Source organism: Mobula birostris, chromosome 18 (genome assembly GCF_030028105.1).
Source record: "Mobula birostris isolate sMobBir1 chromosome 18, sMobBir1.hap1, whole genome shotgun sequence".
Taxonomy (NCBI): Eukaryota; Metazoa; Chordata; class Chondrichthyes; order Myliobatiformes; family Myliobatidae; genus Mobula; species Mobula birostris.
In genome coordinates, this window is record NC_092387.1 from 15,015,571 (window position 1) to 15,159,749 (window position 144,179).

Sequence of the window (144,179 nt, forward strand, 5' to 3'; positions counted from 1 at the left end):
TAGAATAGAAATCCAGTTATCTTCTACCCAGGGTAGAAATACTTAATATCTGTGGGCATGCATTTAAGGTAAGAGGGGGTAGGTTCAAATGACGTGTGTGGGGCAAGTTTTTTATACCGTGAAAGGTGGATGCCAAGAATGCGCTGCCTGGGGAGGTGGTGGAAGCAGATACAGTAAGAAGCTTCTCGATGTGCAGAATGGAAGCACACAGGTATTGTGCAGGTAGAAGGGTAGGCAATTTAGCTGGGTATCTGATTAATGATTTAATTAGTTCAGCACAATGTTGTGGGCCAAAGGTCCTGTTTCTGTGCTGTGATGGTCGATGTTCTAGATACTGATGACCAGGTTATTGGTGAAAGAGTGCCACTTTATAGTTTGGTTGATGACGGCTTCTATGGCTTTGCTGATGGTTGAAAATAGAGTGCTCACTGACTGACTGCCCCTTACACCACTGCTATTCAGGGCAGCAATGAAGGTCCTCCATCTCTGTCTGTCCAGACCATCGCACACAGATACAAGATTCTTCATTGCTGTTTCCGTGACAATTTTCTTTTGACCTGTCCAGGTTGTTAGCCATGACCTGAACCCCCCAATCCTGGAGGACCGGAGGACCACTCTTGGTCTGGCCTCTACCCATTGTTTGGCATGGGTGACCCTACCCACAGCCAAAGCACAAGTCCCTCACTCTAGCCACCGTAGCTCTCCGGGCCACTGAGGCACCTAAGTGCCCAAACCCCACGGCGAGGTTTTGGTCAATTTGGATGTGAGGATAGAATGATGAGGTGATAATTGACTGGACTGGATTTAATATCATCATCTGCTCAAAGCGAATCAATAAGCTCCAAGACCTTGGCCTCAATACCTCCTTGTGCAACTGGATTCTGGATTTCCTCACTGGACTCTTTATCTTGTTATTTTTTTTAGGCATCCGTTAGTCTCATGAGACCATGGATTTACGCCTTGGAAGGTTTCCAGGGCGCAGGCCTGGGCAAGGTTGTATGGAAGACCAGCAGTTGCCCATGCTGCAAGTCTCCTCTCTCCACACCACCGATGTTGTCCAAGGGAAGGACACTAGGGCCGATACCGCTTGGCACCGGTGTCGTCGCAGAGCAATGTGTGGTTAAGTGCCTTGCTCAAGGACACAACATGCTGCCTCAGCTGAGGCTCGAACTAGCGACCTTCAGATCACTAGACTGACGCCTTAACCACTTGGCCACGTGCCAACACATCTAGTTATTTCATGTTCTCGTAATTTATTGCTATTTATTTATGTTTGCATTTGCACAGTTTCTTGCCTTCTGGTTGATCTTTCATCGATCCGGTTGTAATTACTATTCTATAGATTTGCTGAGTATGCTCGCAGAAAAACGAATCTCAGGGTTGCACGATGTGACATATATGTACTCTGATAATAAACCTTAAACTTCATGTTCTTTACCTGGGTAAATTCCTCTATAGCTGGGCAGGTGCCAGTGGTTCACCTGGACTGGAACAGCTTCAGCAGGGACACAGCAAGTCTGGAGTACAGGTGTTGAGTACAGCAACTGGACACTGTCTGGTTCTGCGATATTTGCTGTATCCAGAGCCCTCTGCCATATCTTCTGTGACGCTGGGGTCTCAGGAGGGAGCCGAAGGGAATCATCTACTTGACACTTCGGGCAGAGCCAGTAATGCACTGCCAAAAATGATTACCCTTAGTCTGTTATTTGCTCATCCTCTAATAGACGGCCGTCAAGTGCTAGTGGTGAGGAATGGCATAAGGGCTGTGATTAAATCTGCAAACACATCTGCTCAGCTAGCTTGACTGGGCCCACTTCTCCCCATCTGTGTGACGTGATTGGTGAATCAGTGCAACAGACACAGTGTAACAGTGCCCAGAATAGCTGGGGATTCATCGTGGCTGCTGTTAATCAAATACTAGCAGGCTTGGCTGATAAAACTATCGTAGACTTTGAAAATGTTTCTGCATTACCAGTCATTCTCTATATTATACAAAGGTTTGAATTGTTGGACAAATATGATAATTGTCCCATTTTTCAGTTGTTACGCAGGGCCCTGCACGTGGAGCATATATTCAAACACAAACATTTCTTGCTAACAGGCTGGACCATGATGATCATCCTCAGGGCTATTTTTTTACTTTTAGTGACCCAGAGACCATCTTCAAATTACTGAAAGCCCATAAGGTACTGGAGACTCCAGTTTAAATACCTGTAGAAATTTTCTGTTTTATTAAAATGGCACAGGACCTTTTAAATTTACTCTGCAGGTTCTCAATCCCCAGTGAAAAAGATGGAACAGCATTATGGTGCCCTCTGGTGACAGTGGGAAAAACTCCTTTACTTCCTTCATCCAAGATTTCTACTGGTTCTAATTTGGGACTGGATGAGTGTCTTGAGTGCTAAGTGTGCAGATTATTTTTCATAAAGCCTAGGAGCAGAATTAGGCTATTCAGCCCATCGAGTCTGCTCCACCATTTAATCATGCCTGTTTTTGTTCGGCCCCATTCTCCAGCCTTCATTTTTTAATCCTTAACTCCCTATCAAAATACGTCCCTAAACACGTCCAATAACTTGACCCAAACAGTCCTCTGTGGCAGCAAATTTCACAGATTCGCCATCCTCTGGCTGAATGACTTCCTGTTTATCTTAGTTCCAAAGGGATGTTCCTTTATTCTGAGTCTGTGCCCTCAAATCTAAGACTCTCCTACAAATAAATTTTATAAAGCTTAGCTTTATTTGTCACATGTACATTGAAACATCGAAGCGCACAGTGAAACGTGTACCGTGTGTCTTGAATGTGCTGGGGGCAGCTTGCAAATATCACCAAGTTGCCGTCGCCAACATAGCATCTTATCATCCCTAAATGTTTGTCTTTGGAATATGGGAGGAAACGACATTATCCTCACATCTATTCTATTCAGGCCTTGCAGCATCTGGTAGGTTTCAATGAGACTGCATTAAATCAAATAAATTTGTTAGCCATTATTGACTGGGAATAATCTGGATTTCAGATGCACCAAATAACATTTATGTTTCCTCTTGTTACAAAAATATGGAGCCGTACACTGGGAGGGGGGCTCCAGCGGGGTTGCTGCAGATAAAGCCAAAGTTTAGGACCAAGTCCCTGATCCTGTGATTAAAAATGCTTTTCAGTTCCTTCCCTGTTACTGACCCATGACCCACGGGTTATATTAGTGCTGAAAGGAACCAAAACCATTGCAAGTAAAAAGTGACCATGAAGGCAAATGGAATGTTAACCTCTATTAGGAGAGGATTGAGTCTCTCCTCATAACTCAAACCATCCAATTCCAGCACCATCCTCATCAATCTTTTCTGCACCTTTTCCTGCTTAATGACATCCTTCCTGTGACTAGGCAACTGTAACTGTGTACACTTTTACTTTGTTATATATAATGTCCTATTGGATTATGTAAGACCCTGGGGTATGCTGCACACTTCTGGTCTCCTTCCCTTCAGTATATATTATATTTGTTATTGTGGGATCATAGTGAAGTCTCACTGTCCACATTCCAGGGATGGCAGGTTTGCCAGATGAGGAAAGTTTGAATAGATTCTTGGAAGTTTAGAAGAATGAGAGGAGATGTCATTGAAACTCCAACATACTCACAGTGCTGATCAGACTGGATCCAGAAAGGACATTTCCCAATCTGTGCAGTCACCATGCCAGAAATAAGGAGTGGGCTTTTGGAACTGAGGAGCAATTTTTTGTGCAATGGTGGTGAATCTTTGGAAAACAGTGGAGGTTCAAAACTGAGTTGATTCAAAACAGGGATTGATAGACCTCTGGGTATTGGGGGAATCAAGAGGAAAGAGAAGCAAGAAATTGGTGCTGAGGTGGAAGATCCTCACTATACTGTGCAACCCATAAAGGACTCCAGTACCTCCTCACATCTTCTTATCTGCAAAGCAATCAAGATGGGCTCTGATAGTAAGTGGTACATTAAAATTCCATGCCCATTGCTTTTTCCACAAGGACTAAAGTGTTTCAAGGAGAGGCCCCACCATTATATCTCAGAACAGCACAAGTGGGACCTTGTCAAGGGCATTCTGAAGATTAAGTAGGTGGAAGTGATGGCTGCTTTGGAAAGAGCAAGGGAGTTAAAATTAGGCCAGTGTAGGGTGGATTGGTAACTGGAGGATGCAGAATTATGATAGATGGAAGCAGAATGAGCCACAAAGGAGAAATGGGCACCAGAGGCAGAGCGGGGAGCATCCTTTAAAGAAAAATAATTGAAGCAGCAAGAAACAGTGCTCTAGATTGGGGGTGAAGCAGAATGATTCATTTTAATCAAGCAAAGAACCAGTAGAAATACAATGGGGCAACTGGACAAGATTTATGAAATGATTTGGACCACAGTTAAGTGATTGTCAGTGACAACAAGATTGGCAATGGAAATAGTTTGAGTGTATATGTGAATATCCTAAACTCATCATCTTGTAATTCCTAGATTGTACTTCATAACTTCGTTCCCATAGTATTTAAATCCAACTCTACAAACATCACAATGTGCATTTACATAAATTCTGGGGAAAACTGAAATTCTCCTTGGTCCAAGCAGACAGCTTTCAACCAAAGATAAAATTTGTAGGTGGGAAGGAGTTTCTCCAAAGCGATGAGATCTATCTGATGTTTGGTCCATCAAAGGGCAAGGAACTGGATGTCCCAGCATCTTCTCTGCTAAAAATGTATAGCATGAATATCAAATTGGAAAGCAATGAAAGTGCAAGATTGGGAATCCTTGGTTTAATAAGTAACTGTGATGTGTTAGAGCCATTTACAAGGCTCTCAGGCATATAAATATCTGTTCTTTGATAATTTTGCACTAAAATATACTTAGTTTTTTGTTCTAATTGTGTTCATTTTTGTAAAGCTTATGTATAATTTACGCTTAATCTATGTTGTCCTCATGAATGCTGCTTAGATGATGCTGTGTGCCAGTAAGTTTTTCATTCAAAGCTTCTAAGGTTCATTTATTATCAAACTATACAACTCAGAAATTCCTCTTCTCCAGGTAGCCGTGAAACCTGAAAGAAAAGAAAGGAAGAATGATCATCAACCCCCCCCCCCCGCCCAAATCCCACCTTCCTGCACAAAAGAAACCAAACCAAAATGGAACGGGCACATCAACCCTCAAATCCCTCCTTTTGCACAAAAGAATGAAAAGACGGAACAGGCACATTAACCCCCAGTTACCTCTCCCTGCATAAAAAAAGGAGAAAAACACAAAATACTAAAGAACTGTAAGACTGAAAGGAAGTCTATAGTCCAAGTCCACATCCAAAATGCAGAAAACCTGGCCAACACTCTCGGCACAGTGGTAGGCTCTCCCTTTTCTGGTACAGAGTGAGCAAAAGATATGCTCAACCTTTTGCACTTGCTTCAATCTCCCTCATTTCTTCAACTGGTGCAGAATAGAAGCTTTAATCGGCAAAATGGAGTCAAACATTGGCTTGCACCCATCCTGCAGCCTGCCCTCTATGAGGTTCATGCACACTGCCTCGGTCTTCTGCAATCCTCCCGGAGACTGCATAGTGCTGGAACACCCAAACACTCTCCAAACTTATGCATTCGCCTTGATGTTTCAACCTCACTCGTCACTTTAATCGGCGAACAATGGAAGCTGCCTCTGCCTCCCGGAATCATCTCAAAGACTGCAGATCTCCAAACAACAAATCACAGGCTCCAACAGTTCCAGAATCACATTCAAGACAAAAAAAAACATAAAAGACATAAAATAAGTGAAATACAGTATATGGTTTCTTGATCTACCCAGATGATGTCGACTGAAGGAGCATTGTACCATCTTGGTACATTGAGCCATCTTGACCAGAATAGTGTGGGATTTATTGCAGGGGTACATACACGTACTTGTGCATGTGACAATAAACTCAACTTTGACTTTGTTGAAGATCAAAGTTCAAAATAAATTTAGTATCAAAGTATATATAAGTCACCATATACAATCCTGATATTTGTTTTCTTGCAGGTATTCCCAATATTACAATAGAATCAATGAAAGATCACACCCAACAGGACTGACAAACAACCAAAGTGGAAAAAACAACAAACTGTGCAAATACAAAATAAAAAAAGAAATAATAGAAATAAACAAATAAGAAATACATATCAAAATATGAGATGAAGAGTTGATATGAGATGAAAGTGAGTCCATAGGTTGTGGGAACATTTCAAAGATAGAGCAAGAGAAATTGATTAAAATTATCTCCTCTGGTTCAAAAGCCTGATGGTTGAGGGGTAATAACTATTCCTGAACTTGGTGGTGTGGGTCCTGAGGCTCCTGTACCACCTTCCTGATGGCAGCAGCGAGAGGAGAGCATGACCTGTATGGTGGTGGTCCTTGTTGATGGACGTTACTTTCCTGCCACAGCACTCCGTGTAGATGTGTTCAAATGTGGGGAGGGCTTTACTCGTGATGGACTGGGCCATATCCACTACTTTTTGTAGGTTTTTCTGTGCAAGGGCATTGGTGTTTGCATATCAGGCTGTGATGCAACCAGTCAATATACTCTCCACCACATTTCTATAGAAGCTTGTCAAAGTTTTAGATGACATGTTGATTCTTCACAAACTTCTCAGGAAACAGAGGCACTGCTGTCCTTTCTTCATAATGGCACTTATGTTCTGGACCCAGGAGAGGTCCTCTGAAATTATATCTCCAAAGATTTTCAAGTTGCTGACCCTCTCCACTCTTGATTCCCCAGTGAAAATTGTCTCATGGACCTCTGTTTCCACCTCCGGAAGTCAATAATCATCTCCTTAGTCTTGTTGACATTGAGTGAGAGGTTGTTGTTGTGGCACCACTCAGAACAGATTTTCAATCTACCCCCTCTGTGCTGAGTTGTCACCACCTTCGATTTGGCTAATGACAGTGGTGTTGTCAGCACACTTAAATATGGCAGTGGAGTTGTGTTTAGCCTCACAGTGGTAAGTATAGAGTGAGTAGAGCAGGGGGCTAAGCACACAGCCCTCTGGTGGACCTGTGCTGATGGAGATTGTGGAGGAGATGTTGTTGCCGAACTGAAGTGAATTGGGTCTGCAAGTGAGGAGATCCAGGATCCAATTGCACTAGGAGGTATTGAAGCAAAGGTCTCGAAGCTTATTGATTAATTTTGAGGGGATGATTGCATTGAATGTTGAGCTGCATTCAATGAAGGGCATCCTGAAGTTTGCATCTTCGCCATGCAGATGTTCAGGGTTGAGTGAAGAGCCAATGAAATGGCATCTGCTGTTTGCTGTTGACCCATTGCAGATGCAGAGAATGGCGAGATATGGACCACATGGAGGCAGAAGGGATTAGATTGTCATTAGCTTAATGAGTTCAGCACAACATCATGAGTTTAATGGCATGCCCTGTGCTGTACTGCCCTGTGTTCAATGTGGCTTATTCCATTTCAGAAGCATTAGAACTGAAGCTGTTTGTTTCCCAGACACTGCTGCTTGGGAGACAGGTATCAGCAAAATCACTAGCCAAGGGAATGGCAAGGGTGAGTGTGGGTGGGGTTTGGTTAGGGCAGATTAGGATGCACCAGTCACCAGGGAGACCTCCTTGATCACATAGTGGGCTGATGCACCAGTGGATGTGGTTGGACACAAGCTTCTCGTACTCTCAGTTGCTTCACGCCACAGAAACCGGCATGAGCACCGGCCTGATGGGCCACAAGGCTCGGGACAGACTTTAACTATTCCACATCTAATCTTCGTGATAATAGCAAAATGTAATAATTTCGGGAAGACATGCATGTATTTGTAGATTAATTGTATGGATTTCTCAATGTGCTGGTTATAATTATACTACCATCAAGTGGCTATTGACAACCCATTAGCTAGTTGACAGCAGAATTTAATGACAAAATAGCCCATTTTAAAATGGGAACTGAATTATATTCTGTTTTCTGATCTAATTATCCCCTGCTATCTGAGCTTTCCAGTACCAGTACCTTTTCAGTACCTTTATGAAATTTATGCACCCTTTGTTTCAATATCCATTATTAATCAATTAATGAAGTGCAAATGGGGTACGTCTACACTACGCCGGATAATTTTGAAAACGAAGCTTTTTCTCTTCGTTTTGACCTTCTGTCCACAGTGAAACGGCGTTTTCAGCCCCCGAAAACGGAGATTTTCAGAAACGGTCTCCAGAGTGAATAAATCTGAAAACGCCTGATATCCATTGTAGTGTGTACGGGGTAACCGGAGAGGTTTAAAAACGCTGTCATGACAACACCACAACAACAATGCTTTTTCTGCTTCTGCTTGGTACTGCACAAGCACTGCCAGACGGCTGTTATAACGCACAGTCGGTGTGAACGGCGTGAGAGTTAAATTGTAATGTGAGCTTTTTCGACTATTTAAGAACGCTGACATGACGTGCTGGAACAGATAGCCCCAGCACGGCATTTCGTTGTTTTCTTGAACGCAACCACCTAACAATTTCAGAACAGATGGCAACGAGACTGAAGCCAGAAGGGTTAGAAATGTACTCACCAAATACTTTGACCCATAGTTTACTGAATAAATAAGTATACTCACGTTGCCCTGTTTTCTGTCCTTGCTTGTATGAAGGTGGTTTACCTATTTATGCAAGTACTTCTCTGACAATAGATGTGTAACAGCCTAATGTAACATTGTATGGAAATACAAGATAACGCTGATGCAGACGTTTTATACATTTAACAAGGTGCTTTATTAATGCAACAGAGTTAGTCAGTTTTTCAATGTTCATCGTCAGCCGGGTCATACTGTCCGTGAACTCCCTGTCGGTTGCCTCCATAAGCTCCAGTATTTGTTTTTTTTTAAGTTTTAAGTCCTCCTGCGTGAGAGCCAAGAGCAATTCCTTTAAAGTTTTTCTACTCTGTAACTGGACAACCGCGCACTAAGTATACCGTTTCCTCTTCGCTTGTTTTCTGTGTGTCCTGTGCATGCCCAGTAGGCGGATATTTGGGCGAATCTCCTCCTAATGTGGACGGAGATATTTTGAAAAACGCTTAGTGTGGACGCCTGTCGTTCTTACTCGAAACCGGCGTTTTCAAAATTATCCGGCGTAGTGTGGACGTTTTAATGTGTAGAATACGGTAACTTTGTTGAAAGAAAGATCAGCAGTGTCATGCTCGAGAAGTACATTTACTTTCCATTTTCACCTCATTAAACAGTCACATGAACTAAAAGGTGAGACCAAACCCGAGTAGCTATTACAAAACAAGAACTCCAGGTTTGAAATTTCTCTGGTATTATTCATTCACTTAGTTCACATGTGAACACAGAATTACAGATTTACACTGATACACTGGCAGGGCAACATGTAAAGGAATTTAACAAACCGAATGCTTGCATGAGGTAGCATTAAACTTTTTAAATTCACTAAATAATAGATTAATAAATATTAATGCTGTAGCCTTTAGTTAAAGAGCTTAATTTTTTCAAACTCATCCCAACTTTTGAAGGTGAAAAACTGAAGCTGATCTAGCATTTCACCATTAGCAGAACAAAACATTCATAATGCTTTGATATCCTGCTTTTGTATACATTAAGCACCACTTTTGAAATTAAGCATATGAAATATCTGAATGTATGCAAATCTACACAGGTATAGCGATCCTGTTGAGCTCCATTGCTGAAGTTTAGTACTTCAATACAATGAAAGTGTATATAAAATAGTCAAAGTTTTGCACATTGTAGGAAAAACACAATGGATTTTTGTGCAGTTCATTCCAATGAAATACTGGTATACATTGTCTACCAGTGTCTAGTTGCCATTAATTCTTGCAGTAGACTGATCTTCTTCAATGTTTCATAACCAATGATGAGGATGAGAGCTGTTGGAGCTGCAGATAGGATGCGAGCAGACAGCCCCTTGGTAAAACTCCATGAACCTTCTTCTCTCAGAACCTGACTGAAAGTTTCAATTATCGAGGATTTGCCCTCCAACTGAAAGAGAAAACATTAAATGAGTCTCAGTAAATTATAAAGATTGAGAAATTCCAGTACATTTCCAATTGATTGGGTGCCTCATCAATACCTTCTTTCCCACTCAACATCAAATATATACTATTCTATTCTTCAAATTTGGATAAGACCATCTTTGCAATGACATAGAGAAAACTAAGTTTTGTCTTCTTCCTCAAAGACAGAGGAAAAATGTTGTTAAGCCAACATATAAAAACAGGAATCAAAAGGTTGAGAATTGTGGGAATAATGTTCTGACTTGTGTTTATTTCAATGCAATGAGTATTCTAGGTAAGGCAGATGAGCTTAGATAATCAATCAGCATGTGGAATTATGACATTGTAGCCATTTATGAGACTTGGTTGCAGGACGACCAAAACAAGCAGCTCAACTTGAGCCATGGGCAAGGTGCTGGAGGATTGGAGGTTAGCTAATGTGGTTCCATTGTTTAAGAGAGGCTCTAAGGCTAATCCAGGAAATTATAGGCTGGTGAGGCTGATGTCAGTAGTGTGTAAGTTATTGGAAAGTATTCTAAGGGACTGGATATATACAGTATGTATTTCGATAGGGACCAATTAGAGGTAGTCAACATGGCTTTGCGTGTGGTAGGGCATGTCTAACCAATCTCATAGAGTTTTTTAGATGATGAGAACACTCAGTCTTCTTTTTATTGTCATTTAGAAATGCATACATACATTAAGAAATGATACAATGTTTCTCCGGAGTGATATCACAGAAAACAGGACAAACCAAAGACTAACACTGACAAAACCACATAATTATAACGTACATTTACAGCAGTGCAAAGCAATACCATAATTTGATGAAGAACAAACCATGGGCACAGTAAAAATAGTCTCAAAGTCCCAAGTCGATCAACTCCCGAGTCCCCGATAGCAGGCGGAAAAAGGGAGAAACTCCATGCCATAAACCTCCAGGCACCCTCAACTTGCCGATGCCTTGGAAGCAGCCGACCACAGCCGACACTGAGTCCATCCATCCGAAAACTTTGAGCTTCCGACCAGCATCTCTGATTCAGCTTCCCGAGCGCCATCCTCTGCCGAGCGCCTTTGACTTTGCCCCAGCTGCTGAAACACGCAAAGCCGAGGATTTCAGGGCCTTCAGCTCTGGAGATTCCGGTTACCACACAGTAGCAGCGGCAGCGAAGCGGGCATTTCAGAAGTTTTTCCAGATGTTCCTCCGTGCTCTCACATCTGTCTCCATCAAATCAGAATTGTGCACGGTCCCCTACTTGACAGATAACAGATATTCATCACCGGAGAGGCCACGCACGCTACCATCGCGCCGCCATCTTCTCCTCCCTCGTTCAGCAGATTTAATTTTAGGCAGACAAGTATGAGTTATTTGAGGTTACCAGAAAAGTTGATGAAGTATTGTTGTCTTCATGGATGCTAGCAAGGTCTCTGACAAGGTCCTGCATGGGAGGCTGGTCAAAAAGTTTAATTTGCTTTGTCATTCAGGATGAGGTCGTAAATTGGATTCAACATTGTCTTCACGGGAGAAGTCAGAAAGTGGTAGTAGATGGATGTCTCTCTGATTGGAGGCTTGTAGTGGGCCACAGGGATCAGTGCTGGGTCATTGTTACTAATCTCTATATCGATGATCTAGATGATAATGTGATAAACTGGAACAGCAAATTTATGGATAACACCAAGATTAGGGGCATAGTAGACAGCAAGGAAGGCAATCAAAGCTTGCAGTGGAGTTTGAACTAGCTAGCAAAATAGGCTGAAAAAAAGCAGATTTAATTTTAGGCAGACAAGTATGAGGTATTGCACTTTGAGAGGACAAACCAGGGTATGACTTACACAATGAATGGTAGAGCACTGAGAGGTATGGTGGAATAGAGGGGTCTAGGAATATAGATCCATAATGGTTAGGACTTTATTCCCTGGAGTGTAGGAGAATGAAGGGAGATTTGATGAAGATGTACAAAATTATGAGGGTTGTAGATAAGGTAAATGTCATAGGTTAAGGGTGAAAGCTGAAATGTTTAAAGGTGAGTCTGTAAAATGTGGTTTCCAGTGTATTTGGAGGCACATGATAACAGTCCATGTACAGCATGGTTACCTCGAGGGAAAATCTTGCCTGACATATCTGTTGGAATTCTTTGAAGAAATAGCAAGCAGGATAGACAAAGGAGAATCGGTTGATGCTGTGTATTTGGATTTTCAGAAGGCCTTTGACAAGGTGCCACACATGAGGTTGGTTAACAAGCCCATGGTATGAAAGAGAAGATTTTAGCATGGATAAAACAGTGGCTGACTAGCAAGCGGCAAAGAGTGGGAATCAAGGGAGCCTTTTCTGTTTGGCTGCCAGTGACTAGTAGTGTTTCACAGGGGGTCTGTGTTAGGACTGATTCTTTTTACGTTAAATGTTAATGATTTGCATGGTGGCATTAATGGCTTTGTTGCAAGGTGTGCAGTCAATACAAAGATAGGTAGAGGGGCAGGTAGTTTTGAAGAAGTAGAGAAGCTACAGAAGAACCTAGACAGGTGAGGAGAATAGGCAAAGAAATGGCAGATGGAATACAACGTCAGGAAGTGTATGGCCATGCACTTTGGTAGAAAAAATGAAAGGATTTACTATTTTCTAAGCAGAGAGAAAATACAAAAAAAAACTGAGATGCAATGGGACTTGGGAGTCCTTGTGCAGGATTCCATAAAGGTTAACTTGCAGGTTGAGCCTGCAGTGCTGAAATACAATGTTAGCATTCATTTCAAGAGGACTAGAATATAAAAGTAAGGATATAATATTGAGGCTTAAAAGGCACTGGTGAGGCCTTGCTTGGGGAGGAGTTTTGAGCCCTTATCTTAGGAAGGATGTGTTAAAATTGGAGAAGGTTCACGAAAAAGATTCCAGGTTTGAACGGCTTGTCATATGAAGAGCATTTAATGGCTCAGGGCCTGTATTCACTGGAACTCAGAAGAATGAGGTGTGACCTCTTAGAAACCAATCGATGGTGAAAGGTCTTGATAGTCGATGTAGAGAAAATGTTTCCTATGGTGTGAGAGTCTAAGACCAGAGGACACAGCCTCAGAATAGAGGGGCATCCTTTTAGAATGGAGATGTGGAGGAATTTCATTAGCCAGAGAGTGGTGAATCTGTGGAATTTGTTGCCACAAGCAGCTGTAGAGGCCAAGTCTGTATGTATATTTAAGGCAGAGGTTGATAGATTTTGTTTGGTCAGGTCATGAAGGGATACAGGGAGAAGGTAGCACATTGGGTCTTATGATCTTATGGAATATGAGGGGAATTTCTTCATTCAGAATGTGGAACAGCTGCCAGTGGAAGGGGTGGATGAGGGATTGATTTCAACTTTTAGGAGAAGTTTGAATAAGTACATGGATGGGAGGGGTGTGGAGGTCTATGTTCCAGCTGCAGGTCATTAGGACTAGGCAGAATAATAGTTTGACATGGACTAGATGGGCCCGAAAACTTTTTCCTGTGCTATAGTGCTCTATGACTCTATAACAGATACTAAGTAATTGCTGTTGGAATATTGTGCCTTAAAGATTTTTTTTAGCACTCTCCATGTTTTCATGTTTTCCTTGTTTAGATTTAATATCCCAATTTTACATTACTTCATTTACAAACTTGATATCAAATTTTATCATATGTTCATTCCTTCCCACAGACACTGTAACAAGGTTATCAAAATGACATCCAAAATAGCTTTGTCCCTGGTTGGTTTCTCAAATGTTGATCTAATAAAGGATCTATTTTATAATTTACAAATTCGTCTTCCATTATATCTAGGAAAATTTGAATCGTCTAGTCTATATTTAAGTTAAATTCTCCTAATGTTACTGCCTTTTCTCTGTCAGAAACACTCCTCTAATTTCTTGGTTTATGTGATGCTCTATTATTACAACAATGTTTTTGATCTATGAATAGCTCCCTTCACTGTTTCCTGCCATTTTCTATCTCTTAGCTTAATCTAAATTAATTCTAGTTTTGCATCAAGCCTATATCAGATACAAAAGCCTGAAAGCACGTACCACCAAACACAAGAACAGCTTCTATTCCCCTGTTATCAGACTCTTGAATGCACTATAGGTGAATTTTTGATCTCTCAGTATACCTCCTCATGGCACTTGCACTTTATTGTTTACCTGTACTGCAGTTTCTTTGTAGCAGCAACACTATATTTCACATTCTGTATTCTGCTTTCTATCTACTATGTTGATGTAGTTACTGTATGTATGGCATCATCTTCCTAGATGGCGTGCAGACTGAAGGTTTTCACTGTATCACTACAAGTGATAAAAAACAAAAACGGTACTAATACCAGATCTTCTTTCTTATTAAGAGTATCTCGCCAACTCCTTTTCCTATTCATCTATTCTTTCCAGATGTGGACCACCCTGGAATAGTTAGTGCATTGCACAAAAAATTGGAGGGGCTCAGCAGGTCAGGTCTATGGAGGGAAGTGGACAGTTGATGCTTTGGGTCGAGACCCTTCATCTCAGATTCAGAATGTCACTTCAGAAGTTCCTGAGAGCAGTGCCCTATGAATTCTTATCACAGAAAACTTCAGCCTCTCTATCAACGGCCCTCTTTTGAACAGTCTGACCCCAGCATGTTATCTGACTGCTCACAATTTGCAAAACAAAACTAAGCAGCACCTGCCAGATTCATTGTATCAAATTTCAGATATAGGCTGATAAGTGGGAAGGAGCATTCATGTCGCACAGGTACCAGAAAGTAGATGCCTCCAATAGAAAGCGAATTGAGTTACTTACCCTCGATGCACAGTACAACAGCATTACCGTCAGCAAGTCCAACATCATCAACTTCTCGGGGGTCACCACTGACTGAAACCGCAAGTGGTTCAACTACAGATATACATGGTTGCAAGAGCAAGAGGCTGGAAGTCCCAAGGGAGCCAAAGACCTTTCCCCCATCTACAAGACACAGTTCAATAGTGTGATGGAATACTCTTTATATGTTTGAATGTGTGTAGCTCCAGCTATACTCAAAAAGCTTAACACCATCTAGACAAAACAACCCACTCGAATGGCAAGCCATCCTAAATACTTAATCCCTACATCACTAAGTCATAGCGTGCATCAGCCATAAAAATGCTGCAGTTATTACCCTAGGCAGCTTCAACAGCACCTTTAAAACCTGTGACCACCACCACCATGGCAAAGGGCAGTAAACACATGGCACCACCATCAATAGGTCCCTTCTAAGCTCCCACACTCATTCCTACTTGGAAATAGATCACCTTTTATCATCACAGGTCTAAATTCTGGAATGAATAATAGTACCTTATTGATAATAATAATAGAATAATAGTACCCACATCCTGCAAAACGAATACAAATAACCTTTTCCCAAATTTGTCTCACAAGAACATACTCAAGATATCTGTTTGATAGCAGAGTACCATAGCAATAAACAAGGTGCATTGAAAATGTTAACTGAACATGCTGCCGCTACAGTAGGGAGACTATTTGAAGGAATTTTTAAAACTGATGAACAGCTAAACTGCCTGGCGTTCTCTCACTCATGTCATGCTGGACTGGTGACTCAGAAATATATAGAAGTATTATCCTCTGAACCTTAAGATAACAGAGTACCTGTTTTCACTTTGCTAGCGTTGTTTTATCTAACATTTTTTGTAGGCTTGGTTTAGTCATATTATGGGTCAAAGGATGAACGAGCAATCAGTCCCAGCAAGCTAATAACTATGAAGGGCATTTCAATTAAAGATGATTCAGAACATGAAACAAAATCATTGATGAGCTATAAAATCTACACAATACCGTATAATAACTTGCCAAACTCCACTGAACTCTTGGCCACCTAGAATGACAGAGAGACCAGACACATAGGAATGCTCTCATCTCCAAGTTCTCTTTGAAGTCTCACCTCCTTGACTTGGACTTAAATTGCAGAGTAAAAGTCCTGATACCTTAAACCGGCAGCACCAGCAGTTTCTGGACGGTAATGGGTCAAAGAGATTACTTAGTACATCTGGAATGGACATTAACTGTGATGATATCTGCAAGTTAAGCATTAACTTCTTTTAGAAAGGGAACCCTTACCTGAACCCTAGCTCTGATCACATCCATTGGGTTGGTGAGTGCAGATGCTGTGACTGCTGCCATCCGTCCTGCCATTCCTTGAAGGACCAGATGAGGGCATTCACTAGGAGCCCATTTTGAAAGTTGCTCTGTATTATAGACAGAAATATAGGGTGTAAATTCACTCAACACACACAAAATGCAGGAGGAACTCAGCAAGTCAGGTGGCATGTATAGAAATGAATAAACAGTTGACATTTTGGGTGGAGAATCTTCTTCAGGACTGGAAAGGAAGGGGGAAGAAGCCAAAATAAAATGGTGGGGGAGAGGAAGGTGGTAGGTGAAGCCGGGTGGGTGGGAAAGGTGAAGGGCTGGAGAGGAAGGAATCTGATAGGCGAGCAGAGGGAACCATGGCAGAAAGGGAAAAAGGAGGGGCACCAGGAGGTGATTGGCAGGTGAGAAAAGGTAAAAGGCCACAGAGGGGAATAGAAGAAGAGGGAAGGGGGAGGGAAAAAATTACGGGAACGAGAAATTAACGTTCATGCTATCAAGTTGGAGGCTACCCAGACGGAATTTGAGGTGTTGCTTCTCCATCCAGAGTACCCTCATCGTGGCAAAAGAGGGGGCCATGGACTGACATGTCAGAACAGGAATGGGAATAGGAATTACAATGGTTAGCCCAGGAAATTCCACTTTTGGCAAATGGAGTGGAAGTGCTCAACAAAGCAGCCCCAACCCCAACAGATTCACAGGTGAAGTATTGCCTCACTTAGAAGGACTGTTTAGGGCCCTGCATGAGGGTGAGGGAGGAGGTGAACGGGCAGGAGTAGCACTTTGGTTGCTTTCAGGGATAGGTGCCAGGAGAGAGATTAGTTGGAAAGCATGAATGGAAAAGGGAATCATGGAGGAAGCAATCCCTCTAGAAAGCAGAGAGTGGGGGGTGGGGGTAGAGGTAGAGATGTGTTTGGTGGTAAATTCATTCAACAAGATTTTTCCTCACCTGTATACTTTTACCAATCTTGCAAACACGTGAGATTTGTCGACTGATAAATTGTTTCATCATCAGCTGTTTTACAAAGTAATGGTTACCTAGTCTGACTGTACATCATTATTATGTTACTTATGTACTTCATTATCTTTTTGATGGAGCAGTTATATCTAGAGATGGGGGTAGGATTATTTCTTCACAAGGTTATGGATTTTTGTACACTATTATAATCCACAGTTAGTGTACATATTTGGATATGGGTGTATGTGGAATTCTGTAGCACAGAAGTAAGAATGATAGGCTTTTGAGCTGCACCACACTAATTCAAACTTTGGGCTCAACTCCATTTCTAATTCTTAATTTCCCTACAGTACAAAAAATCTCAGCTATGAATATACTTTATTCAACATCCTTAATAGTTGAGACAGAAAATTCCAAAGATTCATATGCTGCAAAAACAGAAAACCTTCCTCATCGCTTTGTTAAATGAACAACCGCTTACCCTATTGATCTGGTTAGTATTGTATTAAAATCAACCCTAACCCAATCTGCCATTTATAATCCAAACCTTATCCAAGCCCAAGGAGATATGATCTTTTGAATTCTCAACCAACCTGTGTCCCTGGAATGGATGGATATTTCATCAATGTAGGCTGGACAGGCTAGATTTGTGTCTGCTGGAGTTTAGAAGAATGAATTGTCTTTAGTATTTGTAGGCTGGGGATACCTTCCTTCAGCACAGTGATATTCAGCTCAGTCAGAATTGGTATACCAAACCATTCTTGCTGGTGGATATTGAAATCCCCTTACAGAGAAAATTCTGTCCCCTTGATACTCACAGTGCTTCTTCCAGGGGATATTCAACATGAAGGAACACCATTGCATCAGCTGAAGGAGAATAGTAGGTGGCAATTAGGAGGAGGTTTCTTTGGCAAAGTTTGGTCTGGTATAATGAGACTTCATAGAGCTTGGAATGAAAGTTGATATTTCCAAGGGCCACGCCCTCCTTCCTCTCTTCCACTATGATGGAGAAGTCTGGCACATTGTCAGTAAGGTATGATTCTGTTTTTGATTGTTGTTTAACTGGTCTGTGGGAGAGCTCTCCCAGTTTAAACACCAGTACCAAGACTTTAAAGTTTGATTAGTCTGGATGTGACTTTGGTGGTCCATCTGATTTCTCTATTTGTACTGGGAGATGGCGAAGTATCTGAAAGAAAATATTTTTTCAGGGCTTTGAAAAGCAAACATAAAATGGGATGAGATGGATTGTTCTTCTAAAGCCAATACAGATTGGTAGTCCAAATAGTCTTAATCCAAACTGTAACCATTCTGTGAATCTATTTGGCTGTAGTGACTATAGCACAACTGGGTGGATTGCTAGACCACTGAGTCAACCATGAGGTGGGCCTGTTGACATTTATGGGCCAGAAGAGTGATCCAACAACCCTGCAGTTTCTGTAGTTGTCACTACTAATTTAGATTGTTGCTTTTCCAAATTCCAGGTTATCCATCAATTTTAATTCACAGCTACAATAATGGGATTTGAACTTGGGTCTCTGAATTTTTAGTCCAGACCCCTGGAATATTAGTCCAGTGGCCTAGAAAGATTTACAGGTGTTTGGCAAAGTCCTACATAAAAGGCTGGTTAGCAAAATTGAAACCCTAAAAGTAAACAGGGTCAGTGGCAGCATAGAAAACAGACTATTCAATAATTGTAAGGAAAGAGTTGACATCACTTGTGAGAGGTTTTAAGAGAGTGAAGTTCCCCCCAAAAAAATCACTGTTTGGGCTATTTTTATTTTTGATATTTACTGATGTTTTCTTATGGTGTGTGGGATAAAAAAAATTTAAATGTCAGAAAATACGTGGCAAATAATGAAAAAATAGTAAAAATCCGAAAGGATAAAGATAGAATAAACTGACAAGTTTGATGAAATTTAGTACAAAGAATAAAATTATACATTTTGTCAGCAAGAACAATACTGAGAAAATGACACAGCTCTAAAGGGTATCTAAGGACAAAGGGCCATGGAGAGAAATAGACAGTTGACATTTTGGGTCTTGACCTGAAACATCGATTATTCATTTCCCTCTGTAGAAGCCATCTGACTCACTAAATTCCTCCAGCTTTTTGTTTATTGTTATAGATTTCCGATATTTGCAATTGCTTGTGTCTCCATGTCAATAAGATTAGTTGATTATATGAGATTAAGTGCTTTACAAATGAATTACAAAATATAAAAGAGAAAGGTTTTGTTGAATGTTAATACAATAGCGGTTAGGCCACAATAGGATTCTAGCTTCTATGCTTCAAAAAGGATGTGAAGATCTTCGAGAGAGTACAGATAAGATTCACATGAATGATTCCAAGGATGACGGATTTTCAGCTACAAGATTATAGGTGATAAAAATATGGGGCTGTTCTCCTTGGAGAAAACATTTAAAGGAAATTTAACAGAGGTGAATAGGTCAAGATTCATTTAGACAGAGTAAATGTCTCCATTAGAATTTGGTTAAGGATCAGAGAACATATATTTGAAGTTATAGGTATAAAATACCTGGAAGATGTGAGGGAAACCTTTCTGGCTACACAGAGTGGTAATGATGTGTAACTGCAAAATCAGGAACTTATATTTTTAATAGTATCGAAAACAGAATTAATCAAGGCTTTCAAATAGCCATGGATTTGAAGACTGAATAGGCTCCTCAGCTCCAAGAATGGTGATTGTATGCAGCAGTTAAACATCCACTTATTTCAAAGTTATTTGATTCCACTACCATTAATAAAAGGTTTATAATGTGAACTCATAATGACAAAGAGAATAACTGTAATGTTACGTGCCTGCAAAGAAGAGATAAGAAGGCCACCATACTGCACTGTTAGGAACATACATCAACAAGGCAGCCAAATATCCTCTGTAAAATCCTCTTGGGCCATCAATCCTAAAAATATGAATAATAACCTTCTTTGCTTGGCCAAAGCTTTGGCTGATACCTCCTGTCATTTGGGAGAGTTGTAATCGACTCCTGTAGCCTTTCTGGCCCATGATCATCAAGTGCTGAGAAATGACATCAAAGGGCACTATAAAGCTCTGCGCCACAAGTGATGCTGATCCTCCTGCTATAAACGACTTAACTGTATTATTGTTGTTATACTCCGATACATACATGCGTACTAGTTCGTAAGTTATAATATAACTTTGGCCTGTGATTAGGCCAGATGCATTCACAAGAAACCCCCAGTAAAGTCCTCGTATACCCTCAGATTTTAAAATTTTACTGAATGCATCAAAAGTGCCGTTGTAGTGACTCCAACCTCTTTGGACCTGAAGTCTTGTTCTAATCAGTATGACAGGATAAACTGCAAGGCGGATTGACAGAGTCATGAATATGCCAACAGAGAAGAACTTTCTCTTGTCCAGGTCCTCCCATTCTATTATCCGGATGTTTGGTTTCTCTTGCATTTTTATCACTCTTGTTTCTGATGTTCACAGAGATCTGTAAAAGGTCAGGAAAGATGCAGAGTTTCAGAACCACTGTTATAAAATGGAAAACAACTACTTAAAAAGTTGTAAGATCCGTATTTTCTTCACATTAAACTATTGCAGCTGTAGAACTTATGGCAGACTGAAGCTTCTTCCTCCAGTTCATGAATTCTCCAATTCATGCTTGTAATTTGAATGACTTCAGAAATTAAGAATAAAAAGAACGTTACACCACGCTCATGAATCTCAGTCATATTATATTTTCTAATTTCCACTCTATTTCTGGAGACTGCTGGAAAAAATATTATTGCAAATTTCTTGGACCCTATGTATGGGCATCACTTGGTAAGTGAGAACATCTCTCAGTATTTCAGGTAAACCGGAGACAAACGCAACATCTAGGTTGTATGCATCTACTACAGGTATCCCAGGCAGAAATTTCATGTGCTCATCGGTGAGAAAAGTGAGGGCTTGACATCAGAAGTTGGAAAAGGCTATTATAGCGGGTGTGATATCAAATCACCTTGAAATATTATAATTAAGCATATCATTAATCAAAGGGAAATCATGTTTGACTAACCTATTGGAGTTCTTGCCTTGCAGTTTTTAAACTAGCAGTTACCTATAAGGAGTTTGCATGTTCTCCCTGTTTCCTCCGGGTGCTCTGGTTTCCTCTCACAGTCCAAAGACATACCAGTTAATAGGTTGATTGGTGATTGTAATTGTCCCGTAATTAGGCTAGGGTTATATCAGGTGTTGCTGGTCAGTGCAGCTTGAAGGGTCTACCCTGCACCATATCTCAATATGTAAATAAATGAAAAGGAACCAGTGAATGTGGTATAGTGGGATTTCTAGGTTTTCGATAAGGGCCCACAGAGTAAGTTGGTGAAAAAGGTTATACGAATGGAATGTGGATAACATATGTGGTGAATTATTAGTTGGTTAACAAATCGAAAATAAAGAGTAGGAATACACTGGTCCTTCTCAAGTTGGTAGCGGTGACCAGCATAGACTTATGCTTGGGCGTCAGCTTCACAAGCTACATCAATGATTTGGCTAAGGGGTTGAATGTAACATTTCCAAGTTAGCTGATGACAAAAATTAAATGTGACTGTGATTAGTGATGAGGATACAAAGAGGTTACCAGGGGTTATACACAAGCTTAGTGAGTGGGCAACAACAGGCAGGTGAATAACAATGTGGAAGGACGTTAAGTTTAGTTGCCTTGGTTAAATTAGGAATGATGAGAGCAGGAAATTCTGGTGTTTAGTGATACCTGCATATCGTTATTCACAAGTTACAAAAAGCTAACTTAGAGTTAGAAATGTAAATACTATATTGGCCTTTATTGCAAAAGGATTTGCATACCAGGATAACTTGCTACAATTTTATGGGATCTTAGTTAGACCACAGCAGGACTTTTTTAGGTGCCTCCTGTTCCTAATAAAGTGGTCATCGAGTGTATGTTCTTGGTCTTCTGCTGCTACAGCCCATCCACTTCAAGGTTCAACATGTTGTTCATTCTGAGATGCTCTTCTGCACACCACTGTTGTAATATGTACTTATAATGTGTACAGAAAACAAAGAGTAGCGATTAACGGGTCCCTTTCGGAATGGCAGGCGGTGACCAGTAGAGTACCGCAGCGTTCAGTGCTGGGACCGCAGCTGTTTACAATATAGATTTATGATTTTGATGAGGGAATTAAGAGTAACATTAGCAAATTTGCCGATGATACAAAGCTGGGTGGCAGTGTGAAATGTGAGGAGGATGTTATGAGAATGCAGGGTGACTTGGACAGGCTGGGTGAGTGGGCAGATGCATGGCAGATGCAGTTTAATGAGGATAAATGTGAGGTTATCCACTTTGGTGGTAAGGACGGGAAGGCAGATTATTATCTAAATGGAGTCAAGTTAGGAAAAGGGGAAGCACAACGAGATCTAGGTGTTCTTGTACATCAGTTACTGAAAGCAAGCATGCAAGTACAGCAGGCAGTGAAGAAAGCTAATGGCATGCTGGCCTTCATAACAAGGGGAATTGAGTATGAGAGTAAAGAGGTCCTTCTGCAGCTGTACAGGGCCCTGGTGAGACCACACCTGGAGTACTGTGTGCAGTTTTGGTCTCCAAATTTGACGAAGGACATTCTTGCTATTGAGGGAGTGCAGCGTGGGTTCACAAGGTTAATTCCCGGGATGGCGGGACTGTCATATGTCAAAAGATTGGAGCGACTGGGCTTGTATACTCTGGAATTTAGAAGGCTGAGAGGGGATCTTATTGAAACATATAAGATTAAGGGATTGGACACGCTGGAGGCAGGAAGCATGTTCCTGCTGATGGGTGAGTCCAGAACCAGAGGCCACAGTTTAAGAATGAGGGGTAGGCCATTTAGAACGGAGTTGAGGAAAAACTTTTTCACCCAGAGAGTGGTGGATATATGGAATGCTCTGTCCCAGAAGGCTGTGGAGGCCAAGTCTCTGGATGCTTTCAAGAAAGAGATGGATAGAGCTCTTAAAGATAGCGGAATCAAAGGTTATGGGGATTAGGCAGGAACTGGGTACTGATTGTGGATGATCAGCCATGATCACAGTGAATGGTGGTGCTGGCTTGAAGGGCCGAATGGCCTACCCCTGCACCTATTGTTTATTGTCTATTTGAGCTACTATAGTATCCCTGTCAGCTTGAACAACTCTGGCCATCCTCCTCTGACTTCTCTCATTAACAATGCATTTTTGCCCACAGACCTGCTGCTCACTGGATTTATTTTGTTTGCCACAGCATTCTCTGTAAACTCGAGAGAATGTCGCATGTGAAAATCCCAGGAGACCAGCAGTTTCTGAGATACTCCAACTACCCCATATGGCACCAGCAACATTCCACAGTCAAAGTCACTTAGATCACATTTCTTTTTATTCCAGCATCCGCTTATTTTTGATATTCATGGATTCAATACCATTTACAATAATATCATTTAGTAACAATTACTAGTACTAAAAAAACACTCCGGAAACATTTGGTCCTTCTCTCAACATCAATATAAATTTAGTAACGACTACAGACATGAGGTTACAAAGTGACTACAGCCAGGAACTAATAACCCAGATAAAGAGGCAAAAAGAATATGAAATAATTCCGAGAGTAAATGATGACATTTGGACAAACCGTAAAATCAAAGCTCAGAATCGTTCCACATTCTCACTACCCTCTGTGAAAAAATTCTCCCTCATGTTCCTCTTAAATATTTCACCTTTCTTGATTGGCCTATGATCTCACCCAACCTCAGTGGGAAAAAGCTTGCTTGCATTTACTCTATTTATACCCTTTATCATCTTGTATACCTCTATCAAGTCTCCTCTTATTCTCCTATATTTCAGGGAATAAAGTTCTAATCTAATCAATCTATCCCTATAACTCAGGTACCTTGTTTGTATGTCTTTCAGTTTGAATGCACATTCACAGCATGGATAATCACAAACACGAGGAAATCTGCAGATGCTGGAATTTCAATCAACGCACATAAAAATTGCCGGTGAATGCAGCAGGCCAGGCAGCATCTCTAGGAAGAGGTACAGTCAACATTTTGGGCCGAGACCCTTCAACAGGACTAACTGAAAGAAAAGAGCTCTTTTTTCATCCAAGTCATATATATCACAGGCTGCAGAGATGCCAGTAAGGATCCCTGCGGTATACCACTTATCAAGCACCCCCAACCAGAATAAGTTCCATTAACCACTATCCTCTGTCTTCTCTGGGCAAGCCAATTCTGGATTTCATTATCTTAATCTGCCAGGTGAATGTTTTAAAATACCTTACTAAATCTATGTAGGCAGCATCCTCTGGTCTAGCAATCACTTCCTCAAAACACTCAATCAAATATGTAAGAGAGAACCTGCCCCACACAAATCCATGCTGACCATGCCTAATAGGCCACACTTCTCCAAATGCCGATAAATACTATCCCTATAAATTTTCTCCATTAGATTCCCACCTCCGGTGTGAGACTTGTCAGTCTGTAGTTCCCAGGGTTGCTCTATTTCCTTCTTTGAATAATGGAACAACCTTAGCTACTCACCAGTCTTCTTGGACTTCACCAGTGGCTAAAGACACAAAGATCTTGGCCAAGGCCTTAACAATCTCACCTCTTGCCCCTCTCAATAACTTGTGTGTATATCCCAACAGGCTCTAGGGATTTTATCCACCTTAAAGTTCGGTAAGATGTCCTAATCCACTTTATCTCTAATATCCTAACATATTATCATGCTTCATACCAATCTCACAATTCTCCTGGTCCTTCTCTACAGTGAAAACCAATGTAAAGTACTCATTTAGGACCTCACCTGTATCCTTAGTCTCCAAGTACATATTCCCTCCTTTATCCCTGAGTGGTTCTACCCTATCGCCTAGGTATCCTCTTGTTCAAAATATGTATAGAATGTCTGAGATCCTCCTTAATCTTACTTGCCAAAGACTTCTTCTTGCTCTTGGTTCTCCTGATTCCCTTCCTTTCTTCAGTTCTTTTCTGAATTGTTTACATTCCTCAAGGGCCCTGTTCAACTTTGGTTTCCTCAACCTTGCCATCCTTGTCCTTCCTCATTACTGGAACTTAGTTAAAGAAACATTAGAAGATACACATGGACTAGTTGCTCATCATTGTTATGGGCTTGCAGTATGCACCAGCAATCATGGGAATAGACTTGGTCAAGTCTATCAGATTAAGGAATTATTTTTAAAAGATCATAGCATTGAGCAGTAGGGAGTCACTCATACTAGAATGCCTCAGCTGTACCGAAGCAGAACCCAAAGGTGAATGATTCTGGGAATGAAAGGGTTAATGTATGACGCACACACACACAAGGAATTCTGCAGATGCTGAAAATTCAAGCAACACACATCAAAGTTGCTGTGAACACAGCAGGCCAGGCAGCATCTCTAGGAAGAGGTACAGTCAACGTTTCGGGCCGAGACCTTTCATCAGGACTAACTGAAAGAAGAACTAGTAAGAGATCTGAGCTCTTTCAGATAGTTCTGACGAAGGGTCTCGGCCTGAAACGTCGACTGTACCTCTTCCTAGAGATGCTGCCTGGCCTGCTGCATTCACCAGCAACTTCGATGTGTGTTGGTTAATGTATGAGGAGTGTTTGATGGTTCTGGGCCTGTACTCACTGGAGCTATGAAGAATGGGGAAGGGTGGATCTCATTGAAACCTATCAAATATTGAAAGGTCTAGGAAGAGTGGATTTAGAGAAGATGTTTCCTATAGTGGGGGGGGGAGGTTCCTCAGAGCAGAAGGCACAGCTTTAGAATACAGGATGCCCATTTAGAACAGAGATGAGGAGGAATTTCTTTAGTCGGAGGGTATAGAATCTATGGAATTCATTGTTACAGACGGCTGTGGAGGCCAAGTCATTGGGTATTTTTAAAGAGGAGTTTTATAGGTTCTTGATTAGTCAGGGTGTCAAAGGTTATGGGGAGAAGGGAGAAGAATAGGGCTGAGAGGATTAATAAATCTGGCATGTTGGAATGGCAGAGCAGACTTAATGGGTTAAATGGTTTAATTTGCTCCTATGTTTTATGGTGTGGTGCCAAGCAGTCTTTGATAGGTACAATCTGGTTAAGGATACAATCTGCAGATTGAACAAAAGTTATATAAATGGTAGTTTACTCTCTAATATGCAACTACTTATGCAACAAAACTATAACCCAGGACAAGAGAGTAGTGATGCACCAACACTGTTACAGGTGAAATTCCGTAATGCTCCTTCTAATGAAGAAAGTAAAGCTTGGGCTATAAGTTAAGCAGTTAAATATGAGGAGGTAAAACAGTGGTTTGGCTGAAGTATGTACAGTAGGTGCTGCTTCATAATGAATGTCAAAGAAAAATATACAAGGCAACTAAGCTGCATGTCGATGACTGGAATGTGTTATCTCCAGAGTGAATAATATCAAAGAAATAAAGTGCATACTGAGGGAATTTACATTGCTGACTTTCCACGTGTCAATTGGTTAAAGAATGAGCACATGTTTATTTTGTTGTAGCCCAATAGGTTAAGTAGGTGCTGCAACTCGAAGGCAATAAAATACTAGGATGGGAAATGCCAATTATTGAACACAACAGAGGCAACCATGAAACTGAGAAACAGACCTACAATTTAATAAGATAAGCTGGTCAGAGAATTACACCAGGGTGAGATATTGCAGAAGAATAAAATGCTCCAAGTCCAGGAGATGACAGTTCATTATGAGTAATTTATCACTTGGATGGTAACTTGCCAAATTTACAAACCTCAGTGGCAGGGTGTTCAAGGGAATAGTCGATTGAGTTCAACCATATGATAGCTGGTTCCTGGAAGTTTCAGGACAAAAGCTACATCACTGCAGTATGAAACAAAGCTTGAACAACAGTCTCAGTTGGTTTGGATATGCTTAAAAAAAAAGCTAGACAAGTTGAAATTCTTCAAGTTCTGGGGAAAAGCTTAATGTCTACAAGACTCTTGACATACACAGGATTGTTGAATGATATGAAGCAAGCTAAATTTGAGTTGCAGTTTCAAATCTCCAAAAGTCAATTAAAAGATAGAACAGCACCCATTGATTTAATATTGTCAGCCCAAAATAGTCAAGCAAAATACAGGAAGACAGACCAAAAACTGTTAAGTTAGATTTGAAATCCTCAGAACTGCTCCAAACACAAAAGGTCAGAGATAATCTTGTGACTTTGAAAGTGACGGTAAGGAACATTTGATGTTGCGGTGTTTGCCGAGTTTACCAATTAGCTTGCAGACATTTCGTCACCATTTGAGGCGACATCCTCAGCACACAGTTGTTGGTGTCTCCACTGGGACTGCTCGTGTTTATATAGCCCCCCCATTTGCATGGCTCGGTCCTGACTGACTACTCTTTCAGGTGACGTTTGAATTCTATTGGCTCGTGTTTCATTGGCTCTCATGGGTCCGTAAATGGCATCTATTTCAATATGTTTGTTTACGGAGTTATCAGATGAGAAATATTGCTTCTAAATATTCTCATGCCTGTTTTGTGTCACCTGCGCCAGAGCCTCTGCGGTGTCCCAGTTAAAGTGGTGTCCTTCTTGGTCTTCATGTACCAAGATCAGCGAAAGTGAATCATGTCTCCATACTGCTTGTTTGTGCTCCTGTAAACGAGTTGAGAGTCATCATCCTGCCTGGCCGACGTAGTTCTTGTTGCAGTCTCCACAGGTGATCCTGTACAACACATTGCTTTTGGTAGTTGTCTTTACTGGTAAAGAAAGTAAGGAAAGTGGCTGTTAACAGTAGGTTATCATGAGAGTCAGGGTGCAAAGTTGTGTGAAGGCAGAAAAACAAGGAGAAAACTTTAACAAAAAAATCAAAGTAGAGTCTACTGAGTTTTTGGTATCTACTAATGCACCAAATAGAATGGATAATTGTAACTACAAGAATTACTAGTTGGGGTTCTTAGCTTTTGTTTTATGTGAATAATTTACCGAATGCAGATGACACCAAGATCAAAAATATGCTTCAGAATTTATTACCTGTTATAAGGACAATTATGTTGAAGGCAGAACTGTAGGGCAGGATACAAGACCAGATATGTAAGGAATCTGGAAGCACAAGAGATTACAAGTGTTTAAATAAATTAAACTGCTGGAAAAACTCAGTGGGTTAAGCAGCACCTGTGGAGGTGAAAGCAAAAGGGATGTATTGATGTTTTAGGTTGAGACCACGTTTCAGGACTCACAGATGTGTGTGTGTGTGTGTGGGGGGAGAGGAGTTGTTGCTGTGGCGGCTGATTTGGAAGAGTGTGGAGAAGAAAGATACAAGTGCAGTAGAAGAGAGTTGAGAAGCAGGATCTCCAGGGTACTAATTTCTGGATTGTTGCCTTTGTCATGCACCAGTAAGGGTAGAAAAAGGATGGTTTGGCAGATAAGTGCATGGCTGAGAAGCTGGTGCAGGGGGCAGGGGGCAGGGCTTCAGGTTCTTAGATCATTGGAACTCTTCTGGAGGAGGTAATACCTGTTCAAAAGTGACAGGTTGCACACCTTTTCTGTTTCCTGTTGTAATCTGTGGTCCACATCCCAGCTACTGTTGGGAGGCCTTTATATAACTGCCATCAAGGTCCTTTTACCCTTGCAGTTTCTAACTCAACCCTCAAGGATTCAATATCTTTCGATCCTACATCACATCTTTCTTCTGATGGAGCCACAGGCACGGTGCCAGAGGACAGAAAAATTACAAATGTCACCCCACTCTTTAAGAAAGGAGGAGGGCAGCGGAAAGGAAATTATGGACCAGTTAGCTTGACCTCAGTGGTTGGGAAGATGTTAGAGTCAATTGTTAGAGTCAATTGTTAAGGATGAGGTGATGGAGTACTTGGTGACACAGGACAAGATAGGACAAAGTCAGCATGGTTTCCTTAAGGGAAAATCTTGCCTGACAAATCTGTTGGAATTATTTTAGGAGATTACACATAGGATAGATAAAGGGGATGCAGTGGAAGTTGTATATTTGGACTTTCAGAAGGCCTTTGACAAGGTGCCACATGAGGCTGTTTACCAAGTTAAGAGCCAATGGTATTACAGGAAAGTTACTGGCATGGTTAGAGCATTGGCTGATTGGTAGGAGGCATTGAGTGGGAATAGAAGGATCCTTTACTGGTTGGCTGCCAGTGACTACTGGTGTTCCACAGGGGCCAGTGTTGGGACCACTTCTTTTTATGCTGTATATCAATGATTTAGATGATGGAATAGGTGGCTTTGTTGCCAAGTTTGCAGATGATATGAAGATTGGTGGAGGGGCAGGTAATGTGAGGAAACAGCTAAATGCAGAAGATCTTAGACAGGTTTGGAGAATGGGCAAGAAAGTGCAAATGAAGTACATTGTTGGAAAATGCATGGTCATGCACTTTGGTAGAAGAAATACACGTGAAGAAAATCCAAAAATCTGAGATGCAAAGGGACTTGGGAGTCCTTGTGCAGAACACCTTAAAAGTTAACTTGCAGGTAGAGTTGTGGTGAGGAATGCATATACAATGTTAGCATTCACTTCAAGAGATCTTGAATACTAGAGCGGGGATGTAGTGCTGAGGCTTTAAAAGGCACTGGTGAGGACTCACCTTGAGTAGTTTGAACAGTTTTGGGCTCCTTATCTAAGAAAAGATGTGCTGACATTGGAGAGGGTTCAGAGGAGGTTCACAAGGATGATTCCGGGAATGAAAGGGCTATCATACAAGAAACGTTTGCTGGCTCTTTGTCTGTACTCGCTGGAATTTAGAAGGATGAAGGGTGGATCTCATTGAAACCTTTCGAATGTTGAAAGGCATAGATAGAATAGGATGTTTCCCATGGTGGGGGAGTCCAGGACAAGAGGCCACAGCCTCAGGATAGAGGGGTGTCCATTTAAAACAGAGATGTGGAGAAATTTCTTTAGTCAAAGGGTGGTGAATTTGTGGAATTTGTTGTCACGTGCAGGTGTGGAGGCCAGGTCATTGGGTGCATTTAAGGCAGAGATTGATAGGTTCTTGATTGGGCATGGCATCAAAGGTTACAGGCAGAAGTCGGGAACTGGGGTTGAGGAGGAGGAAAAAAAAGGATCAGCCACGATTGAATGGCGGAGTAGACTCAATGTGCCAAATAGCCTAATTCTGCTCCTGTGTCTGATGGTTTCAGTAATAACTAGAAGATAGTTTGAATCCGATGTCGAGGGGAGTAATGGGCAGTTGGAGTCAGTTTTTTTTGGGGGGGGGTGACATGAAGGAGAGGGATGGAAATGGTGAGCAAAAAGGAGAGGGAACCTAGGTAGACAGAAGGAATGGAAAAGAACCACAGGGAGTGTGGGTCACCCGAAGCTGGAAAATTCAGTGTTCAATCCATTGGGCTGTAAACTATCCTAGCAGATTATGAGATGGTACTCTGCCTGAGTCAGAAAACTGTATCTCAGAAAACACTAACTACATGAAAAAGATTCCAATCAGAAATCCAATATTAATATACTAAATAGTTAATATTATAAATAGAATATTTCCATTTTCTTTGAAGATATTAATTTTAAATTATTATTCTGATGAGACTAATTATCTGAGAAGAATAAAGTTTAAATATATTTTCAGCTTATTGTACATCAAAAAGATGAATAAAATTGACAATGTGGAAAAGGAGCATTAACTATAAATTAAACTAGCAAAGGGATTTTCTACTTCTAACATTGCACGTATACTAAAACTGACTGCCTTCTAGTTGCCCTTTTAAAATTATATTATAATGATTTTGTTAATTTGAAAATATAATCCTGCAGAATTAAAACTTATTAACATAACCCAACCAAGAATTCTATATTGGTGCTTTGCAGAGTATTCTCAAATATTATCAGCCTCCCGTACGATTTACTCCCTTTGCCGATTTAAATTTAAAACAGCAATTTCTCATTTAAATTATGTAATTATTTCAGTTACAAAAATGAGCTACTTATGAGCCAGCTGGAAGTTGAAAGACAGCTCATTGGTGTATGCCATTAGCCTTGACATCACAAGTTTGAGGAAGGCCGGTCACATGACCTCCCTGGTGACTGGCAAATAGGGTAGACTTGTCCATGGTGTCAGCCTGCTACTAGCTGCACATTTAACAATTGATCTATCCAGTATAGCACATTACAGGTCTTTCTGCCCACGATGTTCTGCCGGCCTCTTAACCTATCCTAGTATCAACCTAAACCTTCCCTCCCATGTAGCCATCCATTTTTATTTAATCCATGCAGCTAAAGATAATTTCATTAACAAATCAAAATAATTTGTGTAGAGGGAGTTCATCAGACTCCTCCAAGGGTTGTCAGTGGTGCATGTTATGGAAGACAGATGCAGACATCCCACTCTGTAAAAACTCATTTCAGGGAGGTAGCACCATCAATTTGCGGGACATGGGATGTCTGCAATAGAGTAGCTCCTTAGCAGCTAGCCAGCTAGTTTAAATAATGTTAGCTATGCTAATGAACGAATGATACCTGTTAAACTCACCTCAACATGTCTTTTACAGTCTTAACCCACCATGGGCAATAGAAGATTCACTGTTGCAAACAGTGCAGCGAGCAACACTGTCATTATTTTTGACCCCTATTAGGCAGGGGTACACTTTAGTGTAGTCTGGGGTGATGTATATTTTATATTTTCTTTTTTTGGAACACTCTGTCATGGCACTCTCTCTCTCTCTTGCTGTCGCACTCTCTCTCACTCTCAATCTCGCTCTCTCGCTCTCTTACTCTCACGTTCTCTCTCGTGCTCTCTCTCTCTTGCTTGGTCTCAAAAAAATCGATTTCCGGGATATTGTATATAATTTGCGGGCATCAGGGAACCGCTATCAATATGCGGGAGACTCCCGGAACTTCCGGGAGGGGTGGAATGTCTGCAGATGTTGGGTCAGACATGTGACAGAATCATCAGCTCCAGTACAAGGTAAATGTTCTGTCCTTTCTATAGCTAAGAAGTAGTTTGAACTTGCCTAGCAGGTCCTTCAGATCAGATGGATATCTCTTCTGATATAAACTGCTTCTTCATCTATTCTAGATAAAGCCAACACAATTTAAAATATAATCAAAGCAAGTTCACACTAGCATTATATTTTACCCTCCTATCCCTATCAAAGAATCTTGCAGTAATACTTAGAAGCTCCTAATTTTGCTGATTCAGGCAATAGTTTGGCCACGTTATGGATGAGCCAAGAAAGAATACTAAATTTAACGATTTTAAATAGTTACACATTTAATGAAAAATGAATGTATGGGTTTCTGCTGAGACAGTAGATCTTTGCTGATCAGCTTTCACAAAGAATAAAAGAAAACCATTCAGAATTTCCTCCCACTTTACCCAAACAGAGGAAGTATTGTATACTATTCATGTTTGGCCACCAACATTCTGTTGCTCTTTGACCTTATTGAATCTAACATAACCAAAAAAAAACATTTTAAGGCAGTTCAAGGGAAGACTCTTCTTCATTCTCATCCAAATAACTTATCTAATTCACTCTCCATTGAATAGTTTATTTTTGTTCTAGTATTCAGTATATTTTATTTATAACTCTCATCAGGTTATTTTGAAAACAATCAAATTGCAGGAGTCGCCAGAAACTAGCTACCAAAAGAATCGATTAGTTTAAGTTGTCTACAAACTGCTGGAACTATAACAAATTTAAAGTCACACTTTAAAGAAAACATTTGACTGATGTATGATAGAGCAAAAGAAAGATGATCATTTTTTCATCTGTAAATCATTGGCATTGAAGTTGATGGTAGCTGAAATATTCAGTAGACATTTCAGTCTTCTGTTCTATATGATTCTAACAGAATCTATTGAACTTTCAAAACTCATCTACTATTATAGATAAATACAAGAAAAAGTGCTCCTTGTGGGAGCACTGACCATAATCTTTTAATTTATCTTGGGGTACATTTGTGGTGGAAGACCCTGGAGAGAGGTGAATTCAAGTATAAGCCTAGAAACTACAGATTCGTCAGTTTAGGATTATAGTTACACAATGGAAGTGGATCCTTCAGCTGTGTGCCAACCATCAACCACTGATCATTCTACATCAAACCCCCATTTCCATCAATTGTCGACAGATTCTACTCACCTACACAGCAGAGGTGAATTACCCTATCAACCCTGATGGTTTTGGGATGTAGGAGGAAACCAGAGTACCTTGAAGAAACAGGGACCTTGTCACAGGTTAAACATGCAGACTCCATAGAGACAACACTGAGAACAGGACTGAACCTGGGTCTCTGGCACCACCATATCCATCATCATATCAGCTTCAAAGAACTGGCCCATGTGGAGTTTGAACCCATGTCCCTGTTATTAATACCACACTCTAACCCAGGGGTCCCCAACCTTTTTTGCACTGCAGACCGGTTTAATATTGATAATATTCTTGCCGTCCGGCCGACCCGGTGGGGGGTGGGGGTAGGGTTGCCAACGGACAAGAGTAGCAGTCAATACGTTGTGTTTACCCCAAGAAAGACTACCATGACCATGAAGCCTTGCGCAGGCACCTGTGTGCGCATGCGTGTACGTGCCGATTTTTTTTCTACAAATCGTTTTTGACGATTCTGTTCGGGGAGGGGGTGTTAATCACGACCGGAATAAAGGTGATAAGTGGCTAATACACTCAATTTTGTTTCTAAAAGGGTTTATCTAACGAATTTAATATTAAATACAGAGTGCATATTTTCATCGCATGAATATGGTGATGTCAATTATCAGGGGAGGACAGGGGAGCTTGAAGTAAGTGTTGAACGAACTTCCAGTAGAAGTGGAAGAGGCAGTTTCAATATTATCATTTAAAGAAAAATTGGACAACTATACGGACAGGAAAGGAATGTAGGGTTATGGGCTGATTGCAGGTCGGTGGGACTAGGTGAGAGTAAGCTTTTGGCATGGACTAGAAGGGCCGAGATGGCCTGTTTCCGTGCTGTAATTGTTATATGGTTATATAAGTCACTTATAAGTCAATAGCATCATAACGTTTTAAGTAACGTTTGGATATCAAACACACAGCACATATTTTCCCCGTATGAACATATAAAATCATTGCAACACACCAATATCGCTGAATCAGTGGGAGCCCTGGGCTGAATACTTGTTTCCCTGCAACAAGACAGTCCTATCGAGGGGTGATGGGAGACAGCGATACTCGAAGGGGGTTCCTTATGTCCAGTCTATTCCGCAATTTAGTTTTCATTGCATTCATTGCAGAGATATGTTGGAAATGGAAGTAACGTTTTCAGTGCTTTCGTGGCTATCTCAGGATATTTAGCCTTGACTTTGATCCAGAATGCTGGTAGAGACATTATGTCAAACATACTTTTCAGCTCACCAGCATTTGCAAGCTAGAGGAGTTGATCTCATTCCCCGTGCTGACATGGATGAAACGCAGGTAATGACCTCGCGTGCGTTCGAGCTCAACAGTGCGCGTGACAGGGAATGAGGAAAGGTGCAGCTGACTCCTATCGCCAAGTCATATTGTTTCCTCGCGGCCCGGTAGCGCATGCTTTGCGGCCCGGTACCGGTCCACGGCCCGGTGGTTGGGGACCGCTGCTCTAACCAACTGAGCTAACCAGGCATGTAGCTTCAAAAGCTTTTAAAAACATTAACCAAGTACAAACAAATAGTCTCTTGAAAGAAAGTGGTTTAAGTAAGGCAAGCTAGGACAGATTTGTTAATGGCAAATCTTGTTAAAAGACCATAGCATTTTTGATGAGATAATGGGCAGAGATAATGAAGGCAGTTTATTGTGGACTTCAGATTTATATAAATACTGCATAACAGGCTTATCAGTAAAGCTGAAAGACATGGCACAAAAGGTATATTGATAGTATGGATACGGTTGGTTAGGTAGTAGGTAACAGAGGGCTGTGATAAATTGTGTTTCTTAGACAGCAAGAATGGGAATGGTGGTATTTGTTTTGAGAGATCAGGGCTTATTTTATTTTTAAAATATTTTAGTGAGTTAGATCTGGGGTGCAAGGCACAAGTTCTACATATGTGAATAGCACACTACTTGGGAGAGTATTGTGAACAGCAAAGAGGATTCTGATGTATTGCACAATTATGTAGTATAAACAGGTTGTTGGAAAGGGCAGGTAAAATTTAACATGGAAACATTTGGTAGGTAGAAAGAATAAGGATGGGCAATATAGAGTACAGCATTCTGTTTTAGCAGGGGTGCAGGATCAAAAGGATCTAGAAGTATGAGTGTATATGTCATTGAAAGTGGCAGGACTGTTTAAAAATGTTTGATAAGGCATACCCAATTCTTGGCTATATCAAGAGATGTGCAGAATATAGAAACAGGCGAATCTTTGGAGAAGATGAGACTGTTTTCTTCAGAGAAAAGGCTGAGGAGAGAATTGATAGAAGTATATTAAATAATAAGGGTTCTGGATAGAGTGGATAATGAGAGGCTGTTGCTGTTGATCAAAAACTAGAGATCACGGGTTTAAAATAAAAGGAAAGAGAATTAATAGTGTAAGAAAACATGTTTTACACAGTATGTGGTTAGAATCTGAATTGCATTGATGACAGATGTGGCAGAAGCAGCTTCTATTGTGGCCTTCAAGAATAAATTTCATAAATATGCAGTGAGGAAAAGTTTGCAAAGTTACTGAGAAGGAAATAGCAGAGAGCTGGCATGTATATGATGGGCCAAACAGCCTCCTTTTGTGTTATCTCCATTCTATTATCCTAGAATAAAATTACAGTAAATAAGAGATGTAGCAAAGTAGGGGATAAGAATCAGAGCTTGATGTTTATATTGTGGATCACCAAAACATTAAAATATGCAGATGGAGAAGCTTTTTCAATTAACTACTGGCACTGGGTTTGTAATGTAGAGAATTTCACATGTTGTACAGTCTACATTAATAATAAAGACTAACATTACAAAATAACAGTGCCAAAATCTATTGATGAATTAAGTGGAAAGCGGCCAGTGAGTGAGTGGGCCAGTGAAGGAGTGGAGCTTTGAGGCTTTGACTTGAGAGATTCTGGCAGTTTTGGCAGTTGGTCTGCGCAATCAAGTCAATCAAGATTTGAATAGATCAGACTCAGCAGAAAGCAGCTGATTGGGCAATCGAGGTCAGGTGACCAAGCATTTTGAAAAGCTCAAACAGATAAATAGAGGGATAGCTCAAGCGAAGTGGCCTGTGGAAAGCAGCCAGTGAGTGAGTGGGCCAGTGAAGGAGTGGAACTTTGAGGCTTTGACTTGAGAGGCTTCGACGAGAAGAGGCAGGGTGCAAGCTTGCTCGCAGTTAGCTTTTCCAATGTCTCCTGAGACGGTGTGAGATTTGGCAGTCTTGGGGGAACTCCCCTCTCCCGCAGAGTCACATCTGCCAGAAGTGCATATGGCTGGGCGATCTGGAAGACCGTGTAAGGAATCTGGAGCAGCAGCTGGATGACCTTCGACTCATAAGGGAGAATGAGGCAGTCATAGATGAGAGCTACAGGGAGGTAGTCACACCTAGGCTGTGGGAAGCAGGTCGTTGGGTGACAGTCAGAGGGGGGAAAATGAAGGTGAGCAGACAGGTAGTGCAGAGCACCCCTGTAGCCATTCCCCTGAATAATAAGTTTACCGTCCTGGATACAGTTGGCGGGGATGACCGACCAGGTGTGAGCCACGGTGGCAAGGCCTCCAGCACTGAGTCTGACCCGGTGGTGCAGAAGGGAGGGACGGAGAAGAGGAGAGCTGTCGTCATTGGAGACTCTATAGTCAGGGGAGCAGACAGGAGATTTTGTGGACGTGAGAAGGACATCCACATGGTTTGTTGCCTCCCGGGTGCCAGGGTCTGGGATGTCTCTGACTGGGTGCTCGACATCCTGGTACGAGAGGGAAAGCAACCAGAAGTCGTGATACATGTAGGGACCAACGACATAGGCAGGAAGAGGGATAAGGTCCTGAAGTGTGAGTTTCAGGAACTAGGCAGAAGGCTGAAGAACAGGATCTCAAGGGTGGCGTTCTCAGGATTGCTGCCAGTGCTACATGACAGTGATGGTAAGAATTGGAGGAGATGGCAGTTGAATGCGTGGCTGAGGAGTTGGTGCAGGGGGCAGGGTTTTAGATTTTTGGATCATTGGGATCTCTTCTGGGGAAGGTGGGACCTGTACAGATTGGATGGGTTGCACCTGAACTCGAGGGGGAGCAATATCCTTGCAGGTAGGTTTGCTAGCATGGTTTGGGAGGGTTTAAACTAATTTGCAAGGGGGATGGGACCCAGAGCGATAGAGCAGTGAAAGAAGTGCATGGAGTAAAGCCAGATCTAACATATAGAGAGGTTTTGAGGAAAGAGAAGCAGAATAAACATTGTAAAGACAGTAAGGTAGAAGGGCTGAAGTGTGTGTACCTCAATGCAAGAAGCATCAGGAACAAAGGTGATGAACTGAGAGCTTGGATACATACATGGAATTATGATGTAGTGGCCATTACAGAGACTTGGCTGGTACCAGGGCAGGAATGGATTCTCCATATTCCTGGATTTCAGTGCTTTAAAAGGGATAGAGAGGGGGGAAAAAGGGGAGGAGGGGTGGCATTACTGGTCAGGGATACTATTACAGCTACTGAAAGGGTGGGTAATGTAGCAGGATCCTCTTTTGAGTCAGTATGAGTGGAAGTCAGGAATAGGAAGGCAGCAGTTACTCTACTGGGGGTATTCTATAGGCCCCCTGGTAGCAGCAGAGATACAGAGGAGCAGATTGGGAGGCAGATTTCGGAAAGGTGCAAAAATAACAGGGTTGTTATCATAGGTGACTTTAACTTCCCTAATATTGATTGGCACCTGATTAGTTCCAAGGGTTTAGATGGGACAGAGTTTGTTGAGTGTGTCCAGGACAGATTCCTGTCACAGTATGTGGACAGGCCGACTAAGGGGAATGCCATACTAGATCTAGTACTTGGTAATGAACCGGGTCAGGTCACAGATCTCTCAGTGGATGAGCATCTGGGGGACAGTGACCACCGCTCCCTGGCCTTTAGCATTATCATGGAAAAGGATAGAATCAGAGAGGACAGGAAAATTTTTAATTGGGGAAGGGCAAATTATGAGGCTATAAGGCTAGAACTTGCAGGTGTGAATTGGGGTGATGTTTTTGCAGGGAAATATACTATGGACATGTCGATGTTTAGAGATCTCTTGCAGGATGTTAGAGCTAAATTTGTCCCGGTGAGGAAGATAAAGAATGGTAGGGTGAAGGAACCATGGGTGACAAGTGAGGTGGAAAATCTAGTCAGGTGGAAGAAGGCAGCATACATGAGGCTTGGGAAGCAAGGATCAGGTGGGTCTATTGAGGAATATAGGGAAGCAAGAAAGGAGCTTAAGAAGGGGCTGAGAAGAGCAAGAAGGGGGCTTGAGAAGGCCTTGGTGAGTAGGGTAAAGGAAAACCCCAAAGCATTCTTCAATTATGTGAAGAAAAAAAGGATGACAGGAGTGAAGGTAGGACCAATTAGAGATAAAGGTGGGAAGATGTGCCTGGAGGCTGTGGAAGTGAGTGACGTCCTCAATGAATACTTCTCTTCGGTATTCACCAATGAGAGGGAACTTGATGATGGTGAGGACAATATGAGTGAGGTTGATGTTCTGGAGCATGTTGATATTAAGGGAGAGGAGGTGTTGGAGTTGTTAAAATACATTAGGACGGATAAGTCCCCGGGGCCTGACGAAATATTCCCCAGGCTGCTCCACGAGGTGAGGGAAGAGATTGCTGAGCCTCTGGCTAGGATCTTTATGTCCTCGTTGTCCACGGAAATGGTACCGGAGGATTGGAGGGAGGCGAATGTTGACCCCTGGTTCAAAAAAGGTAGTAGGGATAGTCCGGGTAATTATAGACCAGTGAGCCTTACGTCTGTGGGGGGAAAGCTGGTGGAAAAGATTCTTAGAGATAGGATCTATGGGCATTTAGAGAATCATGGTCTGATCAGGGACAGTCAGCATGGCTTTGTGAAGGGCAGATCATGTCTAACAAGCCTGATAGAGTTCTTTGAGGAGGTGACCAGGCATATAGATGAGGGTATTGCAGTGGATGTGATCTATATGGATTTTAGGAAGGCATTTGACAAGATTCCACATGGTAGGCTTATTCAAAAAGTCAGGAGGCATGGGATCCAGGGAAGTTTGGCCAGGTGGATTCAGAATTGGCTTGCCTGCAGAAGGCAGAGGGTCATGGTGGAGGGAGTACATTCAGATCGGAGGATTGTGACTAGTGGTGTCCCACAAACATCTGTTCTGGGACCTCTACTTTTCGTGATTTTTATTAACGACCTGGATGTGGGGGTAGAAGGGTGGGTTGGCAAGTTTGCAGACGACACAAAGGTTGGTGGTGTTGTAGATAGTGTAGAGGATTGTCAAAGATTGCAGAGAGACATTGATAGGATGCAGAAGTGGGCTGAGAAGTGGCAGATGGAGTTCAACCCGGAGAAGTGTGAGGTGGTACACTTTGGAAGGACAAACTCCAAGGCAGAGTACAAAGTAAATGGCAGGATACTAGGTAGTGTGGAGGAGCAGAGGGATCTGGGGGTACATGTCCATAGATCCCTGAAAGTTGCCTCACACGTGGATAGGGTAGTTAAGAAAGCTCATGGGGTGTTAGCTTTCATAAGTCGAGGGACAGAGTTTAAGAGTCGTGATGTAATGATGCAGCTCTATAAAACTCTGGTTAGGCCACACTTGGAGTACTGTGTCCAGTTCTGGTCACCTCACTATAGGAAGGATGTGGAAGCATTGGAAAGGGTACAGAGGAAATTTACCAGAATGCTGCCTGGTTTAGACAGTATGCATTATGATCAGAGATTAAGGGAGCTAGGGCTTTACTCTTTGGAGAGAAGGAAGATGAGAGGAGACATGATAGAGGTGTACAAGATAATAAGAGGGATAGATAGAGTAGATAGCCAGCACCTCTTCCCCAGGGCACCACTGCTCAATACAAGAGGACATGGCTTTAAGGTAAGGGGTGGGAAGTTCAAGGGGGATATTAGAGGAAGGTTTTTTACTCAGAGAGTGGTTGATGCATGGAATGCACTGCCTGAGTCAGTGGTGGAGGCAGATACACTAGTGAAGTTTAAGAGACTACTACACAGGTATATGGAGGAATTTAAGGTGGGGACTTATATGGGAGGCAGGGTTTGAGGGTCGGCACAACATTGTGGGTCGAAGGACCCGTACTGTGCTGTACTATTCTATGTTCTATAATTCAGCATCACCCTCATTCTAGTCTCCTGGGATATGATAACCTTTTCAAATACCTCTCAAATTCATCAGGCAAGATTTACCAATTAACAGCACCAGCAACCTGGGTTCTTTTCTGATGCTGTCTATGGGGAGCTTGCACATTCTCTCCATGACTGGGTGGGCTTCCTCCAGGTATCGGCAACATTCAAAAGACATAGGGGTTAATAGGTTAATTTATCACATGGGTTTAGGTTAGTGTATAAAGGTGGGTTGCTGAGCAGCTCAAGCTCATTGGGCAGGAAGGGTGTATTGCTGTACAGGTTTCCCCCGCCACCCGAAGGTAGAGCGTTCCTATGAAACGGTTCGTAAGCCAAAATGTTGTAAAGCGAAGAAGCAATTACCATTTATTTATATGGGAGAATTTTGTGAGCGTTCGCAGACCCAAAAATAACCTACCAAATCATGCCAAATAACACATAAAACCTAAAATAACAGTAACATATGGTAAAAGCAGGAATGATATGATAAATACACAGCCTATATAAGGTAGAGATACTTCTCTACAACGATTGCCTGCACAGATCTCCATAGCGAAAATCTCACGCAAGCGCTCTCGGCAGAAAATCTCACACAAGCGCTGTTGGCATAAACGCGCTCTCCAGGAACCTTTAAACTATGAAGCTGCCGAATCTGCCAAATAACACGTAAAAATACACAGCCTATATAAAGTAGAAATAACGTATGTACAGTGTAGTATTACTTACCGGAACTAGGAAAACAGTGACGAGCACACTGATGATGGTGTGTTAGACTGAGTCGTCGCAGGCTGGGTGGTGCAGTGGTCCCCACCCTCCAGGCCGCTGACCCGATACATTGCCGTGCAGAACGCAGCAGTAGCCGGGAGGCACACAGCACATCGTTAAGAAAAAAGCTGAAGCAAACATGCTAATTATTTAGGTGCTGCCCGGCTCGTAAATGTCAGCGCAGATCAGGGGCGATTGCCGATTCCATCGGCACTGATATGGGCCGACAATTACGTGTCGGTGGCACCTAATTAATTAGCATGTTTATTTCGGCTTTTTTCTTAAAGATGTGCTGTGTGCCTCCCGGCTACCGCTGCGTTCTTTGCGAATTGGTACAGTATCTGTCCGGGGCCCGGGTGGTGGGACACGGGAGTGTCATCTCATCGTCGATCAGGGCAGGCAGCTCATCTTCTCCTATGACTGCCCGCCTCGATGTCGAAGGTCGAGGTTCGTCGTCTCCTGTGGCTGATGTGGAAGGCTTGCTTGACTGCTGAGCCTCGCGCATTTTTCTATCATACAGTTGTTTGTAAGCACTCAAACCATCCTGCAAATATCCCCTAAAGCTATGTACCCTTTCAAAATTAAAGTTATACTTTATCATTGCAGCGAAAATCTCATGCAGTTGCTTCACTTTCTGCACTCGGTTTCGCTTGTTATCTTTTTCCCTTCCAATTGCATCAGCTCTTCATCTATCAGTTCTTGGTCATGGGATGCCAAAACCTCTTCAACATCATCTTCGTCATCTTCCACAAGCCAAACTCACTTTGTCCTTGCTTCATTCACCACGATCGAAATGCTTAATTATGTCCAGTTTTACGCTAAATGTTACACCCTTACTCTTTCAGGCTTTAGAACTCATCTTGCTAATGGCTGCTTAATGCAACATGTTTCAGCAATGCCGTTCCGAATCCGGGGCAGAGCGGCTGCTCCGGGCGCGCGCTGATTTTTTAATCGCGTGCTGCCTTTCTTCGTAACAGTGAAAACACCTTCTGAAAGCGAAAACAGGGTACTAATGTAGGTCTTTCGTAACAGTGAGGTTTCGTAAAGCGAACGTTCGAAAAGCGGGGGACACCTGTATTGTTAAATAAAAATAACTAAAGCCATTTCTAAGAAGTGCCTCAACCTTGTCAAGCATTTCCTCAGTAATTTGTCTTTATAAATCCAAATGCTTGCTCAGCCTTCCATACCCAAAGAGCTTCTTCCAATTTTTTTTCTAACATGGTCCTAGATACAAATTTAGCTTCTAGCAACTTGCCCTCACCATCTCCTCTACAAGTACCTTTCTAACCTCTCTGCTTTGTACTGCTGCAATAACACATTGACTTTTCACTCCACCCACAAATTTCAAATCCTAGCTTTTGAATATATTGGATAATTCAGGAGGGAACATGTGTTGACCACAGATTTCATGCTGAGTGGTATCACAAACCAGGAACTATCGCATCAGCTACTTGCTATATTCCTGCAATATTCAGCTTCCCGAAAAGCAGAACTAAGTGGCACAATTCACACAGCTAAACAATACTACACTTGTTTTATATCTGGAGAATCCAATCCAAAGATGCAGTTATTATGATTTAGTTCTATATTCCCCTATAGTTTTATTAAAGTCAGACAAAATTTCACTTCTTTTAAACCAGTCTTATGTAACCAGTGATATACAATATATGGTGTTGATAGAGATTTCTACCTTTAGTTGAATATAATCCTGGAGATCCAAGTGCATTTATCCTCATTGCCCAACCAAATAACATCATCAAAATAAAAAAGCTTGTAAACAAAGTTTTGCGAGTATTCCTCCATCAATAATTCTCAGTGTAACAGTAATCAAAGAATTAATCTTCAATTCCTGGGGTGTCTCTTCCTCAGACTTAAGCAGATAATCCTAGGAGTCTCCAATACAGGACTGATGAAGCACTGCAATCTTTCCAATTTAAAGTGAACTTAATGAATCCTCACAATAGAAGTAAAATAACACATAATAATAACTCAAAAATAGCAAGGGTGGGGGGATAAACATCCCTAATGTGCTGGACAATAAATGAGAAGAGAGCAATCACACTATTGGGAATACATATTCTAGAGACTCCCCCAACAGCAGCAGAGACACCAAGGAGCAGGGTGGAAGGCAGATTTTGAAAAGGTGCAAAAATTATAGGGTTGTTGTCAACTTCTCTAATATCGATTGGTATCTCCTTTTCTGCGAAAGGTTTAGATGGGGCAAAATTTGTTAGGTGTGTCTAAGGATTCCTGACACAATATGTGGACAGGTTGACTAGAGAGAGGCCATACTGGATTTGATACTAGGCAATGACACATCTCTCAGCAGGTGAGCATTTCAGAGACAGTGAACACAACTTCCTAACTTTTACCATAGCCTTGGACTGGGGAAGACCATATGGAAAAGTATTTAATTGGGGGAGGGAAAATTATGATGCACTAAGCAGGAACTTGAGAGCATAAATTGGGAAAAGATGCACTCTGTAAGATGCAGAATGGAAATGTGGAGGTTGTTTAGGGTACACTAGTATGGGGTTCTGAATAGGTTTGTCCTATTGAGGCAGGGAAAGAATGGTAGGGTAAGGGAACCATGGTTGACAAAAGATGTGTAACGTCTAGTTGAGAAAGAAGTTTAGTGAATGTTTAGGAAGCAAGGATCAGAAGGCTATTGAGGGTTATAAGGTATCCAGGAAGGAGTTTAAGAAGGACTTAAAAGAGCTAGAAGGAGACATCAGAAGGCCTTAGTGAGTAAGATTCAGAAAAACCCCGAGGTGTTTTACATGTACTCGAAGACCAGGAGTTTGAGTAGAGTGAGGGTAGGACCAATCAGGGATAAGAGAGGAAAAGGTGCCAATAGTCAGAGGAGTAGGGGAAGACCTTAATGAATACTTTGCTTTGATATTCACCAGTAAGAGGGACCTTGATGACTGTGAGGTCAATGTAGAACAGGCTAATATGCCAAAATAACTTGATATTAAGAAAGAGGATTTGCTGGAACTATCAAAGAATATTAGGCTAGATAAGACTATAAGACCAGAAGACACAAGAGCAAAATTAGGCCATTCAGCCCATTGAGTCTGCTCTCCCATTCCATCATGGCTGATTTATTATCCCTCTCAACATCATTCACCTGGCTTCTCCCCATAGCCTTTGACACCCTTAATAATCAAGAATTCATTTTAAATATACTTAATGACTAAGCCTCCACAGCTGTCTGTGACAATGAGTTCCACATATTCACTACTCTCTGGCTAAAGAAATTCCTCCTCACTTCTGTTCTAAAGGGACATCCATCCCTCTTTTCTAAGGCTCTGGTCCTAGACTCCCCCACTATAGGAAACACCCTCCCCACATCCATTCTATCTTGGCTTTTCAATATTCAGTAGGTTTCAATGAGATATCCCTTCACACTTCTAAACTACAGTGCATACAGGCCCAGCACCATCAAAAGTTCATTCCTGGAATCATTCTCATTGACCTCTGCTGCACCCTTTCCAATGTCAGCACATCTTTTCTTAGATAAGGGACCCAAAATGTGCTCACAATACAAGTGCAGTCTGGCCAATGCCTTACATATTTGTTTTTATATTCTAGTCCTTGGGAAATGAATGCTAACATTGCATTTGCCTTCCTTACCTCCGACTAAATGTGCAATTTACCTTTCAGGGAATCCTGCACAAAGACTCCCAAGTTCCTTTGCACTTCTGATTCCTGAATCATCTTTCCATTTTGAAAAAAGTCTACATCTTTATTCCTTCTAGATAGACATATTATTGATGCCAAAGGAGATTACAGTGTCACAGTAGCATTACAAGTGCACAAATATACAAATATTAGAAGAGAAGTAAGAAAGAATAAAAATAATAAAGTTACTTCAAACAGTCCAACAGGAGCAGGTCATCACTTCCCTGGCTATAGGTTGACACATTATAGAGCCAAAGTAGTCTCTACCAAAGTGCATGACACCTCCCTACACTATATTCCATCTGCCACTTCTTTGCCCATTCATCTTCTGTAAATCCCTGCAGTATCTGGTGACCCTGTAACCTCTGTTTTGGAGGCTGGTGTTGAAAATCTTTCAAGAGTGTGAACCCTTGCAAGTCATCAGGTTCTGTTGGCATAGCTGGTAGGTCCCTGCCTAACCAAGGGTCTGGACCTACTACGATTTGCCTATCACCACAAATACACTCTCACTAGCTATCCACTTGGCCATGGATCACCTGAGAAGTATTACCTATGTATGGCTGCTGTTTATAGATTACAGCTCAGCGGTCAACACAATCATGCACTCAGTACTTAATCAACAAGCTTCAAACCCTGTGCCTCTGTACCTCCCTCTGCAATTGCCCCCTTCACTTCCTCATTGGGAGACCAGTCAGTGCAGATCAAAAATGACGGCTTCTCCTCACCGACAATCAACACTGGTGCACCTCAAAGATGCATGCTTCACCCACTGCTTTTCTCTGTCTACACCCACGACTGTGTGGCTAGGCACACGACTGTGTGGCTAGGCACAGCTCAAACACCCTCTATAAATTTGCCGAAGACACAGCCATTGTTGGCGGTTTCTCAAGTGGTGATGAGGAGGCATACATGATCAGCTGGTTGAGTGGTGTCGCAACAACAACCTTGCAATCAATGTCAGTAAGACCAAGGAATTGATTGTGGACTACAGAAAGGGGAAGTTGAGGGATCACACACCAGTTCTCATCAAGGGTGAATATATTCAAGCTCCTACGTGTCAACATCTTTGAAGATGTACAGTATCCTGGGCCCAACATATTGATGTAATTACAAAGAAGGCACAACGGTGGTTATATTTCATTCGGAGTTTGAGGAGAGTTAATATATCACCAAATACTCTAGCAAATTTCTACAAGTGTTCCATGGACAGCACTCGAACTGGTTGCATCACCGTCAGTACAGAGGGGCCACTACATAGGATCTGAAAAATCTGCAGAAAGTTATAAACTCAGGCAGCTGCATCATGAGCATTTGCCTCCCCAGCTTCAAGGACATATTCAAAAAGGCGGCATCAAAATTAAGGACCCACGTCACCCAGGACACGCCCTCTTCTCATTGCTACCGTCAAGGAGGAGGTACTGAAGCTTGAAGATACACTCAATGTTTTAAGAAAAGCTTCTTCCCCTTCAACATCAGATTTCTGAATAGATAATGAACCCATGTACACTACCTCACAGTTTTTTTCATTTTTTGCTCTATTTTTCCATTATTTAATATATATGTAAGGGGTTTCTTTTTTTTATGTCACTGCGTAGTCATATTGAAAGGGCTTCTTTGTTATGTTAACTGCTGAGAAAGTCCTTCCCGCTAGCAGTTTGTTTGAATCACGTTACTGATAAGAAGATGTTATGAACCAATTGAGATAGTTGTTATGTTTTGGTGTATCTGTAAGATATTGTATACGCGGGGTTTTGGGGCAGAAGGTGAGGGAGAGAGACAGAGGATGGACCAGGTGCTGTGAGTCCGCTAACGGGGTTGGACCCTGAGTGGGGCGTTCAGCGAGGAGAGGAGACGGGAGACGGATTCGTGTAGAGCGTCTGGTCGACCACCGTTGTTGGTCCCAGGCGGCCGGTCGAGGTGGTCCGAGGGGTCGCAGGGTGAAGAAGAAGGGTCCTGAGCTCCAACTGTTTGTGCACGAAGAGATTGAACTTTGATAAGTGTGGCACCTTTTATTTTCCTTTTATATTTTATTCTCCATTAATTATATAGTTCCAGTAATATCTATAAACTGTAAATCATTTAATCATATCTGGTGTATTGTCTGTTATTTGGGCGGGGTGGGGTACATCACACAGCATCCACACAAATTGATTACCCAGTTTGGTGGGGCCGAGGGCTGTTTCCGAGATGACAGTGAGCCGAGCGACCCTGAGGCTGGCCGGGGGGTGGGGGGGGGGCTACATTGTGGGGGCTCGTCCGGGATTGGTTGAAAGTTTAAGTAGGCAGGCTGGTGACGGTGTTAGAGCTGAGCTGTCAGGTTCACTTACACCATAGTGACAGCTGTCAGTTATTTGAAAGAGGGGGGAAAGTTTTCAGTGTGTCTTCTCTGGCTAGGAAGGCGGCTAAATTGCTTGCAGTGCCAGGGGGATCATTTCAGGGGATCAGCCCCAACTTCAGTTGTTCAGCTGATCAGAGAGGTGTCAGGAAACTTAGTGGAGGCCCAGTGGGGGAATGGCTTGGGGTCTCTGGGGAAGCACGTTCCCAGCAATGTACCAATGAACTTCCGAAAGGAAAAGACCCTATTCCTGAAGGCTTAGAGGGACCACGCGCCAGCGTGTCGTTATGGATAGAGGTAAGCGATGCTAAAGCCATCCTCGACCCCGGGGCGCAGGTCAAGTTGTTGTACAGTTCGTTTTACAACCGGTGTCTGAAGCATTTATCTTTGACAACCGCAAGGGCACCGGAGATTTTGAGTACCAGTGCCAGTAGTTATCCAGAAGACGATGATTGGTTAATGACCCTGGAGTTCATAGGGGCATTGTCTGGGCACCCAGCGTGTCGAGTTGCTTCTGAGGACATGTGTAGCAGCCTTGAGCTGGTACCGAATTTAAACGAGACCCAGCGGTGGTACGGCTGGGGAAAGTAACTGAGGGTGAGACCCTCTTAGTAGATGCTCCGAACTACCACGAGGGAGGGGAGTTGATTGCTGAAGACACCTCCATGAGAGAGACATCACGGCAACTGGACCCTGGCACCATGGAAGATGTAGTCAGCGTGTGTGTGGATTATGCGATGTGGTTTAATGTGCTGCATCTGAGGGGTGGATGTTGCCAGATCCTGAGGAGTGCGGCTGTTGAGCCGAAGATGGCCATTATTAGTTGCCTAGGATTCTTCCGATCCGAAAAGATGCCCAAGGGCATATCCAGAGCCCCTGCGTCCCTCCCGCTGGGCATGAGGAAGACCATGGGGGAAGTGAAGGTGTGTGGAGTTTTGGTGTATGTGGATGACCGCCTAGAGCTTGGATTCGCCTGGGGGAACTATGAGGCGAGGCGAGTGGCTGAGCCTGGGCGACAGAAGCGAAGTGTCAAATGTGGAGGAGTTTTTGGCCAGAGGAGTTTGGTGCAATGTGAGAAAAATGACCCGACATACCAGTTGAACTTTTCAAAGTGGAGAAGGAGCAACGGAATTCCAAGCTGACACTGCGGTCATGTACTGATGAATTAATCCAGCGAGAAGAAACAATGACGCACCTTCGAAGGGATCAGCAGAAACTTAAGGTGTCGATACAGGAAAGATTGGAAGACTTACAAGTTGGGGAAGATCAAGGAAGTGTTCTGACTAAGGCCAACAGAAAACCGAGAGCCCAGGGAAGGGAGTTTGACTACACTCCCGAGGAGGTGAAGAAATGGAAGACAGATCTCGGAAAAGGGAGGTGGATGCTTGAATGGTACCTGAAGATGACTATTGACAGTTTAAATGAAGTGGAAAAACTGAAAGTTTACCTGGAAGACATCATCAGGAAGAAAAAACTGGAGGCTGAACATCCTTTAACTGCTGCTTTTCAGGTCAGGATGGAAGAAGCTGGTGGGGTAACTGCGTCCTAGATTGAGATGGCCAAGAACCGTGAGCCAGAACTACTGAGGCTGTGGCAAGAGTTGAAGGAGTCCCCGAAGAAGCTGACATCTCGACTGCAGGAGGCTGAAGGGGTAGCTCCGGCTAAGTGTTTCAGTTTGGAGAAACTCAAACAGCAGCTACCGACCGAGGGAATGAGGAAGAATACGGATTCGAAGGATGATGTGCTGGACATGTGGTACATGCTGCCTTTCGCTAACTTCCCCGTGACTGAGGACGAGACCTTTGGCCCTTCTCCCACTGAGGCAGGTGTAGTGGCGAGGGCTAGCTGTGGGCAGACTGAGTTACGGCAGGATCAGGAAGGAGGAGAGGCGGGGCCCCGGACACGGGACGGGGGCTCCGAGTTGTAATGGTGGCTTGAGTGAGAGAGGAGTCGGCAAGCAGGCCCGAGGTATCCCTAGTAGTGTCTGAGCCTTTAGGGTTTAGGTGAGGGGGTGCGGAGGTCTCAGAGGATTAGGAAGCTCTCAGATAAGTTGGCCTATGTAGCGCCTGTGGACGGGCGGAAGGTCCACTGTTTGGGGAGCAAGGTCACTGTGTGTATCTGGATGGGTTTCTGTGTCTGTAGGACTGGTTGGCGAGTTATTTAGAAGTCATGAGGACATGACTTTATTTGGTGGGGAGAGAGTGTAAGGGGTTTCTTTTTTTTATGTCACTGTGTAGTCATATTGAAAGGGCTTCTTTGTTATGTTAACTGCTGAGGAAATCCTTCCCGCTAGCAGTTTGTTTGAATCACGTTACTGATAAGATGTTATGAACCAATTGGGATAGTTATTATGTTTTTGGTGTATCTGATGAACACAGATGAAACAACAATTGGAGTAGTTCAACTAAATTTAAGAACAAATAGTTGGCTTGGTTGGTAGTCCACCCACCAGAATAAAATGAATTGTCCCACCACCACAGTGAGACAATGAGCAAGTTGTGAGGACATAAAATGACTGCAAAGGGATAGGCTAATTGAATGAGACAGAAGTTGTCAGATAGAGTACAATTTACCACTGTAGGAGGAAGAATGGGAAACAATTAAGTGGAATGAGACTGCAAAGCATTGCTGCACAAAAGGATCTGGAGATCCTAGTACATGAAACACAGGAAGTTAGTATTTAGGTACAGCATGGCATGAGGAAGGTAATGAATTGTTGGCCTTCATGGAGTACAAAACAGAATATTTTTAATGCACTTTTACAGGGCACTGGTAGTGATACTGCACTTGGAGTCCTGCATATCATTCTAGACCACAAGAGAAGAATTTGGACATTCGGCCCATCAAGGGAAAAGGCATTTCTGAATTGGGTGTAGTGTAATGAATCTGATTTGATTAAGGAGCCTAAGGTGAAGGAACCCTGAGGAGACAGTGCTCACAATATGATAGAATTCACCCTGCAGCTTGAGAGAGAGAAGTTAAAATCGGATGTATCAGTATATAAAGGGAATTGCTAATCCGATCTATAGTTTAAAGTTCACTGGGTTAATTCTTAGACTGTTGGGATTGACATTTGAGGAAACTATATACAGATTGGGTCTATACTCTTGGAATTTTGGAAAATAAGCAGTGTCTTACAGAAAGATAAAATTCTTAAGGGGATTTAAGAGGTAGATATTGAGATGATTTCCCCCCTAATGGAGTTATCTAGTGGACACATGTTTAAAATAAGAAATCTATTTCAGAAAATCTTTGAAGGTCTATCCCAGAGTATGGAAACCAAAAGAGCAGTGCAGATATCTGAAGGTACCTGTGCTGGTAGATAAGTTAGTTCAGAAGGTACATAGGATACTTGCTTTTATTGGACAGAACACAGAGTACACGAACAGGGTTATTTCAAAGTGCAATTCGTTTCACCGCATTATAGGCTGAGAACAGAAAAGTGGAATCGAGGCCAAGACAGGTCAGTCACGATCTCACAGGCTGAAGTAGCAGGTTCATGGAGCCGACTGGCCTACTCCTGCTTCCCGTGTGTTACGGTTGTACTAGCTACCAAATACACCGCTGAAATTGTGGCACTCCTCTAGTAGCCTGGGAGGCGTATCTTGCAGATAGGAGGACAGTTGGACTAGAGAATTTCGCCACCAGGCTCCCTCTCCAAATCGGGCACCACCCTGATCGAATTCCTTTCTCGTCGCTGGATCTGAGTCCCGGAATTCCCCTCCCAATAACACAGGGACAGAAACAGTTGAAGGTGACGAGAGCAGACAGCTGCTAAGAAGGGCGAAGGTACACCAAGCCTCACCAGGCTTGTCGCCACCAGCCTCCCTTACGATAGGCCGCGTATCAAACGTCCAGATCCTGTCAGACGAAAGTTCCTCCACTCAGAGCATTTTAAAGGTCATACCAGAGATTTCCTCCAGCTGACATTTCCATCTTCAAAGCCGGTGGCTCCCATTTATTTACGCTGAATATTTGACGCTCGGCGGGTTGCTAGGCGGGCTTGGATATCACACTGCGATTGGTCGGTGCTGAGCTCCAATGGGAATGCTGGGTGTTGGGGGGTGCGGATGTCCGTGCTTTGCTTGGATGGAACGATGGCGGCTGCTACGGCAGGTAGGGACTGCTGCTGGTGGTAGGGGTCGGGTTCGGGCTGGTGGTATCGTCAATGTACTCCACCTGACCTCGAGTGCCTCAGAGCTTGGGAATTGATCGCGAGGGCGCAGGGGTGTCGCGCTCTTCCCTTCGGTTTCAGTTTGACCGGATGGTGCTTTGGGCTGAGTTGAATGCAGCCGGTGATGTCGGGACGGGGCAGGGGCAGGGGCAGGGGCAGGGGCAGGGGCAGAGGGGCAGGAGCAGGAGCAGGGCCAGTGCCGGGCCCGTGGGAGGGGGACCGAAGGCCAGTGCGATCTGATGGACTTTAGAGGCCGACGATAGTCTAATCCGGCCACACGCTGTTCATTCTCACAACAGCAGCTGAACTGCACTGTGCAGGCTTGCCTACTTGAATAAGACTGAGGCTGAGGCCTTTTCTTCTCTATTCTAATCGAAGTTAAATCCACTTTATGTAATCCCAAATGAGACCGTTTTCCACCTGCATTGGCGATTGTTTGCGGATCTTTGACAGTCTCCCAACTGAATCAGAGAGGATATTGGAAATGACCATGATAATGTCCCACGAGTACATAGGGCACAAAAATCAAGATAGCATTTGAAAGGGCGCAGGAGCTGGGTCTGAAACGTCCTTCACCGAGAACTGGCATGATGTACCTTCTGTGATATGCTGAAAAATATACTTTTAAAATGCTTTACTTGGAGCAAGAAATGCTGCACTTGCCATTATTTTTTTCTGACCTTCATAGCTAATTTCTGTCTTGTGCTGATCCTGAATTGGTTTTAATAAGTTGCCTGGTTTTCTGAATAGAATTACACACTGAGGATAGCAGCTACCATTGTGGTAGAGTTAATTCCGCACTATGAGCAATTTGGCATGAAATCACAAAAGTATGAAAGAAATCCAACTCAGGTCATTTATTCTTTATGTTCTTGAATGAAAGCACAGAAATCATATTCATAATTCATATCTAACCTCTTAAAAACTTGGGAATGTACACTCTTCTGTACAGATGATTGACATTTTGTCTTTTCTGGATGCTTGAACCTTGAGGTAGATTGCTTTAAACTTTCTGACTTTTATTGTGTCGAAGAACGCAGATCAATGTAAAATTGAGACCCAGACCAGCAACTATTGCCTGTCTTGGTTTTAGATAGATTGTCTCTAAAGCGCTTGTTGGAATTCGTAAACCTTTTGACTAGATCTTTACAACTTACTAACACTTAGGGCAGCAATGAAGGTCCTCCATCTCTGGCAGTGTTCAGGGTTTCCTTCATCACGCCAGTAGCTTTCTCTCTGTTTTCACTACTGGCAGTCATGCAAATCCTGGGTGAAGCCTCAGGAATACCAACACACTCAGGTGTAGATAGATTCTTCATTGCTGTTATTGTAAGAATTTTGTTTTACCATTCAGTGTTGTTAGCCCTGATCTGAACCACTCTTAGTTTGGCCTCTATCTTTTGACCTCTTTGGCATGGGTGACCCTACCAAAGGCCAAAGCGTAAAGCCCTGACTCCAGCCAGCATAGCTATCCGGGCCATTGAGACACGCAAACCTCCAAACCACAGCAAGATTGTTCTTGAGAAATACATGAGACATTTTATACTTCTTACGGTCTTATACATTGGTGCTGAGAGGGAAAATGGATCAGCCACGATGAAATGGCAGAACAGACATGATGGGCCAAATGGCCTAACACTGCTCCAGTATCTCATGGTCTAAATTTTTCAATGTATTCTTTTTTTCAATGCTTATTGTTGCATATAACTTCATTGGCTCCTATATTTTATAAAGAGTATGGGTGTCCTTTTCAACTGACCAAATGTGTTAAGTCAAAACTTGATAAGCTTCATAGCAAAATGTTTTTCATCACTGAATGATGTAAACTACTGATTAAAACTTTGACATGTTTAACTTAAAATGTTTTCAAAGTGATAAGATGTCTGTGAAAAAAGGAAGGGGACACATTTCAAGACCCAAAGGGGAGTATTGAAAATTCTTTTGATGTTAACACAATTTTCACTTTAATAGTGAGCTATCAGTATTTTATTATTCATAATCCTTTTTTTAGGACCTGGGTGTTTCTGGTAAATGAGTGTTTCACTAACTGCTGTTGTAAAGGTGGTGCTGAGTTACTTGTTAGAATTTTCTGTTTGGTGAAGATTCAACCACAGTGTTGGCAGCTTTTTCCAAAATTTACATACAGTGACAATGAAAAAATGGCACTATGTTTCCAAATGACGTGTTATTTGGTGGGAAACCTGGTGTTTTTTTGGTGTGTCCAAGCCTGTGCTGCTTGATATTGGAGGTCACAGGTTGGAAGGTGCTGTTAGAGTAGCGTAGAAAGGTAATTGCTTTGTACTTTATAGATGTTCAAAGATCAAAGTAAATTTATTATCAAAATGCATATATATCACCATGTACAATCCTGAGATTTATTTTCTTTCAGCCATACTCAATAAATCCATAATAGAAGCCATGAAAATCCGCACCAACTTGGGCATTCAACCAAGTGTGCAAAAGACAACAAACTGCAAATATGAAAAGAAAGAAACAATAATAAATAAACAATAAGTATTGAGAACATGAGATAAAGAGTCCTTGTAAATGAGTCCATAGGTTGTGGGAATATTTCAATAATAGGGCAAGTGAAGTTGGGTGAAGTTATCCCCTCTGACCCAAGAGCCTGATGTTTGAGGAAAAATAACTGTTCCTGAGAGTGGTGGTGTGAGTTCTGAGGCTCCTATACCTTCTTGATGGCAGCAGCGAGAAGAGAGCATGTCCTGGGTGGTGGGGCTCCCTGATGATGGATGCTGCTTTCCTGCAACAACGTTTCAGTGGTGGGGAGGGCTTTATCCATGATGGACTGGGCTATATCCACCACTTTTTATAGGATTTTCCATTCAAGGGCATTGGTATTTCCATACCAGTCGATATAATCTCCACTACACAGCTATAGAAGTTTGTCAGAATTTTAGATGACATGCAGGATCTTCACAAACTCCTATGATGTTGCCTTGCAACCACTGTGTGCTGCTGGAAGAAATGAATGTTGAGGATCTGGGCTCCATTCAAGCAGGTATTCTGTCCTGGATGGTTTCAAGGTTCTGGAGAGTTGCTGGATCTGAGCTCAAACAGGGAGTTGGAAAGAATTCCAATACAATCCTGACTTAGAAACATAGAAAACCTACAGCACAATACAGGCCCTTCGGCCCACAAAGCTGTGCGGAACATGTCCTTACCTTAGAACTACCTAGGCTTACCCATAGCCCTCTATTTTTCTAAGCTCTATGTACCTATCCAGGAGTCTCTTAAAAGATGCTATTGTATCCTCCTCCACCACCGTTGCCAGCAGCACATTCCACGCACTCACCACCCTCTGTGTAAAAAAAAACTTACTCCTGACGTCTCCTCTGTACCTACTTCCAAGCACCTTAAAACTGTGCCCTCTGGTGATAGCCATTTCAGCCCTGGGAAAAAGTGTCTGACTATCCACATGATCAATGCCTCTCATCATCTTATACACCTCTATCAGGTCACCTCTCATCCTCCTCGCTCCAAGGAGAAAAGGCTGAGTTCACTCAATCTATTCTCATGAGGCATGCCCCCCAAACCAGGCAATATCCTTATAAATCTCCTCTGCACCTTTTCTATGGTTTTCACATCCTCCCTATAGTGAGGTGACTTGTGCCTTGTAGATACCTGGTGGAACAATTCTGGGGTATCAGAAGGCAAATCAGTGGCTATAGGATACCCAGCCTCTTACCTGCTTTCATAGCCACTATACTTGTGTTGCTGGTACAGTTGAGTTTCTTTCAGTACTGACACCCCCGGCCCCCACTTCCTCCCAAGATAATGGTGAGCGACACTCAAATGGTAATACCATTGAACGCCAGGTCAATGTTTGACTGAAGATTACAAAGGATTTAGTTAAAGTGGATAAACCTTTTCCTTGATTGAAGAGTTAAGATCAACGAGAGGTGGAGGCACAATAAAAGGAAAATTTATTTGACATAATGCATTGTCTTAAAGTCCAGTACTGGTTTAGTCATGGCTTTCAAAAAGGAACTGGAGAAATTAAAAATCTGAGCATTTTTTAGAGAATAGAAGCACAAGACTAATGCACTAGACAACTCTTAAAGAACAGAAAGTAATCGAGCAAACGGCTGAGATTCCCTTTGTTTATTTGGGACACTATGCTGCTTAATTGGGACAGGAGACTATGGCTAAACAGTTTTAACTAGCATCAGTTGCATACATTTCTGTGGTCATTAAGCACTAAGCGAACAGATTTTAAACAGCGTCCGTTACATGACTTTGTGTTCAAAAGCAATGAGTTTTGTCAGTAATAATCGGCAAGAAATTAGAAGTAAGACAATTCAGAATTGTTTTCCTTACTGCAGTTTCAATCATTCAAGCTGAAGATGCCAGAAATAGCCAGGAGTGGAAATGAAATGATTTAATTACTTCAACAAATTAGGAACGATGAAGATTTGAAAGTATCAGCAATCAGCTTGAATGTTACAATGAAAATGAAGATTTGGAGGATGCAGTGGTTGAAAACATTCTATGAAGGCAGTTCATTATCTGCACTTGGTGGCTGCACTAATATTGTACATTTACAGTCAAAAGAACACGGCAGTGTACACTGAATGAATTCCTCCATCAATAACTAATACATAGTTTGATAGTACTATACTAGTATTTGCAGTTTTATAATTTGTTCCGTATTTCACTTAAATGCGTAATTTGTTACTTAGTTAAATGGTAGTTTGCCTTTTTAATACCTTTTTAACTACTTCCATGAAACTTTGGCTAATTGAGGCGGTGGCTTAATTCAGCCAAAATGTACTGATCCCAATGTCTTACAATTAGCAAATCCATTGTATTTGAATAAGTATATTTGAATATAATGGAAATAGTTTGTTGTAAAAGCAAAACAAATAGATTTTTAATAACAAATAAAAAGAAGAAAAGAAAAGTTGAAACTATAGCAGAAGTATTTAAAAATTATATTGAGTATTTTGACTACTGAGTGCTTGTTAGTAGAATTATGTAGACCATTCTACACCACTAAATAGTCTATCAAAATTATCCTAACATTTGGCACATTTTTCTGTTTTATTTTCTGTTGACTGTGAAGTGCGTAGGTGCACTAGAACCAGCAGTTTAATGTAAATACAGTTGATTCCAGTTATTTGGGTCATCGGTTGATCGGGGTGGACGCTTATTAGGGACAGCTCTTAAAGAACAAAAACTAATCAAGAAAACTTCAGAATTCCCTTTGTTTATTTGGGACACTGCTGCTTAATTGGGGCAGGAGACTGTTAGGGAACAGGTTCTAACTAGCATCAGTTGCGTGCTCTTGTGTAGCTGTTAGATCAGTTTTAAACAGCATCAGTTGTGTTTGTGTTCAAAAGCAGTGATTTTTGTCAGTGACAGTTGGGAGGAATAAGCAGTAAGACAATTCAGAATTGTTTTCCTCACTGTAGTTTCAAGCATTCAGGTTTGAATATGCCAGAAATGGCTAGAAGTGAAAGTGAAACGTTTTCACTACTTCAAGTTAGGAACTTCAAAGAATTTGAAGGTATCAGCAATCATCTTGAATGTTACAATGAAAATGAAGATTTGGAGGATGCAATTACCTACACTAGGTATCCACGCTGATTTATTTATTGTGTACAGTGGATAAATTCCTCTGTCGATAACTATTAGGAACTAATACAGTTTTATAGTACTGTAGTACTATTGTTAGTGTCCAATTTGTTCTGTTTGATTTAAATATATAATTTCTTAACCAGTATGTGTTAATAAACTTTGGCTAATTGGGACAGCCACTTGATTGGGCTAAAATGTACTGGTCCCAATGTGTCCCACTGCATTCATAAAAGGAGTGGTTATGATGTTTAGCAGGAAAGGAGATACAATAGTAATTTAAAGGATGCTAGGTTCAATTTGTTGTTCTTCATTGGAGATTTTTGGAGTTGTAGATTGACTCTGTGTTCTTGTGCCTTAGACAAGATTCCCATCCTTAGTTGCTGTCCACACAGTGCTACTGAAAAGTAAACATGTCAAGGATACTGAGTATGGGCTAGCTATCAGCATTTCCATCAATCCTATTCCCCTAGCTACAAGCCCAATCCCCTGATTCTCCATTTTCCCTCCTTCAGTTGGGGTAATTTGCAAGTGACTAATTAACCTAGGATGTGTAACTGTCAGAAGCCCTTGCAATCATGGGGAAAATGTGCATTTCTCCATATAGGTCAAGCTTGAGCTGTGAGGCAACCTGCCACACCACTGTGCTACCCAATGTTTGTGTTTAGGCTTATACCTAAAGATCAACTTATGGTATCTATTTAAGCGCAAAATTCATTGCCTATTCAAAGTTGCTTGTGGGCTGTCTGGAGTCTATGCAATTAACGTGGTAAGGTTACTTTCATAACACTGGTCTGAAATTCTAAGGCATAGTCCTAAGGCATAGTCTGAGGACTGCTGAAGAAATGGGTGCATGTGTTCACAGGATATTGTGCAACTTGCAGAGCAACTTTGCCTATGAACCTGAGGGTATATTCTTCTGGATACTGGAGGCTGTGGATTTGGGAGGTACTGTAAGAAGAAGTCTTGTGGTATTTTCATGTACTGCCTGCAGTTGATAGATGATGTTTAAGGCAGTGGGTGGATTCCCAATCAACTAAACCATTATCTATATGCTGTTGCTGCTGCTCACCAGATAAGTGGTGAGCATTGTAGGAGACTGTTAACTCAAACTTTTCTAAGTGGGGGAGAAGCTTTGGAAAAATAGGTGACTAACTTGTCACAGAATGCCCATTTGTTTTAATGATAGTGAACGCTGCTCTGTTTCCAGTAAGGAGCAAGGACGATTGCAAGACTTTGTACCTCTGATCTTACGTGGGTAAAATTGCGATGGTTGAAGGCACATTTGACATCATCAATCCAAAAAGTTGTGTCATTTCATGAAGGACTGCTTGCTTTCTTCAATCTCTTTAAATTACAGGATTTTGTGATTCTAAGGGATGGGTAGGGAATATAATACAAATTAACCTTAAAACATTACAGTTCTGGATAGAATGAAAAGAATGTAGCTATTTAAATAAAGGGAGCACATCTAATTTAAATATAAATTTGCAAAAGCTCCATGTCTTCAGAAGTGTATAGCAGGGTTGTGGTGGCAGTCTAGTAATGATGTAAAAGCATGAACACACTTTCGAGCAAATGATTCCAAGCTAGAAAAAGAAATTTATACCGAGTAGGTTGGGCATACTCTGGAAATATATTTGTTTAACAATCCAGAAATAGTTAATGTTCTTTTCTCTACAGATATTTGAGGATTTTAATGTTCTTAGTTTTTCTGATCTCCAAAGTCTCAGTTTTGTTACTCGAAAACCGGACAAACTTTTTTTTTTGTTTTGCAGTGTTAGTCTTGTTTATAACATGCCTTTTGTACAGTATTTGAGTAATTGGCTTTTAGGGGATTTCAAACTGAGGTGAAAGTCCTTGGCTGTGAGCTCAATGACCTGGTTAAGTATCTCCAGTGGATGGAGGACCGCCCCTGTTTGCTAATGCAGTAGCAGTATTTTTCTGCTGCTCTTAGTTCTCTTTCTTTCCCCCTAGTTTAAGCTTTGAATTTAAAATTTTTACTTGTTGATTCTTGAGGGGGATCAATATGTCTATGTCTACAAGAAGTGGGAAGAATTTACCTGAACCTAGTGATAAAGGTAATGGGAAAGGAAGGGTGCAAAAGGAAAGATCTGATGAAATGCCATCGTGGGCTGAAGATATCGTTCGGACACTGAATTCAATTACGGATCAGAATAGATCAATTAAAGACCAACTGGAAAAGAATCATAATGAAATGAAGTCATTTCTGGGAAAACTTAAAGAACTGAAAACTCAAGTTATTACACATGAAGAGGAATTGAAGATAACTAAGCAAAAGCTGTCTGAAGCTACAACTCATTTGGAAAGATATCAAAATAAGATTATAGACCTGGAACCTAGGTCTCGACGAAGGAATATAAGAATTGTTGGGCTGCAAGAAGGAGCTGAAGATGCAGATCTAACGGCTTACTTTGGTAAGCTTTTCCACACTTTATTTCCTACCATTCTATCAAAGCCGCCTGCTATTGAAAGGGCACACAGGGCGTTTATCTCGAAATCGAAGGACTCTAGTAAACCAAAATCTGTTCTGGTTTGCTTTCATCACTTTAAAATTAAAGATCAAATAATACGACAGGCAAGAAAACAGAGAGTTTTTAGATTTATGTGTTACGTACCCCGTAACTGGGTTGCCAAACCAGCAGAAATGGATCACTCAGTTGGAGTCTGGATTACTAGAACTAAGAAAGTTTTATTAAAGAAACAAGCAACACAGTAATCGAAAGGATAATAAATGCAACAGTTCAGCCATGATAAACACACCTGTGCACAGAATTAAGATAACAGCATCAATCAAGCTCTATCGTTGTCTAGGGATAAATGACCAAATTTCAAAGTGACACAAAAGTTCAGTCCAATTTAGTTCAGTTCGCAGTAATCGTTGCCATGGCGATGGACAACGTGGGGGGGAGGGGGGGAGAGAACGGGAACGACTGATCATTCAGACACGGCTTCCACTCACAGACCGGCGATATTGCTCACAAGCAGCTTTCGGGCAGGTCCTTGGTGATGTCACCTGAGTTCACTGACTGTGACCCCTCCTCCAGATGCGGTCGATCCTCTGCAGTGAACCCGGCACCCAAGCGAGGGTGGACACACACCGGGTTCCCGCTGATCGTACCTTTCCACCCTGTGCGTTTAAGGTCCAGTACTTCCCACCGACTCGTGAGAGGCGCACCGCTTCCAGGGTCTCGTTACCTCGTGTGTCGTGTGTGTCTTGCCTTAGCGAATCTGTCCCTTTTTATCCCCCTGCTGGGGTATCGCCTGTCCATCACTTCAAACAGTTCAGGGTTCAAAGGGGGAGCCGCTCCAGACAGCTCTCTCTCTCGTCCCTTCATTACACATCTCCAGACGCTGCTCCATTGTTCCTTATCTCTCCTTCCCCTGAGGACAGGTGGCAGACCACTTACTGATGCCACTGATGCTAGCCCAGGCCGGACCAAGATCTGTTCTGGTTTGTTTTCATCACTTTAAAATTAAAGATCAAATAATATGGCAGGCAAGAAAACAGAGAGTTTTTAGATTTATGGAATCTGAGCTCCGCTTCTATGAAGATTATCCAAGAGAGATAATGAAACAAAGATCAAAATTTGCCCTGGTAATGAAACAAGCATATGATAAGAATCTTTTCCCGTCTCTGAGGTATCCGACAAAACTAAAAATTTTCCCTGCTAATTCTCCTCCTCATACTTTTTTTGATCCAAAAGCTGCCCTGGATTTTGTTCAGGCTTTGCCTGCTGCTGTCACCGACGCCGCTGTTGAATGATCCATCTGAAAGGCTGTTTGGCTATTTCTATATTATTCGTATTATGGGAAGAAGATTTATGAAGGTCACTTATATATTTTATCGAGAGACTAATTAAAGAACATGGAGAGTTGTTCTTTATTGCATGTTATTGGTTTTCCTTTGGAAAGATTTATGGTTTAAGTATCTCTGCTCAAATGATCTCTGGACATTTTATGACTGAGGGAAGAAGATAAGGCGATTTGTTCCTTTAATTTAATACTTTGTAGCTAATTGGTAGTTTTTCCTACTAATAGGGCTTTTTATATATTTCGCTGTTCTATTATAACATTTTATAATTGAATTTAAAGCTGTTTTAGGGAATTAATATTAAACTTAAACATGGCGCTGGTTTTTCTCTCTAAGAGATAATATTATTTTGGTTCTTTCTTGTTTATTAGCCGATGGAATGTAAATACCTTTTTTTCCTGAGACTTTATTGTCTTTCTCACAGGGTCACTCTACTTTTTTACTAACTGGGGGGAGGGAAAGAAAACACAGACAGAGCCGTCAGCAGCTTTGAATTCTATCATAGATCGCTTGCCTTTTTCCAGTTTCCGGGTGTGGGTGGGTGGGTTTAGAGTTAGTTTTTTCCCATTGGGTGGTTCTGGAGCATGCGTGTTTTCTATTTGGTTGTATTCTTCAACACCGCCATCTTTGATCATCCTGCATTGGTATGTGCTTTGTGCATATATAAAGTAGAATGAAATTATAGTATGCTGTTCAAATGGATTAATATAGTAAGTTGGAATGTACGTGGTTGGAATCATCCTATTAAACGAAAGAAGACTTTTAAAATTATTAACCGATTCCAACCTGATATAATTTTTGCTCAAGAGACACATATCAGGGCAGGAGATCAAAATACATTTTTTAGATGGTGGAATGGTTTGCAATTCCACTCCACTTCTCAGAGTAAAACAAAAGGCGTGTCTATTTTCATTAAACCTAATATATTTATTCAAGAGGATATTGAATCAGATTCTAATGGTAGATTTTTAATTGTTAAAGGAACAATCTGTAATAGAAAAGTTGTTTTGGTTAATTTGTATGGTTCTAACTTAGATGATCCTTTTTTTAAAAAGGTATTCGCTTTACTGCCTGACTTAAATGAATATATGCTCATAATGGGTGGGGATTTTAATTGTTGTTTAAATCCTATGATTGATAAGAGCTCAACCAATCAGTGACTTCCAAATCGATCCGCGTCATTTATTAATTCCTTTTTGATTGATTTTGGGTTGATTGATTTGTGGAGGTATCTTCATCCCGACAATAGAGAATATTCTTTCTTCTTACACGTTTATAAAAAATATTCGAGGATCGATTATAATTCGAGGATCGATTGCTTCTTGCCTAGTGTTAAAACCTGCGAATATGACGCTATTGCTATATCTGATCATGCGCCTCTGAGTTTGTCTTTTGAATTTGATGATGTCACTCTTGCCCACCCACCTTGGCCATGTCTCAGACATTATTGCAAAACTCTGACTTTGTCACTTTCATTGAAACCCAGATAAAGGAATTTTTTCTTTTTAATGATATAGGGGGTATGTCTAAATTAGTTATATGGGATACATTTAAAGCTTTTTTACGTGGTCAGATTATTTCTTATTCAGCTAAACTTAAAAAACAAACTAAAGCAGAATTAGATAGAATTTCAAAACAAATTACAGATTTAGATAATATTTATGCAATTTCCCCCAATACTGATTTATTTAAACAAAGGGTGGAACTTCAATCACAATATAACCTGTTATTGACTCATCCCATTGAAGTTAAAGATCCAATTTTATATGTCTGGAGATAAAAATAATAAACTGCTTGCATCTCAATTAAAAATGGCTGCAGCCAAAAGGCAAATCATGAAAATTCATAGGAAAGATGGTACCTTAGCTCAGGAATATGAGGAAATCAATAAGATTTTTCAAGACTTTTATGCTGAGCTATATAAATCTCAATGTTCGTTAGATTCCTCTAAAATGAATGCTTTTTTATGAAAGATTGTTTTTCCTAAAATCTCGGCTGAGGATCAAAAGATTCTCGATGCTCAAATTACTGAAGCCAAAATTCATAAAGCTATTTTTTCAATGCAATCTGGTAAGTCCCCAGGACTTGATGGCTATCCCGTAGAATTTTATAAAAAATTTGGAAAGTTGCTGTCTCCGTATATGTTGGAAATGTTTAAGGATTCTTTTGTGAAAGGTGACTTACCCTCTACTTTTTATGAGGCCTCTATTTCTTTAATTCTTAAACAAGATAAAGATCCTACTGACTGTGCTTCATATAGACCTATTTCATTACTGAATGTTGACACTAAGATTTTGTCAAAGATGATGGCCAATCGGTTGGAGAATATTTTGGGTAAAGTTATTTGTAAAGATCAAACAGGCTTTATAAAGGTTCGTTATTCCTTTTCAAATGTTCGGAGACTACTTAACATTATATACTCATCCTCTTCTAAAATTCCACAATGTGTTGTATCTTTGGATGCTGAAAAAGCATTTGACCGAGTCGAATGGAAATATTTATTCAATGTTTTAGAGAAATTTGGCTTTGGTTTTAATTTTAATAATTAGATTAAAATGATATATAAAGCCCCTATTACCGCTGTTGTTACTAACAATTGTAGGTCTCCTTTTTTTCAGCTTTCACAGGGAACAAGGCAAGGCTGTCCATTAAGTCCTTTGTTGTTTAATTTAATATTAGAACCCCTTGCTATTGCTCTTTGTGAGGCTAAAAATATCCATGGGATCTTTGTGAATGAGACCATGCATAAGGTCTCTCTTTATGCTGATGATTTATTGGTTTATATATCTAACCCTGATGAATCCATTCCTGCCCTGTTAAAATTATTTAATGAATTCGGAGGTTTTTCAGGATATAAAATTAATTTTAGTAAAAGTGAATTATTTCCTTTAAATGATTCTGTTTCTATATATGATAATACTCCTTTTAAAGTTTCAGACTCTTTTAGATATTTAGGTATTGTAATTACTAAAAAAAATAAAGATCTTTGTAAAACTAATTTTGTTCCCTTAGTAGACTCTATGAAGTATTTATTTAGTAGATGGAGTCCACTTACATTTTCACTTGTTGGTCGTATTCATATAATTAAAATGATGATTCTACCAAAATTTTTATATTTATTTCAGAATATTCCTGTTTTTTTGACTAGGAAGTTTTTTGATCGGATTGATTCTATTATTTTATCTTTTATTTGGAATAATAAAAGACCAAGAATTAGTAAGTGTCATTTACAAAAATTGAAAAAGGATGGAGGTCTTGCTTTGCCTAATTTTAGAATGTATTATTGGGCTGTTAATGTGCAATACATGTGTTTTTGGTTATACTGGGTTGATAAGACTGATCGGCCAATTTGGGTAGATCTGGAACTAAAAGTTGTAAAACAGTTTTATTTAACTTCGTTGTTGGGGGCTCCTTTACCTATGCAATTAGGTAAAGTTGTTAATTTAAATTTATATCCTGTGATTAAGTATTCTTTACAAATTTGGCTCCAGTTCCGCAATTCTTTTAATCTTACAAAATTTAAACTTTGTAGTTTAATTTACCGAAATTACTTTTTTAAGCCGCCTTTGAGTGATCCAATTTTTCTACTTTGGAAAAATAAAAGTATTAATTCTTTTTTGGATTTATTTAAAGAAGATAGATTGATGTCCTTTGAACAATTAACTGATAAATATTCTCTTTCATATTCACACTTTTTGCAAATACCTTCAAGTTAGACATTTTTTACAAAAATATTTAAGTAATTTCCCTTACATATTGGAGGCTGACCTGTTAGATACTATTATGAGTATGAATCCTTTGATTAAGGGTTCTATTGGAAGAATTTATAATTTATTATTACAATGGGATAAGCGTCCTTTGTCTAAGATTAAACAGGATTGGGAAAAGGAACTTAATTTGTTATTCCAATAACGCTCTGGGATTGTGTGAGGTATGAAAGTAAGTCTTTTGCTAACTTTGAGAATTTGCCAAAAGGAATTAAAAAATATAGTGCAGTGGATCATAGTTCTTCTGCACATTCGTGATGAATAAATTAAACAACACACAATTTGATACAGCATTTATTTGGAAAAATTCACATTTTTTATTGCTAATAATTCACTAAGCATAATTAGTGACTTTGTTGAAGTACCTAATCATGATCAGGATTAGTTTGAGAAGAATGAAAAGAGTCTGGAATTGCGGTAAAACAAGAACTCAGGTGATAATGGAGGTGGTGTTCTAATTGTTCCTTGTTCCTTGTTCCTGTGCTGTGTTTCTGCATTCCTGTTAACCACTCTGATTTGCGAGTTGGTCATTGGAGCAGAACTACTGATACGTTTGTTCATTCACTGCAGTCACTGCAGTTTCTGACTTACAGCATCAGGATTTCACTTGCACTGCTTTCAACTTCCAGTGTTTAGGCATACCATTGGCATATTGCAGGTAATGACCAATTCTTTTACCCCGAGTCTATACAGCTAATAATGGAAGGCAACAGGAGTGAGATGGGTTAGGGTTATTTTAATATGCATTAAATTTGGGTGGCAGCCATGTGTAGTGGGAACACTTTTGCTTCTCGGCGAGTTGTATGTATGTAAGAAGTGGGAGCAGAATTAGGCCATTTGGCCTATCAAGTCTGCTCCACCATTTCATCATGGCTGATCTATTTCCCCTCAGCCTCAACCTCATGCCTTGCCCTCCTCCATTCATGCCCTGACCAATCAAGAATCCATCAACGCCTGCCTTAAATGAACATAAAGACTTGCAGAAAGATATAATCAGAGCTCTGAAATGTTCTTGACACCATGGTATTTCTGCATTTGTGTTTTTTTTTGTTGGTGTTGATGAAGGACTTGACAAATGATTAAACAAATATTTCTCTGGATTTCAAAACCTGACAGTAATGCGGTATAAATGTTACTTGCAACTTCAGCCCATATCTGATGGATGAATTTAAAATGTTAATATGATAAGAATTATAAAAAAGACTTCCTGAACTGCTGTAAATACATATCTGGGGTACAGATCTTCCTCTAGATCAGAATGCTGCTGTACCATCAAGGCTGGCCTATATGTGACCACAGATCTAGCAACTCTCAACTTCTCTCTCAAATAGTCTAGCAAGCAAGCTCCAGCTGTTATCCCACTACCACATTATTGCGGATTTATTCCACCACCTTTCAAGGGTAATTAGGGAGGGGAAATAAATTCTGGCTTTGCTATGTACACCACGTCCTGGACCAGTACGTGATTGTGGTTTGGCTGTGATCCCAGCTGATGTGAGCTTCTTTCTGCTCAAAGTAGATTACCTATCTTCTCTGTGTGAGACCTTGCTATCCATCATTTGGCACCAGCTTTAGCTCACCAAACAGGCTTGCAAAACTGCATTACTTTATGAAGGCACCTTTAATAATGTCTTTTGATCTAAAACAAAGCAAGCAAATAGCAGAACATTTTCATTTGAATTCAGTTGCCTGTCACGTTAATTCTTTAAACTGCTCCAGCTCTGATCTCTGCCTTTGGCCACTTACATTGTTCCAACACAACAAAAGCAGGAGAAACATTATCTCTCTTTCACATCACATCCTTCGAGCCTCAAAGTAGAATTGGTTTTTTTCAGATAAAGCAAACTTAAGAGTTTGTCAGAACTGGCCAGTTCTGATGAGGGTTATCAGCTTATAATCTTAAATCAGCTTTAGTTTCTCCATTTATATTTTTGACTTGCAAAGTGTTTCCAACATTGATCTTCCCATATCTCCAGCTACTCTAGTTTTGTATTGCATAATTCTGGCAAATTTTCTTCTCTCTTCTACTCAAATTTTTGCTTCCTGTTTGCATCTCTTCCATAGAGCTCAGCTGATTTCATTCCATCCTCACTTGGCAAGTACCACTATCTTTAGTGTTATTTTGATCTCCAAACAGACATTACCTTTCTCGTCTACACCTCTCGTCCTTTTCTGCAACTCAGAAGATGCTCAGTTTCTAACTTTTCCCGTAGTTACCATGGTCTCATCCTGAAATGTTAACTTTATATCTTTCTCCACAGAAGCTGACAGATTTGTTGTCTATTTACCGCTTTCATGAGAGTGGGAATAACTGGAGGAGGAGATGAGAAGAACCGCATGATTTAGAGTTTGAGTTGTACATCCCGTACAAACAGATAGTAATTTTGTCAAATTTGAATGGCTGTAAATTTAAAGGCCATCAGCTGGGGATTGGTCATACACTATTTTCTTAGTATAATTTTTGTTTTAGTTAAAGAGGGCAACATAAGGAAAGAAGAGATTATTATCAGGAATGAGAAACAAGGTGCTGGTGGAAAGATTTTTCAAGATTAGCTTTATTTCTCAATCTACTACAAAACATACAGTGAAGAGTGTCATTTGAGTTATACCAAATCAGAAAAAATTGTGCTGGGGTCACCATGCTTCCAGTGCCAACATAGTGCCCATGACTTACTAACCCTAACCATTTGTCTTTAGAGTGCAGGAGGCAGCCAGTGCACGTGGTCATGAGGAGACGGTGCAAGCTCCTTACAGAGAGCAGCAGGAATCACTCAGTAGCTGGGGCAGCATGTGTGGAGGGAAATGGGCAACTGATGGTTCAGGATGAGACCCTGCATCAGTCCAGATGAAGGTTCTTGATTGCCGTGGTATCCATTTCCTTCCACAGATGCTGCCTGACCTGCTGAGTTCCTCCAGTCGCTTATACAGTGGCACTCAAAAGTTTGGGCACCCCTGGTCAAAATTTCTGTTACTGTGAATAGCTAAGTGGGTAAAAGATGACTTGATTTCCAAAAGGCATAAAGTTAAAGATGACATTTCTTTAATATTTTAAACAAGATTACTTTTTTATTTATTCCATGTCCCATTCCCATTCTGATATGTCTATTCACGGCCTCCTCTACTGCAAAGATGAAGCCACATTCAGGTTGGAGGAACAACACCTTATATTCCTTCTGGGTAGCTTCCAACCTGATAGCATGAACATTGACTCCTCTAACTTCCGCTAATGCCCCACCTCCCCCCCGTACCCCATCCATTATTTATTTATATACACACATTCTTTTTCTCTCTCTCTCCTTTTTCTCCCTCTGTCCCTCTCACTATACCCCTTGCCCATCCCCTGGGTTTTTCCCCCCTCCCCCTTTTCCTTCTCCTTAGGCCTTCTTTCCCATGATCCTCTCATATCCCTTTTGCTAATCAACTGTCCAGCTCCATTACATTGGAGAACAATTTTTTTCAAAAGTGTTGCTTCTTCAGAATTTTTTTTGTTTATGATGGGCCACTTGAAGCTAAACATAAATATAATTTCAGAGTTAGAGAAACAAGAAATTAACTTCTATTGAATATAATGTGTTTAATTGCAGAATGGTGCTAACTTTTTGTAATAGTTCGACTAAGCTAAAAATGTTTTGTTGATAATTTTCGTTTGTGCTCAGTGTTTGAGGCTTCTTGCGTTAATGGGTTCCATTTGCCCCGATTCTAGTTCTTCATGACTGCAAAGTTCTGGTGAAATCTTTCACCATGCTTGTCACTGATAGTACCAGGATTTGTGAAGAAGTCTAAATGGGAATGCAGAAAATGAATCTTTCGTGCCATGTTGCACCATGGTTTTGTATGCTTAAAGTATGTTGTCAACCAGCTGCACATAGCTTGGTTCTCTGTAGTTGCCATGAACATTTTCAACAGCATCCATGTAATTTTCTCCACTGCCACTAGAAGTTCTTTGAATTGCCTGTCATTGATGACCTGTTTGATTTATGGACCAACAAAAACACTTACTTAATCTTGGCATCTGTTATTCTGATTTGAATTATGAGTTGAAATAACAGATATAGGCGATTTTAAAAAATGATGCGTGATAGGAAAATTTCGTGGTGATTTTCATGACCAGCAGCACAAAATCCATAAGATACACCCAAAAGTATCCAGAAAGCAAAATCTTTGTTGTCCAGTGTAATTGGCTGTGGTTTGAGGATGAACTTGTGTTTCATTGATGGATCCTGATTTGATTACAGACATTTCCAGAGGAATCAGTTCAAGTTTAGTCATTTAACCATATATGAATATTCATGAATACAGCCAAATGAGACAGCGTTACTATGGATTTAAGGTGCAAACACACCTTATAAAGACAAAAACAACAGGAATTCTGCAGATGCTGGAAATTCAAGCAACACACATAAAAGTTGCTTATAAAGGCAAATGTATGTCCCAATATAGGAGAAAGTATTCTGTTTTTTTTGAATGAGCTGTTAACCACTAGGAAGTCTGCAATGTTTAACAAGTGGAGTTTATGAAAATTTATATTTAAAAGTTGATTTTTTTTCCCCTGGAGATTTCCATGTTAATATTACTTTCAGAGATACTGAAATAGTATCTTTTCAAGACATTTGGGCCTTGGACTCTGAACAGTGGACAAAGTTGTTCAACCCTGAAACTGGAAAAATGTAAACTTGTTTACAGGAAACAATGTCATCAGAGAGAAAGAAAACACTTGAATAGATAGACTGATAGACAGATAATGTAACATGCCTCAAAAAGAAACCAATAAGCTGGGCTGCTGAGTTCACTTCAAATGAAGGACAAATACTTCTGCCTCCGTTGCGATTTGCACACTAGTCAGAATATAAAAAAAAATTTCCTTTTAAAATCAGACTGATTATTTTACTTGGCCAATCACTGATTTCCAGCTGGATAATGATGAGATTCATGCATATTATCAAATTTACAAACTAACCATGAATATTTTGGGTTGTTTAACTGCGTTTTGTTTTTGGGATTCTTTCTATTTGCTCAAAACTATCTTCTGGAGTAGGTTGTAGCACCTTTATCTTATCTTTGTCAGTGGATTAGGAAGTATGCTTAAACTAGCTAGTAGGAAGTACGTATGCAACTGTTATTTATTTATATACACATTCTTTTTCTCTCTCTCCTTTTTCTCCCTCTGTCCCTCTCACTACCCCTTGCCCATCCTCTGGGTTTTCCCCCCCTCCCCTTTTTCTTTCTCCCTGGGCCTCCTGTCTCATGAATCAACTACCCAGCTCTTGGCTCCATCCCTTCCCCCTCCTGTCTTCTCCTATCATTTTGGATCTCCCCCTCCCCCTCCAAGATTCAAATCTCTTACTAGCTCTTCTTTCAGTTAGTCCTGACAAAGGGACTCGGCCCGACTGTACCTCTTCCTAGAGATGCTGCCTGGCCTGCTGCGTTCACCAGCAACTTTGATGTGTATTGCTTGAATTTCCAGCATCTGCAGAATACCTTGTGTATGCAGAAGTTCAGCTGAATTTCTTGCTTTGTCTGACCTTCACCCAGAAAGTTTGCCTTTTATTTTAAATTTTCATCAAGATTCCACATACATAATGGTCAAACAAGAAACTTAAAGTATAAAAAGGTCTTTTTCAATTCATTATTTGATTTGAGTACAACACTGCAGTTTCTGTGAGAAAGGTCAACATGAAATGTTAATGCTGTAGCTCTCACCCCAAATGTTGCTTGATTTCCTGAGTATCTCCAGTGCTTTTTGTTCTTGTTTCTGCTTTCCAGCAATTGCAGATTTAAAAAATTTTGCTTATTGACCACAGTACTTAGGTAGCCTTTTTTTAAAGTCTTCAACAGCAAAGCCACCATTATTTCTTAACTTCTAAATTCTACCCCTCCGATCTAGCATCCATTTTCATTGTGTTCCAGTGTCTTCTGTTTGCTCCCTGTTAAATATTTGTATCTGATTCAGCTACAGCCACAAAGAATGAGCGGCTATTTTCCCCTTACTTTAATTTATTCACCCCTGTTACGGGTCGGCTGGTGGCGCAGTGACATCAGCGCTGGACTCTGGAACGGAGGTTCCCGGGTTCGAATCCAGTCGGGCTGTTCCCGAGTACGCTTTCCATCCGTGCCGGGTTGAGTGTTGAGCTCGCAACTCCACCTCGTAAAATAAAGAAAATACTGTATTACAAAATGTCTGTGTGAAGAGTGGCGCGCCACACAGTCTCTCGTTCCGCGCCTTGTAAGGCATGAAAGTGCCCGACACTGGCCTTTCAAGCCTGAGTCAACGTTGTCATCATCATAGGGGTCATATCCAAGTTGTCACAGGGCTCCATTCTTTGAACTATTCATAACCTGAGCTGCTTGCTTGGGAAATATGGTCACAAACCATGTTCCGACCCAGCAGAAGTTGCCTGCAGACCTGCATCAGCCAGAAAATCCATCCCATTGGCCTCAAATTCACATTCATTTGTACAGACTACGTAAGTGGGGACTTTGTAAGCTGGGCAGTAGCTTTCGATGACTTCTGCTTTTCCCTATAGGAAGTTAACTAGTGGGCAAAAATGTAAATTCATCCAGAGAAGTGTGAATAAATGTTTTTTTTTCCCAGAGAGCAAAGCAAGGGGTTCTTGATTTATGGTAAAATACTAAGAGGTGTAGCGGAACAGAGGAATATTGGTAGCACTTGCATGTTAATATATCCTTGTATAAGTTCCTGACAATATGGAAAATGTGGGTAAGGTGATTAAGTGGGCATGGAATAGAAGAACAGGATGTTTGAACCATATAAAATGCCAGTTAGACAGATGCCAAAGTAAGAGTACTGTACAGTTCAGCTCAGCTTGTTACTGGGAGGATGTGCAAATATTAGAGAGGATGAGGATTTGAGTGAGGTCAGGGCTGAAGAATAATGTATATAAAGACAGGGATGTTTTGGCTGTGGTTGTTTCCTTTAGAATAAATCAGAATTAAGAGAGAATTAAGATACAGGTCCACAATGTCTTATCTGAAATCCTTGGGGCTAGTTGCATTTAGGAATTCAGAATTTTTTGTATTTCAGACCCCCCTCCCACCCCCCGATACCAAAAAACACGTATGCTCAAGTCCCTTATTTAACCCTGTCTCAGTGCGGTGGACATGATCGGCACAGCTTTGTAGGCCGAAAGGCCTGTATTGTGCTATAGGTTTTCTATGTTTCTAAGTAAATCAGTTACAGTATATGTATATTGAATAGATTTTAAAAAGTGCAAGAAACCAAATACTGTATATTTAAAAAAAAGTGAGATGGTGTCCAAGGGTTCAATGTCCATTTGGGAATTGGATGGCAAAGGGTAAGAAGCTGTTCCTGAATCGCTGAGTGTGTACTTTCAGGCTCCTGTACCTCCTACCTGATGGTAACAGTGAGAAAAGGGCATGCCCTGGGTGCAGGAGGTCCTTAATAATGGACATTGCCTTTCTGAGACACTGCTCCCTGAAGATGTCCTGGGTGCTTTGTAGGCTAGTACCCAAGATGGAGCTGACTAGATTTACAACCCTTTGCAGCTTCTTTCGGTCCTGTGCAGTAGCCCTCCCATACCAGACAGTAAAGCAGCCTGTCAGAATGCTCTCCACGGTACAATTATAGAAGTTTTTGAGTGTATTTGTTGACATACCAAATCTCTTCAAACTCCTAATGAAGTATAGTTGCTGTCTTGCCTTCTTTATGATTACGTCGATATGTTGGGACCAGGTTAGATCCTCAGAGATCTTGACACCCAGGAACTTGAAACTGCTCAGTCTCTCCGCTTCTGATCCTTCTATTAGGATTGGTGTATGTTCCTTCGTCTTAACCTTCCTGAAGTTCACAATCAGCTCTTTTGTCTTACTGAAGTTGAGTGCCAGGTTGTTGCTGCGACACCACTCCACTAGTTGGCATATCTCACTCCTGTACGCCCTCTTGTCACCACCTGAGATTCTGCCAACAATGGTTGTATCGTCAGCAAATTTATAGATGGTATTTGAGCTGTGCCTAGCCACACAGTCATGTGTATATAGAGAGTAGAGCAGTGTTGATCGTCAGCGAGGAGAATATGTTATCACCAATCTACACCGTAGGAGTGGTTGCGACTGTAGTAGTTGTCTACAATGAATCATTTAACCAATATGTGATAGGCACACTTGATAAGATAGTTGTTTTGCTGGATGTATCTGGGCATATGTTTTGATCTCTCTCACAGAGAGGAGGATGGTTATGATTGTCAGTCTGATAATTGTTAGGATCTTGCCATAGGAGATCCTCAGGACAGTAGAGAATGACCAGCCACCTTCAGCTGTTTTATTTTTGACCCATCTTCCATCATAAGATCAGCAGTGGACTTGTGTAGAACATTAGTGCAGCACATGATCAGGCCTTTGTGCTCATGGTGTTGTGTCAAACTAATCAAGCTGAGACACCTTATCTCTTATGCCTGCATGTAGTCCATATTCCTCCATTCTGTTCATATTTTGTGTGTCTATCTAAGAGCTTTTTAAATGTCTCTGTTGTACAGGTTTCCCCTGCCATCCGAAGGTAGAGCTTTCCTATGAAACGGTTCGTAAGCTGAAATGTGGTAAAGCGAAGAAGCAATTACCATTTATTTACATGGGAAAATTTTGTGAGTGTTCACAGACCCAAAAATAACCTACCAAATCACGCCAAATAACACATTAAAACCGAAAATAAAAGTAACACATAGTAAAGGTAGGAATGATATGATAAATACACAGCCTATATAAAGTAGAAATACTTCTCTATAACGATTGCCTGCACAGATCTCCGTAGCGAAAATCTCACGCAAGTGCTCTCGGCAGAAAATCTCACGCAAGCGCTGTTGGCATAAACGCGCTGTCCAGTAGCATTTAAACTATGAAGCTGCCAAATCTACCAAATAACATGTAAAAGTACACAGCCTATATAAAGTAGAAATAATGTATGTACAGTGTAGTATCACTTACCGGAATTGGGAAGACATTGAGCACACTGATGATGGTGTGTTAGACTGAGTTGTCGCAGGTTGGGGTGGTGCAGTGGCCCCCACCCTCCAGGCTGCCGACTGATACATTGCCGCGAAGCATGCAAGGGTAGCCGGGAGGCACACAACACGTCTTTAAGAAAAAAGCGGAAATAAACGTGCTAATTAATTGGGTGCTGCCCGGCACGTAAATGTTGGCACCGATCAGAGGTGATTGCTGATTGCATCGGCACTGATATGGGCTGACAATTACATGCTAGGCGGCACCTAATTAATTAGCATGTTTATTTCGACTTTTTTCTTAAAGATGTGCTGTGTGCCTCCCGGCTACCGCTGCATTCTACACGAATCGGTACAGTATCTGTCCGGGGCCCGGGGGTTGGGGTGGTGGGACACGGGGGTGTCATCTCATCGTCGATCAGGGCAGGCAGCTCATCTTCTCCTATGACTGCCTGCCTTGATGTCGAAGGTCGAGGTTCGTCATCTGCTGTGGCTGATGTGGAAGGCTTGCTTGACTGCTGAGCCTTGCGCATTTTTATATCACACAGTTCTTTGTAAGGACGAAACAATCTTGCAAGTATCCCCTAAACCTACGTACCCTTTCAAAATTAAGGTCGTACTTTATCATTGCAGCGAAAATCTCACGCTTTTGCTTCACGTTCTCACGTTCAGTTCCTGGACGACTTCACTTTCGCTACTGCATTCGGTTTCGATTGTTATCCTTTCCTCTTCCAACTACATCAGCTCTTCATCTATGAGTTCTTGGTCATGGGATGCCAAAACCTCTTCAACATCATCTTTGTCAGCTTCCACAAGCCAAACTCACTTTGTGCTTGCTTCGTTCACCATGATCGAAATGCTTAATTATGTCTAGTTTTGCGCTAAGTGTAACACCCTTACGAGCTCTTTCAGGCTTTTCCGACACCTTAGTACTCATCTCGCTAACGGCTGCTCAATGCAACGTGTTTAAGCAATGCCGTTCCGAATCTGGGGGAGAGCGGCTGCTCGGGGTGCGCGCTGCCTTTTATCGTGCGCTGATTTTTTATCACGCGCTGCCTTTCTTCGTAACAGTGAAAACACCTTCTGAAAGCGAAAACAGGGTACTAATGTAGGTCTTTCGTAACAGTGAGGTTTTGTAAAGCAAACGTTCGAAAAGCGGGGGACACCTGTATATGCCACTTCCACCATCACCCTGGAAGCATGCTTCAGCCACCCACTACTCTGCATAATATAAAAATTGCTTGTCCCGCACATCTCCTTCGAGCTTCCATCCCCCTACCTTAAATGCATGCCCTTTAAGTTTAGACATTTCTTCTCCAGGAGAAAAGATAATGAATGTCTACTCTATTTATCTATGCCTCTTATAATTTTATGAATGTCGCCCCTCAGCTCTTCTGCTTCAGAGAAAGCAAACATAGTTTCTCCATCTTCTACACACCACATCTCTTCGAACACAGACAGCATCTTGATAGAGTTGTGGAGCAACTCGACACAGATACAGGCCCTTCATCTCAACTGGTCCCTACTAACCACACGTCCTAATTTCCTCATTTAACAATTCTTGACTCATATCCCTGTTAAGCCCCACCCCTCTATAAAGGTATCCAAGTGGTTTTTGAATGATGTTGTACCTGTCTCAACCACTTCCTCTGGTAGCTCATTCCTTATACTCATCACCCTCTGTATGGAAAAAGTTGCTCCTCAGATCCCTTTTAAATACTTACCCCATTCACTGTAAGCCTATGCCCCCTAGGTTTGGACTTGCCTACGGTGGGGGAAAAACATTACCGTCCATCTTTTCTATTCCTCTCATAGTTTTAAACTTTTCTAGCCTATGTTCCAAGGAATAAAAACATAGCCTGGCCAATCTCCACCTATAACTCAGGCCCCCTGTAGTCCTAGCAACATCCTTCTGAATCTTCAACATGAGATTCTGCAGATGCTGAAAATCATGAGCAACACAAACAAAATGCTGGAGGTACTCAGCAAGTCAGGCAGCATCTATGGAAGGGAATGCACAGTCAGCATTTTGGGCCAAGACATGATCTTTGTAATTCTTTTCTGTACTCTTTCCAGTTTAATACCATGTCTTCCTATAAGAAGGTGAACAAAACTGTATACAGTATTCCAAGTGTGGCTTCACCAGTGACTTGTACTGCAACATAATGCCCCAACTCCCATACTCAATGCCTTGACTGATGAAGGCCAGCATGTTAAAACATTTTTTTCACTGCTTTGTCTCCCAGTTAACTAAACGCTTCTACTTCTCACTCCCTCTGTTCCATTACATTCCATAGTGCCCTACCATTCACAGTACCAGTCCGAGACTGGTTTGGCTTTCTAGAATGCATAACCTGTATTAGAATCAATTTGCCACTCCTTAGGCAACTTCTCTAATTGATCAATATCCCCTTGTAATCTACAATAACCTCTATCCCCAACACCACCTAATTCTGTGTTATCAAAACTTACAAGTAAAGTCTTCTGCATTCTCATACAATTCATTTGTATAAAAAGTAAGGGTGTTAACACCTAGTCAATGGCTTCATTTTCCATCGCTATTTTAAAACTATTTGAATTGTGGTTACTAGAGCTAAAGTGCTGTTTGACTGCCACCCAGTTCCAAGACAAGGTCCGGTATTGCACACTCCTGAGTAGGTTCCTCTATATATTGACTCCTAAAACTTTTCTGGACTCATTTCAAAAATTCCTCTCCATCCTGCCTCTTAACGCTCTCTATGGCCCAGTTGATACTGGGAAATCTAAAATTTCCCACTAACGTAACTATTATTTTTACAACTCTGAGCAATTTCTCTACACACCTACTTAGAAACATAGAAAACCTGCAGCTCAGTACAGGCCCTTTGGCCCACAGTGCTGTGCTGAACATGTTCTTTAAGTTCTGCTTACTGTTGGCTCCACAAGAGTGATCCTCCCTTTCTTGTTTCTAAGTTCTACTCATAAGACTTCATTGAATGATCCCCAAAAAAGGTAATCTCTAAGCGCTGTTGTTACATCAACTCATATCAAAAGGCAACACTCTTTCCTTGCCTAGCACTTCTGCATCGTCCTTTGCCACCACATCCTTCCCATAACGGGGCCACTGAAACAGCACACAATGCTCCAGTTGCAGCCTGACCAGAGGTTTATAAAGCTGCAATATAACTCTTGAATTCAGTGCCTCGATTAATAAAGGCAAGCATGCCGTAAGTTGCGTTTACCCTGTTGATTCAGTTGAAGCTTACAGATGCTCATTTATGTTTGCAACACATTGGTGAATGAAACAGGTCATGCATGAATGCAGCAAGAGCTGATTAACATTCGGTAAGGGCTGGTGAGCAGTAAGTAACATCCACAACACAGAAGTGGATACTGTTGGGGGGGGTGGGGGAGGAGAGGATGACCTAGCAGAGAAAAGTTACACTGACCAGTGGCTAGGCATGGTGTAGAAAGTGACTTCCTTCATCTTTACAATGCATACTTTACAATTTGAAGTTGAGACAGTAACACTAGTTTACATCTTAAATTGCTAATCTTAGTCTAATCACCTACATTTGACATTTAGTGCCATTACTGTTGTTGAATATGCCTCTATCAACTGAAGGGGTATTGCCAAGATACTCAACTGAACCAGCCACGTAAATACTAGAACAGGTTAGAGGCTGGACGTACTGCAGCAAGTGACTCCCCTCTTGACTTTCTACAATCTGCAAAGCACAAGTAAGGACTGTGAAGGAGTTCTCTCCACTTGCCTGGATGATTGCAGCTCTAACAGCACCCGGAGCACAGTTTCCTGCTTGAAAGGGACCACATCCCAGATAACTCCCTTGCACCATTGGCACCACCTACAAAATGTACTGCAATTACTTCCCTTCATGGTGTGTCTTACCAGCTGGGGAGAGAACTTTCATCACCAGGGCAGCAGCAGCAGCACCACCACCACCCGATGTAAGTTCACCTCTCCTTTACAGTTCTGACCAGTAACTCTTTTGCTGTTCTTCATTGCTAATGGCTCTAAACCCTTGAGCAATTTCCTTGTCGCTGTTCTGGATATAATTGCAGTGGGTCAAGGTAGCAGCCCAGCACCTTTCTTAAAGTGTGATTAGGACGGGCAATCAATGCTGGCCTTGCCTTTGGGATCCTGACAAGGGAAGTCTCTGAGTTGAGAGCTGACAATGCTCCTAGATGGCAGCAATTATGTACAAAGTATTAACTGTAGAAGGATGTGGTTTAAGAAATCCATAGTTCCACTACACTCTGTTTTAAACCCTTAGAGACTTTTGAAGATCACTAGCTTTCATTCCATACCTTTTTGTAGTAGGGTCACTGATGTTCTTGTAACAGTCCAGCTGCATGATGTTTCCAAAACTTATCTCGGCCATTCACCTCCCTGCTTTTATTGACTACATAGTTTAGTCATTTCTGCTGCTTAGAATCCAGGAATGCCAATACTCTGCCAGCCTTTGTACTTTATCTGATTAAACAATCAATCAGAGATGTCAGATTTGTGAAAGTTCAGAAGAGTTGCAGATTTTTATTATCAAATATACTTAATGTTACACTATGATTATAATGTATTTCTCTCCATTTTAGGACATCCCTTTCATCACTTAATTGAACCATTGTCTGCAGATCATCCTGGTAAAAAATACTTCAACGTCCTTAAACTCGGTGACCCAAGATATGGTGAGATTTTTCCATTCATGTATTGGCCAATATTTTCATTGGAAATGAAGGGGTGGACAAGGTCTTTGTGAATTCTCAGTGAACAGTTTCTGAGAATCGAACAGCATGGAAGTGAATCTCACTGGCAATTTACTATTCATTTACACTGTTCCATTGTTCTGTGCCATGTGGTATGTCATGGGCAGTCATGGTCTTTCCATAACCATGATTGTTCTTGGCAATTTTTTCTTCAGTAGTAGTTTGCTATTGCACCAATCCTATATTATTCCCATTTATAAATTCTGTCCACATTCTCATCAGCTCCTCTCTGATTCTACCATTCACTCATATGTGAGGAGAAGTTTACCATGGCCAATTAGCCTGTCGATTTACATGTCTTTGGGATGTGGGAGGATACCAGAGTTTCTGACTTAAAACATATGGTCATGGGGAGAACATGCAAACCTCATCAGGCAGCGCCTGGAGTCAAGATTGAACCTGGGTCTCCAGCATTGTGAAGCAACAGCTCTACTAACTGCGCCACTATGCAGCTTAATTTCATAAATACTAATCAAATTTAAGTTTGCAAATTAGATGACCTTAATTATCTGGGCTCTTTCGTGCCCAATTCATCATCTTTATTGATTGACATGTGGGTTCTGCTACTGAGAACTATCCCATAAACTAAATTTTTCCGTTAAGTCAAAATCAAAACAATTTGCCCAATACCAAGATTTTAAAAGCTCATTGCTTGAAATAGTTAAATCTCTTCTTCCCAATATACTACTTTTTCTCTCAGCGCAGCATCACTACCCAGATTGTGTCACTTCACATATGCTCCTGATAATTTCATTTCTTCAAATAATTCCGATGCTTACCCTAGCACTACCTGTAATTAACCCAATGAAACATATATTGTGTTCAGTTGTTAATGACTGTTGCAGAACATATTATTAACTGTTAGGCTAATAAAGCATTTAAGGGACAATTTGCATAAAGGAGGATTTATGTTAAGTCAGCACTTCTGAAACCCAGGAAAGCCTTGTATTTGAATCTACCTGCTCAATTTAATATTCTAAAAATGGCCTGTTATTAAGATGAGCAGGAAGTTATCAAAAACTGAGTTGGTGTAATGCTATCAAACATTTCTGGAGGTTCCAAGTTTGATTTGTCATCTGCTGTGTAGGTAAGCTTTGCTACAATTGTAGTGGAGTCCCAGGGTCAAGCAAGGTGTTCGTTGGCCAGCATTACTCATGATCTGAATGTTCTTGTGGAACAGTGGCCAGTAGATTGATTTATTATGAGCTCCTAAACAGGTGCTGACTCCTGGGGAATTGCATTCAAGCATGAGTCATTGTCTTAATAAAGGAAAAGGCAATAGATAGAACACTGCAAATTGCAAAGTTAATGTGGCTGTGTCCTTGTGCTTTTTCTGCTGCAGTGACCTATTGTCAGCCTTACTTAAAAACACAGTAAGAATAAGGTGCAAACAAGGTAGGATTCCTAAAAGCAGTGAATGATAATACACATCCGGCACAATACTACATGCTTTGAATGTTCTAATTTTGCTCAATGTATTTCATATACCACTGCTAAACTTGTGTATTTAATTTTGGGATGTATTTAGAAAAAAAAGCTTAATATAGCATTTTCTGGCTAATGTGATGAAAGCATAATTGAGTTCTTATGTTAGGTAATTGTTTTTTAAAATTCTCTTTAAAGTGGTTTATTTCTTTTTAATCGATTTGACCGTTGTTTCCAAAAGGTGGACTGCCATACTCTATCCGTGTATTACTTGAGGCAGCTATTCGAAATTGTGATGGACTTCATGTGAAAAGAGAAGATGCTTTAACTATTCTTGATTGGAAAAATCAGCAAAACCAAACAGATGTTCCCTTCTGGCCTGCCCGGGTTCTCCTTCAGGATTTCACGTGAGTCTAGCTTGGGATCAGAATTGAGCTTGCTGTTTAGTTACTGATTTACTAAACTTGGCTTTATTTGTAAAGCTGGTTCTAGCAGTAAATATACTCCTGTTGTTTTTTAATGTGTAATGTGATGTGTAGAGTGTGTGTGTATATATATATATATATGTATAATATCCCAGATTATATTCAGTTGACTCTTGGATGTGATGAGATCTGACTCCCAAATTAGCCTCCATCCTGAGGTCTGTCATTCTAGTAATGATCTTCCCATAATGGAGGAAACAATTCAATCTGCTCAAAGTCTTTCTGACTATGACTGTTGCGAGTCCCTAATCTGCAGCTACTCAAAGTGGAGAAGGAGCATTTGGGATGGTGCTGAGAAACTCAAGGTCATCCATCAGGCACCAGCAAGGCCTCATAATGCCTTCTCCCTCAAGATGATACTGTGTACGGCAGCCATATTGTGTACTCCGAATTGGCATAGTAATTTTCTGCTTGTCTCTCTACTTCTTTCTGTAATTCTCTTACAAGAACCTGAAAGTCACATCAGGTATGATTGACTGACTCTTTTGAACATTGGAAAGCCAGCTTTCAGTCATAACGTGCTGCCTTTCTTGCACCAGAGCCCTCTGCTTGCATGAACCACGGGAAGTCCTTTCACCACACTAGCATTACTGAGAACGTGTCGCCGGAGGCGAGGAAAAAGAGCCAGTGTCTTGGTTAGGTTAAGACGGCGCATAAATCGGCCGCCGCTCCCTAGCATACTCCTGGCCAGTGTACAGTACCTGGATAGCAAGCTGTGTGAGTTGAGAGCCAGAATCTCCTTCCAACGAAAAACAAAGCACTGTGACATCCTATGCTTTACTGAAATGTGGTCGTCGGAGGAGATACCAGACCAAGCCTTTGAACCCATTGGGTTCTCTGTGTTCCGAGAGGACAGTTCTAAAGGACTCTCTGGGAAAAGTAAAGGTGGCGGAGTGTGCTTCATGGTGAACAATGCTTGATGTGACCCAGGTAACATGCACACCCTCAAATCCTCTTGCTCTGGAGTATCTTATGCTGTTATGTCGACCCTTCTGGCTGCCTAGAGAATTCACGTCTGTTATTATTACAGCTGTGTACATCCCACCACAGGCCAATACCAACCTGGTTCTCAATGAACTTTGCAAAACCATCAGTATCCATGAAACCACATACCCAGAGGCTGCTTTCATCATCGCTGGACTCTTTAACTAAGTGTTGCTGACTAGAGCTTACCCTAAGTTCAGCCAACACATGGAGGTGAGCACACGGGGAAGAAGCATACTCAAGCATTGCTTCCCTCCCTTCTGCAACGCCTACAAAGCAATTCTGTGCCCTCCGTTTGGAAAGTCTGACCATTCCTCCATCTTGCACCTGCCCGCCTACAGGCAGAAACTGAAACAGGAAGTGATCATAGTGAAAACCATCCACTGCTGCTCCAACCAATTGGGCGCAGTGTTACAAGACTGCTTTGATAATGTCACCTGGGAGGTATTTTGAGCCGAGAACATCTTCAAATACACAGAGGTGTTCACAAGCTTCATTTGGAAGAGCATTGAAGACAACGTTCCCCAAAAATCGGTCATTTCTACCCAAACCAGAAGCCTTGGATAAATGGTTCAGTGCGTGTTGCTCTCAGCGCAAGGGATAAAGCCTTCAATCCCTGAAGACCCAAAAGGAACTCGAAATGCCACTATGATTTACGTAGAGCCATCAAGGTGGCAAAATGGCAACACGGGGACAAAATCCAGCCACAACTCTGTGACAATGACACACGCAGTGTATAGCAAGAGCTGCACACCATCGCGGACTTCAAGATGAAATGCAGCAGTCCAGCCAACATTGCCACCTTAATCCCAGATGAGCAAAATGTCTTTTATGCTCGATTTGAGGTTGATAAGACTGAACGCCAAGGAGAGCCGCCGACAAGACCTGCTCCTTGGTCATCTCTGAGGCTGAGGTATGTAAGACATTCCTCTTCTTCGGCTGTCCATCAATTTTCGATGTTGACTGAGGCCTGGGCAAGGTTGTATGGAAGACCGGCAGTTGCCCATGCTGCAAGTCTCCCCTCTCCACGCCACCAATGTTGTCCAAGGGAAGGGCACTAGGACCCATACAGCTTGGCACCAGTGTCGTCACAAAGCAATGTGTGGTTAAGTGCCTTGCTCAAGGACACAACATGCTGCCTCAGCTGAGGCTCGAACTAGCGACCTTCAGATCACTAGACCGACGCCTTAACCACTTGGCCACGCGCCACATATTCTAACGAGTCAACAACCGCAAGACAACGAGATGGCAACTGCAAGATGGCATCCTAGGGTGGGTCTTCAAAGTGTGTGTGGAACAGCTGGCTAGTATGTTTACAGACATTTTTACTCTCCCTCCCAGTGTTTAGTGCCCTCCTGTTTCAAATCGTCCATCATTGTCCCTGTACCTAAGAAAAAACAAGGAAGCGTGCCTGAACAACTGGCACCATGTCGCACTCACCTCAATTATAAGCAAATGCTCTGAGAGGCTGGTTAAGGACTACATCTGCAGCATGCTACCACCCACACTGCACCCCCTACAATTTGCCTACTGATGGAACCAATCTACTGATGATGCCATAGCTGCAGCACTACTCACTGTCCTCACTCACTTGGAGAAGAGAGATACATATGTTAGAATGCTGTTCCTGGACTACCGTTCAGCATCCAACACCATAATTCCCTCCAGACTTGACGGGAAGCTCAGAGACCTTGGCCTTCACACCGCCATGTGCAACATTCTGGACTTTCTATCAGATCGCCAACACATGATGAGGATGGGCTGCCTCACTTCTGCCCCTCTGACCCTCAACACAGATGCCCCCCAGGGTTGTGTCCTGAGTTGCCTTCTCTACTGCCTTTATACGTACGACTGTGCTGCCACACACAACTGCAATTTGCTGATCAAATTTGTGGATGACACGACGTTGATCAGCCTTTTTTAGCGGTGATGAGATGGCCTACAGAGGAGAGGTTAACACCCTGACACAGTGTGGTGCCAAGATAACAACCTCTCCCTCAATGTACAAAAAACAAAAGAGCTGATCATGGATTACAGGAGGAATGGAGACAGGCTCATCCTGGTCAACGTCAATGGGACTGCAGTTCACAATGTGAGTTGTTTCAAGTTCCTCGGTGTACACATCACCGAAGATCTCACCTGGACTGTACGCATTGGCTGTGTGGCAGAAAAAGCACATAAGTGGCTCTTCCACCTCAGGCGACTGAAGAAGTTTGGCATGAGCCCCCAAATTCTCAAAACCTTCTACAGGGGCACCATTGACAGGCTATATCACCAACCTTGATTGCTGGGCACTGCAGAGAGTGCTACGGACAGCCCAGTGCATCTGTGGATGTGAACTTCCCTTACAGCAGCAGGTACTTAAAGAAAGCCTGAGAGATCATCAGGGACACCAGTCACCCCACCCATAAACTGTTATAGCTGCTTCCGCCTGGGAAACAGTACTGCAGCATTAAAGCCAGGACCAACAGGCTACGGGGAAAGCTTCTTTCTACAAGCCATTAGACTTATAAATTCAAGTGTCTGTACATTGAGATGGAGATTTTTACTCCTTTATGTTTTGGGACAGATGTAAGATTTAAATAAATTCAAATTCAAGCTAACCTGCTCAGCTTGAAGTTGGCTCCTGTCCCACCTATACAATTTGGAACCTGCAAAACTAGAATGGAAACTGCTGTTTCTTGATCCTGAGAGACTGCTTTTGTCACACTGTCACTTCTAAATTCCATTGTTCCTATTTGTATCATTTTGTGATACTGTAATTGCACTCTCTTGACACTGGTGGCACTGTTTCCTCATCTCCCAGTGCTCAACCCTGTTCAGCAGAAAAGTTCAGGGCTCCAACTCAAATTTGGCTAGTTACCTCACTTTGTCTTTTTATTATAAATGATAACAAATCTAAATATTTTTCTGAAATATAACTTTAAAAGTGGCACATGAATTGTATGCCTGATGTGTTCTGATTATATTTTTACCTTGTGAAGACAATGCTTGGTCTTGATTTTCTATGTGCAAGGTCACAGGAAACAGATTAATATGATGTGCTGAGAAAAGTTATTTTGGTATTGAGATATGCCATCCTCTCTTTGCAATTGTTTTTGAAAACATTTTCCCTCATTGGAATGTCTTCGGAGGTTGAAGACCAGATTGGACTGCGCTCTTTGTCTCCTTGCTTCGACAGAGCACTAGTATTTATTGAGTGCCTGCTGAAACCTCACAATTAAATATAATACTTTGATTTTTAGAGTTTTATAATAATGTGTTGAATTTATTTTCACGACGTGCTTTTATCATAGAATGATGGAAAGTAACTCCCTTGTAGGGTAGTCTGATAAATAAAACCCATCCTTTTATATTTTTGATTCTGTTTATTTTCTTCCTGTTCCCTCCAGCCTTACTTTACCTTTTATTTCTGCTCACCTTTGTAAAATGCTCAACTAGCATTTAGTTAAAATTCTTGAGCTTCAGAATGCAAGATAACAAAATCTTTTTAAATCAAGTCTTCAGTCAATTAGCTTAATTGTTCCCAATGTCCATATTGAACAATATAAAGCAGGGATTTCTTCAGGAATATTGGTTGAGAGTTTTAAAAGAATAGCAGAATTTCTAATTTGAAAATAGAATTAAAATAGACCAAACAAATGCTGAACAGAAATAAAAGCATTGTCATGGTGTCATTTTAAAAAAAACACTAGATTGGAATTTACAAATCCTTTGGAAGTCCAGAGCTGTGAATTGATGGTGTCAGTTTCTCCTGTATTATTGACAGAAACAGAAGTAGAATGCGACACTTGTTATCATGTTAAAGTATATGGGTTCACCTATTTATGACCACCTGACCTACTTTCCCTTTTGCTTCCTTAGTGGCTGAAGTGTTTGTCCTGAAAAGACACTGTAGTTAAAAGGTCCACTTGGAGTTGCATCATGTTGGTCCCTTGATGATTTGGTTTCATATTTGTATTGTTTTGGTGTGACTATTAAAGTTTGCAGCAGGATCTGGACTAGCTGGAAAAAAGGCCTGAAAAATGGCAGATGGAATTTAATGTAGACAAGTGTGAAGTGTTGCACTTTGGGATGACCAACCAGGGTAGGTCTTACACCGTGAACGGTAGGGCACTGAGGAGTGCAGTAGAACAAAGGAATCTGAGAATGCAGTTCCATAATTCATTGAAAGTGGTATTACAGGTAGGTAGGGTCGGATAGAAGGCTCTTGATACGTTGGCCTTTATAGATCAAAGTATTGAGTACAGGAGTTGGAGTGGTATGTTGAAATTGTATAAGATGTTGGTGAGGTCTAATTTGGAGTATTTGTGTGACCTACCTACAAGAAAAATGCAAATAAGATTGAAAGAGTACAGAGAAAATCTACAGGGGTGTTGCTGGTACTGGAGGACCAGAGTTTTTAAAAAAGATTGAATGGGTTAGAACTTTATTCCCTAGAATGTAGAAGACTGAGGGGAAATTTGATAGCTACAAAATAATGGGGGGGTATAGTTAGGAATACAAGCAAGTTTTTCCACTGAGATTCGGTGAGACTATAACTAGAGATCATGGGTTAAAGTTGAAAGGTGAAATATTTAAGGAAACAAGGGGAAACTTCTTCACTCAGAAGATGGTGAGGGTGTAGAACGAGCTGCCTGTGCAAGTAGTGGATGTGAATTTGATTTCAATGTTTAAGAGAAGTTTGGATAGGCACATGGATGGGAGGAGTGTGGAGTGCTATGGTCTGGGTGCAGGTTGATGGGGCTAGGCAGTTTAAATGGCTTGGCATGGACTAGAGTGCCTATATCCCAACCCTACGAAAGTTTCTCACCTGATTTTCCTCCCGTGTTACCACTGTGACTTATTGTGATTTCCTCATTATTGTGACAGCGTCCTTAGTCCTACCTCACACTCCTCGAGAAATTGAGTACACAAGGAGTGAGGAGAAGGTCTATCACAACTGCCTCCTGGGCATTGGAAGTTTGCTGTGAATAAGATTTAAAAAAAAATGCCATGTGTTTCGAAAATGCTGGAAATAGTTAGGTGGAGCTGTGCAGAGTGAAGTGCTCGGGGTGAGGACATTTCAGCAGATAGCAGATAGCCTTTATTGCTAGGGGACTGGAGTATAAGATCCTAGAAGTCTTTCTACTACCATATAGCACTTGGGTGAGACCACACATGAAGTACTTGCCTTCCAAAATACCTACCCAAAAAAATGTAGATGTAACTATTGGATATAGCTCTTGGTGGTAGAAGTGTCTGGATAAGGGGTTAGAAAAGGGACTCAGGATAAGGCGTCCATCGCCTCAGACTGGGGTGAGGAGAAATTTCATACTGAATCTGGAATTTTCTCAGATATTGAATCTTTAATTACATTTAGGGCCGTGGTAGACTTTTGCACTGCAGGTAATGTAGAGTTCTAGGATCGTATAAGAAAATAGGGTAGAGGCCAAGGATCAAATACAGCACGGAAACTTGCCTTCGTCCCAACTAATCAACATTTCCATCCAAACTAGTTGCATTTGACTGGAATTGGCCCACATCCCTCCTTTCCAAGGGCTTTTTAAATGCCATTAATGTACCTGCCTCAAACACTTGCTCTAGTAGCCTAATCTGTATACGGACCACCCTGTTGAGTGGAAGAAGTTGCCCCTCAGCTTCTTATTAAATCTCCCCCATTTACCTTGAAACTATGCCTTCTAGTTCTTGATTCCCCAACCCTGGTAAAAGACAGTGTGCAATTACCCTATCATACTGAATGTGGCAGGTTTGAAGAATTTGGTGGCCCACTGTTCCTATTTTTTCTCTCTTTATGGAATGAAATGTTAATTCTATTTCTCTTTTTGATGTTGCCTACTTATCCGCACAGTATCTCCAATAATTGTTAATTGTTCTTTTTGATGGTAGTAAAGGACTGACAGTTCAACATTTATCTTTAGTATAGTCCCAAAGTGGAAAAATAACTCAAATATGACACCACTGTATAAAGTTTGAATTATTTAGAAGCTTTCAATGTGAACTTTGTGATGCAATTTACTTTGTCCTACTTTGCAGAACACAAAAGAAAAATGTACTTTCAGTCACTTTGCAGTATAACCATTGGTATTATAACAAATGTCTCTGCTAGTTTGGACATGGCAAGCTTCCACAAGTGATAATGTAATAATGAATATGTAATTGGGTTTGTTCATTGAGTGGTAAAAGTTGGTTAAGCCACCAGGTGGAATTAGCCAATATATGATGGGTTCCTTGAAAGAACAGTATAGTGACTGTTCTTTCAGCTTGTTGATTTGATTTATTTCAGAGGGATTCCTGCAGTGGTAGATTTTGCTGCTATGAGAGAAGCAGTAAAGAAACTTGGAGGAGACCCTGCCAAGGTTGGCCCAGTCTGTCCCACTGACCTGATTGTGGACCATTCGCTGCAGATTGATTACAGCAAAAGGCAAGCAAACTAAAAATGGGTAATTCTTGTTTGTAACGCCAGGAACTTCACTTGCATAGTAATGTAATTTTACCAATGTATATATTTTGTACAGTGCAAATATAACTAAAATGAAGATGTTTGTCAGGAGTTTATTATTCAAATAGCTACTTTAAAGCAGCATGCACAATTAATTTTGGTTATTAACATAGAGCCAGACATGAGTTGAATATTTTTCTTATGCTGTGAATTATTTGACGTGCCCTGTCTTATAGAGTGGGTGGCAACAATAACTTTTAAAGGAGAATTGATTAGCTACTTAAAAAGAAGCAGTTGTCTGGTAGCGAAGCAGAGAAAAGGCAGCCAATGCAGGCATGATGTCAGTGTGGTCTCTTATGCTGTTTGATTCTGTTCTGATGTGTAAATTTTCATTCTGATGCTGTTGGATGATAAGTTATAAAAGGAATCTTGATTATCTTATCATTGATTTTCATTCACTATGTGATGCTCCTTTTGTTGGTTCACATTAAACGATGCCTCGCGATGATAGTGTTTTTTTTTCAAGAAAATAAAATGCAAAAAGAAAACTTGGAATTATTACCCATCTTGAGTATGATTATAATTGTACTTCTGACTTTTGTTGAACAGTGCCATACAAAATGCCCCAAACCCTGGTGGAGGTGATGGTTCTGCATCAGCAACTAAAACTTACGGTGCCAAGTTGCAGTCGAAGGCATCTCCGTGTCGAAGCTTCCGCGGCTGTTTCAGTTCGTGTCACAGTGGTGCAGGCTCCATATCCTCAGGAACACGCAATGCAGAAATAGAGAGCACCCCCTTGCTCTGTCCTTTCCACCTGCAGCCTGTGGCTGAGTATGATATTTCCTTCTGCTTCACTTCTTTACCTTTTTTTTGGAAGTTAAGACCGGCTTTGAAGTCTACTTTATTGAAATGGTGCCGAACTATAACCTGTTATCTTGGTTAAGATACACTTTAAAAAAAAACACTTATGTGTGACATACCTGAGTTTGTAGAGAACAAGGAGTTAGAAAACATGCTAAGCGCACCAGAAAGTTCCATTTAGGCCTTATTTGGCGTACTTTATTCTCTTATAGATGCTATTTTTGTGAAGAATGTGTTTACCTTGTAGAGGACCAGCAGAGATTTACTAGAATGATATGAATTCAAGATTAAATCATGACAGCCTTTTATTCAGTTTGGATTGTATTCCCTGCAATTTAGAAAATTGAAGGGTGATATGTAGTTTTCAGAATGTACATGGCTTGCTTTAAAAATTAGAGCCAGCTGTTTCAGATGTGGAACTAGACGATGCCTACATGCAGAGAATGGTAAGAGTGCAGAACTCTGTTCCTCATTCAGCTGTTGAAACTGGGTCTGTTAATAATTGGTACATTTCTTTTAATCAGAGGTTTTAAGAAACATGGGCAAAGATGGGTGTATGATACGAGGCTAACATTGAATGTTGCAGCAACCACGATGTGCTAAATACGCCTGTTGTATATTCTAATCTGTAAATACATGTAAATCGGTATATTTAGTTTGTGTCCAATTAATAATATTTGCTCTGCACTATTCTTGAAGATTGGTGTCAAAAGAGTGTGAAAGTTGTGTTTTCATTTATTGTGTTCTTTTTTCTAGACCAGAAACATTATTAAGGGGGCAGGAAATGGAATTCAACAGAAATAAGGAACGGCTACAGTTTCTTAAGGTATACCATTATGATAAACATCTTGAAGTTCCTAAATATCTTTTTTATTGTAAATTCCTTTGTCCTTACATAGTTACTCACCACCCCAGCAGAGTCGGTCAGAGACGTGTAGTGCCCTGTTAAGTAGAGTATTCAGTAGTGTACATTGGTAAACCATTTTTTAAAAATCAGTGTCATGGGACAGACTTGTACACAACATTAGGAACAGCAAGCACTGAGTTGTGCAGAATGGGGTTAGTGACAAAAGATCACAAGCCACAGATAAATCTTTATGGAAACCTTATACAGTTCACGAACCAGGGAATACTGGCTTCACTGTTAGTGACTTGCCTTATTAAAACTGGAACATGTATGCATTGCTGCATTTACACCTGCCCAGCACTAGTTCATAACAGCAAATTGAGAAGTGTTAGAATACACTCAGAATTGAAATATGACTAATGAAAAACCATACTAAAGCACTGAACATTAAAATGAATATTGAAAGTAGGAAAATTACTGTTACCTTAAAAATACAATGTATAGTTGGTTTAATTATTTTAAATGTCTTTTTTTTACTTTTTTCTTACCCATGGTCTACCTTTTTGATTCAGTGGGCTTCCAGAGTCTTTCAGAATGTTACAGTGGTACCGCCAGGGAGTGGAATAGTTCACCAGGTTAACCTGGAATACCTGTCCCGTGTGGTGTTTGACCTAGGAGGGGTTTTCTATCCCGACAGTGTGGTGGGAACGGATTCCCATACGACAATGGCGAATGGTCTTGGCATTCTGGGATGGGGTAAGTAGTTCCTTGTACTTTGATTGTCTTTAATCAATAAGACTATGAAGCTGGAAACTTGTTTACCTGAAGTGGTTATAAGAACAAAATCTCAACAGTTTAGTAATGTAATGTTTTGGGTTCATTTGATTAAATCTTAGTTCAGTATGTGGTCTGTTGTAGTAAAAGATTACTGCAGTTGGTCGTTTTGATTTCGGCTTGTTCTACAGTTTTTTAATTGAACATGGTTTTTGGAATATATTTGTCCTGACACTCAGTCTTGCATGAAGTATGGTTTGGAAACTAATCATGAGGGAACTGAACCAACTCAACAGTAGAATACTGTGCTTGAATGCTAAAATTAATTTACTTCTGTCATGGTCACTAATTTAACGTAAGTCTCCAGGAAAAGTCAGGACAACATAAAAGGCTAAAAAAACTACATCTTCAGTAACTAATTCACATTATTTATATAGATTTGTGTGCATTACCTCCAAATTAAATTTTCAAGTGCTTGTTGCTAAAATGGGAGCAATCAATGATACTGTTCTAAGAGATTTAAAGAAAAATTCTTATGTCTTTGTGCATGTGAGGCAGACAGACAAGGTACTCATTGTCAAATCTTTCTGTTGTCCAACTCAAAAAAGTTACTGCTGGAGGAAGATGGTATTTATGTTGCCGATATAGCACTGGATGGTCATCCATCATTCGATGTTCAGTCTCACATTCCTTTATTTCCTTAGATATAGGTGGGTAAGATTGAATTTATAGTGTAATTATAAAACATATTCTTTGTCTGACCTGCATTCCAACTTCAAAAGTGCTTTGTTAGCTTAAGGCTCATCAGATCATCCTGAGATAATGAAAGATTTTATATAATTTGCAAGCTTTTTATTAAATACCCTGAGGACGTTTGGATATATAATGAAAGCTTTCCAGCAGGTATTATATTTTCATCTATGTCAATAATTGCAATTAGCTCTTCTGGCTTTTTGCAGAAAAGAAATGCAGGATGTTTTGGACTTCTGCCTTATGACCGGAGCATTATTTATAACCGATTTTGTTCATGTTATAATCTGTTCATTTTTACTGTTAGTGGGATAATGAAGTTTCTTTCTGCATTTGCTGCTAATATATTTTGGTTTGTTTTCTAGGGGTTGGTGGGATAGAAAGTGAAGCAGTTATGCTGGGCCAGCCAGTTACCCTGACCTTACCTGAGGTAGTGGGATGTAAGCTAATAGGAACCACAAACCCTTTAGCGACATCCATTGATGTTGTTTTAAGTGTTACCAAGGTAAGGAGAAACTTTGATAAAATTTCTTGAAATACTCTTGATAACGTTCACCGGATTTCAGACAAAGAGAAAAGTATATATTAATTTTCCCCAATTCATTTCTTGCAGCAACTTCGACAAGTTGGAGTTTCTGGAAAGTTTGTAGAGTTTTTTGGTCCAGGAGTGTCCCAGCTGTCTGTGGCAGATAGAACAACAATAGCAAACATGTGTCCTGAATACGGTGCTACTGTGAGCTTTTTCCCAGTTGATGATATTACTTTAAGGCACTTAAAGCAGACGGGTGAGGAAAACTGTAGAATTGTGGAATTAGTCAAGTTGCATGTAATTTATTTCCCTTCAACTTCTTACAACTTTTCTAATTTAATAGGTTATGATGAAAAGAAACTTGAAGCTGTGAAGACTTATTTAAAAGCTGTGAAACTATTTAGAGACTATCAGAATTCCTCAGAAGACCCGGAGTATTCACAGGTAATTAATTTTAATAGGATGAGTGAGATCATGTGGTATAATGCTAATGAGCTAAAGTATAGAAACCGGAGGCAAATTATGTTGATTTCTTTTATACTTGGTTATGTATCTGGCATTAGAGGCCATTCAGTTCGTTGGGATCATACTGGCTTTCAACAGTGTCATTCACCGTTCTATGTCTGTCCTGCATTTTATTCTCTCATTTATGTTCCTTTTTTTTCCTTATTTAACTTCATCAGGGTGTAGTTAATATTTGGCTTCCCACGTCTACCCAACTGTTGTGGAAACAGGATAAGTACAAGGAAATGTGCTGCTCTTTCATTCGCTAAAGTCATGGCTTAATTTCTACAACAATTCTACATCCATGAGCTACCCCATATTTCTTGATTTCTATAATCCAAAACTTTTGTTAGCCTGAAGTTTGCGGCAGCATAATTATCAATAGCAGTAGACACTCCTCCAAACTCCAGAGGGGAAAAAAGTAGGCTTATTCAGTTTCCCATCCCCCTCTTGGCATTCAATCTAGTATCTTTCCTTCGGCAAGGAGACAACCCCAGTGCAATCTCAGTAAACCCCTTTTCAATAAATCTAACGTGTTTTACATACCTAATTGCTTGCTGTTCATGCATGGTAGCTTTCCGTGTTTGTACACTCTGAAATCTACCTGTCTGACCCAGCTTTTGGTTGCATCATAACACTTTCTGTGAAATTTGATAGCATTTCTGTAGCATTCCTTGCAATGTTTTTTCATGTGGAAAAGTCCATATCTATCAATATAACTTATAGTTTTTGAATTCATTATATTGCTGTTTTGTTAGATTGCTCTAATGATACTGATTTGGGCTCATGACTCTAAATATTAGCATGCACTTAATTGACTTCTATGACGTGTCTTTTGTGAAGTTATATGATTCTAAGATGTTTGGTATGTTCCCTCTGAAGATAAAGGAGGTAAGCACCATGTCTTATGCGGGACAAAATATTCTTTTTATGAGTCTACTCCAATCAGCATTCTAAAGTGTGAAACACTAGTAAGTGGCACTTGAGAATTAAGTTATTTGTCTAGAATTGCTGATTTTGGAGCCAAAAAAAACAAAATATGTACAGGTTTGTATTTTATTGTTGATTAGCTCATCTATTGTAAGGCTGCTCAGTATTTGTTGATCATCTCCTGGCTCTGTCCTCAGGTTATAGAATTAAACCTGTCAGCTATTGTCCCGTATGTGAGCGGGCCAAAGCGGCCACAAGACAGAGTAGCAGTCACTGATATGAAGAAAGATTTCCAAAACAGCTTGAATGAAAAGGTACGTCCTGTTGGAATCACTTGAAAATCTACATGTAATTGTAATTTGTCCATTGAGTTTGTTACCATAGAGACCACTTGGGGCCGTGGAGAATGAACGGCCAAAAGGAGTTGAGGCAGTAATAGCCTCCATCACATCTAATGGGAGGCAGAGGGAAAGACCGTAAAATCCAGGTGTTCTATCAGGGTATGGAGCAGTTGGCACTGAACTACATTAACAACCCATACTCGCTGTGCCCACTAGGTTTCCACCTTCAGCCCTCCATCCCAGTGTTGACTGGCTGCCCAGTGCCAGCTCTCACAGCCGCCTCAATGCACTGAGTCATGGCAGTTTCACTGCTGGGTGTGAGCTCAGTTCCTGACACAGATGCGTGTTGCAGTGGATCGACGGACGAGATTTAGGCCTGATCCCTGTCACAGCATCACTCTCCGGAACACGTGCTGTAATCATTCTCAGTGCTTCTTCCATTAGTACTCCCATTCTTGGGAAGGCAGCCAGAATCTAAGCAACGTACCTGAGTAAATAGAAGGAAAACATGATTGAATTTTGGAGACTTTCATGCATGTTATTGCAAAATAATTAAATTTGTAATTCATTATTTTAAGGAACTCATGGGTACAGGTAAACTCTGATAATCCTGCATGATCAGAACATGGGTAGTGCTGGAATGGCAGATTTTCCAGACTGTTGAAGGCTATGTTAATAATATCCCAATATGCTTTCAATTCACTTTTCCCCCCACTGTCATGTAGATTTATAATAAGGTTTCCTGTGAACCCTGTAAGTTTAAAGAAAGTGATGAAATGGAGGTCCTGGTGATTGGAAAGTGAGCACAGGGAACATCATCTTGTGAGCCAGACACCAAACCATCAGGATTTCCAATGGTTAGATGATGGATTAAATGATGCATTAGTTCTGCAAATCATTCAAACTCCCTGTAACTATTTACTAAATGTTTGCTGTTATTGGTGAAGCATTAAGCTATTGTCACTCCTGCTGACCAGGACAGCAGTAACTATTTGGTGGGTGGGTTGTGTCCTCACAGTCTAACAGTCATTTGTATGGATTCTGTTGTGTGATTGACCTCCCATCCCGCATGTCAATCCCAGTGTGGTAGTGCTGGTGTCTAGTTCTATAATATCACCCTTGGTGATTACCATATCTGCAGTCAGAGGAAGTGAAATTCTATTGACGAGGTAAAACTCCAACTCCATCACCAGTCCACACTTGGTCAGCTGTTCTCAGCTCTGCCTTCCCTTGGAGTATCGTCCTGTATCTCAGCACCTTGAGTTAGATGTGGTATCTGATGACAAGATTTTGCTTAGTGACGTGCCATTTCCCTGCTCCATTTATTGTTGAATTATATCAAGGCCTGCACATTGTTAATTTGGCCATTGAGGGATTTCTGGCAGTGAGTTGAGCCCTAAACCTGGTCAAATATCAACAATTTGGGGGGTGGTGGTGGTGGTGGGAGTGATTGAATGAGTGGTGACTAGAACATGCGTATTTTACAGTCATTAAAATTTGATTGGGTACTTTGTACTGGATGTTTCTTTATTCCAACCCATAGCTTCCCAAATTGGGTTTGTAACTGCATTCTAACTTTCATTTTGTGCAGATTGGTTTTAAGGGTTTTCAGATTCTTCCAGAAAAGCAGAAAGAAATTGTTGCCATTGAGTTTGAAGGAAAAGATTATAACCTCGCTCATGGGTCTGTTGTCATCGCTGCTGTAATAAGCTGCACAAATAATTGTAATCCAGCTGTCATGCTTGGGGCAGGTAAAGTATCTCTTTATGATCATTTTATTATAAAGTTACTATTTTGCATTTGAAATTTATTTGTCATAGAAAATTGGTGTAGCCAAAGATGAATACATGTTGCATTTACAGTGAGCTTGGATCTTCTAACTGTAAAATGCCAATAAAATGAGTGTGGCTAATAGATCTTAATTCCCAGAAAAGCAACAGCTTAGAGCTTGCAAACCTCGCAGGGTTGACTTTCCGAGATGGTAGGGGGTTTTGGTGTGGATGGAAAATATATAAATGGGAAATGGGAGCGGTACCTGAGGCAGTGGTGAGATGTTTTTGAGGTGAAGATGAGCTCTGTCATTGAGACCAGTAGTCTGATTGCCTTCTTACCTACTCTTGTCCAAACCCTATGCCCTCACAGATGTCACTAAGGTACGGTTTCAGGGGGATTCTGAGCATTCCAGCTTTCTGCCCAGCCATGACAATTGGAATTAGTGGATTTGCCACCCTGGGGACAGAAATACTATGGAGCTTTTTCCACAGTTTTAATTAATACAAATGGCAGGCACCAAGTTGGTTCCATTCAGATGCTGACCGCTAGTAGCCGAAGTGTTGGGTTCTGAAAGATGACTAATCAAAATGTGAGCTTATTCTGACCAATCTGAAACAATGGTATGTTATGAGGACTGGATATTAATATCCCTTATTTGCACTCCTGAAACATATAGACTAGACTCTGTGGGGTGGCCAAGTGAGTGGTGGCATCGTCTGGGTTATCAAGTGGGCGCCTTCTTTCTTCAGTGTTTCACTGATAGGCCCACGAAATGAAGTAACCTTTACTGTTACTTCATTTTTATACTGAAGGAGTGCTGTGCCATTGAGGTAATGTTTCAAATGAACCACTAAATTGAAACTCCATCCAACCCCTCAGATGGAGTTCAAAGATTTCCTGACCAGTTAAAGAAGGTGGGAACCAATATTCAGCTTTCATCCAACTCTCAGTATCAAGCAGTATATTAATTGGTATTTGTGGGGATTTGCTATGGGCAAAGATTAGATGCTGTTTCTACAGCAGAAAGAGACAAAAGGGAGGGGTAACATACTGTATGCTAAGGGATGACTAAAACAATATAAGCTAAATCTTACAATTTTTTAAATTGTGAAAGAACAGAGACCTGGGAGTATTTGGTAGCAGCACTGGTTGACTGAGTACATGAGATTCTGTGCCTTTATCTAGTACAGCAGTCTGCAAGTAACTGGCTTAAATCACTGGTATCCTATTCCAGTTACTGCACATTGGGAGTGATGTGAAAGATGCAGAAGATGTGAGAAATAGTTTTGTGGATGAAGGATTATGAACTGACCATTGAAGCGGTCGTCTGATCCTTAATGAAGATAAGACAAGGGGTGTAGTGATTGGTGAAAAGATCTGAAGTGATGTGACAGTTTCATTCAAGCAAATAAGTGATTAGTATTTGGAATGTGCCACCAGGTGGCAGAGAGGATATAAATTCTGTAGGAGCCTGTAAAGTATTGCAGATCTCAGTGGCTTGCTCTTCAGAAAAGCAGGTGCAGACTTGGTGGGCTGAAAGACTGGTATTCTATGATTGCAGCTCTTCAGGATGTACTTAATGGGCAGAACACTCAGCTTTTTAAAAGTTATAATCCCCCTTTCACATGGATTTGAGGTTTCCGGTAATTCTTATGTTTTCATAAAAAGTCCTAATGAGTGTTTAAATATTTTCTCCAGGTTTGCTGGCCAAGAAAGCCGTTGAAGTGGGCTTGTCTGTAAAACCTTACATTAAAACCAGCTTGTCTCCTGGAAGTGGGATGGTGACGTATTACTTGAATGCCAGCGGTGTGCTCCCTTATCTGCATACCCTTGGGTAGGTGTTTTCATGTGTGTGGCTCTCCTCACTAATGGGGTTAAGGTAGCTCCAATATAATTTCCATTGAGGATGAGATACCAGGAGAGAGAATTTTCTCTGTGGATTTGGCACTTCTGGTTTAAGATGGTGCTGATGAAACACAGTGACGCCTTACTGGTAGCAAACAAACCTACTGACTACTCTACTAATTACACTTCCTTTTCACAACAATCACTGCAATCCGTAACCTGCAACTTCCCTTTCGGAGCTGAGCTTCTGAACTGCCTGTGCGACTTGTCATTTTTGTTTGTGCACTGAAGTCTTGAAGGTCTAGGAAGGTTGTGATGTGACTTGTATGGGCCAAATCGAGGCTGTGGAGCCCAGGCCGGAGAGCGAGAAGTGAGCTGATATTTGGCCGATCTGAGCGCTGGGCAGATTGAAAAGGTGATGGTATCGGGGCCGGTGTGCTTGGTGAGGTTTACTGGTGTCTATGCTGAAACTAACGGGGCTCCTGGATCAGTTGCAGTGACAACTGGCTTCATAGCTGTGGACTGACTGTCATAAACTTTAGTTCTGAACGCTTTACTTTTGAAAATGCTTACTTTTTACTGTTTGCACGATTTGTTTTTTTGGTTGCACGTAGGGTGTTTTTTGACCGTCTTTTTTAAACAGGTTTCTTTGCTTTGTGGCTGCCTGTAAGGAGACAAGTCACAAGGTTGTATATAGAATACGTGCTTTAAAATGTACTTTGAAATTTTGAAGATTCTGTAACAGATTGTATTTGTTATTCATGGTCAGAAGATTGTCAGGTAGCAAGCACTTCCTCTATCAGTATCCAGCAGGTTACTCAGCACACTTTTCCAATTTAAAACATGCAGTAAATTCCAGTGACTGAGACCTACAGCAGCTTTACCAACCTTGCAAGTAAAAGTTATTACTAGTTTGTGTGTGATTGAGTTCTGTTGGGTGGTTGAGTAGCTGAAAAACAACAGAATTAAGCTGTTACTGAGTTGTGAGTTATTATTTAAGGATGCAAACTTTAAGTAAGGTTGTACCGGTAATCTGCTTGTTACTCTAGGAAATTGTGTTCTCATTTTCAGTACAAATGTTTGGCTTATGCTAATCAAATGAATGTCTGTCATTCATTTCAAGGGGAATAGAATATAAAAACAAGGAGATAATGCTGAGGCTTTATAAGACACTAGTCAGGCCTCAATTGGAGTATTATCAACAGTTTTGGGCCCTTATCTCAGAAGGAATGTGTTGTCATTGGAGAGAGTCCAGACGAGGTTCACAAAGATGATTCCAAGAATGAAAGGGTTAACGTTTGAGGAGCGTTTGGCAGCTTTGAGCCTGTACTCATTGGAACTTAGAAGAATGTAGGGCATCTCATTGAAACCTACCAAATGTTGAAAGGACTAGATAGGCTGGATGTGGATAGGATGTTTCCTATGGTGGGGGTATCCAGAACTAGAGGGCACAGTCTCAAAATTGAGGGGCAACCTTTTAGAACAGAGGTAAGGAGAAATTTTTTAGCCAGAGAGTAGTGAATCTGTGGAATGCTCTGCTACAGATAGCTGTGGAAGCCAAGTCTGTGGGTATATTTAAAGCAAAAATTGATAGTTTCCTGATTGGTCAGGCATCAAATGTTATGAAGGTGGTTGAGTGGGATCCAGGATCAGCCTTGATGGAATGGTGGAGCAGACTCGATGAGCTGAAGGGCCTAATTCTACTCCTATGTCTTATGATCTTATGGTCTAAGTATAAACAAGAAAAAGATCATGTCCTTGTATTAAGAAGTAGTGCTGAAGCCTGCAAGTCTTTTCAACAGGTGTGCGAGCTACCCTCTGACCTGGAAAATGAGTTGTGAATTTAAGAAATAATCACTCATGACTCAACAATAGAAAAGGTAAAATAACAACAAAGTGCAGGAAGTATTCAGTAGGTCAGGCAGCATCTGTAGGAGAGGGTCAGAGTTAATGTTTCCCTTTAGCAGACTCTGCAACTTGAAGTATTAGCTCTGTTTCTCTTTCTTACTTATTGAGCGTTTCTGGCATTTCTTGATTTCATTTTAGATTTCCAGAATGAGTAGTTTTGTATTTTCATTGATAAATGTAGTTAAAGGGAATAACAACACTTGTCTGTCTTTTCGAAACAGGTTTGAAGTAATTGGTTATGGGTGTGCGACCTGTGTTGGGAATACTGCCCCTTTACCGGACTCTGTGATCACTGGGATCAAACAGGTAAAACCAAGTGTTCGTGGTACGTCTCTATGGTGGAGTTTTATTTCCTTAATGACAGCAGATGGACGTGCAATAAGAGCGCTACCAACAGTTTCCTAATGATTTTACCATTTAGATACAGAATAGGCAACATTATTTTGGAACATATTATGAGGCGTATTCTCTGGAGATGGGTGAATATATACCAAGTAAATCTTGGATTTCAGCATTTTGTAATGAAAGTGTACACTATTTGGCCAAAACATTTTGGATCTGAGTATTTCTTATGCATACTCTCTGTCTCTCCCTCCACTCCCACCCCTCTCTGTGCCTGTCTCCCTTTCCCCCTCCTATTTTCTCTTTAAGATGTTCCTAAGTCATTGCTGTATTCCTGGTTTAATTTTATAGTAATCCTCTGCCTTAGATTGTAGATCTGATCAATGCAGACTGATTTGCTCTTTTTCCCGCTTTGGTACAGGGTGACTTAGTTGCATGTGGAATTTTATCAGGAAATAAAAACTTTGAAGGTCGCCTCTGTGACTGTGTTCGTGCCAACTACCTCGCCTCTCCTCCTTTAGTTGTAGCATATGCCATTGCTGGCACAGTTAATATAGACTTTGAAAAGGAGCCTTTAGGTAAGCATTCAGTCTGTCAATAAACATTTACATATTGAAAGCTTCATTTTGATTAATTTGGAAAAAAAAAGTGGAAGTAATATTTTGCCATTGTTTGTAAGGTGTGAATTCTGAAGGGAGAGAGATCTACCTGCGTGATATTTGGCCCAGCAGGGAAGAGATCCAGCGGGTAGAGGAGCAGCAAGTGATCCCGTCCATGTTCAGAGAACTGAGAGACAAATTAGAGGTTGGTAATTGTTTGGTTTAGAAGCAGAAGGGAGTAAGAGGAAGGTGCAGCAGTTACCTTGCTGTCTGTGGTATTTCTACAGTTAGTGTAGGCTAGACTGGATTGGTGTCAATGCATCCTGTAACCTAATTCTATTTCTATTCCTATTCCTACCATACCTGCCCTGGTGTAAATATAATAGGGGTTGAGGGGTCATACAGAGGACCCATGCCAACCAGAACATTTTGCATACTGCCATATTTTTGATGCAGAAGACTACACTTTCCATGACTCCAGCAATGAACTATTCGTTAAATATTAAACAATAGTTTTGAGGGGAAGGGGAAATTTAAAACAGACCTGAGGGCCAACCTCTTCTTGCAGAGGTCGGTGCATAAATGGAATGGGCTGCCAGAGAAAGTACTTGTAGCACATACAATAACAACAGTTAACAGACATATGGATAAGTACATGGATAGAAGGATATGGGCTAAACACAGACAAATGTCACAGACTAGCTGAGGTGGGCACCTTGGTTGGCATGGACGACTGAGGACAAAAGGCCTGCTGTCATGCTGTATGACTGTCATTTACTGATAGCCGGTGCAAGAGATGTGTGGTAAAAGCAAAATTTTGTCAATGTCAAAACAACAAATGTGATTTTCTGTCACAAACTATGATGTAAGAAATGTACCCGGATGAAAGATGAGGTGCTATTATTTGAGCTAATGTTGGACATCATTGGAGCAATGTAGGAAGTCAAAGACAGATCAAAATGGGAGGTGGAGAGAGAAAATTGAAGCACAGGAGCTCAAGGTTGCAGACTGGAAGTGTCCTACAAAAGAGTCACTTCATATCGCATCATTCAACTCCCCTCTAATCAGATAATAAGAAATCACAAGTAACCTTTTTATTGCTTTACACTTAAAGGAATCTGAACATGTCAGTAGTATTCAGCAGTATCTTCTTTTCCTTCCTAGAAAGGAAACAGTCGCTGGAATGCCTTGGAAGCTCCAGAGTCACTTCTCTATCCTTGGGATTCAAAGTCAACTTATATCAGATGTCCTTCATTTTTTGATAAACTTGTAAGTAATATCTTTTTAATAATCAGGAATGCTGTCCCTTTATTTGCCACTCTATCCATCCTCATTCTGATACTCTTGATCTTGAGACTTAGCAGTGGTTGCAGTATTTTATTAAATGAGCAGAGTGCTGCAGAAGTGCAAAATGGTTCAGACCAACAAGTGGTACAAATCTATCCGAATAACCCTTTGGGGAGGGAAAATTATGGAATCACAACCATCGACTTCCTCCCCATTACGGGAAATACTTGAAGAATTAAGTGCACGATGGCCATTTGGGTGGATTTTTAAGATGTATATAGGTGGAGACGGTAAAGGACAGCAATGAGTGGGAAACAGACGCAAGTAATTGCAGATACAGAATCTGCCACAACAGCGGGTCCAGCAGCATCTGTGAGAGGCATGGGTTGTCATCGTTGTGACAAGGTGAGCAGCAAAGACTTAGCAAATCCTGGCTTCATCTGTTTAAGAGTTTCACCATGCTCTCTGCACAAGGAGCTTTATGCCAGCTTCTGTTTCTTTTTCAGAGAAATGTGGCTTGATAATTGAGAGCTTTCACTGTGAACCCAAACAACTTAAAACTTAAGTCTGTGTCAGGCCATAGCTGAAGTAGAATTTCATCACTGACTGGAAAATAGCTGCAGTGTGTTGTGCCCAGCTAATGGAGTTCAGTTCCATTAACTACAGCCGTCACCGTTTTGCTCAAACGATGATTCTCCCATTCTCCTCCTACATGAATTTATGCATTCAGTTTTTGCCCAGTGAATATATAGAAAAGGATAGCTGGAAAATTTACACTCAATATATTCTGTATTTTTTTTACAATTGAACAAATATCTATCCTTCTGTTCCAGAATATTAGATTGTGATTTAGTAGCTAATTTGAAACCATCCTTTAATAGAGTGTAATGAACCAGCTGAATTTTTTTTCATTTAACAATGGTGTTGGTGATTTTAGACTGTAGCATGGTGTAGTTAGATTGCTAGAATCATATTTCAAATGTCACCAGTCAAAATATTTAGATCAACTCACACAAAATGCTGGAGGAATTCAGCTGGTCAGGTAGCATCTATGAAAATGAATAAACATTAACATTTCGGTCCAGGACGCTTTATCAGGACTGGGAAGAAAGGGGGAGAATGCCAGAATAAAAAGGTGGGGGTAAGGGAAGGAGAACAAGTTAGAAGGTTGTAGGGGAAGTCAGGTGGGTGCTAAAGGTGAAGAGTTGGAGAAGAAGGAATCTGAAAGGAGAGGAGAGTGGGTGATGGGAGAAAGGGAAGAAGGAGAGGAACCAACCAAGTGAAGATGATAGGCAGGTGAGGAGAAGAGTAAGAGGCCAAGGTGGGGAACAGAAGAAAAGGGAAGGAGAGGCGAAAAGAAAAAAAAGAGAGAAAAAAATTACCGGAAGGAGAAATTGATGTTCATGTCATCAGATTGGAGGCTACTCAGATGGAATATGAGCTGTTGCTCCTCCAACCTAAGAGTGGCAAAAGAGGAAGTCATGGACTGACTTGCAGAGCTGCTATGGGGATAGGAATAAAAATGGTTGGCCACTGGAAATTACGCTTTTGGCGGATGAAGCATAGTGTTCGACAAAGCAGTTCCCCAATTTGCGTTGGGTCTCCCCAATATAGAGGAGGCCGCACCTGGAGCACCGAATACAATAGACTACCCCAACAGATTCACAGGTGAAGTGTTGCCTCATCTGGAAGGAGTGTTTGGGCTTCTGAATGGAGGTGAGGGAGGAGGTGTGGCATTGCTTGCAGGGAAATGTACCATGAGGGAGGTTAGTAGGGTGGGATGAATGGTCAAGGGAATCATGAAGGGAGCAATCCCTGCGGAAAGCGGAGAGGTGGAGAATGGGCAAGAATAGGGAGTAAAGATAATTTTGGTGGTAGGGTCCCTTTGAAGACGGCGGAACTTGTGAAGAATGATGTGTTGGATGTAGAGGCTCATGGGGTGGTAGGTAAGGAACTCTATCCCTGTTAAGGTGTTCGGAAAATGGGGTCAGTGTGGACGTCTGGGAAATGGAGGCAATGCGGGTGAAGGCAGCTTCAATGGTGGAAAGGAAGGCCCAATCCTGGGAACATATGTGGTAGAGACGAACTGAGAAAGGGGGACACATCATTTTTACAGGTTGTGAGGAAGTATAGCCATGGGAATCGATAGGTTTAGGAAATGTATTGGTAGATAACTTGTCTCCAAAGGTGGAGACTGACAGATTAAAAGAGGGGAGAGAGGTCCATTTCTGAATGAACCAAGTGAGTTTAAGGGCAGGGTGAAAGTTGGAGGCAAAATTAATGAAATTGATCAGTTCAGTGTGTGTCCATGAAGCAGCATCAATATAGCGAAGGTTTGGAACATGGACTGTGTGATATAGCCAATGAAAAGGGAGGAATAGCTGGGGCCCATGCGAGTGCCCATGCCTAGCTCTTGAGTTTGGAGAAAGCGGGAGGAGCCAAAGGAGAAAATGCTGAGAGTGAGGACCAGTTCTGCCTGATGGAGGAGGGGACCTGGCTGGGTCTTTTGTAAAGAAAGAAGTGAAGAGCTTTGAGACCTTCTTGATGGGAGAATAGAAGCGTACAGGGACTGGACAACCATGACGACAATGATTTGGTCAAGGCCAAAGAATTGAAAGTTGTTGAGATTGAGAGCATGTGAAACGTCGGGATGTGGATGGGAAGGGACAGGACCAAGCGGGATAGAATGGAGTTGAGGTATTTAGATCTGTTGGTGGCTGAAATCATTTCCTATTCTGTTTTTGCCCCAGCCTCTCGCTTTTATCCCCTATTTAGAAGATGGTGGACACATACTGGTCTTAGAAATGTTATAGTATAAAAATAAAATGCAATCTTTACTGTAATTGTGAATGTGGTCACAATCATTTATGTGTTGTCTTCATTTCAATTCATCTTTCCTTTTTCTTTCTTTAGACCAAAGAGCCCGGCTGCCCTCAGTCCATTGAAAATGCCCATGTCTTGCTACACCTGGGAGACTCTGTTACCACTGACCACATCTCCCCAGCTGGCAGTATAGCCCGTAACAGTGCTGCAGCTAGATATCTGACCTCCAGAGGGTAAGTTTGGGCCAGCATTTTCACTCTATTACTGTTCATTATGGTGTTTAAAGTGAGAATGTTGGATCTCTTACTAAAGGTATACAAGCTAAATAAACCAATTCAATTGAGTTGATTTAAAAAGAAAATAACTTGATTATAAAAATCTGAAATAGAACAAAGTGCTCTTTAGAACAACAGCTTCTAATTTTCCAAATCAAATTTTGGTTCAAAAAACAGGCCACTCTATTCTCTTCAAAAATAATGTTGTTGATACAATGTCGTTGTTAGAAATGTTAGCAGGAGTTGAAGATTTTGTCAGCCATAGGTTGGAATCTTTTCGGAACTTTCTTGTCTGAGAGGTTGTTTGAAGCAGTGACTCTCAGTGATATACTGAAACCTGCATTCGTGTGGACAAGTGGCTCCGACAACGCTTAGAAACATAGAAACATAGAAAATAGGTGCAGGAGTAGGCCATTCGGCCCTTCGAGCTTGCACCGCCATTCAGTATGATCATGGCTGATCATCCAACTCAGAACCCTGTACTAGCCTTCCTTCCATACCCCCTGATCCCTTTAGCCACAAGGGCCATATCTAACTCCCTCTTAAATATAGCCAAGAACTGGCTTCAACTGTTTCCTGTGGCAGAGAATTCCACAGATTCACCACTCTCTGCGTGAAGAAGTTTTTCCTAATCTCAGTCCTAAAAGGCATCCCCTTTATCTCCAAACTGTGAACCCTCGTTCTGGACTTCCCCAACATCGGGAACAATCTTCCTGCATCTAGCCTGTCCAATCCCTTTAGGATTTTATGTTTCAATAAGATCCCCCCTCAATCTTCTAAATTCCAATGAGTATAAGCCTAGTTGATCCAGTCTTTCATCATATGAAAGTCCTGCCATCCCAGGAATCAATCTGGTGAACCTTCTTTGTACTCCCTCTATGGCAAGGATGTCTTTCCTTAGATTAGGGGACCAAAACTGCACACAATACTCCAGGTGTGGTCTCACCAAGGCCTTGTACAACTGCAGTAGTACCTCCCTGCTCCTGTACTTGAATCCTCTTGCTATGAATGCCAGCATACCATTCGCCTTTTTCACCATCTGCTGTACCTGGATGCCCACTTTCAATGACTGGTGTATAATGACACCCAGGTCTCGTTGCACCTCCCCTTTTCCTAATCGGCCACCATTCAGATAATAATCTGTTTTCCTGTTCTTGCCACCAGAGTGGGTAACCTCACATTTATCCACATTAAATTGCATCTGTCATGAATTTGTCCACTCACCTAACCTATCCAAGTCACCCTGCATCCTCCTCACGGCTAACACTGCTGCCCAGCTTTGTGTCATCCGCAAACTTGGAGATGCTGCATTTAATTCCCTCATCTAAGTCATTAATACATATTGTAAACAACTGGCGTCCCAGCACAGAGCCTTGCGGTACCCCACTAGTCACTGCCTGCCATTCTGAAAAGGTCCCGTTTATTCCCACTATTTGCTTCCTGTCTGCCAACCAATTCTCTATCCACATCAATGCCTTACCCCCAATACCGTGTGCTTTAAGATTGCACACTAATCTCCTGTGTGGGACCTTGTCAAAAGCCTTTTGAAGATCCAAATATACCACATCCACTGGTTCTCCCCCATCCACTCTACTAGTTACATCCTCAAAAAATTCTATGAGGTTCGTCAAACATGATTTTCCTTTCACAAATCCATGCTGACTTTGTCCGATGATTTCACTGCTTTCCAAATGTGCTGTTATCACATCTTTGATAACTGACTCTAGCATTTTCCCCACCACTGATGTTAGGCTAACCGGTCTATAATTCCCCGGTTTCTCTCTCCCTCCTTTTTTAAAAAGTGGTGTTACATTAGCCACCCTCCAATCCTCAGGAACTAGTCCAGAATCTAAAGAGTTTTGAAAAATTATCACTAATGCATCCACTATTTCTTGGGCTACTTCCTTAAGCACTCTGGGATGCAGACCATCTGGCCCTGGGGATTTATCAGCCCTTAATCCCTTCAATTTACCTAACACCACTTCCCTACTAACATGTATTTCCCTCGGTTCCTCCATCTCACTGGACCCTCTGTCCCCTACTATTTCCGGAAGATTATTTATGTCCTCCTTAGTGAAGACAGAACCAAAGTAGTTATTCAATTGGTCTGCCATGTCCTTGTTCCCCATAATCAATTCACCTGTTTCTGTCTGTAGGGGACCTACATTTGTCTTAACCAATCTTCTTCTTTTCACATATCTATAAAAGCTTTTACAGTCAGTTTTTATGTTCCCTGCCAGTTTTCTCTCATAATCTTTTTTCCTCTTCCTAATTAAGCCCTTTGTCGTCCTCTGCTGGACTCTGAATTTCTCCCAGTCCTCAGGTGTGCCACTTTTTCTGGCTAATTTGTATGCTTCTTCTTTGGAATTGATACTATCCCTAATTTCCCTTGTCAGCCACGGGTGCACTACCTTCCTTGATTTATTCTTTTGCCAAACTGGGGATGAACAATTATTGTCGTTCATCCATGCGATCTTTAGATGCTTGCCATTGTATATCCACCGTCAACCCTTTAAGTGTCATTTGCCAGTCTATCTTAGCTAATTCCCCTCTCATACCTTCAAAGTTACCCTTCTTTAAGTTCAGAACCTTTGTTTCTGAATTAACTATGTCACTCTCCATCTTAATGAAGAATTCCACCATATTATGGTCACTCTTACCCAAGGGGCCTCTCACGACAAGATTGCCAATTAACCCTTCCTCATTGCTCAATACCCAGTCTAGAATAGCCTGCTCTCTAGTAGGTTCCTTGACATGTTGGTCCAAAAAAACTATCCTGCATACATTCCAAGAAATCCTGTTCCTCAGCACCCTTACCAATTTGGTTCACCCAATCTATATGTAGGTTGAAGTCACCCATTATAACTGCTGTTCCTTTATTGCACACATTTCTAATTTCCTGTTTAATACTATCCTCAACCTCACTACTACTGTTAGGTGGCCTGTACACAACTCGCACCAGCGTTTTCTGTCCCTTAGTGTTATGCAGCTCTACCCATATAGATTCCACATCCTCCCGGCTAATGTCCTTACTTTCTATTGTGTTAATCTCCTCTCTAACCAGCAATGCTACCCCACCTCCTTTTCATTCATGTCTATCCCTCCTGAATATTGAATATCCCTGAATGTTGAGCTCCCATCCTTGGTCACCCTGGAGCCATGTCTCTGTGATCCCAACTATATCATATTCATTAATAACAATCTGCACTTTTAATTCATCCACCTTGTTACGAATGCTCCTTGCATTGACACACAAAGCCTTCAGGCTCGCTTTTACAACACTCTTAGCCCTTATATAATTATGTTGAAAAGTGGCCCTTTTTGATTTTTGCCCTGGATTTGCCGGCCTGCCACTTTTACTTAGTGACTCTTTATGACCAGCAAGGATACACTGTGTTAAATTGTGTTAAATTTGTAATGCAGCTCATTAATTTATTCCTGTGCCGTTGGATTAAATATTATACCAATCCTTCTCTCTCTTTGTGAATTCAGTTAAAACAATAACCCAGTTTTCAAAGAGAAATTGAGAAAATCATCAATAATTTGTATGTAAATTCTTATTTTTACCTTCAGCCTCACTCCACGTGAGTTTAATTCTTACGGAGCCCGAAGGGGTAACGATGCTGTGATGACCCGAGGGACCTTTGCCAATATTAGGCTCCTGAACAAATTTATTGGCAAAACTGCACCTAAAACATTACACATACCCTCTGGTCAAACAGTAAGTACTTGGGATCATTTATACTTTAACAGAAGAATAAAATTGTTTGCATATTTCTCTTTATGCTTATGCTGTATTCTTTTATTTTACCTTTGCAGCTCGATGTGTTTGATGCAGCAGAGCGATACCAGAGGGAAGGATTTTCATTAATCATCTTAGCTGGGAAAAAATATGGCTTGGGTAGTTCGAGGGATTGGGCTGCCAAAGGACCATATTTGCTGGTACAGTTCCTTTCTGTTGACTTTATAAGAATCACCATTAACTTCTGCTTTAATTTGCTAGTCTAATCCTCTTGTATCCTCTGCAGGGCGTGAAAGCCATTCTAGCTGAGAGCTATGAGAAAATGCACAAGAATCACTTGATTGGAATGGGTGTCATTCCCCTTCAGTTTCTTCCAGATGAAAATGTAGATAAGCTAGGACTCACCGGAAAGGAGCGGTATACGATAATAATTCCTGAAGATTTGTCTCCAGGAATAACAGTGGATATAACGGTATGTGCAGAACTTTTAGTGTAGATTACAGATGTGCGCCGCTTAACATCCATTCGGATAATGTCCAATCGCATATATGTCCGTAGATTGGAGAACGTGATGTAACGGATGTAACCAATCTCGTGTATCGCGCGTCTCTTGAGTGTAGTAGTGTTATCTCTCTGTTTAATTTTCTTTCGAAAATATTACCGTAAGGTGCATCATGGCTTCCAAATGCAGCAAAACCACTCCTAGTGATAGCAGCAGCAAGAGGCAAAGGAAAAGTATTGACTTGGAAGTGAAACAAAAGGTTATTAAACAATATGAAGGTGGAAAACCAGTGAATGCTATTGCTCGCGATTTAGGCATGTCACACTCGACAACCACGACAATCCTGAAAAACAAAGAAAAAATCCTCGAAGCTGTTAAAGGATCGGCTTCACTGAGAACTACAAGGCTCACGAAAATGTGAGAGGGACCTATATCGGATATAGAGAAATTGCTAATGACATAGATTTAGTCAATACAGGTACACAACAGTACTCCGTATAGGTTTGCTAAGTATATAGTATGGTGTTCATACAACGTACAAATCACATAACATCCGATTTCACAGAATGTATTGTGGACGTTAAGCGACGCATACCTGTACTTTTTAAGCATTGCATGCTGTCTTTGGTTCTGCAAGTATAAATCAGAACGAAAGACAGCTAAACCAAGGCAGCAACATCACAAATGGTGCTGGTGATATACGGTGAAGTTTTGCGAGTAGCTCACAAAACTTCGAGATATATTTTTGAACTATTATCACTGCAATCTGAAGCTTATAATTTCACATTAAGAAATGTACTTTTGAACAGTGTAAACAAACTAGTGATTTTGCAATCTCCTGGAGGACTTGGCAAACTTTACTCTTCAGAATGCAGATATGACACCTTCAAGCAAATGAAGTTCGTTCATCACCAGAAGAGAGGATGGAGGGGAGATCTTTAAGCCAGACATAAGCATCAGGGTGTGAAACCTCTCTACCCAGTATCTTGTGAGCTCAGGTACAATTGCTAAAAAACAATCTTTCCTCGAAAGGAAAGATTGATGTATCAGAGGAAGATGAGGGATTGCTATGTGCTCTGTTTCACTGGTACGTGGCTTACTCAAGACAAGCAATGCACCCCGAGTGTTCTCGATCTACTGGATGGATTGATGAAGACAAAGGGTAGGGGTCTGTGTTTCATGATAAGCTCTTAGTGGTGTTTAGACATAGTGGTCTTATGACACTCTTGTTCTCCTGACCTGGGACATCTAATGATTAAGTGCCATCATGTTACTTGCTGAGAGAGTTCTCCATGACGCTGACAGCAGTTTACATACACCCCAAAGGCAGATGTTAAGCAAACACTTTTACTGAGTATTGCATTTAGCAAATAAGTATGTCCCCACAAAATTATTCAGTTTTCCCCAACCAGAGGCCCTGGATGAACCAAGATGTCCTCAGTCTGCTGAGGACCAGATCAGAGGCGTTCAGGTCTGGCAATCCACAAAAGTACAAGAGGTCCAGTTACATCCTTCAGAAAGGCATCGCACATGCAAAGTAGCAATTTCGGACTAAAACTGAATCACAGAAGGATGCTAGACTGCTATGGCAGGGCTTGAGTGCTATCACCTCCTACAAAATAAAACTAAGCAACGTATGTGACAACAAGGGTTTGCCCCCAGTTGAGCTCGATATCTTTTATTCTTCCTTTGACCGACAGAACATGGAGACACCTTCACGATCTTACAAAGACCCTGTGATTTTATTCGCTGAGGCTGATGTGAGAGCATCCTCCAGGAGGATGAACTTATGGAAAGCATGTGTCCAATCAATGTACTTGGCTAAGTACTGATGACCAATGCTAATCAACTGGCTGGAGTGTTTGGCATCTGAGGTACCCACCTGCTTCAAGCAGGCTTGAATTATACTGGTGCCCAAGAACAATGTAGTGAACTGCCTCAATGACTATTGTTCAGTAGAACTTTAATCCACTGTGGTGAAGGGCTTTTAGAGATTGGTGATGAAACATATCAACTCCTGCCTGAGGAGTGATTTGGATCCACTCCAATTTGCCTGCTGTCACAAGAGGTTAACAGCAGATACCATTTCATTGGCTGCTCACTCAGCCCTGAAACATCTGCACAGTGAAGGTCTGTACATCAGGATGCTGCTCATTGGCTATGGCTCTGCCTTCAGCACTATCAACCCCTCAAAACTAAATCAATAAGCTGCAAAACCTAGTTCTCAGTGTAGCAGTGTAGCCCCCCTGGCCAGCCTCAGGGTCGCTCGGTTCACTATCGTCTAGGGAAACAGCCCTCGGCCCCGCCAAACTGGGTAATTAGTTTGTGTGGATGCTGCGCGATGTACCACACCCCGCCCAAATAACAGACAATACACCAGATATGATTAAATGATTTACAGTTTATAGATATTACTGGAACTATATAATTAATAGAGAATAAAATATAAAAGGAGCCACACTTATGAAAGTTCAATCTCTTCGTGCACAAACAGTGGGAGCTCAGGACCCTCCTTCTTCACCCTGCGACCCCTCGGACCACCTCGACCTACCGCCTGGGACCAACAATGGTGGTCAACCAGATGCTCCACACGAGTCCGTCTTCGTCTCCTCTCCTCGCCGAACACCCTGGACCTCGGACTCCTGCTCGGTGTCCAACCCCGTTAGTGGACTCACAGCACCTGGTCCATCCTCTGTCTCTCTCTCCCGCCTTCTCCCCAAAAAAACCCGCACATACACTAACTTACAGACACACAGAAAGCATAACATCCATCCCAATTGGTTTGTTCACCATCTTATCAGTAACATGATCCAAACAAACTGCTAGCAGGAGGACTTTCTCAGCAGTTAACAAAGAAGCCATTTTAATTAGACTATGCAGTAACATAAAATAAGAAACCCCTTACACTCTCCCCCCACCAAATAAAGTCATGTCCTCATGACTTCTAAATAACTCGCCAACCAGTCCTACAGACACAAAAACCCATCCAGATATACACAGTGACATTGCTCCCCAAACAGTACTACGGGCGCTACATAAGCCAACCTATCTGGGAGCTTCCTAATCCCCCTCACCTAAACCCTAAAGGCTCGGACACTACTAGGGATACCTCGGTTCTGCTTGCCAACTCCTCTCTCACTCAGGCCACCATTACAACTCGGAGCCCCCTGTCCCATGTCCGGGGCCCCGCTTCTTTTCCTTCCTGGTCCTGCTGTAACTCAGTCTGCCCACAGCTAGCCCTCGCCACTACACCTGACTCTGTGGGAGAAGGGCCAAAGGTCTCTTCCTCAATCATGGTGAAGTTAGCGAAAAGCAGCAGGTACCACATGTCCAGCACATCATCCTTCGAATCCGTATTCTTCCTCATTTCCTCAATCAGTAGCTGCTGTTTGAGTTTCTCCAAACTGAAGCATTTAGTCGGGGCTACCCCTTCAGCCTCCTGCAGTCAAGACGACGGCTTCTTCGGGGACTCCTTCAACTCTCGCCACAGCCTCAGCAGTTCTGACTCACGGTTCTTGGCCATCTCAATCTGGGACGCAGTTACTCCACCAGTTTCTTCCATCCTGACCTGAAAAGCGGCAGTTAAAGGATGTTCAGCCTCTGGTTTTTTCCTCCTGATGACTTCTTCCAGGTCAACTTTCAGTTTTACCACTCCATTTAAACTGTCAATAGTCATCTTCAGGTTCCTTTCAAGCATCTGCCTCCCTTTTCCGAGATCTGTCCTCCATTTCTTCACTTCCTCGGGAGTGTAGTCAAACTCCCCTCCCTGTGCTCTCGGTTTTCTGTTGGCCTTAGTCAGAACACTTCCTTGATCTTCCCCAACTTGTAAGTCTTCCAATCTTTTCTGAATTGATATGTTGAGTTTCTGGTGATCCCTTCGAAGGTGGGTCATTGTTTCGTCTCGCTGGATTAATTCATCAGCACATGACCGCAGTGTCGGCTTGGAATTCCGTTGCTCCTTCTCCATGTTGACGAGCATGAATTCCAAGTCTGCAATGGTCGTCCCACAAGTGCGGCACTCAGTCTCCGGCCGGCATTTCTGAGCACTCAGTTCAGCGGTGCAAATCCCATCTCCCCCGCCCCGTGTCTGATTCAGATTGACGACCTGGGTTTCCATCCCAAGGTCCACCACTGTCAGTTCCAACACCAGGAAGTTCAACTGGTATGTCGGGTCATTTTTCTCACATCGCTCCAAACTCCTCTGGCCAGAAGCTCCTCCACATTTGACACTTCGCTTCTGTCGCCCAGGCTCAGCCACTTGCCTCGCCTTATAATCCCCCCAGGTGAACCCAAGCTCTAGGTGGTCATTCACATACGCCAAAACTCCACACATGCCAAAACTCCACACACGCCAAAACTCCACACACCTTCACTTCCCCCATGGTCTTCCTCATGCCCTGCAGGAAGGCTACAGGGGCTCCGGACATGCCATTTGGCATCTTTTCGGAGCGGAAGAATTGTAGGGAACTAATAACGGCCATCTTCTGCTTATCAGCCGCACTCCTTGGGATCTGGCAACATCCACTCCTCAGATCCAGCACATTAAACCCACATCACATAATCTGCACACACGCTGCCTATGTCTTCCACGGCGCTAGGGTCCAGTTGCCGCGATCTCTCTCTCATTGAGGTGTCTTCAGCAGTCAACTCCCCTCCCTCCTGGTAGTTCGGAGCATCTACTAAGAGGGTCTCACCCTCAGCTACTTTCCCCAAGCCGTACCACCGCTGGGTCTTGTTTAAATTCGGTACCGGCTCAAGGCTGCTACACACGTCCTCAGAAGCAACTCGACACGCTGGGTGCCCAGACAATGCCCCCATGAACTCCAGGGTCATTAACCAGTCATCGTCTTCTGGATGATTACTGGCACTGGTACCCAAAATCTCCAGTTCCCTTGCGGTTGTCAAGGATAAATGCTTCAGACACCGGTTGTAAAACGAACTGTACAACAACTTGACCTGCGCCCTGGGGTCGAGGATGGCTTTAGCATTGCTTCCCTCTATCTGTAACGACACCCTGGGGCGTGGTCCCTCTAAGCCTTCAGGAATAGGTTCTTTTCCTTTCGGAGGTTCATTGGTACGTTGCTGGGAACGTGCTTCGCCAGAGACCCCGAGCCGTTCCCCCACTGGGCTTCCAGTAAGTTTCCGAACAGCTCTCAGATCAGTTGAACAACTGAAGGAGGGGCTGATCCCCCTGGCACTGCAAGCAATTTAGCCACCCTCCTAGCCAGAGAAAACACACTGAAAACTTTTCCCCCTCTTTCAAATAACTGACAGCTGTCACTACGGTGTAAGTGAACCTGACAGCTCGAACACCGTCACCAGCCCGCCTACTCAAACTTTCAACCAATCCCTGTTGCTCTCCCTCAACCGAGCACTGCCACTCATCTAACAACTGAGAGATCCGCTCCGCCCACGTCTCGCACGCCTTCGCCCTTCTTGAGGTGGACACTATCCCAAACGCCAGGCAGAGCCTGCCAGAGCTAGAACATTTATTCGCAGACACTACCTCCAAATCAGACCACTCTTTCCTCTCTCTCCCAACAGCATGGACAGCCCCGAGTTCCACCTCCAACTTGTCAACGCTAGTCTGAACTTGAACAAAGACCTCACCCACCACACATGCAGCAATAACCAGCAAATAACCCACAGAGACACACATTACTGATTTAAACAGGGCAACCACACAGCATACCACTAGATCCAATCCCAGACAAAAGCCTCCAAATATAGCCCCCCGGCCAGCCTCAGGGTCACTTGGCTCGCTGTCGTCTAGGGAAACAGCCCTCGGCCCCGCCAAACTGGGTAATTAGTTTGTGTGGATGCTGCGTGATGTACCCCACCCCGCCCAAATAACAGACAATACACCAGATATGATTAAATGATTTACAGTTTATAGGTATTACTGGAACTATATAATTAATAGAGACTAAAATATAAAAGGCGCCACACTTATCAAAGTTCAATCTCTTTGTGCACAAACAGTTGGAGCTCAGGACCCTCCTTCTTCACTCTGTGACTCCCTCAGACCACCTCGACCTGCCGCCTGGGACCAACAACGGTGGTCGACCAGATGCTCCACACGAGTCCGTCTCCGTCTCCTCTCCTCACCAAACACCCTGGACCTCGGACTCCTGCTCGGGATCCGACCCTGTTAGCAGACTCACAGCACCTGGTCCATCCTCTGTCTCTCTCTCCCGCCTTCTCCTCAAAAAAACCCGTGCACACACTAACTTACAGACACACAGAAAGCATAACGTCCATCCCAATTGGTTTGTTCACCATCTTATCAGTAACATGATCCAAACAAACTGCTAGCAGGAGGACTTTCTCAGCAGTTAACATAACAAAGAAGCCATCTCAAGTATAACATAACAAAGAAACCATTTTAATTAGACTACAGAGTGACATAAAAGAAGAAACCCCTTACACCAGCATTTCCTTGTGCACTAGGCTCCTTGATTTCCTCACTTGCAGACCCCAACTGGCAACAGCATCTCCTCCACAGAAACCATCAGCATAGATGCACCACAAGGCTGCGTGTTTAGCTCCCTGTTCTACTCACATGGAGAGGTAGTGATGGAAGAACAAAGAAATATCAGTCTTCACTTGTAGTATGCCAAAAATTCAAGAGTGTCAAGGGACAGAAATAAGTATAGTTGCTATTACTAAAGAGAAGGTTGTTGGGGAGCCACACATACAAGATGTTGGAGGAACACAGCAGGCCAGGCAGCATCTATGGAAAAGAGTACAGTCGATGTTTCAGGCTGAGTCCCTTCAGCAGGACTGGGGGGTAAAAAAGATGAGTAGAGTTAAAAGGTGGGAGGTGACAGCTGAAACTGAGAGGGGGAGGGGTGAAGTAAAGTGCTGGGAAGCTGATTGGTGGAAGAGATACAGGGCTGGAGAAAGGGGAATCTTAACAGGAGGCCATGGAAGAAGGAAAAAGGGGGAGGAGCGCCAGAGGGAGGTGATGGGCAGGCAAGGAGATAAGATGAGAGAGGGAAAAGGGGGTGGGGAGTGGTGAAGTGGAGAGAGGGTTATTACTGGAAGTTTGAGAAGTCAATGTTCATGCCATCAGGTTGGAGGCTACCCAGACAGAATATAAGGTGTTGTTCCTCCAACCTCAGTGTGGCCTCATCGCAGCAGTGGAGGAGGCCACAGATAGATATCAGAATGCGAATGGGAAGTGGATTTAAAATGGATGGCCACTGGGAGATCCTGCTTTTTCTGTCAGAGTGTAGGTGGTCAGCGAAGCGGTCTCCCAATCTACGTCGGGTCTCATCGATATACAGGAGCCCACACTGGGAGCACTGAACACAGTATATGACCCCAATCTACTCATAGGTGAAGTAACACCTCACCTGGAAGGACTGTTTGGGGCCCTGAATGGTAGTGAGGGAGGAGATGTAGGGGCAGATGTCGCACTTGTTTTGCTTGCAAGGATAAATGCCAGGAGAGCGATCAGTGGGGAGGGATGAATGGACAAGGGAGCGATCCCTGCGGAAAGCAGAAAGTAGATGGTGGGGGAGGGAAAGATGTGCTTAGTGGTGGTTTCCCATTGGAGATGGCAGAAGTTGTGAGAATTATGTGCTGAATGCAGAGGCTGTTGGGGTGGTATGTGAGGACAAGAGGAACCCTATCCCTGGTAGGGTGGCGGGAGGATGGGTTGAAAGCAGACGTGTGAAACGGAAGAGATGCAGTTGAGGACAGCATTGATGGTGGAGGAAGGAAAGCCCCTTTGAAGAAAGAGGACATTTCCTTCATTCTGGAATGAAAAGCCTCATCCTGAGAGCAGATGTGGCGGAGATGGAGAAATTAAGATGGTTGAGTTAGGGACCTGAAAGGTCTGAAGGTAGACAAGTCACTTGGACCAGATGGGCTACACCAAAGGGTTCTGAAAGAAGGAGCTGAAGAGATTGTGGTGGCAAACCTCCACAATCTCTTTAAGAATCACTTGGTTCTGCAATTGTTTTTGGAGGACAGGAACATTGCAAATGTCACTCTACTCCTTAAAAAGAGAAGGAGGCAAAAGACAGTTAGCCTGACCTCAGTGGTTGGGTAGAAGTTGGAGTCTGTTATTAACGATGGGTTTTGGGGTTCTCGGAGGCACGTGATAAAATAGGTCAAAGTCAGCATGATTTCCTTGAAGGGAAACCTTGTCTGACGTATCTGTTGGAAATAATAGACAGGTGAGACAAAGGGGATGTTGTTTACTTGGATTTTCAGAAGGCCTTTCACAAAGTGTCATGCATGAGGCTGCTAAACAAACTAAGAGCCCATGGTATTACAAGAAAGTTACTAGCATGGATAGAAGATTAGCTGATTGGCAGGGGGTAAAGAGTTGGATTAAAGGAGTCTTTTTCTGTTTGGTGAACATCATGAAGATGGGTAGTAAAGCAGGTAGTGTTGAGGAAGCAGGGTGTCTGCAGAAGGACTTAGACAGATTAGGAGAATGGGCAAAGAAGTGGCAGATGGAATATAGTGTAGGGAAGTGTATGGTCATGCACTTTAGTGGAAGGAGTAAAGGTGTAGTCTATTTGCTAAATGGGGAGAAAATTCTGGAATCAGAGATGCAAAGGGACTTGGGAGTCCTCATGCAGGATTTCCTAAAGGTTAACTTGCTTAAGTCAGTGGTAAGGAAGGCAAGTACAATGTTAGCATTGATTTCAACAGGACTAGAATATAAAAGCAAAGATGTAATGCTGAGGTTTTATAAAGTAAGTAAATTTGTTATCAAAGTACATGTATGTCACCATAAACTAGCCTGAGATTCTTTTTCTTGTGGGCATTCACATTAAATACAAAGAAACACAGCAGAATCAATGAAAAACTACACACAAGATGGACAGCCAATGAGCTAAAGACAATAAAATGTGCAAGTACAAAAAGAAAAAAAAATCATAATAATAAATAAATAAGCAATAAATAGCAATAACATGAGATGAAGTCCTTGAAAGTGAATCCATAGGTGTGTGAACAGTTCAGTTTTGGAGTGAGTGAAGCTGTATGAAGTTATCCCCTCTGTTTCAAGAGCCTGTGGTTGAGCGGTAATAACTATTCCTGAACCTGGTAGTTATAAGGCATTGGCCAAACCATACTTGGAGTATCGTGAGCAGCTTTGGGCTCCTTATCTAAGGAAGGATGTGCTGGCATTGGAGAGGGTCCAGAGGAGGTTCACAAGAATGATCCTGAGAATGAAAGGGTTAATGTATGAGGAACATTTGATTGCTCAGGGCCTGTACTCTCTGGGGTTTAGAAAAATGAGGGAGGATCTCATTGAAACTTATTGAATATTGTGAGGCCTAAATAGAGTGGATATTGGGAGGATGTTTCCTATAGTGGGGGAGTCTTGGAACAGAGGGCACAGCCTCAGAATAGAAGGATATTCTTTTAGAAAGGCGATGAGGAATTTTTTTAGCCAGAGGATGGTGAATCTGTGGAATTCATTGCCACAGACGGCTGTGGAGGCCAAATCATTGGGTATCTTTAAAGTCAAGTTTATTGTCGTTTAACCATATAGATGTACACCGTCAAATGAGACAACGTTTCTCTGAACCAGAGTATAAAGCACTGTAGTATACATCACACATAGTAACTTAGGAAAGTAAGGATGAAATCTACAGATGGATTACACATAAATAAATAAACTAAAGTGCATAAATTATATATTTTAAAGTACAGAACTGATACTTTGAATGTGATGTGGCAGGGAGTTCAGAAGCCTAATGGCCTGGGGGAGGAAACTTCTTTCCATATTGACCAATCTTGTTTTTATGCATTGGAGTCTCCTGCCCGATGGTAGAAAGTCTAAGGGGATGCTGGTACACTTAACTCTCTCTATGGAGGAGCCATGTATTCACAGAGGACGATGGTTCATCTGCGCCTTCCCCATGTCCACAATGATTTCCTTAGTCTTCTCCACACTCTCCTTGTTCAGTCTTGGGTTGTTCTTCTCACACCTCATCACAAAGCGTAGGTTCTTGATTAGTAAGGCCGTCAAAGGTTACAGGGTGAAAGCAGGAGAATGGGGTTGGGATAGATAATCAATCAGCCACGATGGAATGTGCAGAATGGCCTAATTGTGCTCCTATGTCTTATGGTCTTATGGTTTGTTGTCTTCTATTGCTGCTGTTCATTAGACTCTAAGACATACAGTAGGAGCAGAATCAAGTTGTTCTGCCATAAACACCCTTTGTTGCAGCTAATAAAGTACCAGGGAAATTTCACCCTCCACCCTGATTCATCAGAAAAAAACAGGAAAAATATTGTGTGTCTGCATTATATAAATTTATCAAATATTCTGTCTTGTAGACGAACACAGGAAAGGCATTCAGTGCTGTGGCAAAGTTCGACAATCAAATGGAAGTCACCTTTTACAAACAAGGTGGTATTTTGAACTATGTCGCTAGAAAGATGTTATAACAACTGTTCCATCATTTGACTTTATCTGCACCATGTTTTGGATCCCGTCCATGGATAACATTATTGCATCCATCTCTACTGGAGCGCTGGATTTAACTGTTGACATCCTTCGTGCCAGGTGTACTGTATATTTCAGAAACCGTCTACTTGCACCTTGCGACTGGCTGTGAATAGATTTCTTGCCTTCAAGTATATTTGTTTCTTCATTTTAAGTTTATAATCACTGTATTCATTTTTCATACCTGTTTTGTAACTTAATCTGTACATGAAGTGTGTGCCACAAAATGGACCCTTTCAGTTCAGATGCCAATTCACTGACATCATTGTTCATTTAATTCACTAATGCCTTCTTCCTGTAAAAGTTTTTTTACATCATGGGGGTTAATCTGGTTTTGTTTTTGCAAGCCCTTTATGTCTGTAAACACCCAGATTTTTTTCCAACCATGCTTTTCCCTGATTTGGCCTTGGCTCAGCCTTCTACTCTAAGTGGGTCTCCCAAATGGAAAAGAGAAAACTGACATGCCTATTGAGAATACTGTGAAGAGAAGCTTTTTTTGAGGGAAAGAAGCCACAATGCTTGGACCTTGGACCAGAAGCAGTGTGGCTGCTGATTTGAGATTTTACTGGACAGGCAAGAACTACATCACAGTGAAGCATTCAAATATTTGGTATTATAGAATAAGTATCCAACATAAGTGTATTTTAGTGACAATACCATACAAAATGCTACTGATGAATTGTACATTTTTAATAGATTGTAAGAATAAACTATCAGAGCCATAAATTGTGGTCATGCTGTTTGGTAATTTGTGAAAAGCCCAACACAAAGCCTTCTGAAGATTATGATCAATATTCAATGTGGTGACACTAAAGTTGCATGAGTATATTTGTTAACAGGGATAACCCATTAGCAAAACAAGTCCAATATTGGAATGGTATCTGCCTCAGTTTCATTTCCTACATTTCTTCAGACAGTTTATTCTTCCAGGAGAAATTTAATGGAAATTAAATGTTTACTTTGCAAGAAACTTCATTAATCCATTGGTATAGAACACATAGTCTTGCAGCCACAAACTGGCTGCATTGATGAGCTTGCTGCTTCTTTGCTGGGAGAAAATTGACAAAGCTATTTTGTCTTTGGGCTGGGCCTGCCCTCAGTAATGCTGTGATAGTTGGTGTGAAACCATGTCTCTCCCCAAGCCTTTACTTTTGAAATGAAATATCTGTGTAAATGCTGCAGGGTTACTGCCCAGATTTCCCAAGGTAACAATTGAAAAACTGTTAAGTCTTTGAGGACTCCAGCATTTGAGCCCAGCTGGAATGTTGGAGTATTCTGCACACCACGGATCGCTAGGAGCCTTTGGGTTGTGCATAGCAGAAGTGAGATTTGAAAAGAAACGAGCTGGGACACTTGGGACATTCTGTGCATCATAGGTCACTAGGATACATTGGACTGTGTGTAGTGGAAGCGAGATTTGACAAGAAAGGAGCAGGTGCTATCAGGACATCCTGTGTGCCACAGATCGTGTGGGGCAGTGGGAGCTGAGGCTTTGGCCAATATATAGAGGCCCCAGAGAGGAGAGGCAGAGGTTCTAGGTGGATTTTGTAGCTGGTTATCTTCTTTCTTATTGCACAGTTAGAGCTGTGGGAATGCCAGGCAGGATAGTGGAATGCACCTCTTGCGGGACGTGGGGAAGCAGGGAGACCTCCAGTGTCCCTGATGACAACATCTGCCAGAAATGCATCTAGCTGTAGCTTCTACAGACTGTGTTAAGGAACTGGCACTGGGTCTGGATAAACTCTGGACCATTTTGGATGCTGAGGGGCCAGTTGACAGGTGATCCAGGGAGGTAGTTACACCTAAGGCGCAGAACACATGCAACTGGGTGACCGTCAGGAGGACAAAGGGGACAGCAGCCATTGTAGGGTACCCCTATGGGTGTTCCCATCAACAACAGGTACTGCTTGAATACTGTTGGGGTGGTGACCTGGAAGCAGTCAGGTCTCTGGCATGAGTTTGGCTCTGTGGCTCAGAAGAGAAGGGGGAGAAGAGGTGAGTTTTAGGATAGGGTATTCAACGGTTAGGGGAACAGAAAGGGGATTCCTGTCCGAGAATGAGATTCCCAGATGGCAAGTTGCCTCCTAGGTACCAAGGTCAGAGACATCTCTGATTTGGTGCATAGCAATGGCAAGGTGAGCAATCAGAGGTTATGGTCCACGTCAGTACCAATGACATGAATAAGAAGGTTAAGGGGGTCCTGCAAACTGAGTTCAGAGAGTTAGGTGCTGACAGGATTGTGATCTCATGATTGTTGACTGTGTTAGTGAGGCCAGAACTAGGAAGATAAATGTGGCTAAGGAGATGGTGCAGGAAGGAGGACTTCAGACTTTTTGATCATTGGGCTCCCTTTCAGGGAAGGTGGGATCTGCACAGAAGGGATAGTTTGCAGAGATATCCTTGTAGGAATGTTTGCACGTGCTACACATGGGGGGGTGGGGTGGGAGAGGGGGTACGATTTAAACTCGAGTTGCGGGGGATAGAAACAAGAGCATCAGAGCAGATAGTGGAATGGTTGTGGGAAAAGATATTGTTAACCCTACGTACAAAGGCAAGAATGTGAAGATTGAGCATGATGGAAATAATGTTCTGAATTGTGTCTATTTCAATGCAAGGAATATTGTAGGAAAGGCAGCTGAGCATGGAGCATACACCAGGATGTTGAATTACGATGATGCATCTGTTAGCAAGACTTGGCTACACGGGGGGCAGGTCTGGCATCTCTGTGGTCCGGGTTCCTTTGATCTAGACGTGATAGAGCTGGAGGGGTTAGAGGGGGAAGGGTGACACTACTAGTGGGAAAAAGTCATGGGAATGCTCATACAGTATGGACTGGAGAGCTCGCCAATTGAGGCTATATGGGTGGAACTAAGGAATAAGAAAAGGGTGATCACATTATACTATGGACCACCCAATAGTCTGTGGGATTTAGAGTAGCAAATTTGTAGAGAGATCACAGGCAGTTGCAAGAAACAAAGTTGTAGTAAGTGATTTCTACATATTGATGATTGGGACTCCTGTACAATAAAAGGGCTGGATGGATGGAGTTTGTTAAATACGTTCAGGAATATTTTCTTAAGCAATATATAGAGTTGCCAAGTAGAGAGACTGCGCTACTGGATCTCCTATTGAGGAACGAGACAGGGCAGAAATGTGTGTAGGGGAGCACTGGATCTAGTGATCATAATTGCCTTTAGTTCAAGATAATTATGGAGAAGGATGGGTCTGGCCCCAGGCTGAAATTCTAAATTGGAGAAAGACCTTTTTTTTGATAGTATCAGAAATGAACTGCAAATGTGAATTAGGACGGGGTTTCTGACAACAGTATGCTTGATAAGTTTGTGAGGGTCTTTTTACCCTTGCTAAGAAACTGCAAGGGTAAAAATACAGACCTCTGAACAGTAGTAAAGGTGTGGGCTACAAATTACAATGGGACTTGGAAAATGCATGTTAAAAGGGCAATGTTATGATGATCGTGGGGGATTCAATATGGAAAATGTGAATGCTGGATTCCAAGAGGGGGAATTTGTAGAATGCAGCTCATGTTGAGCCCACTAGGGGATCAGCTATTCTGAATTGGGTGTTGTGCAATGAACCGGAATTGATTAGATAGTTTAAGATAAAGCAATCCTTCGGGCAGGGATCATAATATATGAGAATTCACCCTGCAATTTGAGAAAGAGAAGCTCAAGTCAGCTGTGTCAGTATTAGAGTGGAGTAAAGGGAATTACAGGGTCATGAGAGAGGAGCTGGCCAAAATTGATTGGAAGGGGACACAAGCAGGGATGATGGTAGAGCAACAATGGTTGGAATTTGGAAGGCACAGGATAGATACACCTCAAAGAAGTATTCTAAAGGAAGGATGGCACAAAAGTAGCTGAGAATTCAACATAAAAGCAAAAGAGAGGGCATAAAATAGAGCAAAAAAAATAGTGGTGGACAAGGATATGGTAGACGGACTGAATAAGTATTTTGCATCAGTCTTCACTGTGGAAGACACTAGCGGTATGCCGGAAGTTTGGGAGTGCAGGGGCAGAATTAAGTGAAGTTGCCATTAATAGAGTGGCCAACACCCCAGGGTTTTGAAGAGTTTGTGGAGGCATTTACAATGATCTTTCAAGAATCAATAGATTCTTTCATAGTTCCAGAGGACTGGATATTTGCAAATGTAACTCCACTCTTCAAAAAAGGGCGAGAGGCAGAAGAAAGGTAATTAGAGGTCAGTTAGTCTGACTTCAGTGGTTGGGAAGATGTTGGTGTCCATTATTAACAATGTACTTGGAGGCACATGATAAAATAAGCTGAAGTCAGCATGGACAAGTCTGCTGGAATTGCCTGACAAGTCTATTGGAATTCTTAGAAGAAACAACAAGCAGGGTAGACAAGAGGAGGATCAGTGGATGTTGCGTATTTAGATTTTCAGAAGGCCTTCGATAAAATGCTACGCATGAGGCTGCTTAACAAGTTAAAAGCAAGGTATTACTGCAAAGATACTAGCATGGACAGCATTGGCTGATTGGCAGGAGGCAAAGAGTGGGAATAAAGGGAGCCCTTTCAGGTTGGCTACTGCGGACTAGTGGTGTTCTATAAGGGTATGTGTTGGGACAGCTTTTTATGTTATATGTCAATGATTTGGATGATGGCATTGGTGACTTTGTGGCCGAGTTTGAGGATGATAGGAAGATAGATGGAGGGGCAGAGTTGAGGAAACAGAGGCTACAGAAGGACTTGGACAAATTAGGAGAATGGGTAAAGAAATAGCAGATAGAATAACGTGTCGGGAAGTGTATGGTCATGCACCTTGGTAGGGGAAATAAAGGCATAGGCTTTTCTAAATGGAGAAAAAATACAAAAAACTGAGATGCAAAGGGATTTGGGAGTCCATGTGCAGGATTCCCTAAAGATTAATTTGCAGTTTGAATTGCTGGCGAGGAAGGCAAACGTGGATAATTTGATGCAGGAGGGGACTCTACACTGAGAGAGGGAGAGATTAAAAATGCCTGTGAACACACCTGCAAGTTGTGCTGCGCACACCCTGAGTACTCGCCCTGGGCCTGCAGCTTTGCGACCGTCCACTCGTTGGAAACATTTTCCTCCTCATACCGCAGCCTCAGAGATGACCAAGTTGCAGGCTGTAGTGGTGGCTTTCCTTGAAGTCTCAGAGTTAGCGACATCGAACGGAGCGTAAAAGCGATTGAGTTCATCTGGGGGAGAGGCCGGGAAGTTGGCAGCAGCACTACATTTTGCAAAAATATATTGTTTCAAGGGCAACTAAAGAGTAGCCAGAGATGGTTGTCTTACTACTGTGTTTGCTCCAAGTCAAAATCCAAATTAACCCACAGAGGAAATGATGTAAATAAACAGTTCACAAATAGGAAGTGATGTTTGTACAAAACAAACTGCATACGAAACAAACAACACCTCTAGAGGCAGAACACTCAGCATTATATTTGTGCTTTTATTTATTTATTTTTATTTATTGCTTGATTGATTGTTTGATCAATTGACATGTGGAATAGGCCATTCCGGCCCTTCGAGGTGCTGCCCAGCAATCTTCTGATTTAATCCTAGTCTAATCATGGGACAATTTATATGACCAGCATATCTTTGGAATGTGGGAGGAAACCAGAGCACCTGGAGGAAACCCATGCAGTCACAGGAAGAATGTACAAACTCCTTACAGGCAGCGATGGGAATTGAACCCAGATCACTGGTACTGTAAAGCATTATGCTAGGCATGTATATTCTCATCCTTTCAAAATGAACGCTGACTTGGTATTAGCTCTCCTTACCAATCTGCAAGTTAAACTTTAGGGAATCCTGCACTAGGACTCCCAACTCCCTTTGCATCTCTGACTTCTGAATTTGCACCCCGTTTAGAAAATAGTCTATACCTTTATTCCTTCCACCAGAGTGCATTAGCATACACTTCCCTACACTGTATTCCATCTGCAACTTGTTTGCCCATTTTCCTAATTTGTCTAAACTTTTCTACAGGTTCCCTGCTTGTTCAACACTACCTGCCCCTCCACCCAACTTTGTATCATCCGCAAACTTGGCCACAAAGCCATCAATTCCATCATTCCATCATTCAGGCCATTGACATACAGTTTAACATGAAAGGAAGCAGTCCCAAACACCAACCCCCACAGAACTTCAAATCCCACTCCCCCCCACACAGCACAAAAAAGAACAGCATCCTGATCATCACCTGTGCCCCCTCCCCACTAATGGAAGTAGACCCCTTCCTATTTAGAGTCATAGAGTGGAACAGCACAGTAAAAAGCCATTCAGCCCACCAGGTCTATTTCAACCTACTCTAGTCTTACTTAACCACATTTGGACTTTATCCTTCTCTGTCTTGTCTACTGATGTGTGTGTCTAAGTCCTCTGAAAAGTAATGTTTATACCTGACTCCACTACCTCCTCTGGCAGCAAGTTCCAGATATTGCCCACTCTCTGTATGAAAACTTTCCCCTGAGATCCCCTTTAAAATTCCTTCCTCTCACCTTAAATCTGTGCCCCATTGTTTTTGATACACCAACCATGGGAAAAGATTTTCCCTTATCTACTTATTTCTGTTCTTTTCCCTTATCTTCTGATAGAATGTTATACACCTCTATTAGGTCACCCCTCGCCTCCTTCACTCCAGGAAAAGCAAGCACAGCCCATCCAATTAACCCCAGAGCTAAAGCCCTTCAATCTAGGTCACATCCTGATTACTCTCTGCACCCTCTCCAGCACACAAAAATGTGGTCTAAAGAGTGCTTTGTAAAGTTTGTAATGTCCAAACTCTTATTTCCTATGAAGACAAACATGCCTACCTTACACCTTCTTCACCATCCCATCCACCTGTTTTACCACTTTCAGGGACCTGTGGACTAGGACATCTAGGTCTCTCTGTTCATGGACGTTCCTTCATGTTGCACGACCTATTGTAAGTGCCCTACCCCTTTTGTCTTCACAATGCATCACCTTGTACTCCAGAATCAGACTCAGTTTTACTATCTCTGACATAGGTAGGTCTAAAACTTTGATATTTTGTGATAGGAGTACAGTACCAAGACATAAAAATCACTAGATAGAAAGACAGACAGATAGACAGACTGACAGACGGACGGACCATCCAGAAGAGAGCTTAGGAGGAGACGATGGCGCCTAACGGCAACTCCTTTGCTTGCATCTTTGGAAACAGCTCTATTTCCATCTTTTCCCTTTTGAAGACCCTGACCTGGAGTTTCATGCTGACTTTGGTTCTTTGTGGGAATGGGACCCACTCTTGCAGTTTCATGACTGGCCGTTATTCAATGTTCCAAGGATATGGCCTAAGAGATTAGCTCGCCTTTGGAGTTCTGGGATCTCATGGCTCTGGAGACTGGCAGACTGGAGATCTCTGGCTGTGTGCCCAGGGACTCAAGATCTTTGGGCACAGAGCTCAGAAAAAACGACGCAACGGACATTTAACATCGTAAATCAGCGAGTTGTTTGTTATGTCTCCCCTCTTGCTGTGTAACGGAGACACCTCTTTCTCCCTTATTAAGGAGAGTGAGAGCCTGTGGTATGTCGAATACCGGGTGAACGAGTAGGTTTTGGGGTACTGCAAGTCTGTGTCTTTGCTGATGCTTTGCTGCACATTTGAGTGCTCGTTGGTGGGTGCCGATGTTTTTTTTGCTGGTGGGGGAGGGGGGTCATTGCTTTGCTGCTGCTCACACGTGGGTGGGGGCCCTGGGGAGGCCTTGGGGTTCTAACATTTAACTGTCATTCATTCTTTGGGGCACTCCTCTGTTTTTCATGGATGCTTGCAAAGAAAAAGCATTTCAGAATGTATATTGTATACGTTTCTCTGACATTAAATTTACCTTTGAAACCTTTGACATGGAGAGCTACTGTTTGCAGGTTCATGGAGCATTCAGAAGTCTGATAGCAAAGGAGAAGGAGCTATTCCTAAAACCCTGAGTGTTTGTCTTCAGTCTCCTGTTTAGTTTCAGGGTGAATGGTGAAATATTTAAGGGTAACCTCTTCTCTCAGAGTGTGGAATGAGCTGCCAGCAGAAGTGGTGAATGTCAATTCAGTCGTAAAATTGAAGAGAAGTTTGAATAAGAATATTGTATTGTTACTATATGTGCTGTGTGCACTGTATGTACTGTGTTTTGCAGTGTTTTATTTAGCTGTATAAAGGTGTATGCTTGAATGGCAAATTAATTGGAAGTTTGAAGAAAGCTAGTATGTCACCAAACATACTGGCAAAGTTCTACATATGTACAGTGGAGAGCATTCCTGTCTGCTATGGAGGGGTCACTGCTCAGGATTGGAAAAAGTTACAGAAAGTTGTAAACTCAGCCAGCTCCATCATGGGCACTGGCCTCCCCAGAATCAAGGACACCCTCAAAAGGCAATACCTCCAACCCTGGCATCCATCATGAAGGACCCCTGTCACTCAGGACATGCCCTCTTCTCATTGCTATCATCGAGGAGGGACAGGAACCTGTAGACACACACGCTCAACATTTCAGGAACAGTTTCCTCCTCACCGCCATCAGATTTCTGAACTGACAATGAACCCATGTACACTACCTCACTATTTATCCTCTCTTGTTGTATTACTTATTTAACTTAATTTTTATGTTATTTTATTTTATTATTCCTGCATGATGGTAGTAATGAGAAGAGGGCATGTTGCGGAATGTATGGGTTGTTATGATGGATGCCATCTTCTTGAGGCACTGTGTTTTGAAAATGTCTTCAGCTGGGAGGAGGATTGTGCCTGTGATGGAACTGGCTGTATCTGCAACTCCCTGAAATCTCCAGTGAATCAGAAATGTTCTCCACCCCACAAAAATTTTCTAGAGTCTTTGTTGACATGCGAAATCTCTTCAAACTCCTAATGAGGTAGAGTCAATGGTATGCTTTCTTCATGATTGCATCAATATCCTGGGCCCAGGATAAATCCCCCGAGGTCAGAATCAAAAAATCAGGTTAAAAATTACTGGTATAAGTTATGCAATTTGTTGTTTTGCAGCAACAGTACAATTCAATACATAGTAATAAAAATTATAAATTACTATAAGAAATACCTACTACAAACTAATAAGTAGTGCAAAAAAGAGGGGAAACAGTGAGGAAGTGTTCATTGGTTCATTGTCCATTCAGAGCTCTGATGCTAGATGGGAAGATGCTGTTCCTGAAACGTTGAGTGTGTTTCTTCAGGCTCCTTGATGGTAGCAATGAGAAGAGGGCCATGTCCTGGGTGATAAGGGTCCATGGACCCCACCTTTTTGAGGCATCACCTTTTGAAGCTGTCCTTGATTCTGGGGAGGGTGCACTCATCATGATGGAACCGGCTAAGTTCACGACTTCCCACAGCTTTTTCTGATCCTGTGCTGTGGACCCTACATGCCAGACAGTGATGCAACCAGTTAGAATGCTGTCCATGGTACATCTATAGGAATTTATGAGTGTCTTTTGGTGATCAAACTCCTAATGAACTATAGCTGCTGTTTTGCCTTCTTCATAGTTGCATCAATATATTGAGCCCAGGATAGATGCTCTGAGATGTTGACACCCAAGAACTTGAAATTGCTCACCTTTTCCACTTCTGATCCCTTGATGAGGACTAGTATTTGTTCCTTCGACCTCCCCTTCTGGTCCACTATCAACTCCTTGGTCTTACTGACGTTGAGTGCAAGATTCAAACACGAGGAAATCTGCAGATGCTGGAATTACAAGCAACACACATAAAAGTTGCTGGTGAACGCAGCAGGCCAGGCAGCATCTCTAGGAAGAGATACAGTCGACGTTTCGGGCCGAGACCCTTCGTCAGGACACGTGCAAGATTGTTGCCACAACTCCACTCAGCCAGCTGATCTATCTTGCTCTGGTACACCTCCTCATCACCATCTGAAATTCTGTTAACAATAGTTTTATCATCGGCAAATTTACAGATGGTGTTTGAGCTGTGCCTAGCCACACAGTCATGGGTGTAGAAAGAGTAGAGCAATGGGCTAAGCACACATTCTTGTGGCACACCAATGTAGATTGTCAACGAAGAGGGGATGCTGTTCCCAATCCACACAGTCCATGGTCTCCCAGTGAGGATGTCAAAAATCCAGTTGGAGAGGGAGGTACGGAGGGCCAAGTTTTGGAGCTTGTTGAATGGAACTGATGGTGTGATTGTGTTGAATGCTGTGCTGTATTTAATCAACAGCAGCCTAACATAAGTGTTACTATTGTCCGGTGATCCAAGGCAGAGTGGGAAGCCAGTGAGATTGCATCCACTGTAGACCGATTGTAGCAATAGGCAAATTGCAGCAGGTCTGGCCCTTGCTTAGGCAGGAGTTAAATCTGCCCATGACCAACCTCTCAAAGCACTTCATCACAACTGGGTGATGACTGAGGCAGCTCCCCCACTCCTCTTGGGCACTGGTACGATTGTTGTCCTTTTGAAGCAGGTGGGAACCGCCAACTGTAGCGGTGAGGGATTGAGAATGTCCTTGAATACTCCTGTCAGTTGGTTCACGCAGGGTTTTCAGAACCCAACCAGTTACACCATCAGGCCCTGATGCCTTGAAAGGGTTCACCCTCTTGAAAGATGTTCTGAGGTTGGCTTTTGAAACAGAGATCTCAGGGTCTCTGGATGCTGCAGGAATTTGCACAGGTGTAGTTTTACTTTCCGTTTCAAGGCATGCAGAAAAGTTTGTTGAGCTCACCTGGGTGTGAAGTACCACAGCCATTTATGGTGTTCGATTTTGCTTCGCAGGAAGCAATGGTCCACAAACCCTGCCAGAGTTGACGGACATCCGATTCCATCTCTAACTTCAATTGTAAATGTTTTTCACTTTTAATGTAGCCTTCAGTAGGTTGTACCTGGACTTCTTGTATAGTTCTGGATCACCAGTCTTGAATGCCACAGAACTAACCCTCAACAGACTACAAATCTGATCAGGATAGCTCTACAAATGAGGTGGTGACAGACAAGAGCTAAATAAATGAAGGCATCCGTCAGTCTTGCGAGACCATGGATCTGCGCCTGGGAAGTCTTCACTCTCCAGGCCTGGGCAAGGTTGTATGGAAGACCGGCAGTTGCCTATGCTGCAAGTCTCCCCTCTCCATGACACCAATGTTGTCCAAGGGAAGGGCATTAGGACCCAGACAGCTTGGCACCAGTGCTGTCACAGAGCACTGTGTGATTAAGTGCCTTGCTCAAGGACACAACACGTTGCCTCGGCTGGAGCTCGAACTCACGACCTTCAGGTCGCTAGTCCAATGCCTTAACCACTTGGCCATGTGCCCACACTTGGACAAGAGCTACAGGGACGTAATTACCCCTAGGATGCATGAGACAGGTAACTGGGTGACTATTAGGAGAAGGAGGGGAAATGCCATTGCAGAGTACACCTCAGGTTGTTTCCCTCAATAATAATTATATAACTTTAGATACTATTGAGGGCAATGACCTACTGGGGGAGCTACAGGGACCCCGTCTATGGTACTGAGTCTAGTGCTGTGGCTCAGAAGAGCAGAGAAATGAAGAGGACTGCAGTGTTGATAGAAGATTCCTCAGTCAGAGGAACAAGGCAAGTTTCTGTGGGTGTGATATAGACACCCGATGGTGTGTTACCTCCCTGGTGCCAGGATCAGGAATGTCGTGGATCATGTCCATGGCATCCTCAAGGGTGAGGGTGAGTAACCAGAAATCTTGGGATATATTGGCATGAATGACATAGGAAGACAAGACGAGGAAGTCCTGAAGAGAGATTTTAGGGAGCTCAGTAGAATGCCGAGAAACAGGACCTCTGGGGAAGTAACCTCTGGATTGTTGCCTATGCCATGTGCCAGTGAGGGTAAGACTGGAATGATGTGTCAGGTGAATGTGTGGCTAAGGAACTGGTGCAGGGGGCAGGGGTTCAGATTTATGGATCATTGGGATCTCTTCTGGGAAAGGAATGACTGGTACAAAACAGACAGGCTACATCTGAACCCAAAGGAGTCCAAAATCCTTGTGGGCAAGTTGACTAGAGTTGTTTGGGTGGGTTTAAACTAATTTGGCGGGGCTATGGAAACCGGAGTGATAGTGCTGAAGATGAAGTAGTTGATTTACAAGCAGGGGCGATGTGTACCAAGACTCCTAGCAAGAAAAGGCAAGGACTAGTAAGGATGTGGTCTACAAATTCCAATGGCAAATAGAAAATGCATGCCAAAGGGCAATGTTACAATAGTCATGGGAGATTTCAATATGCAGGTAGATTGGGGAAATCAGGATTCCAGGAGGGGGAATTTCTAAAATACCTATGAGACAGCTTTTTAGAGCAGCTTGTGGGTGAGCCCACAAGGGAATTGGCTATTCTGGTTTCGGTGTTGTGCAATGATCCAGAATTGATCAGAGAACTTAAGGTAAAAGAGCCCTTAGGGGCGAGTGATCATAATAGGATCAAATTCACCATGAATTTTCAGAAGGAGAGCTAAAGTCAGATGTATCTGTCACAAGGGGGTGCTGGGAATGGACCCAAATGCAAGACACAGACACTGAAGTACAAGGAGCAGGACTTGACTAGAGTAAGGACATGACAGGATACAGGCAAGGAGCAGGGACAAGAGCGCAGACTTGGGCTAAGGAAAGCAGGACCAGGACTAGGAACTATGGACTAGGAGACAAGGCTTGGACTCCGAACCTGGGTCTTGCCTCGGGCTTGGACCCCAGAACCAGGCAAGGACATGTCTTGGCTGCAGGCTAGGGTCTAGGGACTTGAGGCTTGGCTTGAGGCTGGGGTCTAGGGACTTGAGGCTTGGCTTGGGATCATCGAGGCTTGGGTTCTTGGGTTCTTGGAGCTAGGCTTGGGATCCTCGAGGCTTGGGTTCTTGGAGCTAGGCTTGGGATCCTCGAGGCTTGGGTTCTTGGAGCTTGAGTTTGGCTTGGGATCCTCGAGGCTTGGGGTCTTCATCTTAAAATGTGGAGGCTGATAACTCGGAGACTGGAGCTGAGAGACAGACTGGAAACTGAACATCAACATAGAGCCAGGACTTATCCTTCGACAAGCCAGGACTCATCTTTAACATGACACTAACATGAGACAGGACAGAACATGGACATAGAGCCAGAACTTATCCTAAGACAAGCCAGGAATCAACTTCATCTCCACACCAAGGTGGGACAGGTCTCTCCATCAGGTAACAGCAGAATGGCCAGACTTACCCAACAGAGGCAAGCACAAGACAAGACAGATCCCCCCACAGGGCAACAGCAAAACAGCCTGACTTATCCCACAGAGGTGAGGACAAGACAAGACAAGACAGGATCACCCACAGGGCAATGGCAAAACAGCCTGGCTAACCCCACAGAGGCAAGGACAAGAGACAAACACCAAAGAACAACAGACAGTTCCATCTCTGCTCCAGAGTAGCTCCAAGTCTCAGTTCAGCCAGCAACCTCAGCTGGCTACAGAAACAGCCAGATCCCTACCTAGCTCAGAGTGGCTGGCAGCCACTCAGCTGGCCCAGGACACAGCCAAATCCATACCACAAAGACTACTCCTACAAGTGGCAACAAGGCTTTATGAAGCAGTGGTCCTTCAACCAGGCCTAGAGATCACAAATAGCTTCATCAGCAGGCTGCTCCAAGGGGGATTGACAAGACAAACCAGCAGCCCACACTCAATCCCAAGGCTACTTATACTGCAAGCCTAAAGATGGGAATCAGGTGCCAATGATTAACTCAAACAAGGGACAGCTGGAAGACCCGGAGTCCTGAGTCCATGGACCGGACTGTCAACTGGAATGCGGACTTCACAGACCGGACCATGACAGTATCAGTATTACTGTGGAGTAAAGGGAATTACAGAGGCATGAGAGAGTAGTTGGCCAGAATTGATTGGAAAAGAACACTGGCAAGGATGAAGGTGAGCAGCAAAGGTTAGAATTTCTGGAAGCAATTCAAAAGGCACAGGATATACAGTATACGTCCCAAAGAGGAAGAAATATTCTAAAGTCAAGATGGCACAACCATGGCTAGCAAGAGAAGTCAATGCCATCGTAAAAGCCAAAGAGAGGGCATTTAATAGAGCAAAAATTAGTGGGAAGTTAGAGGATTGGGAAGTTTTCAAAAACCAACAGAAGGCAACTGAAAAAGTAATTAAGAAGGAAAAGATGGAATAGGAAATTAAGCTAGCCAATAATATTAAAGAGGATACCAAAAGTTTCTTCAGATGCATAAAGTGTAAAAGAGAGGCGAGTGTGGATATTGGACTGCTGGAGAGAACGTAACGGAGGACAAGGAAATGGCGAATAGACTGAATAAGTATTTTCCGTCGGTCTTCACTTTGGAAGACAGTAGCAGTATGATGGAAGTCTCAGATGTCAGGGGTCATGAGGTGTGTGAAGTTACCATTACTAGGGAGAAGGATCCTCGGAAACTGAAAGGCCTGAAGGTAGATAAGTCACCTGGACCAGATGATGTACATCCCAGGGTTCTGAAGAGATTGTGGAGGCATTCGTAATGATCTGTCAATAATCACTAGATTCTGGAATGTTTCTTGAAGACTGGAAAATTGAAAATGTTACTCCATTTGTCAAGAAGGGAGAGAGGCAGAAGAAAGGAAACTATAGGCCATGTAGTCTACCCTCAGTGGATGGGAAGATGTTGGAGTCAATTATTAAGGATGAAGTCTCAGGATACTTGGAGTGACATGATGAAATAGGCCGTAGTCAGCATGGTTTCCTCAAGGGAAAATATGTTGGAATTCTTTGAAGAATTAACAAGCAGGATAGTCAAAGGAGAATCGGTGGATATTGCGTACTTGGATTTTCAGAAGGCCTTTGATGAGGTGCAACACACGAGGCTGCTTGACAAGCTACAAGCCCATGGTATTACAGGAAAGATTCTGGCATGGATTAAGAAGCGGCTGATTGGCAGGAGGCAAAGAGGGGAATGAAGGGAGCCTTTTCTGACTGGCTGCCTGTGACTAGTCATGTTCCACAGAGGTCAATGTTGGAACCAATTCTTTTAAAATTATATGTGAATGAGTTGGATGATGGAATTGATTGCTTCATTGCAAAGTTTGCAGATGATACGAGGATAGGTGGAGGGCAGGTAGTTCTGAGGAAATACAGAGGCTAGAGAAGGACTTAGACAGATTATGGGAATGGCAAAGAAGTGGCAGATGGAATACAATGTATGATCATGCTGGCAGAAGAAACGAAAGTGTTGGCTATTTTCTAAATGGAGAAAAAAAATACAAAAAAACTGAGGTGCAAAGGGATCTGGGAGTCCTTGTGCACGATTCTCTAAAAGTTAATTTGCAGGTTGAGTCTGTGGTGAAGAAGGCAAATGTGACATTAACATTCATTTTGAGAGAACTGGAATATAAAAGCAAGGATGTAATGTTGTGGATTTATAAAGCACTGACGAGACCTCACTTGGAGTATTGTGAGCACTTTTGGGGCTCTTACCTTAGAAAGGATGTGCTGACACTGGAGAGTGTTGCAAGGAGGTTCACAAAAATAATTCCAGGATTGAATGGCTCATTATATGAAAGTGTACGATGACTGTGGGCCTGTATTCACTAGAATTCAGAAGAATGAGGGTTGACCTCATTGAAGCCAAACGAATGGTGAAAGGCCTTGAGAGAGTTGATGTGGAGAAGATGTTTCCTATGGTGGGAGAGTCTAAGACTAGAGGACGCAGCCTCAGAATAGAGGGGCATCTGTTTAGAACTGAGATGAGGAGGAATATTTTTAGGCAGAGAGTGGTGAATATGTGGAATTCTTTGCCACAGGCAACTGTAGAGGCTAGGTCTTTATGTCTATTTAAAGCAGAGCTTGATAGATTCTTCATTGGTCAGGGCATGAAGAGATACAGGGAGAACGCAGTACAATGGGGCTGAGAGGAAAACTTATCAGCCAATGTGAAATGTTGGAACAGATGCGATGGGCCAAATGGTCTAATTCTGCACCTATATCTAAGGGTCTTTTGGTCCAAGATCTTCCAGATCAACTAAACAGGGCAGAGGCAGAACCACCACAATGAGTTGATTATAAAGCATACTTCACCTCCACTGCCTTAAAAAAATTGGCTGTCTTGTTTTTGCAGAGAATGATGAAGTGCTGCATCTAAAATGATGGGTGTAAGCCATGTTTCTGTGAAGCAAAGAACACAGCAGTCCCTGGTGTCACCCTGGTACAGCAATCTTGCTCTGTGGTCTTCAATTTTATTTTCTAGAGACTGTACATTCACCAGCAGGATAATTGGGAGTGGATGTCCAATGCTTCTGCGTTTCAATGGAACCTGTAGACTAGCACATTATCTCCGTTTCTGCTCTCTTAAAGGGGAACCTCACTCGCAGCCTGAGTCTGTTGTCCGAGGTTCATTGATTTTGTGTACTGATAGGTTCTTTAGATAACTTAAAACAATGTTGATTACTGATGTACCCATGACTGTGGCACTGGATTTCAGCTGTGGTAGACCTAAACAGGGATATTTGATGATTCCCATTGGAGCTCCATGCAAATAGTAGCACTTAATGGTGCCAAGTTTCACCACCTTGATGTTGATGCCCAGGAACCTGAAGCTGCTCACCCTTTCCACCACTGACCACTCAATGAGGAATGGTGTGTGTTTTCCCAACTTCTCCTTCCTGAAGTCCAGTATCAAGCCCTTGGTCTTGATGATGTTGAGTTCAAGGTTATTGTTGCAACACCCAGTTTCCAGCTGATCTATCTTGCGCCTGTACACCTGTCATCTACTGCTCTTTCTCAATGTCACAGAAACTAAAGGGGTAATTGCTTACTTCAGGAAGGGGAAAGAAGGCAAACAAATGCTAGTCTGCATTGGGGGGGGTGGGGGGGAATCGGTGATCAACACGTCAGCAGCTTTAAATTCCTGAGCAAGGAAGTTGGGCTTGTCACCAAACACTCCTACAGCTTCTGCAGATGTACTTTTGAAAGAATCCTGACTGGTTGCTTCATGGACTTGGACAGCATTTTGAATGCACGGGAACATCTGAAACTGCAGAGAGTAGTGGACTTTGCCCAACACATCACAGGATCATTCCCCCCCATCTGTATTATCCACAGGATCATTCCTCCCATCTGTATTATCCACAGGATCATTCCTCCCATCTGTGTTATCCACAGGAGACACTGCCTCAGGAAGGCAACACTGATCATCAAAGATCCCCACCGTCTAGACGTTGCTTTCTTTTTGCAGCCACCGTTGGGAAGCAGGTACAGAAGCCTGAAGACCCACACCACCAAGATTCAAAATTCCAATTTATTTATCATGTGTACATTGAAACGTACAGGAAAATGCCTCAATTGCATTAACAACCATCAGCAGTTTCAAGAACAGACACTTCTCTTCAACCAATATATACAAAATGCTGGAGGAACTCGGCAGGTCAGGCAGCATCTATGGAAGTGAATAAACAGTCAATATTTCAGGCTGAGACCCTTCATCAGAACTGGAAAGGAGGGGCGTAGATGCTAGAATAGGAGGAGGTGAAAGGAGGAGGAGGCTAAGCTAGAAGGTGATAGGTGAAGCCAGGTGGGTGTGGGAGGGATGAGATAAGAAACTGGGAGGGGACAGACAGAAAAAGTAAAGGGCTGGGGAAGAAAGAATCTCAAAGGAGAGGAGAGTGGATCATGCGAGACAAAAAGGAGGAGGGGCACCAAGGGGAGGTGATAAGCGAGTGAGAAGTGGTAAGTGGTCAGAGTTGGGGAATGAAGAAGACCGAAGGGTGAGAGGAAAAATGACCAGAGGTTAGAGAAATCGAAGTTCATGCCATCAGGTTGGAGACTACCCAGACAAAATATGTGGTGTTTCTCCTCCAACTGAAGAGTGTCTTCATCGTTACAGAAGAGGAGGCCATGGATCGATGTGTTGGAATAGAGTAGGAATTGAAATGGATGGCCACTGAGAAATCCTGCTTTTTGCAGGTGGAGCTGAGGGGTTCAACAAAGTGGTCCTCCAATCTACATTGGGTCTCACCAGTGCAGAAGAGGCTACATCAGGAGCACTGGATACAGTAGATAACCCCAACAGAATTGCAGGTAAAATGCTGTTGGAAGGACTGTTTAGGTCCGACTGGTGGTGAGGGAGGAGATGTGGCACTTCTGCCACTTGCATAGTTATGTGACAGGAGGGAGATTAGCGGGGAGGGATGAATGGACAAGGGAATCACCGAGGAAGTGATCCCTTCGGAAAGCAGAGAGTGGGGTGGGGGAAGGGCAAGTAAAGATGTGTTTGGTGGTAGGGTCCTGTTGAAGATGGTGGGAGTTGCAGGGAATGATGTGTTGGATTGCAAAGGCTCATGGGCTGGTGGGTAAGGAACATGATCCCTGTTAAGGCGTTGGGAAGATGGGGTGAGTGCGGATGTCCAGGAAATGGCTACCCTTTGAGTTTGCAGAAACTGGGAGGAGCCAAAAGAGAAATTGTTGAGGACCAGTTTTGTCGGATCTAAGAAAGTGGTAGTGGTGGGGATGTTACAACGGGTACCTCAACGTGCCAGCTTCCGCCGTTTAGACTCTAACTCTCCGGAATATGGATAGCTGGCGTGGCCTTTTTAAGGGCTCAGGACCGTCCCGCTAATTAGCAATCATGTTTTAGGTGCCAAGAATTGAGTATTCAAAGAGCACCTGAACTGAGGTTCAGTGCTCAATCGTAAGCCTAACCAGAGACATAGTCTAGTGTTTTGTTTTTGCACAGCTCTCTTTCATGGTAAGCTTGGGAGTGGTGCAGAGAGAGTAGAGGGCAGTGTGCTTAGAGGGAGTAAGGTTCTAGGAGGAGAGGGGAGTGCTGAGGAGGGCTATCAACAATTCAAGATGAAAAGATCCAGACCAGGCAGAGAAGCAGAGCAGTGTGTCCCAAGAAGGGAAGGGGTCATCAGTGTGGGGCGAGGGATTCTTGCCAAAGGGATGGGTTCCGTCGCCTCTGTCTCCGAAGAAGAGCTCAGCGTCGTGGCATGCGAGGAACTCAGTGAGGAGTGAGCGAAGGGGGACAAAGGTAAGGTCCTTACTTAGGACAGAATGTTCTGCCGCAGAGAGAGGAAAGCTGGAGGGAATGGAGAAGACACAGCAAGACGTAAAGCTGGGATCGTGGAGGGGGGGTTGGTGGTGCAGACAGTTGGTGGCATCAGAAGCGACGGGGGTGGGGTGTTCAGGGAAGGTAAGGTGTGAAGAAGATGGAGGCTCTAAGGAGCCAAAGGGGGACAGAGGAGCCTGAGAAACCCAGCTCTGGGGAGTAATGGTGGAGGAAGGGGAGCCCAGGGGCCCAGCAGCCCAGCAGCATGAGCAAGCTCTTGGTTTTGAGATGGGAGACCTTCAACCATCTGGTATTTGTTCTAATTTTGATTTTTCTCAATAAAATTGTGTACAAATTATGTTTGATATGTGTCCACTTTGTTATGGTTGTCATTCTGCTTTTATTGAATACTGTGCAAAAGACTATTGTGCAAAAAACTAAGATATATATATACTGTTACGTACCCCGTAACTGGGCTGCTAAACCAGCAGAAATGGACCACTCAGTTGGAGTCTGGATTACTGGAACTAAGAAAGTTTTATTAAAGAACTAAGCAACACAGTACTCTAATAGTAAGGATATAAATGCAACAGGTTAGCAATGAATAAACACACATGTACACAGAACTAGGATAATAGGATCAATCAAGCTCTATCGCAGTCTAGGGGTAAGATGATCAATCACAAGTGACAGAGTTCAGTTCAGTTCAGTTCGCAGTAATTGCCGTCGTGCCGTTGGAGAGAGAGAGAGAACGAATGAATATGCAAATCGGATTCCAAACAGACCTTCGATATTCCTCGCAGTTAGCTTTCGGGCGAGCCCTTTGTAATGTCTTCTGAGGTCATTATTCTTAACAAAGTTACTCCAATCTAAAACATTATTTATCTTCTCAACTCTCATAGTTCCTTGGGGAATCTCCTACTATTTCCAGAAGATTATTTATGTCCTCCTTAGTGAAGACAGAACCAAAGTAGGTATTCAATTGGTCTGCCATGTCCTTGCTCCCCATAATCAATTCACCTGTTTCTGTCTGTAGGGGACCTACATTTGTTTTTACCAGTCTTTTCCTTTTTACGTATCTATAAAAGCTTTTACAGTCCGTTTTTATGTTGCCTGCCAGTTTTCTCTCATAATCTTTTTTCCCCTTCCTAATTAAGCCTTTTGTCCTCCTCTGCTGAACTCTGAATTTCTCCCAGTCCTCAGGTGAGCCACTTTCTCTGGCTAATTTGTATGCTTCTTCTTTGGAATTGATACTATCCCTAATTTCTCTTGTCAGCCACGGGTGCACTACCTTCCTTGATTTATTCTTTTGCCAAACTGGGATGAACATTTGTTGCAGTTCATCCATGCAACCTTTAAATGCTTGCCATTGCATATCCACCGTCAATCCTTTAAGTGTCATTTGCCAGTCTATCTTAGCTAATTCACGTCTCATACCTTCAAAGTTACCCCTCTTTAAGTTCAGAACCTTTGTTTCTGAATTAACTATGTCACTCTCCATCTTAATGAAGAATTCCACCATATTATGGTCACTCTTACCCAAGGGGCCTCTCACGACAAGATCGCTAATTAACCCTTCCTCATTGCTCAAAACCCAGTCCAGAATAGCCTGCTCTCTAGTTGGTTCCTCGACATGTTGGTTCAAAAAACCATCCCGCATACATTCCAAGAAATCCTCTTCCTCAGCACCTTTACCAATTTGGTTCACCCAATCTAAAGTCTCTTTCTTTAGGATTGATTCTTCTCCATATATCAATCAGATTTAACTCCTTCATCAATGATAAAGTTAAATTTACTACCTTTGATTTTATAACAGCCTTGGTTGATCTATCTAAGACTGGGTCTAAGCAAGAATTAAAATCTCCTCCAATTAATATTTTTTCATGCGCATCCGCCAAATTCAGAAAAGCTTCTTGTATGAATTTTGCATCATTTTCGTTTGGTGCATAAATATTCATAAAAGTCCATAGTTCAGAAAAAAGTTGACAATGTATAATCACATATCTCCCTGCAGAATCAGTTATTACATTTTGTATTCTAATTGGTAACGTTTTATTGATCAAAATTGCTACTCCCCTCGCTTTTGAATTAAATGAAGCCGCAACAACACTACCCACCCAATCTCTCTTTAGTTTCTGATGTTCTGTTTCCGTTAGGTGCGTTTCCTGTAAAAAAGCTAAATCTATCTTCATTTTTTTAATATGTGTTAAGATTCTTTTTCTTTTCACTGGTGCATTAAGCCCGTTAACATTAAAACTCAAAAAATTCAAAAAATTAGTCATTATTCTTAACAAAGTTACTCCAATCTAAAACATTATTTATCTTCTCAACTCTCATAGTTCCTTGGGGAATCTCTTTAAACTTCACCATGTTGCTATGTGTCTCCCTCCCAACCTTCCAGGCAGAAAGAAAAAAGAAGATAGAAAAAAAACAAAAAAAGAAAAAACAAAATACCCCCCCACTAATGTTGTGAATGAAAGGATACACAACACTACCCCCCTCCATTTTACGGGTCGTGGCAAAAGCCACGCTTGCACACATGACTAGCGTAGCAATCGATCAGTGCTTCCTCCAGCTCCCCCGCAACAAAAAAACATTATATATATATATAGACAAAATTAGTATTACTACTCCCAACTAATATTCCACCAGTTTTAACCTCTTACCCCCCTCGTATAATTAATAATATATTTATACATTCATCCAGCTTCAAAAATCCAACAAGTCCATTCTTTAACCCAATCTTCATCTTCAATCTATCTCGTTCTCCTGGGTTTGTTCTTGTATCTGGTGAATATTCAGAGAATCTCGCACAAACTGCTCTGCTTTCTGGTAGTCATCAAAAAATCTTTTTTCTCCACCAGGCAAAAAAATCTTCAAGGTTGCAGGATAATGCAGTGTAAATTGATAACCATGATCCCATAGGGTTTTTTTCACTGGGTTAAATTTCTTCCTTCTCTTCAAAAGTTCGTAACTTATATCAGGGTAGAAAAAAACTTTGTTTCCTTTAATTATCAATGGCCCTTTTCTATCTTTGGCAGCTCGAGCAGCTGCCTGTAGAATCCTTTCCTTGTCTTGAAATCTTAAGAATTTTATTAAAATCGATCGTGGATATTGGTCATCTTTTGGTTTTGGTCTTAAAGCTCTATGTGCTCGCTCAATTTCAATTGGTTGAACCTCCTCTTCCATTTGCAAAACATCCGGGATCCATCTTTGAAAAAATTCTATTGGTTAATCTCCTTCCGTACCTTCTTTAAGACCAACAATTTTAATATTATTACGTCTACTAAAATTTTCCAACATGTCCACTTTCTCCAAGAGTCGGTTTCTTTCCGAATTCCAGACAAGCAGATCATTTTCTGTTTTTTTCCACTCTATCATTCATATGCCCCATTGCTCTTTCCATCTTCTGAAGCTTCTTATCCATTTTGTCCTGTCTTGCCATAACTTTATCATAGCACATCTTCGTATCTCTAAGCTCTTCTCCTACTTTTCTTAATTCAGCTGTTAACTGCAATATAGCCTCTCTCATATCTCTATCATCTCCTTTACTTCCAATTCTTCCTCCTCTTCTTCATCTGTGTTCTCTGCAGAATCCAATTCTGACTCGGAGTCATTTTCAATTGCAGTGGCTGTCGGTTCTTAGAGTTTGTGTTGTGTCGATTTGCGCATGCGCATTTCCGGTGTCTTCTTCGAAGAAGCCGTTACCACCGCCGTTGCTCCCTGTTCTACTGAAGGAGATCCAACCTGAGTCCGAAGCTCCATCGTTGCAGTAGGCCCTTTTTTCTTCCCATCTCGCGGCTACTTCGCAACAGCAGACTTCTTTTGTTGCGGTTTAGGAGGCATATCGTAAAGTAGTCTTACAAAGTTTATAAACAGTTTTCAGAAAATATTTACTAACTTTGATTTGTTTAAACGGTACTTTACTGATTTGTTGCGGGAGAGCTGGATTTACACGTCTCAATCCCACGTCATCACGTGACGCCCCCGAGTGTGAGTAGTTCTTGAAGTTTTGTTTCTGAGTCAGCTATTAGTACGATGTCATCAGCATATCTGATGTTATTTATATTATGGCCTCCAATTGTGAATCCTTTGATGCCTTTGATACTTCAAGATATTTTCACTATACAGGTTGAATAAGTCTGGCGAAAAGACACAACCTTGCCTGACTCCTCTCATGATACTCACATACTCACTCACTTCTCCTTCTATTCTGATGGATGCTGTCTGGTTCCTGTATAAGTTTTTTAAGAAACGTGTATCTTTCCCATCTATGTCAAGATCTTGAAGCATTTCCAGAAGATCTTGGTGTCTGACAGTGTCAAAAGCTTTTGTATAGTCAATGATACATGGGTAGATGTCTTTTTGTACCTGGATGGCTTGTTCACAGATCATCCATAGCATGAAAATTGCATTTCTTGTTCCAGTGTTTTCTACAAAGCCGCATTGTTCTTTACTGATTTCTGGTTTTATACAGCATCTCGCTGTCATCATGATTACTCTGAGAATAATTTTTGCCACGTGACTCATCAAGCTTATTGTATGATATAACTCACGTTCTGTTGCTTCCTCTTTTTTTGGAAGTGTGATGAATACTGATTTACTTAAATCATCAGGTATCTCCCCATGATCATAGATTTCATTTGCTATTTCTGTTATTTTCTCTATTCCAAAATCTTCTAAGGCCAGTATCATTTCAACAGCGATGTTGTCTGGACCAGTTGCTCTGTTATGTTTTGTTTTATTTATGGCTGCTCAAATTTCTGATTTTAGAATGCAAGGTCCTTCAAGATTCTTCTTTATGTTTGGTTTTTCTCCTCATTGGTCTTCAAAAAAGTTCTTTTATATATTCTGACCATCTGTTTAGGATTTCCTCTTTGCTCATAATTATGCTGCCGTCTTTTGCCTCGATGCATCCACTTGCTGAGCAAGGTCATTTCCCCGTTAGTTCTTTAATCTTACTGTGCATCAACTTTGTTCCAGGGTTATGGGTCTGTAGCATTTCTATTTCTGGGCATTTCTCATTTAGCCATCTGTCTTTAGCTTCTCTGCATTTTCTTTTTATTGTCTTATCAAGTTGTTTGTATTCTTCGCTGTCTCTTGGTTTGATGGTCTGTTTTTGTTGCATCAATTGTATTATATCTTCAGTTATCCATTTCTTCTTACTTTTCCGTTCTTTTCATGGGGATGGTTTCTTTTGCAGCTTCAACCATGGATTCCTTCAGTATGTCCCAGGAAGATTTGCCTCCTTCATCCTGCAGCAATTAAAAATGGTTTTTCACTTTGATTGTGTATTCTGTTTTCGGATGAGGGTTGTTTTGTAGTTGTTGATAATCTAGTGGTTCAACAGGTCACCCTTTGGCAAGGTGTAGCACCTGTCAGCCTCCCTGCTTGGGTTACAGTGAAGCCACGGAATGCAGGTGGTGGATGAAGCAGAAGGCAAGTTGTGAGTAACACAATCGATGGTTCCTGCTTCTCAGACGCTGAGCAGTAGATCCCTTTAATAGGACAATGTTCAGGTTCACGCGTCTTGTAAAGACACTGCATCGGAAGCAAGCAAGGGGAAGCTACTTCTTGTATTTCATCCCTAGTACAACCATGGTTAATATATACACAAATGTAAAAGACAACAGCGTCAATGGCAGCCCACTTCCAAATAGTGCGGACACCTCGCTCGGTACGGGATATCATGTAAACAGACAGGTGAGCCCGGTTCGTCATACCACTACTGTCTGCAAGAACAAGAGACTGCGAATTGCCACTTGGAATGTTCGAACCCTGCACCAAGACGGTAAGCTAGAAAACGTAAAATAAGAAATGAAGAGGCTAGAAGTCAGCATCCTCGGCCCAAGTGAAATAAGATGGAAAGACACTGGAGTATTCCAATCATGTGACTACAGGATGATATACTCTGGTGGAGATAAACACGAAAAGGGTGTTGCAATCATCTTAGACAAAGAAACATCCAAGAGCCTGCTAGGACACTGGCATATCTCAGACAGAATGATGCTAATCAAACTAAAAGGACAAGAAAACAACATCTCTATCATCCAAGTATATGCACCCACAATGGCAAGCTCAGAGGAAGAAATTGGTGCCTTCTACCCTTGGCATTGTACGCCGGTTGAGTAGGCGTCTGTCATAAGGTTGGTGTTGATGGCAGACCCAAATGCAAGACACAGATACCGAAGTGCTAGGAACAAGACTAGGTTTATCAAGATAGCAAGGTGAGTGGGGAAGAAACGATGCTGGACATTGACACAGGCCCTGGACGAGACTAGGTTTCAGGGCCTGGGCTAGGACTTGGACTAAAAACACGGGACTCGGACTGCAACTAGGAATGAGGAGCCTGGACTAGGAACACGAAACTCCGGAACCAGAGCCTGGACAAGGACCCAGAAATAGTAGGGGACAGAGGGTCCAGTGAGATGGAGGAACTGAGCGAAATACTTGTTAGTAGGGAAGTGGTGTTAGGTAAATTGAAGGGATTGAAGGCAGATAAATCCCCAGGGCCAGATGGTCTGCATCCTAGAGTGCTTAAGGAAGTAGCCCAAGAAATAGTGGAGGCATTAGTGATAATTTTTGAAAACT

At 42.0% G+C, this 144,179-nt stretch overlaps 2 protein-coding genes across 4 annotated transcripts; one reads left to right on the forward strand and one right to left on the reverse strand.

Moving 5' to 3' along the window:
• Positions 1–9,777: 9,777 nt before the first annotated feature.
• On the reverse strand, positions 9,778–20,495 carry LOC140211794 (solute carrier family 25 member 44-like). Of its 2 annotated transcripts, none has more exons than XM_072281942.1 (3): positions 19,874–20,495; positions 16,065–16,192; positions 9,778–9,969 (listed from the first exon to the last, which is right to left on the reverse strand). In XM_072281942.1, exons 1-3 carry the CDS (start codon positions 20,493–20,495, stop codon positions 9,778–9,780), a joined length of 942 nt encoding a protein of 313 aa, XP_072138043.1. The 2 variants fall into 2 exon arrangements, with proteins under 2 accessions (XP_072138043.1, XP_072138042.1); XM_072281941.1 differs by having other exon boundaries at positions 16,065–16,227; positions 19,870–20,495.
• A 30,587-nt stretch (positions 20,496–51,082) lies between these two features.
• On the forward strand, positions 51,083–119,297 carry ireb2 (iron-responsive element binding protein 2). Of its 2 annotated transcripts, XM_072282253.1 has the most exons (22): positions 51,083–51,143; positions 77,964–78,056; positions 79,801–79,966; positions 87,315–87,452; positions 88,080–88,301; positions 89,088–89,157; positions 89,751–89,934; positions 91,068–91,207; positions 91,316–91,487; positions 91,575–91,675; positions 92,863–92,979; positions 94,598–94,757; positions 96,478–96,613; positions 98,754–98,838; positions 99,296–99,452; positions 99,554–99,678; positions 100,638–100,742; positions 103,674–103,816; positions 107,432–107,579; positions 107,678–107,800; positions 107,887–108,072; positions 118,411–119,297. In XM_072282253.1, exons 1-22 carry the CDS (start codon positions 51,098–51,100, stop codon positions 118,519–118,521), a joined length of 2,928 nt encoding a protein of 975 aa, XP_072138354.1. In that variant the 5' UTR covers positions 51,083–51,097; the 3' UTR covers positions 118,522–119,297. The 2 variants fall into 2 exon arrangements, with proteins under 2 accessions (XP_072138354.1, XP_072138355.1); XM_072282254.1 differs by lacking the exon at positions 87,315–87,452.
• The last annotated feature ends 24,882 nt before the right edge of the window (positions 119,298–144,179 follow it).

Bases quoted from the DNA above. Each gene is read 5' to 3' on its own strand.
- LOC140211794 (XM_072281941.1), bottom strand. From the start codon at position 20,495: ATGCAAGAGAAACCAAACATCCGGATAATAGAATGGGAGGACCTGGAC. The intron at 16,228-19,869 runs GTAACATTACAG...GTGTGTGTTGAG, and splicing joins TATCTCTTCTTTGCAGGCAC to TGAATTTACACCCTATATTT. The intron at 9,970-16,064 runs GTAAGGGTTCCC...TTTCTCTTTCAG, and splicing joins TGATCAGAGCTAGGGTTCAG to TTGGAGGGCAAATCCTCGAT.
- ireb2 (XM_072282253.1), top strand. From the start codon at position 51,098: ATGTCCGTGCTTTGCTTGGATGGAACGATGGCGGCTGCTACGGCAG. The intron at 91,488-91,574 runs GTGAGGAAAACT...CTAATTTAATAG, and splicing joins AAGGCACTTAAAGCAGACGG to GTTATGATGAAAAGAAACTT. The intron at 94,758-96,477 runs GTAAAGTATCTC...TATTTTCTCCAG, and splicing joins AGCTGTCATGCTTGGGGCAG to GTTTGCTGGCCAAGAAAGCC.